The 144,179-nt window shown below is 44.4% G+C and overlaps 1 protein-coding gene across 1 annotated transcript; it reads left to right on the forward strand.

The window, feature by feature from the left end:
* The first annotated feature begins 29,422 nt into the window (after positions 1-29,422).
* LOC147732663 (uncharacterized) lies at positions 29,423-104,889 on the forward strand. Its single transcript, XM_086957169.1, has 11 exons — positions 29,423-29,928; positions 33,138-33,259; positions 43,161-43,197; positions 49,965-50,008; positions 50,165-50,742; positions 64,673-64,778; positions 67,649-67,795; positions 69,410-69,470; positions 72,180-72,346; positions 100,023-100,140; positions 102,576-104,889. Exons 1-10 carry the CDS (start codon positions 29,697-29,699, stop codon positions 100,122-100,124), a joined length of 1,596 nt encoding a protein of 531 aa, XP_086813295.1. The 5' UTR covers positions 29,423-29,696; the 3' UTR covers positions 100,125-100,140; positions 102,576-104,889.
* The last annotated feature ends 39,290 nt before the right edge of the window (positions 104,890-144,179 follow it).

Genomic DNA, 144,179 nt, shown 5'->3' on the forward strand with positions numbered 1-144,179 from the left:
ATCTCCCCCGAGCAAAAGGGGCCCGGAGAAGAAGTGGGCCAACGAGCCCGATAACCTGGAAAGGAAGGCAGTCTGGTCTATATTAGGAGCGTACACACAGCAAACGTTCAAGTCCCTCCCTCCTAAAGTGCCCGAAATGGCCACGTAACGCCCCTCTGGATCTATCACTGTTTTCGTGACCTGGAAGGGGACCCCAGCTCTAACCCATATTAGCGCCCCCCTGGCATACGCGGAGTACGATGTGTAGAAGACCTGCCCCCTCCATCTACGCTGTAGCGCCGCCCCTTCCGCCTTGTTCAGATGAGTTTCCTGCAGCAGCGCCATTTGCACTCCCCTACGCACTAAATAAGCGTGGACTTTGTGGCGCCTGGACATAGTATGAAGCCCCCTCACGTTCCAAGTAACACATTTCAAGTTAGCAACATCAGCCATTGTCCCATATTGTTCTCGCACAGTCTCCCCATCCGGGTCCCCACAAAAAAAGTACATCATTCATCCCAGCACTGATGGCGGCCATTTTCCCCAACCAAAGCCAAACAACCCAAGAACGAACCAAACCCCCACCCACCCTCCCCAGAACAGGACCCAAACAGCACCATCCAGATCCCATCCAAACCTTGCCCTCCAACAACCCAATAACCCCTACTAATCCTGCGGTCGCCACCGTAGGAAGGCCTTAAGGGCCAGGTGCGGGCCGGGCGGAGGCAGTGGGCCCTCGACGCTCAGGCTACCAGGACTAAAACAAGCCCAAAACAGTACCAAAGACCCTCGGGCAAGAACAGGGGCACCCCACCCTCCCCGCCCACGGTGTCAGCATCAATTGACGGCAACCGCCTCCCCCCTGCCGGGCCCCCTCCCAAAATGAGGTAGCTCACCCCGTTACCCCTGTCCATCCAGAAGGTCTTCCACCGACTTCGGTGTGATCACCGGTGTATGGGCGCTATCAGTCACTGAGTCCTCGGAGTCCGATGGTGCCCCCTCGTCACCCGGGTCCGCTTCCTCTTCAATGGCATCGTCCCGTGCGCCAGACAACTCAGATAACACCTCCAGCACTCCGCTCCGCTCCGTCGACGTCTCTGCAGTTGAGGGCCCCCCTGAGCGGCCGCGGCGATTCCTAATCCTCCTGGATCGCCGTCTCTGTTCCGGCTCCTCCGCCTGTTGGGATGAGAAGCCGAAGCCATCTTTCCCTGCTCTGTAAAGCTCGAGCCAGGCACAGACATCTTCCGGGGTGTCGAAGAATTGAGTCTTGTCATCGACAATGATGCGGAGCCTAGCAGGATAGAGTAGCGAGTACTGGATGCCCTCGCTCCTGAGCTCGCGCTTGACCGCCAGGAAGGAGAACCGCCTGCATTGAGTTTCGTAGGTGTAATCCGGGAAGATGTTCACCTGACTGTTCGCCACTTTGAATGGACCATTATGTCTGGCGGCATTGAGGATTAAGTCCCGAAAGTGCAATAACCGCGCCACCACTGGTCTCGGGGCACGTCCCTGCTGCGGTGGCTGCTCCGGGACTCTGTGGGCACGCTCCAAGGTGTAGAAGGAGGATAGCCCCTCCGGGGCCACCCTGGCACGGAGCCAGGCCTCCAAGTATGCCACCATGTCGCCATCCTCGATCTTTTCCGGAAGGCCCACCACACGGATGTTGTTCCTCCTGTTGCGACCTTCCGCATCTTCCGCTCTCTGCTCTAGGGTCGCAATCCGGGATAAGGCATCCTTCATAGTCGCTGCCAAGGTTCGCTGCGCCGGCTCCAAGGTTTTCACCGAGCTCTCCACTTCCTTGACCCGGTCCGAAAGTTTGCCGTGGTCCGCTCTAAGGAGACCAAGGCTCGTCGCCACCTGGGCAATGTCCTGTTGGAGGGCCGATCGCGTGGTCGCTATCGCCTCCAGGACGCGGTCGAACTGCTGTTGCATCGATGCACCACCAGAACTCTTTGGGTCCCCATGTTCCTCTTTGTCCTGGGTCTCCGAGTCTGAGGCGGTTGGGGTAGTCCCCTTGGCTCCTCTAGGTTTCCCCATGTCGCCGGGGGCACTCCGTGATGGTCCAGGAGCAGGCGTCTCCGGGTGCAGATGCCGACCACGACCCTCCCGGTTACTGGACCTCAAGTCGAGTATCGGAGACCTCCTTCTCCAGGGCCTGTGGGAACTTCTCCGCTTCGGCTCGCGCCACCACCACGGCGTCCGAGGGCACCGATAAGGGGGCAGAGACAACCGCCGCCAGGTCGGGCAGGCCCGCACAGCCGCTAAAGTCCCGGGGTGAGGGTCACCAACTCCACCGGACGATTTGTGGCGCCAGAGTGTCGCGCCTCCCATGGAAGTGGACCGGCCAGGAAAATGTTGCTAGGTGCGGTGTCGTGAGTGGGGCCACCGCCTGGTTCACCAGACGTCCGCTCACGGAATCCACTTTAACGTGGGCATCCGCCCAGTCACCCAACCGAGTGCATTCTCGTTGTAGAAAGTCCGATCTGACCGATATCTAGTGCACAAATCAGCAGGGGATGGCAAAGCCGGGGGCGAGACGCTGCTGGCGACGCTCCTCCAGTTCAATGGATCCAGCTAGGGGGACAATGAAGTCCGGGCGCCATGTTGGGTCGCACTCCGCAACTCCGCAAACTTCGGTTTTACGCCGGATCACCACTCATCCGAGCCACATCAAGGGCCCTGGCAGGTCTTCGTCGGTCCGTTCAGCAGAATGCGGGGTCCGGGGTGCCCCGCAGCCTCCGATTTACAGGATAATCACGGGCTCAGTCCCGGAGCCGAGCTCTCAGGCGACCATTGCCATCGGCGCCCAAGCCACGCCCCCTAATTTAGCTCCTGTTCTTGCTAAAAACCTTACAAAAGCAGAATTCATAATTATATCATCGGATTGCAAACATGTTATCAAAGCTTACCTACATGTCCTTACTCCTCGATCACTGAGAAGAGTCTTGAGAATGGTTTTTCTTTCAATTTTCAGTTCAGGGCAGAGACATAGTAGGTGGATAATGTTCTCATCTCCTGTTTTACATAATCTACATAATGTGTCCTCTTCTTACTTTATCCATGGTGGCAGATGGCATCGTCCCAGTAATATACCAAATCATGCTTTTATAAAGATTTGGTTATTTTTCAATGACCATGGTGTTTCTAAGTATGCTTGTACCTTCTTTTTTGAAAACCCACTCATTATTGGCCATGCATATTTTCTTTTTAATAGTATATTTTTATCTCTTACAATCGATAGGTGATTTGTTATGTTATTGATTGCTTTTTTTAATGATTACTGGGTTATAGTAGTTACCCAGATTGGCATCACATCAAATTCTTCAAGCGCTGTATTTAAGTATTTCCAGGCCTGTAATTTTCTGTTTTCATTTATTTCCTGCCATAATTACCGGGACAGCTGATTTTCATTGTTGTTTATTATCCTATTCCATATTTTAATAAATTGACCTCATCTTGCGTACCACTGGTTATTTAGACCAAACTCCAGCCTTATTTGTGCTGGTGATGCCTTATTAGGTAGGTGGAAAAGGGTTCTAAAGGTTTTTGAGACCGCATTATTTATAATCACAGCATCTTTTCCAGTTAGAGCCTCACTACCATAAGTTAGGGTAGGCAGTAGTTTTGCTGATATAAACTTTAAAAAAAGGGTGATAAATTTCCTAGATTAACTAATGATTTCTGTAGGATCCTAAATGCTGTTGCGAGGGCATTTGCTTTCTGTTGAATAGCCAATTTTTGCTGGCGATAGTTTCCATTTTCGTCAAATTGAACTCCCAAGTATCTGTATGACTCTACTTGTTCTAATTGGGTTTTCTCCAGAAACCATTTGGATTTATGTTTTAATCTTGAGTTTTTAGTAATCACCATAACTTTAGTCTTTGTTTTGTTTATCACATCCCATTTTCTTTTGAGTACGAAGATATTAGGCATTGCAACCCCACTTTAGTTTGGCTTAGGAGGATGACATCATCTGCATACAGCAGATTAGATATTTGTTTGTCAGCTAATTCAGGGGGGTGTGCATTTGTTTCATTCAAAGCATTCGCAAGATCAGCTCAAAACAGATTAAATAGTAACGGAGCAAATACGCAGCCTTGCATTAGTCCTGCTGTTGGTAATATTTCCTTTGTTAAATGTCTGGCCATCCCCCATTAGCACTCTAACCCACGTTTCAGTAGACAAAAGTTGAAATAGTTTTAAGAGTTGTACTGGGATAACTTTCTCCTGCAGTTTTCTCATCAGAAGTTGTCTATGCACGCAATCGAAAGCCGATCTAAAATCAACAAAGCACAAATACAAGGGTTGGTTCATTAAAATAGTTTTGTCCTTTAATACCGACAAGGCTAATTTCTTTGTAGTGGTTCCAAGTCCTTTGATAAATCCTGTTTGGCTAGGTGGTAGTATCTCAATATCCAGTGCCCATTCAGAAAGATTTGAAAGTAAAATCCCTGCAAACAACTTGACATCCGTATCTTGAAGAGTTATTAGGCCGTAATTTTCAGGTTGGGCCCGATTTCCTTTTTTATAAATAGGGCATATTAACGACCCTCTCCAGGATTCGAGTATTTTCCCTGTCCGTGCTATTTCTTTAAAGACTACCGTGAGATATTCTTACCATAGGTCTGGTTATTCCTTATAAAGGGCAAACGGAATCCTGTTGGGACCTGGTGCCCCGTCTTTTTGCTAAGTTATCAATTTAGAGATTTTGTTTTATAAATTTAATGGCCAATTTCATGAGTTAGTATATCCATCCTACTTCAATTGTCATTCTGAATAATTATTTTCTGATCAGCATTTAAATGATTCACAGAAAATTAACCCATTCTTTTTCAGTTAGTACAGATGAGACCACTGATTTATTAGGTCTTACTAGACCATTTATCATTTTCCAAAATTCCCTTGAATTTGTTTGGTTGCTAGCATAACAATTCTTTGTCCACAGGTTGTGCTTAGCATGGTTTCTTTCATTTCAAATTAATTTCCTCAAGTTCTGGTTTATGTTTTTTAGAATGATTGGTAATTCCTCATTATATGGAAACCTGCAATCTGTCTCCTTAGATTGATGTGAGTCTTCCTCAGTTTCCTTATTGTGTATGATAGATTGATATATTTTTTCCTTTTCTCTATTTGTATCACTTGTTTTTTCTTAGGTTTAAGTACAGAGTCATAGGATCTGACTAGTTTTCAAATAACGTTTACCCATTGTTCAATTGGGGACTTCAAGCTTTTATCTTCAAAACAATCATTAACCAGTTTGTGTGCCAGTTCATTGGTGTCATCTTTGTTATGTGGCGTCCAGATAAGTCTCTTATAGTTGACAGTTAGGATCTGGCCCTGCATAGTCATATATGTTTGAAGCTTTTTGCTAGACAGATTTGTGGTAAATATTTGCTGGCTATGAACACTATCAGGCACCTTCTTCAGATAGTACAAGGTAATATTGTTAAAGATATTAAGTGATACAATCTTATAGTCAATGCGTGACTTCGAATTATGCAGGTGGTGAGTCTAAAAGGAATCTTCCATTTAATATTTGTAGACCCATTGCTTCAATGTCCTTCACAAAATTAGATCCTACTTTGCTGTGTATGGGCTTTAGTTCTGTTTCAAATGTCTGGTGAGGAATAGCCCATTGATGATCTTGTTACTGTGTAATATCATCTCTGATAAAAGGTACTGACATAATTAAATTAAAATCCCCTGTAAGTATAAAATCTTCAAACGAGTCATCCATTGTTTGTTCTAACAAAAAACTGCTAATACAACATCCATAATTGGAATGCAGTGACCCCACACAACGCTCAAACCATTTCCCCAGTGTCAATACACCTAATGCACTAAAGGTAGTGATGGCCCGTTATAAAAAAATGAGCCCGTACTTCTCAACACCATCTCCAAGGCATCTCGCTGAGAAAGTGGGGAAGCTGCCTATGTTCATTTGTAAATTAAAAAATTAGATCCCATGTAGCACACCCTTTCTCTGGGCTATCACTTTGAAGCAGTCCATGGATTTAGCTCCTTAATGCTTTATCCTAGGCCATTATTCTGAGGCCCAAGAGGTCCGGATGTCAAAGTTCTGAACATGCTCCTTTTGGCCTCTTCCCTGTTATCCCCCTCAACTCACCTGATAGGACATCTGCATTTAAAGGGAGATTTAATTTGACAGGGTGTATGGGGCCCAAGGGGTCTTGTGTTTTTTATTCTATAAAAACAGTTCCCATTCTTTTTGTTAAAAAAACCATCCCTGAAATGTTAATAGGGATCTAGAGGTACCTCTGTGTGAGAGTTAAAGGGCAAGGGTCAAAGTGCTTTATGGGATCACTTGAAGCATCATGATGACAAAGAGTTACTATTTTTGAGAGGTAATGTAAGGATGCTGAATATTGGCAAGTGTCAATTTAATGCTCTTTAAAAAATTTCTGCCCGAGGTATGGTCTGGTTTTCTATTGATAATATGTAATCTTTAAACCCACCTGTTTTATCATATACATTAAATCATTGTGCGGCAGTCTATCTTACACTGTAAATTAATCTCAGCCACTGGCAATCGCTTTGGATGGATTTTTTGTATACTTTAGTGTGTCGGCCTGCTTCCTGTTCAAACTGTGTCACTGGAATCAAGCTATTCCTGGCTGATGACCCCTAACTAGGGCAAAACGTATACTGGGTTGCTTGCATTCTGATTCACTGAGGAATTGGCTTAGCAGTTCGGCTGTGACTGTTCCCATTGGAGCAGAGTCAAGACAGATTTGTACATGGTTGGGTCCAAACTGAGGTGGCATTATATGCAAAATAACAATAGACTGGGATGCGGCCTGAGTAATGCTCTGTTCACACTGTACAGCATTATGTGCTTTTTTTCACATTATGGTCTGAATACACCGATTCAATCACATGATGTGTGTCCTGGCTATTTCTTACTGAAAGTAGGCAATCTTTCATTTAAATTAAGCACTCGTATTGTGTGATTTTTTTATTGTTGTGAGCATTTTACTCTGAATTCAATGTTGTGTTTTACAATCTTACTTTATAAATATTTTATTAACATTGTTGCTCTTGAAGAGCTTTGTATTGTGATTCATATGGTTGGATTGAGTGAGGACCTGTGTTTTTTTGTACATTCTGTCTTGGATGACTTGAGGGTACGTTTCTGCTCCGAAGCATCTGGTTGCTAAAGAAAATCTTACATTGTGGTGTTTGTGGGATACGGTGTTCAGACTCTGATGATTGTTGTACACGATGAGGTAATCTGGCTCTGTTTATGTTTGATGAAAACAACAGGGTTGCAGTTTGTATGAAACTTGGGGGCATATTTACCAGTAAGTGATGGAGTGCAGCGTTAGCCTTCCTGGCTTAACGCCGCACTCCTCCACTTCTAAAACGCAGGGCTGCACCATATTTACAACACTATGCTGCAGCCCTGCACTTCTCCCAGGGCTGGTGCTAAATTTAGCAGCCTAGGGCCAATGCAGACACGCTTGCACAATAGTGTAAAGGTGTTAGACCTGGTATTTCTTGGCGAGTTACCCCTGACTTTTTTGCCTCTACCTCCTCTATTTTTGATGTTGTGATGGATTGCATTTTACTGGTTAGATGCTTTGTCGCTTCGCCACTACTGATAAGTGTCAAAATGCAAATGCTCCCTGTATAAAATGGTATGGTAATTGGTTGTCCAGAATTTATATGTTTGCCTTACTACTAAAGTCCCTAGTAAAGTGCACTATGTGTGTCAGGGCTGGTAATGCAAATGCTACTAGTGGGCCTGAAGCACTAATTGTGCCACCCACATACGTAGCCCTAAAGAGATCACCCAGGCCTGCCACTGCAGTGCCTGCACACAGTTTGCTAACTGCCATGTTGTCCTGATGAGTGCACCCACCTGCCAGGCCGTATCCTTCCCTTTCCATGCACATCAGACACCCCTATAATAGGCCCAAGGTACCCCCCTGGGCAGGGTGCAGTGTCTGTGAAAGGTCGGACATGTACTGAGGTATGTACCATGTAATAATAGTGAAATAATCTCCATTTCATTTTTCACTTTTGAAAGGCCATCCTGCCCATTGGACAGAATTGGGAAGGAGGTGTAATATGTTTCCAGCCTAACTTCCCATAGGCTTAAGACAGAGAGATGAAGTTTAGTGTGCCTGAACTCACAATTTAATAACACATCTTTTTATGAAGGTGGTTTTTGAATTGTGTGTTTAGAAACCAATCTTTTAGAAGTGGCTATTTTTTTGTTCTAACAATTCTGTGTGTGTCTGCCTGGCTGTGGATTGACTGTTTGGATTTGAATGCGATATTCGTAGGGGTGCATTATAGTCCCAAGTAGTCAGCACCCGCATATTTAGAGGATCTACTAATGTAGTATAGGAATGTAACGTTAGGCTAAGAAACAGCATAATGTGTTTATGTTTATTAATCAGAGACTAATGGGGTTTAATCGAGATGCACTGTTGTCTAATGCAGAAATGTAATCCTATGTGAAATGTCGCATTAGCAAGGATATGCCCTAGTGAATTAATATACGCGTTTATAAATGAGTGGATTAACATAGAGTTTTAGTATGAAAATATATTGTTTGCATTGAAAATAGAATATATGCTTTATAGTGATGAAATGTAATGCTTGTTGTATTAGAAATGCATTTAAACATGCAAGAGCCTGGGATATGCTGATGCCTGTAGGGGCCTAATTGTGTTTTCTTAGGTTAGCTTTAGTTGAGAGGGAACGATTTTCTCGCTTCGGGAAAGAAGCTGCCTTCAGAAAAATTTTGAATTGTCACTTCGAATGTTTGCAGAAATGTTCCCATGTATTTCAGTTTGCCGGTGCAAGGCCACAAGGCTCGTTAGGTAGAAGGGACCATTGTTTAGAATTTAGGATAGTAGACGGAGGAAAAGCTGCCAAGGAATTCCGTAGTGCAACATTTAGCGAGAAGGTGCTTGGGACCCAAGGACACACCAACGAACGCTGGATGGAAAGGTGCCATGCTGGAAAACTCCGAAGATCTTCACTTGCCAGAGGGTCGTGTCTGTAGGCGTGTCAACTGTTTTTGGGGTTTTGTATTAGGGACAGCACCCGAGGGTGGAGAGGCAGTCCGGAGCAGAGAGTAGACAGCAGTCTAGGAGTTAGGAAGTGGGCTTGGGAAAGACAAGATGTAGATAGTTGTGAAATTGAGGCAGAGTAGGGTGTACTAAAGAGCATCTTAGAACGAGCTCAGTATTGAAATCACCTATTGGAAGTGAATGTACTTCTTAGGAAGTCTTCACAGATGACACCTTTCTCTTGCCTGGGAGGAATGTTAAGTAGGGATGCCACCTTAGAGTTAGAGTAGGGGCAGATTAATGGAAATTCTTTCCTTTTTGTAAATGCAGTCACAACTCTCTACTTTATCGGTAATGGTGTGTTTAATGCTTCTCGAATTAACCCTGATTTTTATTCTGAGTCGGTTGAGACTCCTGCATAGGATTACCTTTGTATTAGTGCCAGTCTATTTCTTGAATCTATTGTTGGGATGTTTGTATGTTCATCTCTTTTTGGCTTTGTGATAAATCTTTGAAATTTTCAGTGGTAATCAGTGGTCCTTTGAGTTCATTTGGAATTTATTTGGAAGCGGTTTAGAATTACCAATGCCAGATCTTTCTTTATACTTCCAGAACAGGGAAAAAAGGTTCAGTCGACCGGATTTGGGATTCTAGAGATGGGTAAGAAAATATAGATGAAAATCCCAGCTTCGTCATAGGACCTGGGAAATGTCTTGACCCAGGGGAGGAGTAGGTGAGACAGCAACATACTTACCTGTATCTAGAGTGTAGGGGGAAGGAGTAGCCCCTTGGATGTGAAGAGGCTTGGGCTGCTGCCATAAAAGAATGGCTCCGCCTCCTGCTGAGAGATTCAGGAATCAGACCCCCACTATCTAGGGAAGAAGGTGTCACTGGCAGGGAGACACTTAGAACTGGTTTGGACAGGGGTCAGTGCCCCCTGAACAAAAAGACTTGAAAGACATTTAGTGGTATAACTATGAGAGCTGAAACCCCTGAACGTTGGACTGATCAAGACTGAAAAAAATTGTAACTACTTTGTGGTCAAGAGGAACTTGTACCAAGGAAGAACAGCTGAAGAGACTGAAGAGAAGGATTGACCCTTGCTGTGTATTCTGTGGCTGGCCTGCAGTTTGCTGATTTAACTAAGAAGAGGCTAAGGGACTTTGCTGCGTGCTGTGTCCACTGCTTGAAAGGACTTTGCTGTGTGCTGTGTCCTAAAGTACCTTGTCTCCAAGGGCCCAGGAGAGCTGGCTCCCTGTTGTGGAAACTCAGGAACATCAAGGTCTCCAAGTGTGTCTCAGCAACGCTGTGTGCGTGTACTTTCTGCATCTTGAGACCTTCGTAAGTATAGCCCCAGGACTGGGTCGCCCCAAACCCAACCGAGTCTCAGCGACGCATTGTGCATGTGCGCGCCCAGCCTGAGACTGCATGGGGTCCATGGTGCTGGTTGGAAAGTGCCCTGATACTGCAGTGCCCCCGCAGCGTGAATCATCGTCCACGCTGATGTATAGCTGTTTGTGGCCCAAGCCCTCATCATAACAAAGGCTGCGGATCAAGATCGCCGGCGGCGGCTCGAGCCACAAAGTGCTTAATGATTTTTTTGTAATTGCAAACACAATGGTAAAAATCCGTGTCAAATGAACCGGTCCGAGCTTGGCGATCGTATATTTTCAATTCTTTATTTTGCTTTCACAGTAGAAAAAATGATCCAATTCACAATGGATTTTCTTTTTTTCTAGCCAACGCGTTTCGTCTCATCAGCTGCGACTTCTTCAGGGCTCAAACACCTGTCTTTATGGTATGTAGTATGAGCTGGCGAGTTCTTAGTATGCACGAAAACTTGTAAAGGATCTGTCATATCCGATTCCGTGTGTACGATCTTTTTCAGAATGTGACACAGTTCCATGTTATGTTTTATGCACCTGCAATACAACACTCACTATAGATCTAACCTTTAGGCATCCCAAGAGACTTTTTTGACACCGCAGGGTTCGCATCCCCAGGTCGTCTCATGATCCACTTTTATTTTCATTCTCCTCGATTATTTTTTCATTGGGAGCTTTAGCGTTTAATTCATGTAGTACACAGTGATATCTCGTGGATCTTAGTGTTGACTCCAAATGATCAGAGGTTTTGTATTTAATACATTAACAAACCGAGCACTGAGTATGTTTTCTATTTTCACACCACGTGATCGGAACATTGACCAATGATCGTTTTCATGGATAAAATTAAGACGGTTACTATGGAGTGTCTTTGAAAGTTTGGTCTACACTCGAGAAAGCTTTCGACAAGCGAGAACACACCAGGTTAGTTGTGGCTATGGATAACTGGCAGTGAATGGATAGACTGTAGACAAGAGAGTTTTAACACTAGAGTTCTGTTTTTAACGTCTCGTTTACTGTTTTTGCTTTGGATAGCTTTCGACAATGTGGTGAAATGTCATGCAGCAGAATCGGCATGCGAGTGGGCTACACGGCCAACTATTGAATTTACACGGGATGTAAGGTCATGTAAGGTGGCAGGTTAACTTCACGGTATTTTTTATTTGAAGGCGCAATACCCACAGTTCTTAGAACCCAAATTGAACACGTTGGTTTTTAGGTGATAACATAAAGGTTCACAACACTAGGATAAAGTGCAATGAACATTTAGATCGTACAGTGTTTTTGATATTGTTTCACTTTTTCCTTTGTAGTATTATTCCCTGATGAAGGGCAGTTTGTAATGCCCGAAATGCATTGGATCAAAAATAATACCGTATTTGTAAAATGAAATGAATGGATTACAAATGACTAAAAAAAGAAATTGATTTGAGAAAAGTATAAAAGAAAGTTGAAATTATATCATGTGAATAAAACATGGAAAACATATAATTCTAACATGGTGTCAAGAACCCTCATTTCGCACTGAGGGGTGAAAGGTGTACCCACGGGGATGCTTCTAATGTCCCATTAGAAGCACTTTCTTTTCTTCATCAGTACAAGCGTCTCAGGATGTCAGACGCCTCCTGCGGAGCACCTGAATATTAAAAAAAAAATCACAAATTTGGGAAATAACAAAGCGGTGCACTTGCCTCAAACATTTACCGTATACATATGGCTATCCCACATTATTCGTAAAGATGCAGGAAATCTGAGTTGGGTCTTGGCGCCTAGCTGGTTCAATATAGCCATCCTTTTGCCCAGCTCCCACTGCCCTGTGGCTGTCCGATGGGAGACATCTGACCGGATAGAAAAAGAGAAAGGGGTAGAGGTTGAGTTACATTTCAGTTCACCTGCTTTTAGGGCCAGAGATAGAATCTTCTCTTTAAGAGAATAAGTCAAGAAACTAACAAGTATCTTCCTGGGGCGGGCTTTCGCAGGAGATCTTCTATTCGGGTCGTGATGAACCCTTTGAATGTCCACAGACAGATCACAGTCTTCATCCGAAGACTTTAGGATGTAAGTCTTCATAAGGGAAACTACAAAGTTCTTAAGATCGCCTGATTACGTGCATTGAGTATTGCATTATTCTTGCATTACGAACTGCCTGATTATGTGCATTGAGGATTGAATTATTCTCGCATTACAAACTGCCACATTACTTGCATTAAGGAGTGTGCTATACTTGCATTACGAACTGCCTGATTATGTGCATTAAAGAGTGTGTTATACTTGCATTACGAACTGCCTGATTATGTGCATTGAGGATTTAATTATTCTCTGATTACGACCTGCCTTATTACTTGAATTAAGGAGTGCGATATACTTGCATTACGAACTGCCTGATTACGTGCATTGAGGATTGCATTATTCATGCATTATGAACTGCATTGGTCTGACAATACGAACTGCATAGCATTGCAGCAAGACTGCACTTGAACATCATAAACTGCTCATTAATACCGCAAGAACTTAAAAGTGTTTGTTGGCCTTTTAACCAGCAAAGTGAAATATTACAAATACGCATAAGTGGGATTTTTATCGCTTAGTCTTACTGTATTTTTCTTCTTCATAAAGATACCACTATTTTCATAAATCAGTGTGGTGTCCATTTGTGGTGTTATCACTGTGTCACTGGGAGTGTGGTTGCAAATACTTTACACATTGTCTAGAAGATAAGCCTGGCTGCTCGTGCCAAGCTACAGGGGGTTAGCAGGGGTTATCAAAGACGGTGGCCCTCCTCTCTCTGACTAAAAGCAAGTGTCCCTATTTGGACTAAGGTAAGTGCCTCAGCCAACTAGAGACCCCGTGTTCTAACATTGGTGGTCAGCGGTAGGCGATTGAAACGTGTATTTGCAATTCACTCACAGTGATTGTTGTACATAACTGGTTTTAGCGCAGACTACGACGCAACCACTTATCGTGTTTTTGATTTTTGGTTCTAATTTTGAGAGACCTTTAAGCCTCACATCATGTCAGAGGAGTAAAGAAGCCAGTGAAACTACAAAATTGAAATTCGACATTGAGGCATTGCTTACCTACACAGTTGACCAATTGAGGCAATTCTGCAGAGCTTTTGGGTGTCCCATGAAAAGTAACGCCAAGAAGGAGGAGCTGCAAACAATCTTGAGGACCTGTTTGGAAGCCAAAGAGGCTCAGGAGACCGGTGATGCTGAGGTGGATGAGGATGACACAGGGAATGGATTTGGCATACAGGATTTGCCAGTGGGAAGGCCAGCCTTAAGTGCTGGTAGTGACCATTTCGGGCAGAGTTTTTCCACAGAGGAGCTGGAGGAAGACCAAAGGGTCAGAGTGCATGAGTTGGAGGTTTTAAAACTTAAGACTCAAGCAGAGGAGAAAAAGCTGCTCATTGAAAGGGAAAAGGGAGCAGAGGAGAGCAAGAACGCTCTCCTTGGACAAGAAAAATATTCTTCTGGCTCATGAGTTAAGCTTGAGGGAAACGGGACATTAAGGCTAAACAGGTGGAGTCCAGTTTGAATGGTGGCAGCGCACAGCCAGTGCCAGCGGGTAAAGTGTACATTCCCAAAGACTTACTGCAAGATTACCAAAGGGGTGAGGATATGTATGCATGGTTCACAGCATATGAGATCACACTGAGGGTGACTGAGGTGACTGAGAAGCATTGGGGGCAGACCTATGGAAACACTTTGAGGCTTCTGGGAGGGAAGTTTTACCCCCTTTAGAGAGGGCGGGAACCCTGACCTACGCCAACATGAAGGAGGCTTTATGCCTCAGGTATGGGCTCACTCCTTAACAATACAGGCAGAAGGTCAGGAACTTCAAGAAACAGGAATCCAGTACTTGGGCTGAGTGTGTGAATGCGTACATGCACGCACTGGATTGTTGGATGATGGGCAGTAAAGTAAGGTAACTGATTTTAAGGGCTTGCAATTTAATTAGGTGAGAGCACTTGAGTAGTCTGTGTGTTCCGGGGCTGGGCCAGCATCTTTTAGAGAGTAAGCTGACTGATCCTGGTAAGCTTGATGAGGAGGCGGGCTGCTGGACCAGCACCAGGGTCCACAAGGTGATTGGAGGTACCACTACCAAATGTGTACAGGGACCCCCGCAGAAGGTGGGGAGGACAAGGGTAACTACAAGGATTTCTCTAAAGGGCCCCAAAGTAGTTCCCAGGTAAAAGGGTCCCAGTCCCCCAAGGCTAAGAGGCCCTGGCCCCCTAAAGGGAAGCGGGACCACAGAGGTCCTCCTACTTGTTATTTCTGTAAAGAAGCGGGTCACATTGCCCCTAAATGCCCCAAGAAACCACCTGCACCCACTGGTGCTCCAACACCGGGTTTAGTGAGTGTAGCGTTTGGGGAGGAATTGAGTACTTGGAATGGGGAGGAGCAAGCAGTTATGACCCTGGTCTCATTAGGAGATCGAAAGATGGTCCAGGAAGCCTCTCTGCCTGAGAATACTAAGAGGTTCAGGCAGTGGGTGACCCTCGATGGAAGGAGGGTGGAGGCTCTGAGAGATACCAGAGGCAGTTTGACATCTGTCAAGTGTTAGTGGGCATCTGAGAAGCAGGTAATTCCCAATGTACTTCACCTTGTACTTCCAGCAGACAACTCCGTGTGCCTCTGCAAGGTGGCGCTAGTTCCCTTTGAATGGGGGGTCTAAGGTTCCTTGAAGATCATTCTAAGTCCGTTCATGACTCTAGACTGTCTGCTGGGGAGTGACCTGGAGAGTTCCCCCTGAAAGGAGGTGGAGCACCAGGCGCATTTGGAGATGTTGGGTCTGCCTGAGTGGGCTTGTGTGACCACTCAGTCTATGGCTGCCTGTAAAGGGGTTCAAGAGGACCTGGAGCCTGAAACAGTGGCCCAGGTGCCTGCCTTAATGAGAAGAGGCAGGGGGCGCAGGAAAACAGCCCCCACAGTTCCCACAGTCCAGGAGGATTCACCTCTTGAGGAGGATGCCCTGGAGCATACAGGGGAGCAAGTAGCTGAACTGGGAGACATACCTGGGCGGACCGAATGGCAGCAGGAGGGAGGGTCCTCCAGGGAGAAATTCTGTGAGGAGCTGGAAAAGTGCCCTTCTCTTGTAGGTTTGCCGCAACAGGAGGCAAACCAGGCAGCAGGTGATCAGTCCGGGTCACAAGTGATTTACTCGGAGAATGATCTCCTATACAACGAGCCTAAGGTTGCTAAGCCAGGGTCTGCCCATGTGCTGGTGGTACCCCAGCGCTTCAGAGCCTTCCTACTGGGGTTGGCTCATGATGTGCCTTTAGCAGGAGATTTTGGGCAGGACAAGACCTTTGAGGAGTTTGTCACCCACTTCTACTGGCCTAAAATGTGCAAGAGTTCTGATACTCATTGCAGGACTTGTCAGACTTGCCAGGCAAGTGGTAAGAGTGGGAGAAAGGACAAGGCTCCCCTCCAACCTTTCCCTATAGTCAGCACCCCCTTTGAAAGGGATGATATTGAAATAGTCGGGCCTCTGGATCCCAAGATAACTATGAGCAACAGGTTCATCCTGGTCTTGGTGGACCATGCCAACCAGTACACTGAAGCCATCCCTCTCCGGACGGTGACAGCCCTTGTGGTGGACTGAGCACTGATGGGGATTTTCTCCCAGGTGGGGTTCCCCAGAGAGGTGGTGCCCGACCGGGGTACTCATTTCATATCTAGGTATATGAAATCCCTGAGGAAGGAGTGCGGTGTAACCTATAAGTTCACCACGCCTTACCACCACTGGGTAATGGTCTGGTTGAGAGATTTAACCGGACCCTGAAGGGCATGATTATGGGTCTTGAGGAAACCATGCGGTGTAAGTGGGACATCCTCTTACCATTCCTGATGTTTGGTTACAGAGAGGTACCATAGAAGTCCCTAGGGTTCAGCCCCTTTGAGTTCCTGTATGGGCGCCCTGTAAGATTACCCTTGAGTTTGGTGAAGGAGGGCTAGGAGAAGACTCCTAGTAAACACCCCCCCCCCCCCCCCCAGGATATATACATATATAGCTACATGCTGGCCTTCAAGAACCAAACTAGGCGTTTCAGACAACTCGCTCAGGGGAATCTGGAAGCCAGGAAGAAATGAAACGTGGTACGACCAGAATGCCACTCTGGTTGAGTTTCAACCTCGGCAAAAAGTGTAGGTGATGGCACCAATAGAACCCTGCGTGCTCCAGGATAAGTGGACTGGGCCTTATGAGGTGGTGGAGCACAGGATCAAAGTGACCTACCTGGTTGTTTTACAGGCTCCTAGGAACCCTCTGAGGGTCCTCCATGTGAACCGCCTCAAACCCCACTCTGAGAGGTCTGATGTGACCATGCTCTTGGCTACAGATAATGGAGTGAAAGAGGAGAGTGAACCTCTTTCTGACCTCCTGTCAGCCAGAGAAAAGGATGGGTCAGAGGATATGGGTGAACCTCTCACCTCCCCGACCCCAGAACAGCAGAAGGACTGTTGCCAAGTATTGGGTCAGTTCACCTCCCTGTTCTCCCTGACCTCAGGAGTTACCCATTGGTGCGTCCATGATATGGGCATTGGAGACAGCCTGCCTATAAAACAACATTTTTACAGAGTAGCTAATAGGGTCAGGGCCAGCCTCAAGGAAGAGGTTTTCAAGAGGCTGATGCTAAGGGTAATTGAGCCATCCAGCAGCCCCTGGGCTAGCCCAGTGGTCCTTGTGCCAAAAGCTACTGCGCATGGTGCCACCCCCGAACTCTGGTTCCCTGTGGATTACAGTGGGCACAATGCGATCCCCAAGACTGACGCTCACCCCATCCCCAGAGCTGATGAGCTCGTGGATCGGCTGGGAGCTGCCCAGTACTTCAGCACAGTTGAATTGACGTCTGGGTACTGGCAGATTGCCTTGACCGAGGGAGTCAAGGAAAGGTCAGCGTTCTCAACACCAGAGGGGCACTACCAGTTCAGGGTTATGCCCTTTGGATTGAAGAATGCCCCTGCCATCTTCCAGAGACCGGTTAACCAGGTACTGTGTGGGCTGAATGAATTCAGCGCCACGTACCCTACTTTTCAGCTAGAGGGAACAAGTGTGAGACCCGGCATATCTTGGCATGGTTACCCCTGACATTTTTTCCTCTACCTCCTCTATTTTTGATGCTGTGATGGATTGCTTTTTACTGGCTTAGATGCTTTATGCACTTTGCTACTGCTGATCAGTGTCAAAGTGCAAGTGCTCCCTTTATAAAGTGTTATGGTAATTGGTTGTCCCAAGGCCCAAGGTACCCCCCTGGGCAGGGTGCAGTGTCTGTGAAAGGTAGGACATGTACTGAGGTGTGTACCATGTCCTAACAGTGAAATACCCTCCATTTCCGTTTTTCACTGCTGCAAGGCCATCTTGCCCATAGGACAGAATGTGGAAGGCTGTGTAATATGTTTCCAGCCGATCTCCCCATAGGCTTAAGATGGAGAGGTGAGATTTAGTGTGCCTGAACTCACAATTTATTAACACATCTTTTTGGGAAGGTGGTTTTTGAATTGTGTGTTTAGAAACCACGCTTTTAGAAGTGACTGGGTTTTTTGTTCTAACAATTCTGTGTGCCTGGTTGTGGATTGACTGTCTGGATTTTAATGTGATAGGATCTGGGAATTGTCTTGACCCAGGGAAGGAGTAGGTGAGACAGCAACAGGGAGGCCTGCATCTGGAGTGTAAGGGGGAGGAGTAGCGCCATGGATGTGAAGAGAACTGGGCTGCTGCAATAAAAGAATGACTCCACCTCCTGCTGTGTGATTGAGGAACCAGACCCTCACTATCAAAGGAAGAAGGTGTCACTGGCAGGGAGACACCCAGAACTTGTTTGGACAGGGTTCAGTGCCCCCTGAACACAAAGACTTCAAAGACATTTAGGGGTATAACTATGAGAGCTGAAACCCCTGAACATTGGACTGATCAAGACTGAAAAGGATTGAAACTACGTCATGGTCAACAGGAACCTCTGCCAAGGAAGAACAGCTGAAGAGGCTGAAGAGAAGGACTGACCCTTGCTGTGTGTTCTGGGGCTGGCCCGCAGTTTGCTGATTTAAGTAAGGAGAGGCTAAGGGACTTCGCTGTGTGATCTGTCCACCTGCTTGAAAGGACTTTTGCTGTGTGCTGTGTCCCTAAGTAACTTGTCTCCAAGGGCCCAAGGAGAGCTGGCTCCCTGTTGTGGAAATTCAGGAACATCAAAGTTTCCACCTGAGTCTCAGCAACGCTTTGTGCGTGTGCATGTTCATCCTGAGACTGCATGGGGTCCGTGGCACTGGTCGGAAAGTACCCTGTGACTGCAGTGCCACCGCAGCGTGAATCATCGTCCACGCTGCTGTGTAGCTGTTTGTGGCCCGAGCCGCAACGTGCTGAAGTATTTTGTAAAGTGAAAGAAGTCGTGAGGTAATCGTGATCGTTGTTTGAAAGAGGAATCTGCCCAAGATCATCAGCAATGGAGAAGGCAGTGCCGTACCCGGTCCGGCTACAGCGTTGCCTTGCATCGGAGCTGCGTCGTCATCAGGAGCGCCCAGCAGGATGTCCGAACAGCGGGGAGAGAGAGAGAAAGGCAGGGCATCCCCCAGGTAAGGCTTGGACTCAGTTCGGGAGCCGCATGCGTGTGTGGCCTGCGGAGGCGTGCAGGAGGAGTACAGAAGTGCTACCATCTCTCTCCCACTGCATCACGTTAGACGCGCTGAGTCCTCGAGCGGCCCGTGTTGGGATATAAAATTAAATATATTCATGATTGGCCCACTATGTACCATATAACTGCATATGCATATAAATAACTACATAGTATCATGCTATATATGTAAGCTTTACGAAAGATTCATGTAGGCCCATTTAGACCTATTGATATAACTAGGGCCACCTTGTTACGTTTCCCCGTGTTCATGTACTGTTTCCCAGAAGTCACATGGGTTAGCTCTTGGTACGAAACCATGTTGAATTAATGCTTTGTATCACTTGTATTTCGGGAGTCTCCTCTGCGCACCTCCATGGGTCGTGTAGACCGAGGCTCCCCTGACAGGGCTTGTATTTGATTGAATAAACGATTCGACCTTCTCCATTGCCGACTGCCTTATTATTCCCTTATGTTATATATGGGCTATTGGTAAGTATAGCCCGGCCTTGTAAAATTTCGATTCCTTCAGTTGGCAACTCCGCCGGGACTCCGCGATAGGGTCGTCCCCTCCTGTAAACAGGAGCAGAAGGGACAGGGAGGAATTCTGGCTGAGTGGGTGGACAAGCAGTATTTTGATCCGAAACACCCGCTTGTGGTAAGACAATTAGAGATTCTGCCCTCGAGCTCAGTATCCCTCCCAGCTGCTGAAGACCCTACGCCGGAGTCCTACGCGATTAACACGAGAGAAGAACAGGCTGTGTCGGTCTGTTTAGAAATCGGCAGTGGAGAAGTCGGGATCGGCCTGAGTGCACCAGGTGAGTGAGCCTTTTGATTATATTAGGAAACGGACGCTTGGAAAAAGTGTTCGCTTGGTAATAGCAGTCTGCTTTTTGTTGGTGGTCGGGGAAGCCGGTCCACAAGGGAATCAGAGGGGTCTGACGTTGCGGCGCAGGGGCTGCACGGGTAGACACCTCACGGATTTGTTTGGTTAATTTTGGAGATAATACTTGGTGTCTCGTGGAGCACAGAGTGCTCGCTCGGCCAAACTCACTCCAGGGAAGCCCTGGGAGCAACTGGGTAAGCTAGGGTTCGGGAGCTTCGTGCCCCGAAATCCGGCCCAACCAGAATGCGACCAGTGGATAACCAGGGAGTGGGTTTGTGGTTTTCCTACCAAGTGGCCTCAGTTCATTGGTGGTTGAATTTCGGATTGGTCTGGAATTCTATTTGAATTGATTCCCCGAATAAGAGTCGACGGGCTCTGTTTGTTTCAGAAGACATGTCATTTGCATTGAATTTGTATTGAGCTCATTGCTACCTGACGCGCTTTACATCACTTTACATGGTTGGACAATAGGAGGAGTACGACAGAGTGAATGGTGAAGAGGGCGCGCCCGCATGAAAGGATGATTGAAAATTGTAAATAAGAATTGTGATATCATTATTGTCATGCCTTGTTTCAGCAAAATATGTTTCTGGTGCTGCTGTCGGAGAGGTGCCCGGCTGGAAGAAAGACAGCCTGCCCCTCCCGAGGGAAGCCCCAGTTTTGATATGTATGTTAAACATGGTCTTATACCAATTTTGTTTAATATCTTATGGCATGAATACACAAATTATAATACTGATTTGCAATGGCCTCTAACAGGGTCGTTCGATGAGAAAAAGATTAATTACCTCCAAAATAAAATGTTTATGAAGAAAAGCCGCCAGTCGATGTTTGACTCCTTGAACCTATGGTTAAAGGAGGCTAAACGGCGATGGATAAGGGAGGAGAAATTGGGAAAGATTAAATCTGGGCAGACTGTAACACAGAAAGCCGTAGCTTATGATAAAAGAAAGTTGGAGGAAAATATTGCCCAAATGGACAGACAGTTCCGTTTGGAAACTGATAAAAGTTACGTGGCCCAACCCGATACCGGAGATGAGCTGGAGGACTTATTAGAAGCTCGTCCGCCTCCTCCTTATGCTCCGCAGGGTTTATATCCAGCAGTGCCTTTGGCTCGAATAGATCACCCCGGGGCTGCGTTAGTCATTAAGCACCCTACGGGAGCAGTGGCTACGGCCCCGTCTGATGGGTCTGTACGGAGTGCTCTACTTCCCCCTCCCTCACTCCGACCAACTACCTCACCCTTGATTTCGTTACAACCAGACACGGTTGTTTCTTCCCCTTTGCATCCAGTATTTCTCTCTCCCCCGGCTCGAATCGTTATAGATCCTCGAGCTTTGGCTACCTTAGATACCACGCCTAAGCGTTGTGGGTCTGATTTGAGTGAACAACGGAGTTTTACTAGATCCTTGCTAGGTATGGAGGAAAGAAGGACTATAGTAAATCAGGCATCCCAATGGATGTGGAATGCCATTTATATGATGGAGGACATTTGGAGCACCATGAAAGATTTTGAACCCGTTGCTCAGCAACTGGCTTTAGAAAATATGGCGATCCGATTAATTTCGCTATGGAAACAGTGTTTTGAGGAAGGGTTCTCTCCTCAAATACTGAGGGATATAAGAGATTGAGCCCATAAGTTCCAATTACAGTCTGATGAAGTATATCAGAATGTAGCGACTCTCTTACAGTATCGAGAGCGAATGCATCGGAAATGTGCCGATTGGGGAGCCCAGCACCCTATGAGAGAAGTACATCCTCTCTTCTTTCCAGATTTACCTGAATTAAAGGACGCCGGGGGCAATGTTACCAGAGCAAGGGTGGACGCAAGGCTTCAGGAACAATGGGTTTATACCCCTTGGAAACGAAGCGAGGTTCTTACATTAAAAGCCCAGCTCCCTGACCCCCGTAAGAATCCCACAGCTTATTATAAGGAATTGGCCGAGGCTGCCAATTCCGCTATTATGACTATAGTTGACATTGAGTTATTTTTTAGCCTTTTGATTCCGGTTGATATCTGGAGGCAGATACATGATACGGATCATGTTCCCGAGCTAGGGGGAACATGGGATCAACTGAAGACTTGGGATAAGGAACGAAAACCTGGAGAGAAACCCTGAGATGAAATTTTAGCAGTACCAGATAAAATTATTAAATTTATGCAGACCCTCTTCCCTCCTAAGAAAATAGATTGGGATAAATTAACCGCTTGTAAACAGAAGAAAGATGAGAGTGTTTCGGATTTCTTCACCAGGTTTGAGAAAAAAATCATAGATTTTAGTGGGCAGGATCTATCCACAGATGGGGGGATACGACTGTTTGTAAACAGATTTGTGACAAATTTGCTACCAGAGATTATGTCTCGCCTCCAGGCAGCTGAGAGTACGTGGACCACGGCCACCCCGTCCGTGATCCTCAGTATGGCTCAATATTATGAGCATCGAGAAAATGAAAGCAAGGAAAAACTGAAAAGAAGACGAGAGATTTAAAGACCAGAGTTTTGTTGCAGCAAGTTAGTAGAGGACAGAATGCAGGACGAGGTGGGCGTGGTTCCTCCCAAAGGGGTCTAGCTGTTGGCAGAGGAATAGGAGGTCCCCAGAATATCTGTATTAGTCAGTGCTCATATTGTAAACAGGAGGGGCACTGGAGAGCGGACTGTCCTTTGTTGTTGGCAAGAAACGGCCCCAGTAGGGGACAAGGACGGGGCGGGGAAATATGGATCGAAATAGTATGCGAAGAGAGGAGGAGGATTCTCGAAAAAACTATTTTGATAGCCCACAAAACAGGCAGTACTATAACGAGAATTATAGGGAGGACGGATACGATGGGCAAGACTATGCATGAGACAGCCAAAGACAGAGAGGGGGCCACATTACAGTACCAGTTGACCAAGAGGGACCTTATGTACAAGGGGAACTGTTGGGCGCATCTGGAAAATTCCTATTGGATACTGGAGCAATGAATAGTTCAGTTGCTCATGCAATGGTCTCAGGGGCTGCTCTGTCTGGCCAGAATAATGTATCAGTAGGTTTCTCTGGAATACCTGTGGTAAGCCCCGTTTCTAAGCCTTTGCCTTTCACTGTAGGTCCTATTTCTATACAGTCACCCTTTCTGTTGACATCAAGTTGTGGTGAGAATATTTTGGGTTTGGATATCTTAAAGAAATTACATGCTCAAATTTATTGTTCACTGGATGGTGTATATTTGACGATGCAAAAACGTTCTTTGATGGACGTTCAATATTATGCAAAAGGTGAACGTCTTCCCCTGAATTCAATTCCTCAGACACTGTGGGCTACAGGAGACACTGTTGTTGGTCTGTTAAAGATAGCCCCCGTGTCCATTACCCTGAAACCTAATGCGCAGCTGCCTCGCATTCCACAGTATAAAATTTCACCAGAAGGTGAACGGGCTATGTTACACATTATTCGCGACCTTATTCAAAAGGGGGTAGTGGAAGAAACAGCGGCGAATACTTGTAATAGTCCGATTTTACAGATTTTGAAGAAAACCCCAGTTGTTGGTGCCCCAGATTATAAGGACACATATCGTTTTGTGATTGACCTTCGAGAGGTTAATAAAATAGTGGTTCCACAGTATCCAGTGGTACCCGATATAAATGCTATTTTGACTATGATTCCTCCCACAGCTCAGTACTTCTCTGTGATAGATCTGAAGAATGCCTTCTTTAGTATACCGATTCATCCTGATAGCAGGCATATCTTTGAATTCTCATTGGCTGGCCGAAGTTTTAGATTTACACACGCCCCCCAAGGCTATATTGAAAGTCCTAGCATTTATAGCCAAGCCTTAAAAGCAGTTCTTGATGAATTAATTTTGCCAGCCAGGAATACAATTATTCAGTACGTAGATGATATATTGGTGGCCTCTGATACTAAGGAGGGATGCAAAGAGGCTACTGTGAAATTGTTACACCATTTGGCTGAGAAAGGAAATAAAGTGTCCCTTTCTAAATTCCAATATTGTCGACAGGAAGTGGCTACTTAGGCCATTTCCTGTCGAAAGCGGGGAGGTGATTAACTCCTGAACGAATATCTGTTATAACTAACATGTCTGTACCTCGTACTCAACGTGATGTTCGTGCTTTTCTTGGAATAACCTCTTATTGTCGTCAATGGATTCCTAACTATTCACTTCTCTCTAAACCCTTTTTGCATTTGACAACCAAAAATGTGCATGAACCCCTGCCCTGGACGGATGAATGTCAAGAAGTCTTTGAATCTTTAAAGTCTGCTCTTTGTTCTGCACCTGTGTTGGGAACTCCAGATTACCGAAAACCTTTTCCACTTTATGTGCATGAGGTGGACGGTTGTTCATTATCAGTGTTAACACAGACTTTTGGTGGAAAACAGAGACCTTGTGCATTTTTCTCTTCAGTTTTAGACATTGTTGCTCGAGCCCTCCCAAGTTGTCTGAGGGCTACTGCTGCAGTGGCACTGGCCATCCGACAATCAGAGGGGATAGTCCTGAACACTGACCTCACAGTCATGGTACCTCATGCTGTGGATATCCTTTTAAATGGAACTAAGACCCAGCACCTGACAAGTGCCAGATTGACAGGATATGAATTGACATTATTTGCCCCTCACATTACTATTAAAAGATGTACCACTTTGAACCCCGCCACACTATTGCCTTTCCCGGAGAAAGATGAAAGAGTTGATGTCCAGGATTGTGTATTTTGAACGGAAGAAGAAACAAAGGGGCGTGTAGATTTAACTGACACCCCTTTACTTGAACCAGACGGGGAATTGTATGTGGATGGCTCTTGTTTTAAGTTACCAGATGGCACTGCAACAGCTGCATATGCCATTACAACTTTGAAGACAATAGTGGAAACCGCACGGATTTCACACCACTCAGCCCAAGCAGCTGAACTAATAGCTTTGTTAGGAGCCTGTGAATTGAGTGAAGGTCTGAGGGTGAATATTTTTAAAGACAACCAGTACGCCTTCGGCGTTGCCCATAGTTTTGGGAGGCTGTGGAGGGAGAGGGGTTTCTTTACTACACATGGCCAGAAAATTCAACATGGTCCCTTGATAGATCGATTACTATTTGCTTTGACATTACCAAAGAAGTTGGCCATTATTAAATGCAGTGCTCACAAGAAAGTTGTAGATTCTACTGGAAAGGGGAACTCTTTTGCCGATTCAGTAGCAAAGGAAACGGCTCAGGCTAAAGGAAGTCCTATGTTTCCTAGTACATCTGACCGATGGACCACCGAAACATCCCTTTTTGATAATACCATTGAAAGTGTGAAAGAGTTACAGAAGGAAGCGACTATGGAAGAGATGCACAGGTGGGAACAGGAGATTGGGAAACTAGACGAGAATGAATGTTGGATAGACCAATCTGCGAAGCAGCGATGGTTGCTCCCTAATGCATTGGTATATGCAGTGGTCACCATGGCGCATGGCCCGGCTCGCATAAGTGCAAAAGGAATTAGTGCAGTATTAGACCCAGTATGGAATAATCTGAACATCTCCAAAACAGCAGCTCACATTGTTAAATATTGCCCGGTGTGTTTACGGCATAATCCTGGAGGTAGAGAATCTGTTTTGTGTGGCAATTTTGCTCCGCCATCCTTGCCTTTTGAAGTTATACAGATAGATTACAAACAAATGGAACGTGTGAATAATTTGAAGCATGTATTGGTGGTGGTATGTGCTTTTAGTAAATGGGTCGAGGCCTACCCCACTAAAGATGCCACTGCAATTGCCACTGCTAAAGTCCTAATCAAGGAGTATTTCCCTAGATACTGTTTGCCCCGAATTATCTGGTTGGACAACGGGCCCCATTTTAATGCCTTACTTGTACAAAGTGTTTGTGATGGATGAAAAATAAGGCAAAAGTTCCATGCTGCTAGACATCCACAGTCAGCGGGCTCGGTAGAAAAATATAATGTTATCCTGAAGCTCAAAATGGCTAAAATCTGTGCAGACACTAGATTAAAGTGGCCTGATGCCCTCCCATTGGCCTTATTGTCCCTTAGAACGACTCCTCACACTAGAACCGTTCTGTCTCCGTATGAGGTGATATTTGGCCATCCTGCAAATGTGTGGGGGTGGCACGACGGGAGGGAGGCGGGTGGGGCATAGTGGGGCTACGCGAAGTGTGCGGGTGGGCGTAGTTTTTTGCCCACTTCACGTAGCTTCGCGAAGCCCTACTACGCCCACTACGCCCAGGGTTAGTTTGTGGATTGTTACCGTCAGTCATGCATCGGCAGCTCTTGTTCCGTATTTATTCCTGACTCGGCCCCTACCATACACCTCGCGGTTAAGAAATTACATCGATTAGCTAGCGATATTCATGAACAGAACGGCACTTGGTCCCTCAGTGGATGGTTCTGGGGCCTCCTGGCTACTTGGGGCTGGAAGATATTTATGATCCTAGCAGGAGCATTTGGGGTTATTTTCACGTGTTGTTTATGCCTCCAATGCGGCCCAGCATGTTGTACTTTTTGTGAAAATAGGATAACGTCAGCTCTGACCCTTTCCCGGCAGGAAAAGATAGAGAAAGAAATGATTCAGAAGGAGGTAACAGACCTCATGCAGATTGATGAAGGGGTATTTGTGGAGTGAAAAAGTTATATTGGCCATAGTAGGCCAAAAGGGCCGTCTGTTGGGATATAAAATTAAATATATTCATGATTGGCCCACTATGTACCATATAACTCCATATGCATATAAATAACTACATAGTAACATGCTATATATGAAAGCTTTACGTAAGATTCATGTAGGCCCATTTAGACCTATTGATATAACTAGGGCCACCTTGTTTCGTTTCCCCGTGTTCATGTACTGTTTCCCTGAAGTCACATGGGTTAGCTCTTGGTACGAAACCATGTTGAATTACTCAGCCTGCTTCTCTGATCTTTTGTGGGTAGCTCAGGGAAACCCAAGGTCGCACCTGCCCCTCTTGTGTTATGCGTGATGCGTGATGCGTGCATTCTAGCAGAGCCCATTCGTGTACTCCCCGGGCTTTAGATAGACAAGAGGGCACCTCACCGACCTGCCCCCGGAATAGCTCCGGTTTAGCTACTAGTAATTAATGGTGCTTATATGGGTCACTGACAACTTGTCTTTTTCCTTGTAGGGTGTTAACCTGAATGTGTGAAAACGTATATATGCTTTGTATCACTTGTATTTCGGGAGTCTCCTCTGCGCACCTCCATGGGTCGTGTAGACCGAGGCTCCCCTGACAGGGCTGGTATTTGATTGAATAAACGATTCGATCTTCTCCACTGCCGACTGCCTTATTATTCCCTTATTTTACATATGGGCTATTGGTAAGTATAGCCCGGCCTTGTAAAATTTCGATTCCTTCACCCGGACCTGCCCGGCAGGACCGGGGTGCCCCTGGAAGTTCAGGACTGTTGTCTGTGGTTTGGGGCCTAGTGGTGCCCGTGCTAATCGCGTAGATTGACCTGGTATTTTCCTGCATTACGTACTGCCTTATTACTTGCATTAGGGATTGTATTATTCTTGCATTACGAACTGCCTGATTATGTGCATTGAGGATTGAATTATCCTCGCATTATGAACTGCCTTATCACTTGCATTAAGGAGTGCGTTATACTTGCATTACGAACTGCCTGGTTACATGCATTAAGGAGTGCGTTATACTTGCATTGCGACCAGCCTGATTATGTGCATTGAGGATTGAACTATTCTCCGATTATGAGCTGCCTTATTACTTGCATTAAGGAGTGCGTTATACTTGTATTACAAACTGCCTGATTACGTGCATTGAGGATTGCATTATTCTTGCATTAGGAACTGCCTAATTACTTGCATTGAGGATCACATTATTCTTGCATTACAAACTGCATTTATCTGACAATACGAACTGAATTACGAACTGCATAGCATTGAATTAGGACTGCATTTGAACATCGTGAACTGCCCATTAATACCGCAAGATCCTACTAGTGTTTTTTGTTTTAATAATCGGCAAAGTGAAATATTACAAATACGCATATGTTGGATTTTTACCATTTGGTTTTACCGTATTTTTCTTCTTGATAAAAATACTTCTATTTTCATTCATCAGTGTGGTGTCCATTTGTGGTGTTATCACTGTGTCACTGGAAGTGTGGTTGCAAATACTTTTACACATTGCCTTGAAGATAAGCCCAGCTGCTCATGCCATGATACCAGTGGGTGAGCAGGGGTTATCAAAGAGGGTTTCCCTCCTTTCCCTGACTAGAACCAAGTGTCCCTACTTGGACTAAGGTAACAGCCTCAGCTAACTAGAGACCCCCAGTTCTAACAAAGGGTGTCTGCTTTGAGGGGACGATTGTTTATGTGCAGGAAGGTGTTTTGTAACTACTATGTGTGCTTCTCGATGCAGCACACATAAAAATTGTAAAATGTCATTTTGCACATATTCAATCAAAGGTGTTTTGCTCTTTCTGTGTGTGCTGCACACATGAAAAAAGCAAAAACAAGGAGAAAATAAACATTTCTCCTCATTTTTCCAGGTTAAGACCAGGTTTTCACAGGTCTTAATTTTGGCACTGCCTCCTATTTACGCCTCCCTTGTAAATAGGGTGCAGGGTCAAAATCAATGGGTGTTGCGGTGGAACGCCCTCCGCAATACCCATTGGCCTCCCCTTTCACACTAATTGCAGGGTGAAAGGAGGCCTTATTTACAAGGCAGTGTTAGAGGTGCTTTGTAAAAAAAAAAGACGAAGCCCCTACCGCCACTACAATGTCCTGAAAAGTAACATTGTGGTGGCAATAGGGCCATGTAAATTTGCCCCTTAGTGCTGTGTTCGAGAGCAAATCTAGGTTGGTGGGTCTAGTGTATTCTGACAAGTTGATTATGTTTGTTGTTAACCTCATAGGAGCCTCGAACGTTCAGCGCCCAGTGCTGAACGTTCGAAGAACGAATGCTGGCCCGTCGGCCAACGGTCGTGCGCAGCACTGGCAAGGTAGTGCTCGCGACGACCGTTGGCCGACGGCAGCACTTAAGGGGTTAAGATAGACACAATTGATAGGGTTACTGTATGATGTTCGTGATTTGCATCGCTGGGATTTAAACTTTGACCTCATGAGATCCTCACTGATGACCATTTTCATCTTTTTTGTTCCAAATGGAAATATTTCCATACACCAGTACACATTTCCATAACGTGACGCTTTCTTTTGACCTTTCGCTTTTTAAAAGCCTCTTTTCCTTAAAAATTAGCTTTAGGCACTTCATATTTTCTTTCCAGTCCTTGTTTTCCTTCTGATGCCACCTCAAAAAAGATTTTTTTTAAAGAAAGCAGAAAGGCAGGTTTTTAAAATTTTTGTATTCACTTCCTCATTTCCTCTCAACTGTGCAGAGAAGACCATTGCAGGTAAATGTTTCCTGCATGCAGCCTCGCTGTCACCTAAAAGCCTGTCAAATAACTGGTAAGCCTTGTTTTGCCAGGTGGTTCCAAGGAAAAGAAGGCGTGTCTACAAGCTACACGTAACTGTTTATAAAGCCTGCAAGTTCACATACCACTCAGGCAGTTTAACGGTGCAGAGGGAAGCTGAAGCAATAAAACACAGGTGATAAAGATTATACAGCCAGACAGTTCAATTTAGTACATACGGTATCCATGGACACGTCACGGCAACTCCAATAATAAACACTATTAATAACTTCTGGAGACCTGTATCTTTTTTTTTAATATATATATTAGTTGAAACGTTGAAATCAAACCACAGTACAGGCTTGGACACACTGCAAAAGCTTCAACGGTGACCCACTACTGGAAGGGTATATGACTGGCAAAAATGCTACTCAACCGAGGAATATACCGTGATTCCTGGCATCAAGACAGCTCTGGAGGAAGTGACGACTGTAGCGATCATCCTAGAGGACCTGGGTCTCCTCGAGCTGGGGAAGCTGCCAGCCCACAAAGCAGTACCACACGGAGCCCCTCTTCCCCTGCTTCTGGGCAGACAGAAGAGAGCAACATTGGTACGCCAGGGACCACACACTGCAAGAAGAAACCCAAGCACTCAGGTAAGAATGGACAGTTTGCTGTTTGGTTGCACTTTGCAATCCAAATATATAACCTTAATTTAATATTCACTCTGTGTGTGTGTGTGTGTGTGTGTGTGTGCGCGCACGCACGTTTGTCTATCTGTCTGTGTCTGTGTGTGTCTGTGTGAGTGTTTGCTTTGACTGCACATGTAAATAGGAGAGTGAGTGAGTGTGTGGTAGAATTTGTGTGAGGTTGAATTGAGTAAATACGTTCATTAAATCAAAGATTAAGTAAATATGCTCCTGATCATATATTTGCCGGAAAAAAATATGTAAACGTGTCAATGTCATGTGATCTATCTAGTATATCTGTACATGTTATTTTTAATGTAAAAATATTTACCTGTGTGATTTTACGGCGAACTTGGGATGCTGTGCAACTGCACTAGGGAGCAGTGAGTACATTACATCTTCATGTAAAATGGTTGCATACGTATTGCTTTTAGAAGCGGAGACAAGTAGTCTATATGAATACTCCGAACAGAGAACTTTTCGAAGGCCACTGGAAAATGTTTAAGGTTGATCTGGGTTTTAAAGTGCAGAGAAAGAACATTCTAGGTTTCCAGCCTTGAGGAGACTTTAGCAATTGTAAATATTCAGACTTTTTATGCCAAAATGAAAATTGGCGTCTTGAAAATCTGTACTATTATAATAGTTTAGAAAACAATGAAACGAAATATCACATGATCCACATAAGACAGGGAGACTGGACTAAATGTGATCATAATTAGAGTTTCAAAGCATTTCTGTGAACATACATTGTGTAACGCCCATTCTATGAATCTTGAACTTTTATGGTAAATGCTAAACTATTTTGAGAATGTGTTTCTATCCAATTATGCCTCGCATATTTCTGTAGAACAGTGCATTATCACGTACAATTATAACATTTGACTCGGTATGTTGCAAGAAAGCCTGGATTTCTTCGTGAACTATTATTTGAAAAGAATGCCCAAGTGAACAGAGACCTCAATTCACCCATAGATCCCACGCTGTACAGTATTGATAAATGCAGAGAACTAGTGATGGCGTGTGCAAATCAAATGTTACAATGCATTTCAACACGTGGGAACTGGTTGTGGGCGTGGCAGTGGTGTGTTCCTGACACTTTGCTTTTCATTTAAGCCCTCTTATTTTCCCTCCTCTTTTCGACACATCTAGATGCACATTTTCGTTTTAACCAAAGCTTGTATATAAAATTAAAAATATTCCAAACACTTGGAATGTGCAAAGCTGATGTATAAAATAGGAAATTTGCCAAACCATCCAGGTTCATCGGAAGGAGAGGCTAGGGTCCCCCTAACTTGTGTCTCAGTATTCATTGTTCAACATAGGTTTCTCCCTGTGAGTTTTCATGCCCTGTGTCATCTAATTTGCCAAAATACTTATTTTGGTGAATGCTTACTCAAAATGTTCTCACTTCTCTCACTACCCACATATGTAAAGATTTGCTAAGAGGAGTTCTAAAATGGTCGAATAATAATGCGAAGTGCGGTTTGAGGCTCTGTTTAGTCCAAAAATGCAAAACAACTACCGATTTTCTGTGGACTGAAATTCTATTAGCATGAGAAGCATTCAAAGTCACAAGACAGCATCTTCAGGTGGTATTAGTAAACTGTTCACGAGGTGCAATACAAATGATGTGGGTGCACTTAATGCAACTGGCCTTAATAATTTACAGGGGTATTTCTGTGCAACTTGTATTGATATATCTAGCAGATAATGTACTTAAAAAAATGCGTTCAGTCATTGGCATATTAGCTAATATACAAAAGTTCCAGATCATATTGGTCACTGTAGTTTTTCGTGTGTTATTATATTTCCTTTAACCCGACTTCACTGCAGATCTCCACTGTCAGTGCAATTATTCATGTGGTAACGTTTTCTTATGCTTTGCTTCAGTGTAACTCTTGAATTGTACTTCACTCTGGTTGAAACTCATCTGAGAAGTGTAAAGTTTGAAAGCAGATCCTTTTTCACTGTCATCATGCCTCACTACCTCTTTGGTAGATCACTTAGGTGGTTTGAATAAACAGTTTTTGGACAAAGAGAAGTATATTGGTGCTGTGACTAGTAGTATAGCATGAAAAGTCAGCCCAGTCACCTAGTTGTCACCAGCTATTGAACACCAAATTGCATATAGCAGCATCAAATATGGGGCATGCTGAGTGGCAATACAAATTGTGTTGGGCACCAAAAACCTAGGGTCAAATTTATCAAAGAGTTGTGCCGCCTTTGCGCCACGCACAGGGTGCAAGTGACGCAATTCTTAAGATAGATTTATCAAGCCATGCAAGACCACCTTGCGTGGCCCTGAGTGGCTTTATAAGTCTGGAATAACGTAAACACAGTGAAAATTGCTGCATTGCGTGACTCTGCCTCAGGGAGGCGTTTCATGGTTGGAGCGTGGGTGTTCCCACGCATCCATCTATGGATTTTGGCGCATTCTCAGATTTATTATTTTAGGTAGAGCTGGGAATGCATCAAAATGCTACGCTTTCCCTCATAATAAGTAACAATGAGAAATATCTTTATTTCTCTTCGTTTATTCCACTTTCTATGTGTGCTACAGCAAAAATCGAAAGAGAAAAACGCCACCTCAGGGGATTGTTTTTTGTGCTGGAAGGTGTCTCTTCCTGCACAAAAACAATCTTGCTTACAATGAAGACACCCTTGCCCTATGGTCAGGGCCGGACTGGGAACCACAACCGGCCCTGGCAAAGTGCTCGGCCGCCCACCCCCACCTCCTCCCACTTGGGAGAGGGGGGGCGGGCGAGCACTTTGTCGGGCTGGTTTTCGGCCGATTTTGTTACAGGGCCAATTTTGCAGCTATGCTGCAAAAACCGGCCCCCACCCGTGCCGTGCACCGGGGGGGTTGCCCGGTGCCCGCTATGGCCAGTCCGGGCCTGCCTATGGTGCAAGGGTGCCTGCATTGGCGCTAAGCTACCAAAAGTGCACCAGTACTAGGAAAAGACAGGATATATCAATATAATGTTAAATACAGCGCATTCCTGCTCTTTCCCTATCACGCTGCACCGCAAGGTGACTTGCTGCACTTATGATTTTTTTTTAAATATGCCCGCTAATCCCACGCCTTGATTTGCGTTACTTTCTGTGAAGAGACAGTAACTGCAACAAAGGAATCTAAAGATACTAGTTTCACATGTCACTGACTTACTGTTTTCCAGATCCTACCAGTTGCAACAGTCGTTCTCCCAAGAAATATGTTGGCGTGAGAGTGAGAATGCCAGTCAAAGAAATACTCAAGAAAATCCGCATAGGAAATGCACGGGCATCTGGTGATACACAAGTAAGAACTGGATGCACTTGTTGAAATGCTGATACAATTTATTGTGCTTCCCATGTGCTATGCTCTAAGCTAGAAAGGCTCTCCAGGATTTCAATAGTGCTCCTACAGATAACTTTGTATAGACTTGAGTCAGAGGTTCAAGTCACAGGTCCAAAGTAAAAAGAAAACATAATACCAAGGAGAGGGTTGGGATTTTAGTGCGGTCTGTGCCTCAAACACCAACCACAAAAAGACTTTTGTCGCACACTGCCATCGCTTAAGGCTTCCCGCCATTATTGTCAGCTTGGCAAAGCATCATCACATTGCCAGTGCAGCAGACATGGAAGGAGGAAGTCAGTTACCATTGGGAACATAGGCATCCTCTCACGTATAAACTACCTTGGACTTGATGCCACCAGCCACGGTCCGTGCAGGTAAGAGCGGTGGTTTTTCGATGGATGATGATGAGGAAAAAATAAATAAATAATTAATTTTCCCTTGTCATCATACTTCAAAATATCCCCCCACCTGGCCCCTTCGCCCCATGCTCTTACCTGCCTATACTGGCCGCGGCTAGATGGCACGACTGTCTGGAGTCTGTCTAACTAGAGTAACTGAATAATTTTCCATGAGGGCTTAGAAGGGGATTTGAGAGTATACTCTTTTTGGATGCAGATCACTGTGGGAGTAAGAAAATAATTGCCAATGAATGGAAGATCATTCTTAAAGTTAGTGACACATCCTCATCATCATCACTGTTATTATTAGCATACATTTTAATATTGTTAACCTTTGTGTTGCTAATTAATCTTACACAGTGCACATAGAAGGCCAGAACGTTAAGGGGATAGGCAGGAGAGGTGGACAGGTTGAAAAGTAGAAAGAAAGAAAGATAGGACATGGGGGAAAGGTAGCACAAAGAAAACTGTGCAGTTAAAAGGTATTGGGCATGGAAGGCTTGATTCATTGGAGCCCAGGGGAGGCTATAAAACTAATAAAGGTTATGGAAGAGGAACCTATTAAGATTCCCAGAGAAGTCAGGGAGTTCCAGTTCAAGACTGCTGACCCTAAAGAAGGTTGAGTTTGAATGTTGGTGCTTCTAGAATATCCTCGTGACAGATCTCATTTGTCTCTGTTTATATCTGGAAGACTGGATGAATACGATGGTGTGAGCAGACTGGATAAGATCAGAAAGTGCACATGTTGTTCTAACTTATAATGAGAGACAATATAAGTATTTGGATACTGGAATGTTGCGGTTCAGTCACACCTTGGGCGGCCTGCCTGAGAGCATTTCTGTGGTTTGTGTCAGACATACCAAAAAACCAGGACAGCGGAAAACTTTCTAGGAAATTGAGAACCTGAACAGCAGTTGTGGTGGTATGAATGGGTAATTACACTGAGTTTACTGTCAGCTGGATGCCAGCCATGAATTGTTAATCGTTACAGGGGACCAAGGCAGAAACCCAATTATGTTAAAACTGACTACCTTAAATTCTGGCATTCAGGCGATGTATATTTGCAGTTTTTGGTGAGATAATTGTGGTATAATTTACAGATACACAAGTGTAAATTCAATTCTCTTTATTCAATAGAAGTACTGCGACCTCCAACCAGCTCACAGCTCATCTAACTGCCAGCCAGCCAGCCAATTCCAACTCCCTTACTTTCCATATTACATTACAAGAAGTAAACACCCCTACCAGAAACAGTAATTACATTTTTTATGGGAATTCTTACTTTTTCATTTCCCTGTTCAGATTTTTTTCCAGGTTGGCTATGTGCAGGAATATGTTCATGCCCAGGAGTCGTTAACTGCTATTTCTAGTTGACTGATACATGTACCTACGTTTTCAGTGAAGGGGATTTGGCTATGGTGTCATTGCTGTTGACAGATATTGCCATCAAATCACCTAAGTGTCCAACTTACAGGTGAACAGCGTAAAAACTAATATTGGAATCTGAGGTTGAGAAATGGCATGGACCATCACTAAACCTTGGGCAAACATTTCCAATCCCGACATTCATGTCTATTGTCAACCTTGATTTATTGGACTAGGCTGACTTTTTAAACTTCATAAAATAATCTCTCCTTGACACAAGGAATGAATTGAATGCTAGCAAACATTTAGAAATATGAATATATCAGGTGTATCTACATAACTAGAAATATTACATTCTGAATAGCACCATTCACAAAAATACACATGCTCTTGCAAAGATGCAGAGCCTTTTGCTAACAGGCTATTTTTAACAATTTTTATAATCCTTGATCGGGTTTACCAGTGGTAATGGCCAAAGGACAAGCTGTCTCATCATATACACTGCAAACCAAGAAGTTAGAGAACCAGGACAGGACCTCAACACCATAGGGTAAATCCAGCCAGTCACAACACCAAGAAATAACCTGGGAGCATCTAACGACCCATAATAAGAAACTCAAGGTGCCAGCTAACAAGACTAGATGCTAATCCATCAATCGGCACAGTATAGATAATGGCACTGCTACACATTCACTGGAGGTCACAAAAGGACGATCTGAACCTAACCTGCTTCAGGCAAGTGGCAGCTCACAGGTTTAAAGCAGAGGGCCACCAAGTCGCAATCCCCAATGTGTATCCCCTTGCAAAATACTCTCCACCACACATCCACATTCACAAAGTGAGACTGGAAAAGAGAACAAAAACACCCTGAACATCCAAGCCACCCCACAAGCAGGTGTTGAGAGTAGAAGAACTGATCACCACTAGACTTACCAAATAAGGCTGATATATTGGTTAAGAGCGACCTTTATAAAATTCATATGTGATAATAATTACTCTAGCGCTACAAAAATCTGGAATAAAACAAGTAAGAGGTCATAATGACAGCATAACTTGTGGTTACTTTGTTGCTCAATCACGCTGTATGTCTTTTGTGTGATGGCTCAGCTGTTGAAGTCTGACGCCCAACCACAGTCTCTTGACAGAGTTGTGATTATTTTTTCTTCTTTCTTTTTCACGTAGCAGCCAGTGAATCTTTGCGGACAGTAGGCTATTCCGCAATAAGATGGAGCAGTGTACAGGCTGCCCCGCATTCCAGTAAGTAATACCCCGACTTGAATGGTCACACCCACCCATGATTTTCATTTTGCTTTCCTAGACATCCTGACGAACACCCTCCTGTTCTATCCTTTTAGGTCACAGAGATATTTTTAGCTTAGTACTGTGCTATATTTTTATCACCATTTCTAAAGGTCAGAATGGTGATGTTCGACAAATTTTTCCCTCTCTTGCTCTTGGTGCCTCACATGGTATTGAATGGAACTGGGCGCACGTAGGGCCTTATCATGATTTTGGTAGTCCGATGGACCGGTAAACCCACGGCTTGGGTGCGGTTACCATGTCACGAGTGGTCCGACTGCCGCATTACAAGTAGGGTGGTCAAACCGCTTCAAGACTGCTCCTACTGCCAGTAATCCGCAATCCCTGGTGGTGTTGCGGCAGTCTTGAGGCTGCTATAGGCTTGATGGGGCCATGCGGCCCAGCCAAGCATATTATGAGTTTCCTCTCCACCAAGGTTTTTCATGGTGGTGAAAGGCCCTTTGTCGCCTCTGGGCCATGGAGTGCAAGCATTGTGTGCCCCCTGTGTGCATGCAAGCTTAGTTCCTGCATGACATGTGTTTAACAGTCCATGCAGTGCAGGAAATTGCTTTGGCATTGCCATTGTGGCATCTTTTTTTAGGCACCGCTGTGGGAATGCCAAAGGACCACTTGCCAGGGAATTAAAAAGTTGTTATCTGGCGGGTGGTTTATTATGGATTTGGCAGTCCTGGAGTGGGGTGTTGGTGTGGCAGCCCCTCTCCAAGACCGGCAAAGTCCTAATAAGGCCCTTAGTAGTGAACAAAGCTGTTATTGGCACCTCAGCACTACACATAATCCCAGGAGAGCTTAGTCCCAACACATATGGTGTCACAGGGAACTTACTCAAACTCAATAGTTTGTCTTTTTGAACTAGAAGGTGAAGTGTATGCATGGACTCGCTGAATCATGAAGCCATTATATCCAATACAGATTGTAATATCTACTCACCACTAACATGGCAATTCAAAAAATGTAAATGTAAATGTAAATGTACAGGAATTTATATAGCGCAAATCACCACTGGTTTCTAAGCGCTTGCTTAGGGAACCCGTCCTGGTATTCCCCTGTGAGATAACCCCGGCAGGATATCCGCAAGGTGAAAGCCAGGCAACCCGCCGTGAGGGGCTGTTGTGGAGATTAAGCAAGCTATTGCCAAGAGTCACAGAGTGCGAACCCATGAATCGAGTAGGCACCGAAGCGAGAATTGTTGAGTCCATGGACATTTTAGGACTCAAGACCCCGCCGAGCCGGGAATTGAACCCTGGTCCCGGGCTGACCTCTGCTTCCAGGTCTGCCTCCTCTAACCAGTGAGCCACACTTCTCCACAAAATAGTACCAACATTATGGAATAACTGAGACAAAAATCCTCCTTTCTCCCTTTTGCTGTTCTCCTTTTTTCCAATTCATATTGCTGCTTCCAATTACTTGTGGATGGCGCAATGCAGCTCCTGAATTTCTTGTGGACCATTAATATTCTCAGGACCTGTATGTATAATCTTTTACCTCTTATGCACCCATGGATACTTTTCTATCCAATAATCACATGGTTCTTCAAAATGGATGATTTTTCAATTTCTTTAAAGAATATGGATCACTCACTGTGACATCTTCAACTGTATGTACATTATGTTTCCACATGATTTTTCTTTAATGGCATGAGCCTGCCATTTTGCATCCTAACTAAACCTACATATGCTTTCTCGCTGATTATGCAATTATGGAAAATAGTTATTTGCTATGTTCATGAACTTAACTGTATGTTGTGTTATTACACTTGACCTATGAAATTTGAGACCGTACACGAAATGCCATTTGACCAATGCTTTGACAATGAAATTCTACTGCACATGAATTTTGCCCCTTCTGGATTGGGATCTTTGACTTCAATATGCATTTGGTTCTTACTTTTTTCGTTGTCTTCTTATGTTTCTTGCCTTTGACTGATGAAATGACTATCATTGGATTTATCCTCCGTTTTCTTCCCTTTATCTTCTCATTTCTCCTTTTTTAACTTAATGCTATGAATTCAACTCATACTATCAGCCTTGAAAAAGCCCCCGGTCTGCTTGCCGAGAAGGTGCAAAACACGTGCTGGCTGTTTTTCTGCTTTGTCTGAAAAAATTATTCTGGACCATTAGAACAATAATAACAAATAAAATATTATTGATTTGTCTGGACCTATTTATCCATTTTAGAAATAAAACAAACCAAGATGAGTTGGTTATTCAGCTCTGTCCATCATCCAATTCAAGAACCTTGTCTTAATGGTTTAGGGGTTTCCAATTTGGGAATATGGATTCAGTTGAATATCACCCCTCAAAATAGGGCAGCTCATCCACGGGACACTTTACCCCTCCCTACTGCTCAAGAGCATACAATGATGACGTGTCGATCAAGGTCATACTGAGACTGCATTGGAACCTCTGTGCCTTATCTTTTGGAGAAGGCATAGAAGGCTGGTGTGGAAGCACAAGACATGACAGAGCCATGGGGCAGAAGAGTGGTAACAGAGGCATGCCAGGAGTAGGACACAGTGGCAATGAGCAGGTGAGGTTGGAAATAGTGCCATGGTTTAAGTTGTAAAAGGTCATCGTAATGAACTAGCCAAGGAATAGCATGGTTGTGTTTTGCAAGGAAAGGTGACGTGTGTAACAGGCCAAATGATAGAACCTTTCCATGTTTGTCAAATGCATGACCTATATCTAGAAGGCTTTCCAGTGTGTAGGTGGACATCTTAGAGATCGATCCCTCAAATCAACTGTGCCGGATAGACTTGATGCCACATCTTCTTTATACCGTCTTTAGATTATATTTCTAAAAGGTTTTCTTCTACTTTCTGATTCATTTTTAGGTCTTGGCTAGAGAGCACATGCACTGTCTCTTTGAGTCATGTTGTTTACAGTTAGTGGGCTTCCACGTCACTCTCATATCCTTCGTTCTCGGTTGTCATGGCATGCATGGGTCATGCATCTCACTGTGTTTGGCCCTCCCCTAGAGTGCCAACCAAGTACTTGTGTCAATCTACTGCTTCCATTTTCGGAGCTGCTTTTTAAATTGTGTTTAAGCACTCCCATATGAGTGTTTTCGCCCGCTCCTTTCCCTTTCCACCTGCTAATCATGATGCTTCTTCTACCCTCTCACCAATCCCTATTGCTTCCTTTCTGTCTCATCCCTGTGTCCCTATTTTTTCTTTACTTGCCCACCCCTGCCGGCCTATATTTTTTCTCTACTTCCCCAACCCTGCTGGCCTTTAATTGTGTTTAAGCGCTGAATATGTGATTGCTACTTAGGTTCCGTTCCAATTTCTTTTGCTATAACACACAAATGCCACTGACTCAGTATTCCATATTGCTTACCGCAAGCCCCACACCCTCCTTCTCAATCACTGTTGTTGCTTCCCCTTCGCACTTTTGAGATCAGCAAGTGGGAGAAGCTGCAATGTTTTCCAGGCAGAATATTAACTACAGCAAAAACAAACAGGACAGTATATAAAGCCATAATCTGTAAAAATGTTAAAGTGAGGGTGGATTTGAAAACTAGGGCCCATGCACTCTGCGGTGTCTACTTGCAACTTTCAAACATATCGCTGGTGTGGCTAAAAGACAATTAAAATGGAGGTAGCAGCTTAAACAGGCAATTAGAGCCCACGGCACATAGACATGCAAATGAAAGCTGGACCATCTTTCTCAACATTGCAGTCAGAGACTAGTAAAAAATGAAGCTGATATGCAGTAAACCAGATTTTTCAATATTTCATTTGTTCACCTGGAGCAAAACAAATGTTATGCAAAAACAAAACCTTACACACAATTAATATGTTTTATTAACAACATACCTACATGTAAAACACCTGCCAAGTATTTGAAACTGGATAGTTTGTTTTCTGTACTTACAATGGGACAAATGAGTCCTGAGCAGGAAAAGTATTTTTTTCATTCATCTCAATAATGCTCCCACTACCTCATGGCACTACGACTCCTCTGGCTTCATGGCACTGCTTCTCCCATCTCCTCCATGTGCTACTACTCCTCTCCTTCATTGCATCGCACTCCACCCCAGTCCAATCTACCCTTGTCCACCCCACTTCAATCTGCTCCGATCTATTTCAATCTACCCCACTACAGTCTACCCTAATCTACCCAACTCAATCCACCCAATCTACCCAACTCAATCCACAGAATCTACCCCACTCCAGTCTACCCCACTCCAGTCTACCCCAATCTACCCCACTCCAATCTACTCTAATTCACCTCACTTCAATCTGCTACAATCTACCCAACGCCTATCTAACCCCATCTACCCCACTCCATTCTATCCCATTCAATCCACCCAATCTACCCCACTCCCATCTACCATACTCTACCCCAAGTCAATCTACCTCACCCACTCTACCCTACTCCAATCTACCCCATCTATCCCACTTTCAACCTACCCCTGTCTCCCCCACTCCAATATATCCCACTCAAATGTATCCCAACATACTTCATTTCAATCTACCCCACTTAAATCTACCGAACTCCTACCTACCCCACTTAATCCTACTCCAATCTTTCCCACTTCAATCTACCCCACCCAAATCTACCCAACTCCAATATATCCTAATCTACCTCACACCAACTACTACAAATATCCAAACTACCCCATTCCAATGTGTCCCAACCTAGCGTAATCCAATCTGCCCCTGACCAGCCTACCTCAATCCACCTATCTCCAGCCTACCCCACTCCAATCTACCCCACCTTAATCTTCTCAACCCCAGTTTATCCCTACCCAAATTTACCCCAATACAATCGACCCCACTCCAATCCACCCTACTCCAATCCACCCCAGTCCATCCCACTCCAATCTACCCTCTCCAATCTACCCTACTCCTATATATCCCACTCCACTTTATCCCAATCTACCCCACTCCAATCTACCCCGATCGACGTCACTCCGATCTATCCCAATCTACTCCTCTAATGGACTCCACTACAATCTACTCCACACAATAAAACCTAATCTATCACACACAATCTACCCCTCACTATCGACCCCATTCCAATCTACCCCACCCAATCTATCTCACTCCAGTCTACCCTACTCCAATCAACCAAGCACAAGGTTTCCCCACTCCACCGCACTACAACCCATCCTACTCTAATCTAGTCTCTCCCATCTGCTCCACCCAAATCTACCCCATCAAAATTTACCCACACCAATGTACCCCACCACAATCTCTCCCCATTTACCCCTCTCTACCCAACTCAGATCTAATCCTCTGTACCCCACTTCAATCTATTCAATACCAATCTACCCCATTCTAATGTACCCAATCTATCCTACTCCAATCTACCCCATTCTAATCTACTCCAATCTACCAAATTCCATTTTAACAAATCTACCCTACTCCAATGTACCTCAACCTACCTCATTCTAATCTTCCTCACTTATTCACCCCAATCTACCCAATCCCAATCTACCTCACACCACTTTACCCCACCCCAACTACCACAATCCGCCCCAATTTACCCCAATCCATACCATCTCTATCTACCCACCCCAGTCTGCCTCAGCTTTCCCACCTGCATCTACCTTACCCCAATCTGCCGACCTCAATCTACCCTATCCCAATCGTCCTCAACCTACCCCACACCAATTTACCCTATCCCATCTACCCCACCCAATCTTCCCCATCCCACGTGGGTGGGTAGTTGCTGGAGATTAACTACCTGCCCACGTGGGTGTCGGCCCTCACACAGCCTTATGGTTTTTGTAGTCTCTTGGCGCGCTGTACTAAGGAGTAGCAGCGCCACACGGGAGGCCGATTGCAGGAGCCAAAAGATGCTTCAGTTTGAAACTAACTCTGCCGAGCCCACTGGGGTAATAATCAAGGACAATTTTGCAAATGTGTGAACGGCTCACTGGAGGGATTTACAAGAGACTACAAAAACCATAAGGCTGTGAGAGGGCTGACGCCCACGTGGGCGGGTAGTTAATCTCCAGCAGTAGCGTCAGGTGTCACACGCTGCATCCGTACACTGCCTCTGAGGAAATGCTGAAAGGGCATGAAACGCGTCAGGCAGCTTTCATTTGTTTGGCAAAGACTTGCTTCCACTGTACATGCAACTCCTGCAATAAACGAACGGATGATATAATCCTACCTGTGCTGTGGCTCTCTGAAAGTTGGGAAAACTTGTGGATTGAGATATATATATATATATATATATATATATATATATATATATATATATATATATATATATATATATATATATATATATATATATATATATATATAGTTTTTTTAATCAATTGTTCTTGCAGTCATGGATTACGGCCTTAACCCAATTTCTTTACACACACGCACATACACACACACACACACTGCTGTTTTCTTTCAATCAGCTATTTCCCCCGTATTTTGCATATTCTGTTTAGCATACACTGACATTTCACCTAACGACTCCCTTTGGAGCATGGGTCATTTTCATGTATGACTCTGCTATTTTGGAAGTCTATTCAGCTTTAGCATTCAAGATTTGCATGTGCCATCACGTTCTCTTTCTAATGTTTCCAACAAACATACTAGACATTGTACAGAGATTCCAATATTGTATAGTCTTGCTACAGAGCTAATTAATGAGATGCTGGACACCGTTGAATAACTCCACAAAAACGGAGTCAACAGCAAGACAGTATCACATCAAAAGCAAAGCGACTAGACCAACGTTATATAAAGATGTGAGGCAGGCAATCTCAGTTTACACACATGTATATTTAAATTGTTTCCCTGTTCAAATTCTATATTTTTTTTGCAGGACACAGCTCACCAGGGAGAACTAAATGCTGTAACAAGTAGGTGGAAACATTAATAATCCAATTGCTAGCATTTCTAAAAGAAAGATAACCAAAACCAGCCACGGTGTAAATGGTCACATTGAGTTGTATTTGCTTCATGTTGTCTACATGTAAGGTTTTGGACTAAACGTTGAATAATTAGATCACTCAATTTTAGTCACTAGTATTTCTTCTCTCACAACTCTGAAGCAGCAAAAGGATCTTTTTACCCACATTTTCAATTCCTGCTTTCTGGTTTAGCTAATCATGAATTGACATTTGTTCCTTGCAACATCAGTTAAATGACCTATCACTAGTAATACAAGTTAGCCCTACGGAGGGTCGTTGTCTACTTAGTAGTATGTTGAAAAGACTGTAAGAGGAAGGGTGAAGCACTGGCTTCAGAAAACATCCTAACAATTTATTTTAATCATATTGCTATTACCCAAAAAATAAATAGAAATATCCACTGGTTATACCCTGTGGTATTTTTAGATACTGGATGCTGCCTCCTATCCATAGTATTTTACTAAAAACTCCCACTACTAGTAAAATCCGTCAACACAGTATTTAACAACCTTGATGGAGATGGAGAGAGGACACCGATGATGAAGCATTCCACAATATTATGTGGGTGAAGTGTTCTCTTCCAATATCTTGCCATATTTGCAGTCCACTCCGGGTACCTGAAGGTTGAATCTATCAACTAAGGGGGAAATTCACAAGGACTTATCTCCGATTTATCTCCACCTTAATGCATCAAAAGTGGAGATAGATTTAACACCTCATTCACAAGATGGTGCAAACTGCAGACATTGCCAGTATTCCCCTGATAACTGCCCCAAATTGTATCTCCACGGTGTACACTACCAACCAACCCTAATGAAATGCAGAGTAGGCATTCCCGTGCAAAAACACACAAAAAAAACACAACACCACTTTCACAACGAACTGCCAGATCTGCGAAGCACGACAAAAACAAGTGATAAGCCTCAATAGCACCAGGGACTTAACACCTGCCTTTTGCTGGTGCTAAGCAGGACGACTACCCACAGCATGAAAAGGAGCCCAGCCAAGAGCCACACCTGAAGACTCACAGATGCCACTGAAACAATGATCATGCAGCTCCGATACCCATGAGAGCCACAACATACCCCGCCACCACCCCAGCCCACACCCGCCCCCCTCCCCCCGACATACACTTACTGTGCACGACACAAGAGACGCAACATACGCATGATGACGCACATTGCCAAAATAAATACACACGTGTGGCCAGAAGAACGAGAAAAGGTCACACAGCACTGAAGTAACAACCAAAAACTTTATTGAAACACAACACAAAACACCACTGCGGAAGACTCCTGTCGGATCCACCAGGGAACATCTCAACATCACAGCCTGGAAAATAAAGCACAAAATCAGGACGTGGTTCATGCGTACATCAAAGGAGTGAGACACAGAGAAACGGAGAAGGAAAGTAAGCCAGAGAGAGAGAGAGGGAAGGGAGAGAGATTGAGAGAGAGAGAAGGAAAGGAAGGGAGAGAGAGATAGAGAGAGAGAGAAGGGAGAGAGAGTGAGAGAGATAGAGAAGGAAAGGAAAGGAAGGGAGAGAGAGAGAGAGAGAGAGAGGGGGAAGGGAGAGAGAGTGAGAGAGAGAGGGAATGGGAGAGAGATAGAGAGAGAGGGAAGGGAGAGAGTGTGTGAGAGAGAGAAGGAAAGGAAGGGAGAGAGAGAGAGACCCCACCGCCCCTGCGCACACAGGCCACACTGTTCACCTGATGCCACCGGTGTGCCCATCTGTAGGCACACCACATGCCCGTGCAAGCTCTAGGCCCTGGTAGCACCACCATGGCATGGTACACAACATGCGAGCCCGCCCACGGCCCAGCAGGTCTCACACATGACGCTGAGTCCTGAGTCTTCAATGGCTGAGACCACATCAGTGCACACGTCATCATCGCAGGCTGCACACCTGCTCAGCTATTGCGGGTGCCACTAACCCTGTGCAACGCCAGTCAGGGCCACCTTGTGGTAGGCCTGTGATGGCTGCAAGGCCTCGGGTGCCACTAACCCTGTTCAACGCCAGTCAGCGCCATGTGGTGATAGGCCTGTGACGACTGCAAGGCTTTGGGTGCCACTAACCCTGTGCGCAGCAACTCATGGGCTCTTTATGATTGAGCACCGTGTAGCATCTGTCATACAGTCACCACCGGCAGAGGGGAATGTGACGTTGTTGGCCCCTCATATTTGCTGGGTCACATGGCCTGTGACACCTGTGCCGGATGGGTGTGGTTCGTATGCAAACCTGCCCTCAGAGAGTGGCCGTGGCATGCTGACAATTGGACCAGTGACCTGCACACCACCAGCGAGTATGCCTGCAACAGTTAGCTGTGTGGGCCCCCCCTTGGAGCGTAAGCGGAGTGGTCTGGCCTGGTGTACGCCGGACCAGCGCAGGGCTTCCAACAATGACTCTGGGGCCCTGGGCGTGGTTCAGTCCATGTCCGGAAAAGGAAGTGACTAATGCGTGTTACCCTGTTGTGGTGTCCACGGCACCTGGAACACAATAGGCAATGTAGCACACAGTGACTGTCATCCCACTAGTTGAGCATCATTGACGTAAGGGAAAGCACTGTCCCTACATTCATCCACACATTCATACATGAATGATGAAAGACATGACACAGCAGTGCATTACTGGATGTTTAATGCACATCCAGTGGAGTTTTGCAGCTGGAGCGGTGCAGGGCCATGCCAAGCACACCACACAATATGGGCCTGGAGAGGGCAAGCCAGAGTCCTTCTGGGGATGACAGGTACTGCGGAAGAGGAAGGGTACAGTCCTCAGTCTGGTCGCCGTGTCATTAGTCATTAAACAGGATATGGCAGTCCATGTCGTGGTCCAAGGTGAGTGCAGCGGAGTGTATCGGGGATCAGTGGGAGGTCATGAGGCCATGTGCGGCACCAAGCAGAAAGAGGCCAGGTAGCGGAAATGAATGCTAGCGCCTCCTTCTGACAACAATTCCATCCATGTCCTCATCCTCGTATGTGGGCTCCGCCCCACCTGTGGGTGTTGCAGTACCAGCTACGGCACTGTGTGCAACTGACACGTCAGGGGCCGGAGGAGGATTGTCGGCCACACTGTGTGGCAGTGACACATCAGGTGCCGGAGTGGATATGCGTGCCGCACTATGAGGCACTGACACACCAGGGGGCAGAGATGTGGACGGTGTGGGGGCAGCAGCATTCATCAGCGCCACGCCTTGCGGCAGCAATGCCATGATGAGGATCTGTGGGGGATGGTAGATCCCAGCTACATTTCGCTAATGTGCAGCAGTGGCTGCCATCCTTTCCACCTCCATCTGCACCATGTCCTCCATGAGCCTCCACATGTGTGCCAGCTCACGGCTGGAATCACTGGAACCAGTCAGAGCGGACAGGTGTTCTTCTCTCCATGTCATGACTCCAGGCAATGTCAGTCAGGGCTTGTTTGAGACCATGGAGCGAGCCGTGGGTATCCGTTAGGGACTTGAGCTGGTCCCTGATGGACCTAGACACCCATGGATGGCGTCCAGTTTGGTAGCAATGAGGCCAAACCCCACCTGCACCTGCTCAGCCATCTCCCTCTGGCCCTTCAGCACCCAGCGCTGGAAGGCCATGGTTTGTTCCTGGGGGTCTTGGGAGACTGCTGGGGCTGTGGGTGCCTCCTGCTGGGTGGTTTGGTTAGTAGGCGGGGTCACCTCGATGCAGCTGGGCTACCCTGATCCTGGAGGTGAGTTGCGGATGATGTCCATGATGTGTTGGAGGGCTTGGGTGTCGATACTGGTGGTGTCCTCCTTGTCATCAGTGAAGAGTGGTTGGGACTGCTGTGCAGAAGGTGTTGACGGTGCCTCTGCAATGTGAAGGGGAGATGGTGTATTACAATGTGTCCACATGTATGTAGCCGCATGGTACATGTTGACATACAGACAGCATGGCATTGTACATTGTGACAGTGTGTAGATCAGGGCCATGACCCAGAGTCATTGTGGGTGTGCACTGTGCCCTGCTTGATTGTGCATGTGTGCCATTGTGGCCTTCTCCACCGATCCCCCCAGTACCTGGTGGTCACTCACCCTGTTGCGGTTGTGTTGTGTCCTGTCGAGCAGTGTCGGGTCCCCCGACTCTGACCACAGTCTCCACCCTGATGACTGTCGACACCAGCTCCTCTATGTAATCCAGCACGAGCTGTGGGGCTGGGCTTCCACCTCCGTTCTGCATTGCTGCCTTCTGGTTGGCTGCGAGTTTCTCCTTGGTCATTTGCTTGATGTCAATCCATCGCTTCTTGACCTCATCCATTGACCTCTTGTGCTCTCCGACGGTATTCACCTTCTCTACGATGTCCCGCCATATCCCATATTTGGTTTCCAATGTCACGTTGGAGTTGACAAACAGTTGTTGATGGTGTTCCATCACCTCCATGACTAGGATCCTGTTTTCCTGCGGACTGAACTTCGTCTTCCTCTTGTCCTTGGCCTTACCTGTCTCCGAGGTCCCAAGCTCGTCACCCGGGGTGCTTGTGGGGTTGCGCTCGTCCTCTGCACCTGCTCCGGCTGCCTCCATGGTGCTTGGGTGTTGGTCAGTTTGTGTATGGGTGTTTTTTTCTACTTTTATAGTGATTTTTCCCGCCTACCATGTGTGTACTGCAGGCCTGGTGCTGCTTATCGCTGATTTACTCATTGTGCTTTGGCCCATCGCATGTTTTTTCACGTTGAGGTTTGTATTTTTATCTCCGTCAAGGTGGTTGTATCGCAGACATTGGCTGTGGTTTCGGCAGACTATCGTATGCTACCGCCTTGTTGTAAATTTCACATTAACACAGCGTTATTTTCCTGAAATCGGCTATGATGTGTAAAGGTGCATTAGCATTTTTTGTTTGTTGATGTTTAGCACACGTTCTTGTGAATATACCCCTAAGTCCCCTTGGTTTCTCGTGTATTCATTATTTGTAGCTGGTAGGCTGCGCCTAGGTGCAATTTCCTCTCACTTTTCCCTTGGTGTGCAAAAACAGGATTGTTATTTCGTCTTCTTTAGTGAGGAACCATTGTCGAAACTGGGTAATGCATCCAGATGCATGTGGATGTATGGACTTGTGTAAGACCAAGTGGAATCTCTGATGATAACAAAACATTTTACACTATGGGAGGCCGAATTCAAAGTCAAAGTATTTAACCCCACCTTTATTAAATAACTGCCTACTCAAACCCTTCCTTTCACTCTACACATATTAAGTGGTCCTTCCTCTACTGCTCTATGGATGGAATTATAGTAAGTGGCAAATTTAATTTGTTTATGAACTCTAATATAAACATGAAAGACTATTACAGGGAACAAAATATTTTATCCCACCTTCATGACTCGAATCAAAGACAGGACTACTTGGGGAATGTACCATGCAGGGAGTGATAATATCAGAATTTAAGTCCCTCAAACGAGGTGAAAGCCAACTGATATTCCGATTGAATTTTCGCATTTCTCTAGATATTGGAAGTCACTTTTAGGTTACATATTTAAATACATTTTTTAAATCCTGTTTTAGTTGTTTTTTTGTTTAATAGAGGGCTGAAGGTGATCACCTCTGCAGGTGCAAGTTATGATCTAGCCTGGAAAGGTTTCAGCCCATCAGAACTTAGAGTCCTGATTTAAAGTTTGATGTACAGTTACTCCATCACAAAATCAACGGATATCCTGTCTGCTATATTACAAGTTCCATAGCATATAATTCCCTTGAAATTAGACAGCCGGGGTAATCATCAGGTTTGATTCGAACAACCTGTCCAACAAACTGCAAATCAAGCACTAAGTGTGCCTGGTGTCAGACTGAGGGAGAGTTTGCTGTGTCTAAGGGCCACATCGAGGTGACTAAGGAGAATGCTGACTGCTGGTTGTGGTCTCTCTGTGTGTGGGGGGATACTAATGGCCGGCTGAGGTTCTCTGAAGGCCTGCTGGGAAAGTCTGAAGCCAGCCAGCTAGTCTGTGGGGGTTATCTAGTGGTATATAATGGAACACTGAGGTTTCCTGAGAGGTGGGCTGGATTGGCCAGGGAAGCAAATTTCCAGAAACAATGTCTGAATGCTGGTTGAGCCTCATATAATGATATGTTGAGGCTGGGATGACACTATTCAAGAGTGGATTGGGGGGAACAGCGTTTACAATGCAACTTTTACCACACACTACCTTTACCAAGCAACTTTTACAACGCAAGTCGTTACAACGACTTGCGCTGGGGGGCGCTGTAGGATAGGGAATGGTTTAATTTACTATCCAAAACCTTCCCTACTATCTTGGAATAGTAAATTAAACTATTCACTATCCAGCGCCCCCCAACACAAGTCGTTGTAACGACTTGCGTTGTAAAAGTTGCGTGGTAAAGGCATGCGTTGTAAAAGCATGCGTAGTAGCGACATACATCCGTGGATTGGACCAGTGGTGTCTCAATGATGATTTCTATCCACCATCGAAAAATGTTAAAGCAAGAAATTATTTGCTTTTGCAAACGAAACTATTTACTATATATAAATAAATGCAATAGATAAAAACATACATATACATATATTCAAGTTCTTTTCTATTAAGCTAATACTGAATAATTTTGGAGAAAAAATGCAATATTTTATTTTGGCATATGTGCAGACTGGTAAGGTAGTGCTTGCTGTACTCAGTTAATTACATTTATGTAAATACTAACAATTTGTAAATGTTAATTATTGTTACCTAATTTATAAAATATTGTTTCTCTCTCTCAGAAAAGGGAAGAGTGCATCCTTACTCAGCAAAACGCCACAAACATGTAAATATAATCTTTTTTGTTAATGATGATCCAGAAAATAATTGGCCCTCATATTAGATTTGATCTTATTTTAGTTTCACTGTACAAATAACTATGAAAATAAAAGTAAATGTTACCATTTACAGATCAATTTCATGATTGTCTTTTCACTTTCAGAACAAGAGCAGGGAGGATGTCAGAGTAAGAAAGATTGTAGATGAAGAGTTGGATGCGCTGTACGAAATACTGCAGAAGGACTTGAAGCAGAAGCCTCATGGGGCTGCTACACCTGCCCTAAACAGTTGCTGCAAGGAAGAAGGCGTTGGTACATTAAATGATTTGCTGGATGTGGACGAGAACTGTATGGATGAACACAGGTGCTACACCAAACATGGTAGCCCTCCAGATTCACATGCACAACCTCACTGTGAAACACCAGAGTGCTTAAGGGCCCAGGCTCAACAACCAGGGAGCCCAAGCTTCACAAGGATTCAGGAAGCATTTTCCAAATACTATTGTGATGATGCTCGTGTTGATATTCCAGACGTCGACAATCACAGTCCTTCATCTCAATGTTCTGGTGGGCACTATGATCCTGTACAGAATTGCCCTGCATTAGTGACATCTCCAAATCTCTCATCAGAACAAGATCACTGTGCGTTTTCCGTTTTCCAGTTCCAAATTCTGCAAGAAGAGCTTCGGCTGCATACTCTTCCTCTGGAAGTATTATTTGCTTTGGATGAAAATGGCAATGGGTATGGAAATCATTTCATTTTCTTCAATTTATACATTCTAAATATTATTGTGTTTGTGGCATTACGTCATTTGATTTAGTGCGAGCTGATATACACCTCTGTCAGACATAACTTGTTGGCAATACAATGTAAGTGATAAAATGAATAATTTAAACATGATTTTATCTAGGGGTGTGTGAAATTTCGTTTTCTGTAGTTAACCGAAATTCTAACAAAATTTATCGAAATTACACTTAATTATGCAAAATGCAAATCTGTCAATTTGCTATATATTTTAGTGTGAACTGTGTCCTTGCATCTATTGTTTACGTGAAGATACATTCAATCCAAGTCCCACAAACAACAATAATTAACTTTCTGTTGTTTGCATGTGCTCATGGTAAATTTTTGCCATTGAAGTGGGATTTTGTGGTACATTTTATCACGAACAGCTCGTAATTACCCACGTTGGTGTACTTCTGGAAATCCGCATAATAAACGTAATGCAATATTCCTGAAGTTCTGTCAATTATGCCAGCGCAATTTAAATTTCACCCAGACCTAATTTTGTGCACTTGCAACCACTCCAAATGATTACTATTGACAGTAATCTAAAAAAGTGGACCACATTGGATAATGAGATAAACCATGTCAGTCCAGCCTTCCAAACTCAGAGTCATCACCAGGGGCCCCAAGTTCATTAAGCAGATCTCAAATAGTGGTTACAGATTGCACACCAACTTTTTGCAACCTGCCTGGAGTTTTGCGATAGGACCTATGTACTAATAGGTTGATTTGCAAAATCTCCAGTCGCAGAAATTCGCCGAGCAACCAGTGTTGTGAATAATAATTTGGCAGATCACTATATGCGACTCCCTAGGATTGACTACAAACACAGTGATGGTGGCCTGAAAGGAACAGAAGATCACCATCTCTATGCTTGTATTCCCAAACTGGAAACTTTTATTTTTTAAAGAACCCCATGTTCCGTAAATGAGATGGTGATGCTTTAAACAAGGAGAAGCTGTCCTATGGAAAATGGAGGCAGCTTGTGCTTTGCGAATCGGTTACCACCTTTTATGTAGAATCTGCAACATATCAATGGATTGTGGCAGCAACTGCAGCTGCAAATTATTGATATCTCTTATAAGATTAGGTATTGGAAGGGTACACCACCTTTACTCCCATTCCGAACTATGATTCAGAATGATTTAATCAGCTTAATTTGTGCTTCTGAAAGGGCTTTACGAAGCACACAAGGGGTTTTCTTTCTTGAATTGCAAAAGTTCATTATACTGTCACAAACTCTCTGATGCTGAACCACTTTTCTGAATCCGTGAATGTGATTAGTAGATATAAAAATACTTTTAATGGTGACAAACTCTTTGATTTCGAAAATCACAGGGTTTGAAACCATTAAAAAGTTGCGTACATCAGAACCCAGGAATTATTTTTATGTCTCTGTTATTAAGTTACATGAATACCACAAGTGTTGTCCAGTCAATGACAAAATGTTGCCATATATTTTGTTTATTTTTGTGATAAGTATACTTTGAACCAATGCACCATTCCTTTGGTTTTTATGTGAAAGGACACAACAACCAGGTCCACCCCTTGACTTTCGAAGAATTGAGAAGCTGTGTCATAAGTTAAACAATTGGGGTCGGATTCAAAATAAGTGATCAAATCATCAGGCGCTATTTTATGACGTTCAATTGGTGTAGATTTAGACATATTTTGATTTAACAAAGCTTTTAAAGGCAGCATGTTCAAAACCTGCAGCAGGTTTTTAGACATACTCCTGAGAAACCTTTGTGACTATTCAGTTGCAATCACGCAGAAACATTTCCACATGCACATCTTTACTTGATACATCATTGCACTAGGTAAAATGCCACTGCATGTGTGAAACAAAAAATTTTTTTCTCTGTGAACAAAAAAAAAATCTAATACGAATAAGCTATTTATTCCCAATAAATCCCTATATGTGGGTCCCTCTTTTCACTTTGTAATTTATGCCAGTGCAATATTGCATCATGGTGAGTAATACTGCACATGAAGAAGGATTTTTGAGTGCAAGGGAGCTTTTATGAAGGACTGTCAGTCATAAAACGGGACATTTTTGGAAGTAATCATATCAAGCCACCTGAGGGATCATGAAACAAAGGGGCAGATTTATGTTAACTGGCGCATCCCCAGGGATGCGCCAGTTAACATGCGCCACAGTGCGCCACAGCTCCGCCAGCCATGGTGCGCCGCATTTATAATGTGGCGCACCATGGTGCAAAAACGGCACAGATGCGTGACGCATCTGTGCCGGAAATGTGGCGCATTGCTGGAGTTGCGTCGCAAGTGCGACGCAGCTCCAGCAAGGCTCGGGGGTGCCCCATTTTAACAATGCTGCGTCAAGACCTACGCCTGCTTCAAGCAGGCGCAGGATTTTGACGCAGCATTGGCTTAAAAGTGACTGAGTGAAATCTCATAGATTTCACTCAGCCACTTTTGCGAGGCGCACCTGCCCCGGAACGCCCACCCTGCGCCGGAACGCCCACAAGCGGCGCAGGGCTTTACAACGTGACGCATCTGCCTAGATGCGTCACGTTGTGAATCGTTCGTAGGGATGCGCCACGTTTACGCCGCCTTGCGTGACACAACAGCGGCGTAAACGTGGCGCAAGGGCCTCATAAATCTGCCCCAAAGGAAGTAAGGATGTGGCCAAGCAGCAGAAAATGGCAAACACTTACGCTATGAGGTCCTGCCTTACCAATCAAATCGTCAAGCTATCCCTGCCACAGTGGTTAATAACTCCGTGCTGAGAGGCACAGCAAATCATCACAAACCCTGGTCAGAGCCCAGCGGGGATTACTATTATCTCTGGATCCCAATAGGTAGGGAAGGTGACAACTTATCTATTGCCATTGAAGCCTAAGATAGTGTAGTGGATATTGGGAGCTAATGCAGATTCGTCCAACAAGTCACACACTAGGTGTGACTGTAGGGAGGGAGTGTGGTGCCTATGTGCACCCCCTTCAGTTTTTGAAAGCAGTGTCAAATTTTGGGGGGAGGCGAGTCGACAAAGTGCTGGTGCAGGACGGCGCCCACATGGGATGGTCCAGCCTGGAGCACTCAGCCTCAACATAGGTTGTGTGATCAGGGGCGGCTCTAGGCTCATGGTGGCCCTGGGCAGAGAGCGTAGGTAGGGGGCACTTGAAGAGGGGGTCCGGGCAGGGCGGATCCCCCCGGAGCTCAGGAAGGTGTTTGGAAGAGGAACAGAGCCGGAGGCCGCCAAATCCCTGCCAGGGGCCGCCACGCAAATATGTATCCATCCTCAGAGGATTATTATATTAAGGATATATATTGGCGTGGTGCCCCTGGGGTTTGTTGGCCCTGTGCAGGTGCACAGCTTGCACATGCCTAAGGCCGCCCCTGGTGTGATGGAACCAGAGCTAGTGACATCGGAGATCCCCAGGGGTACAATGGATCACAAGGTGCTTGCCCTCGCCCAAGCCTCCATCGGGAATCTCTCTGGGGGTGAGGGCTTCGTGAAGTAGGGATTGTGGAGGGGTCCAGGATGGAAGCCATTGGTGCCGTGAGGGAAAGAAACCTGAATTGTACAATGAAGCACTGCTCTCCACAGGCCTCTTGTTCATAAACGAGTGGTGCGCTGCTGAGGGCCAACATGCCGGTATTGATATCACAGTGAGACATTCCTCCAGTCAGCATATATGAAGGTATTATTTCCGCGCGGCTTGCACTGTTATGTACAGAATAGCTCCGCACCCTTCAAATGGTTCAAAATACAAGTTTTATCACAATATTAGTTTTTATACATCTCATTTTGCCAGGTCCACGTTATAAATGATTCAAAACTGTACAGTTGTTTTCCCAAATGAAGTCGATCAAAAACTCTTGAAGTTTAACATTTATTCTTTATTCAAGTTCTTGTAAATGGAATAGCCAATGCGTTTCGTCTGCTTTCGGACTTCTCTAGGGTTATAAAAATATACAAAACAAAAATACTCTTTACAATGGTGTTGACAAACATTATACATCTTACCCACATATATTCAGCTAGGGAAAACATTCTTACAGTGTAGTTTTATTGGACCATAACATTGACTAATTAACTGAGGCGAGAGGAATTCTGGAAATCTCAGGTTTTTTTGAAATATCTATGTCACCCGATTTTTAATGACAGAAAGCATCAAAGTTTTGTCAACGCCATTGTAAAGAGTAATTTTGTTTTGTTTATTTTTATAGCCCTGAATAAGTCCAATAGCGGACGGAACGCGTTGGCCATTCCATTTACAAGAGCTTGAATAAAGAATGCATTTTAAACTTCAAGCGTTTTTGGTCAACTTCATTTGGGAAAACAACTTTACAGTTTTGAACCATTTATAACGTGGACCTGGCTAAATGAGATGTATAAAAACTAATATTGTTATAAAACTTGTATTTTGAACCATTTGAAGGGTGCAGAGCTATTCTGTGCATATTAATTTTGAGAGACAAGGGGAATTGGCTCCTTTTTCTCTTTTTTGGGACTTTGGGGATTGTGTCTTACGCTACTTGCACCTTCTTTTTGCTGTATATTACTTCCTGGGACGTTAGGACTGGTGCAGGCATTAATGCTTTGATCCCTACCTTTGTTTGGTGTGGCTTGCACTGTTATACCTGATGGATTGTTTAAAGGCCTAGCAGGAATGTTATGAGTGATCTGAATCAACATTTTCTGTTTGAAATGATTGGCTTTGTGAGTCAGCCCTTTAACTGACTTTTGTGTTCCACAGAATCCACATCAGGCATTAGTTGAGAAACCTCTCAGTTACTGACATTTTCACCATGGTAGTTAAAATCATCCAACAGTAAAAATGTTTGCTTTAAGACTATGCGGAAGTAGCAATTCTAACAGTGTTAAACTAGATTGGTTTTTTAGGGTCCCGGATGGCAGTAGATCAAAGACTCTCTCCATTTTATGTAATTGGAAAGTCAGATTGAAACAGTTGTATTTTTACCCAATTAGACAGATGGGACTCCAGAGCAGAAACGTTGAACTTGTTAGAAAAGGCAGTTGCTACCCTCCCTCCAGACCTGTCTACTCTATCCAATTTGACCAATTTATAGTGATCCAAAATAGCAACAGCAATGTAATGTGAGGGAAAACACCCGTGTGTAACCAAGTTGCAGCGAAACAGCATACATACAGGTTGCAAAATGTCAGAAAATCCCAGATATGACACATGTTTAGTGGGAGACCTGATATTGCAGAGTGCTTGCTGAGTAAAGACTCAAACTGCTCTAGACTTCATTGGATGTTCCAAATCCTTAGACCACTGTAGTTATGCGGCAGGGGAGAATGTGTTGAGCACTGTCCTTCCCAATACCTCACTGGAATATGTCCACCTCATCCCGGAATCCTGAGGGGATTTGGGCAGGGGTTCTGGTATCTTGCGACGGTCTGGCATGGATGGATGCCGACAGACCAGCTTTTGGCAGGCAAGCGGCTCCCAAAAGTTTTGCCCATTGTGTGCGTCTGCTGCGTGTCCGCACTGCTGACTTCCTTTTAAGGATTACCCCTGTACTCGATTAGAGCACTATAGAGTCAACCATCCTGAAAATGGTGGCTACAAATGGCAACAAAAGTAAAAATAGCAGGAAGCTGCAAGGCTCTCTCCATCAAAAGGTACAAACCAGGGCAGGCCGGAGAGTAGTCAAGAAGATCAGAAAAAGTCAACTTTATTAAATATGTTCCAATATGTCTTGTTAAAAACCCCTTACAAAATAAAAAATAAAATCCATTTTAATCACACATTTGTCCACCGCTAAAAACGCCAAGCAGTGGAATATTGCCAGCTTTCTACCACTATTCGGGACAGACAATTGTATCATTAAGGTTGAGCTTTCATTTGGTAATTACTTGGGTTCTCAAAAGATGAGGAAACAGTTGGTCTCGCTCTTGAAAAAAAAAATCCTAGTAACTTAGGTCCCCGTCTACAATTGCTAGATATGGGTTCAGCCACGGACATCGATTCTGTAGTAGAAAGGAATTAGGAATCATTGATTAAAGCTCAAGATTAAACGAATCCTAGTAAATGTGCTTATTAGCACTCAGTATAAACAGCAGGAACCCTGGTTTTATAAGCAGCTTAAAATAGAGAAGCACAAAATGGAGAGAGTATGGCACTACTCCAAACAGCTTTTGGAAAAAGAGGCATACAAATTGGCTCTGAACACTTATCTAAAACTGCTAAGGGTAACCCACAGAAACTTTTCAGTTGCTATAATTCGCAACTCAGGAAACTCTGCTAAAGAGATTTTCAATGCAATGAAAGCATTCACCAATCCCAATGTTTGCCGGTCCTCAATTCTGGCTTAATCAGATCTGTGTAGTGCCTTGTCCGCTCACTTCCAGGACAAGATAGGGAAAGTTTCTGAGGAATTTCATCGTTTGCCTGAGTTTTCGTGTATTATGATAGATATGACTATCCATCTACAAATAAACTCAGTCAGTTGGAAAATGTTGAACTTATTGATTCCACTGAAGTACAAGAGTTGTTTCTCAAAGATAAATCAGGGTCACCAGAAGATCCATTTATAGCTCGCATCTTTGCGTCCAGCCGCGGACAGTGCATGTAAGTGTGGGAGGCGGGGCAGGGCAGGGTGGGATGGGGCCGAAGTCGACAGATGATGGAATAGGGAAGATTAAATAAATAATTAAATCTTATTCCGTCGTCTGTCCACTTTCCCCCAGCCCCGCCCATCCCACTATGCTTCCCAACATCGGCCGCGGCTGGACGCAAAGATGCAAGCTATGAATGGCTCTAGAGGTGACCCTGATTTCACTTTGAGAAACAACTCTTGTACTTCCCTGGAGTCAGTAGGTTTGAAATTTTCCAACTGACTATACCACACTTGTGCGGAAAAAGACAGAGCTTGAGAGAGGTCAATTGAACAGTGAAAACTCAGAGTGGTAGCGAAGGGTAAAACTCACTTTTTTATGATCCTGACAATTTGTGGGCTTGGCAGTAAATTGTGCAAATGAGAGAATGTTGCACAAATGAGAAAATGCACAGAGAAATCCAAAAGACCGAGGACTAGACCGCTATGCATGTGAAGCCCTATAAAAACTCCCATTAAAGAACAAGTGTGGCTGCGTGGGCCGCTTTGCAGATGGATTTGCAGGCTTCTAGGAGGCTGCCGATGCAACATGGACTAAGCAACTCAAATATATTTGGTCATTGTGCCTGACTCTCAGAAAGGTCCCACCATCACCCCTATGACAACAGAGGATATCTCTTGACCCCACCATCATATGCAATACTGAACCATGTGGTGAATTCATGATCCCTGTCTGGGGTGTTCTGGGGTAAGATCTGTATGGTTCACTGAGGGTGGTAGTCTACAACCATACACAGCCCTACTAATGCCCACAATGGTGAGGCGGACATTTGGAAGTAAATATTGAGATATTTTCCCTTTGTTTTTCCCTCATAGGCTACTGCATGGTTAAAAAACTGAGAGAGTAGAGTGTGGTTTGTAACATTTCATGATAACTGTTTATGTTGCAGTGGTCAAAGCACGTTCTGCAAAGACTAGGGATGTTAAGACCAGTCCAAATTTAGTTACACGTTGTCAAACATAGCACAATCATATGCCATCACCTCCCTGGGAACAACCTGTGTTGTGGCAATGCTGGTGGACTGACACAGACCATGAGACAATGCTGGGTGTCCACCTGTCCTTTATAAACCTTCCCATTGTTTCTGGAATGTGGCTTGTCCCTTAGGGAAGTCCCCGTTGTATGGAGGCTGATACATTACCATCACGAGCCAGAATGATACTTTCCTATTGTGGACTGTCCGAGGGTTGGGTTCCCCATGAAGCAGTACCATATGCAATTCCTCCTTAGTTCTATATGATTTATGGAGAGCGTTTCATTCAAAGTCTTGGGAATACTTATTCTATTCACCCATGAATGACATGCATACTCTGTTAGTTATGTATAAGGGAACAGGAGATCTAACCCATCAACTTCATATTGCAGATCACCTATGCGCTTCTGACTCGGCCATAACCCATTAACTCTCTAGATGTACCAACATGGAGATTGCAGCCAGATTCACTAATGGACACTCCTCATAGGGTGACAATTGGGGAGGAAGTAGACCTTTATGAAAATGATAATCCTGCCCAGGTTGCTCTGCTTTTTCCCGGCACTCCCACTGGCTATTCATGGCCACGGGTTTAGAGATATTAAATCCATTTTGTTGGTATGATCTCGGCCCAACCGAGAAGGCACATATCAATAGACAAATTGATGTGCCCATTGGATGCAGGAGGGTTCAGGGTGCCCAACCTAGAGGACTACTGCTTAGCTGCCCAGATGGTTTGGGTGGCACGATGGCTGGCGGTGGAAACAGATCCCAGATGCATAGACATGGTGAACATTACTAGCAATGGTGATCTCCTGCAGCTGATGTATAGCAGTGGAAAGTCTGAAGATAATATCCCAGATCTTTGTTTACTGTTAGCGAATGCTGGCACAAATAGACCCTTAAACTGGGATCTACAGCCCCGTATTCCTTGAGCCTGTCACTGAGGAACATACCGGAAGGGGCTGTAGGGGTAAGGCACCCCGTATTCAAGATTGGACACAAAATTATATTAAAGTATAAGGGGACATAAATGGGAACGGTAGACTTACTACGTTTCCGGTGCAGGTGGATTATTATGTCCTCCATGTTGGTCAAGTCCTGACATATAATCCATTGGTCAATGCGATGGATACGGAATGGAATACTGGTGCAGCCGAGCCCCTGAAATCAGAAGCTTTGCCTATACTTATTACGTATGGTGCACTGCACAACGCAGGCACATGCATCCTCAGAGCTTTAAGACATCCTTCTACCCTAGCCCCACCTCACTTAAGTCGACCTGAGAGAATCAGGTATGTGAAGAAATACTGACCACAGAATGGACAAAGATCTTAGAGTACACTAAAATAGTAAACATGAACATGCTTATTAAATATATCCAGCTAAATTACTTACATCAAACTTACCTTTCCCCAGCACGAATACCCAAACATATATACGGTGAATATTGGCATGACTTAAATGCAAAACTGATCATGCAGATTTTCCCCACATGGTGTGGCACTGTCCAGTTATGCAGTCTTATTGGGCGCCGCTGATTGAGGTCACATGGTACATTATGGGCAAGGTACTAGATGTCTCCATAGCAAATTGCCTTTTGGTAGGTGTGGAAGGTCCAAAGAATGCCAAGAATATATCCAGATTAATAGATCTGGCCTTACTCCTTCTAAACGCAGTGCAAAGCTCCTACTGGTCCTATAATGCACAAGTGGCTACAGGATCTACAGAAGGGGATGATACCAGAGATACAGGTACTAACCCTTACGCAAACACAGAGGAGGGGGGATTAACAATTACAGAGTGGGACACTATACTTTGGGCGATACCAGTAATAACAGACGAGACACCCCCTAAATGGATCGAGATGATGCAACTGACTACTTACACATGATCTCCACATAGGGCACACAAGGAGGGGTCACAGGGACATGATAAATGCCAAAACCATATGTTCAGCGGACACGACATGGGCGGATAGAAGTGTAAAATTCTTAGGAAATGACACTGTTTACAAGTGAAGATGATTCAGGTGTGGACATAAAGCACAAGAGGACAGGATTCTTGAAGAGACACGTCAACAGTGATGTAATGGCAACATGGACTAACTATGTATGTTCACCGTTATAGTTATGAGATCTATATACGTGAAAGAGTTACTGATGACTATAACCTAAATCGTAATGTACTACTTAATGTATAACAATACATCCATGTAAGAAAGACATTCTGACAAATGTATTTGTATTGAAACAAATTTAAAATGAGCTTTTGAAAAAAAACAAGGAAGGTTCAATGCGTAGCAAGAGTGCATTGGGCTCTAAAGCAAACAAGAAAATTGGGGTGCACCCGTAATTTCATATTAAAGTAAAAAGAGCCACTGTTCGGGGTGCTTTTGCGCCCTCAGACCCATGGGCTCTGGTACCATTACACCTGCTGCACTATTCATAGCTACGCCTCTGAGAGGTTCAAAGTCTCTGCCCTTCGCCACCACAGTTCCCTGGAAGTAGGTGTGCCTGGCTTTGATGTAATCCGATTTATACAGAATGAAAAACAGCTGTGGATCTGATGTCTTGCCCTGAAAGGCAGACTGGTGAGCAAATATTTAACAAGCCAGTCATGCTCCAGGATTCTAGATAAAAGTACACACCCAAGATAACCCCTGCTCTCCCCCTTTGTAGCTTGGCAGAGCAGTCAGGATTATCCCAGAGGCAATGTGTAAAAGCGTTTGCACAACGCACACACACACACACACACACACACACTAGTGACATGCTAGGCACACCACAAATAGAGAGACTCCACACAAGGGTATATAAAATATCCTTTGTATTACATACGAAAATACATTAGACCATAAATCACTTTGTAGCATGTAAAGCACATTAGACCACATAACATAAATCACTGCGCCACTAGGCGCTTGTCATTAAGATGCACATAAGCCACATAAGACCACAATTACATGGATTACTGTGCCACTAGGCACTGGTCATAAGAATAAATCAATGTCATAGATCATATATTACTCTGCCCTAAGGCATAGTCATAACATCACATGTAGTGCACCATCGCCAGGCTTATAAGTTGCACTTGTCATTAAGAAAATATCATTACTATGTATAAAGTGCCGGTCATTAGGTTAGGCAGGTAGGTACACCTGAATCACCAAACATCACTCATCACTATACAGGTATCATCCCGCCTATATTAAAATATGTTTGCCCACTAGGCAAAGGTCTGAGCACAGAGGGCCATATTATCAAGAACAGCGATAACATTATCGCTGTTTTAGCGGCCGGAAACTGCCGCTAAAATGGCAAAAACGGGCTTGATAATATGCCCTTGTGAATTTCTATAGAAGCCCAGGTTCTGGTGTGAACCTAGGCTTCTATGGGAATTCACAAGAGCATATTATCAAGCCCATTATCGCCGTTTTAGCGGCAGTTTCCTGCCTCTAAAACAGCGATAATGTTATTGCCGCTCTTGATAATATGGCCCATAGAGCCTAAATCATATTTGCCATACAGCAGTTACACCATCACTGGGTACACCATATCATCCAACTATACAGGTAGACAGCGTAGGTCACAGGAGCACCTGCATGCCTACTGGGGATAAGAACTATCTAGACGTTTAAGGTATGGACGTCTTTTAGGGGTTGTCAGAGGTTACAGCTTCGACCCCTGTTAGCCTCCTGTGACCCCCGGCATTGCTTTTGCAACCCCTGGCCTCAGAGGTGGCAAAACCAGTGCTAAGAACACAGAGAAGCTTTGCATTTATTATTTTTCTGCCCTTTTTCATTGTACTTACAGTGAATAATATTCTGTTATTAATGTTAAGAAAAAATGGAAAAGGAACTCTGGTGACGTAAAAATGGTTTCACATGTATGTCGTGTACATGCTTGCGGGTGAGAGTGTGTTTAAGTGAGAAGATAGCATGTATGTGTAAGCAAGTGTATTTAGTATGTGTAAGCATGCGTGATTGAGGAAAAGTGAGTGGGAATCGGTGACAGGTAGTGAGTGTGATTGTGTGAGATTGAGGTCCTGATGTACTATTCTGCACCAAAGTTGCTCCTCTGACTTGCATCAAAGGGAGAGAGAAAAAATGTGGCATATCTACTAAAATGTGGTTTGTTTCTTCTCCCGCGTGCGGGTGTGCTTGTTCCATAGTCAGGCCAAGACTGGCTGTTGCGGGCACGGGGCAATCCCCCGGTGCGCCGCAAGGGTGGGGGCCGGTTTTGGTCCCAGGGGGCCGTTTTTGTTACAGGCAGTTTTTACAGCATAGCTGCAAAAGCGGCCCTGTAACAAAATCGGCCGAAAACCGGCCCGCCAAAGAGCTCGGTCGCACCCCTAGGGGGCCGGCCGAGCACTTTGCCAGGGCCGGTTTTGGTTCTCAGTCCGGCCCTGTCCATAGTGCAAAGGTGTGTGTGTTCTCTGAAGCATAGGTTTTGTATTGGAAGGTGTCCCTTCCAGTACAATAACTGTGCGTTGGGGCTTTTCCCACTTTGTGTGTGCTCTGCAATGCAGCACACATGCAAAGCTGGAAAAACAAGGATAAATTAAAACACTTCTCCTTGTTATGCTTGCTTTGAGGAGGTGTAAGATTTGGGTCTAAATTCCTATCCACCAATCTTGGAAGATAGGGATCTGCGTCCAAACCCATGGGTGGTTACATTGGAACATCTATGCACCACCTTTGGAATGGCTACTTTGCATTGGATACTTTGCGTCGAGTTTGCATCACGAAGTGGCGCACACCCAGTGCAAAATGTTAGTAAGCCTGGACCTGAGTGTCACTAAGTATAAGTGGGTGAGAATGAGTGAGGTTAAGAGTGAATGGAAGCAAGTAAGTGAGAATGAATAAGAATGAGTGTAAGGGGGTGTAAGAGAGTGAGTGAGAATGAATGAGAGTAAGAGTGATAGTGAGTGAGAGAATGAATGCTAGTGAGTAAATATGAGTGTGAGCGAGAGCATGATGTCACGCATGTGAGTTTGTCTTTGACCCCAGCAGGCTGAAGGTAAATATTGTCTCATAATGATACCCAGGACTAAATACTGGAGCTGACATACTTGTAGCGATTATTAGCATTGGAGACACCTGTGACAAAATACTGGCACACTGAGAATATCTTGTGATAAAGGGCTCCAATGGTAAAATACTGGCAATGGCATTCTCTAGGTACTTCATGGCATATAGGGCACCCGTGAAAAAGATACTGGCATGCTTGTGAAAATTCTTAGCATGTAGACACCAGTGGCAGAATGTTAGCATTAGCAAAATGGAGGTCATTCTTGGCATAAAGGTGAGCAACCTGGCTTATGGGATGGGGGCAACCAAGACAAAATGCTAACCCTGACATAGTAAGGTGATTTCTGACATAGGGATCATCTATGCTATATGGATAGCATAAAATCCAAAATGTTGGCACTTTTATGTTTTATGTCATTTTTGATATAAGGTGGCACCAATGGAATGAATGGGCTCCCATGACAAAATGTTGCCCTTTGCACAATGGAGCGGATTTATGACATATGGAGGCACCCATACCACGTTTTGAAAAATGTAAAAATGCGGGTCAGCTCCTGGGGAAAGTCAAGTGTCAACGGCTTGGCACAATATGAAAGGATTTGAATATTTGGGAGTCCTCTCATCGCCTGGCATTTTAGCAAATTCATGTGAAACCTGTGCTTTAAATGCACGACTCAGCCCCATCCTTTTCAGATTTTTCCTAAACGAACCAACCCACTGAAAGAGGCATACTTACTTTACTTGCTAACTACTATTCAGGTCAAGTATTATGCTCAAGAACTTGCAAAGATCAAGTCATCACTTTAACATAGGTGGTATCTAAAATAGACACGTGTCCGTGTTACACAAATCACGCAGTTACTATGGCAATTCAGTGATGTCAGTTGTTGTGATGGTAGAGTCATGTGACATGCCATCCCGGAAAAAAGTAGGGTCCGGGGGTCTTGTGATGTCACTTCCTGCAATGTCATCAATGACAAAGGGTATGTCTGCTACCCCTGGCATTTTGGTGAATCAAAGTCCATGGTTTAAGGCAATCCTAGCAGGGGTTTAACAAAGCTCCTGGAGTGTGGGGGCAAACTTCCACACATAAATGGGGGCTCCTCAGCTTGTCAGCTAGAGGGTATGGGTATTGCAAGGGGCACCCTCACGATTACTTGGAAGGGGCCCCCTTTAGACCTTCCTAGCGTCAAGGAAACCTGGTCTGGACAAGTATGATATTATTTTTAAAACAAATATGAAATAAAGAAATCTTCTTTTTCGACAGGTTGATTCACAATGCGGTGATCAATGGGAGAAGAGCACTGGTCTTTGCACTTGCGCGGCAATTAGCTGCTTTCAACATCATTGACATGAAGGATGCAATGAACAAGGTACATATGGCTTCTATTTATTTATTTGTGATTTTGTATATCGTGAACAAGGCAACTGAGAGTTTTCCGCGAACAGAATGTATTGGAGAAGGAGAACGGTTATATGCGTAAGCAAAAAATTAAAATGTAGGCCTCGGGAAAATATGCATAATTTAATTTGTGGAAATGAGTCATGACATGCTGTACCCCCAAATTACGCAAAATGATATGTTACTATGCAAAATGCCAACTTTGCATAGAGCTCTATATTTTAGAGCAAAATGTATTCTTGTGTCCATTTTTATCAGGAGGATGTGCTTACCGCTAAAAATATGCTCCATGGCGCTTGACACAAACAACAGCTACTCTTGTTTGGTTTGTTCAAGTTCTCCGTGTGCTCCTAAATTTTACCCGAATTAAGGGGCATATTATCAAGAAAGGCGATATAATTAAAATAATGGGCTTGATAATATGCCCTTGTGAATTCCCATAGAAGTCTAGGTTAACACCAGAACCTGGGCTGCTATGGAAATTCACAAGAGCATATTTTCACCCCATTATTGCCATTTATTGCCGTTTTAGCGGCGGTTTCCTGCCGCTAAAGCGGCGATAATTTTAACGTCGTTCTTGATAATATGCCACTAAATCTCAATGACATCATGGCATGATGCCTGAATCTCAGGCCTTTTACACAACAATCGTAACACAAAATTCATGAAGTTACTCAAGATACGCCGGTGTAATTCAAATTACACCCAGGCCTAAAATTGTATATTAGTTATCAATAGTACAGTCAATACAGCAATCACATATGAACCATCTGGCATAAATTACTAAAGACAAAACACTTGGGCAATGAAGTGTGTCATAATTTCGGCCGCTCAAAGCACGCTACGTCCCTTTGTCTGTTTAAAATTGGACTAGAATGCAACTTTCTGGGCACTGCTTATGTTATCAGTATTTATCATGCTGACTTTGCTCCTCTTTCACTAATATCTCCACCTCTTCCTGGACTTTTCTTCTGGAGGCGCTCAGTAGAGACCGACAAGCAAATATTTATTGCTAACAGATCGCCCATAAAGAAATACAGCTGCAATATCACCATAATTCGCTCCAATGGTACAATGCATTAGAATCCACAAAACAAACATAGATCAGACCCCCCAGGATATAGCAGCATGGATAAGCAAATTTAGCGGCACAAAAATGGATATTTAGCGACACAAATATGGAAATTTAGCGGCAATTTTGCAGCATTTTATGTGGCCATTTTTCCTACAACAAACACAGATATCTTAGTTTTTTTAGTTATTTAACAACATGAAGCTATGTATATTTGGTTTCTTTACAAAGTAGACACTTTGTTTCCTCACGAATACGGTCTCCCAGATTGAAAAACTGTGATTACTTGCTGCACATGCAAATTAACAGACCTTGCCAGAAAGGCCCATGCCACATATGACAACTTAAAGAACGGTCTAGGCGTTTTGCTAGCAACAGCATGCTGGGGTTGTAGTTTTTGCTTTTTTGAAAATTTTTTTACTTTAGAGCTGTTAACCTCTTAGCAGCTATGGAACGTCCAGCTCCAGTGCTGAACGTTCCATTGCGCAGGTGAGGTTCGAACGTCCAACGGTCGACGGCAGCACTCCTGAGGTGGTGGTGTCGTCGGCCGTTGGAATAGACGCAACACCTAAGAGATTAAGAAGAGACCTTGAGCACCTAAGGAGGAGGACAAGGGTGCACGCCACTGACGCAGATTGTATTAACCATTTCTAAAATGTTTAGATCAATAGATGCAAAAGCTATTAATTTAAAAACATCAAGTTTCTTTACACAACCAAAGACTATATGCGCACAACCATGCACAAATAATATGACAGGTATTTAGAAACGGTTTGGAAGCTGTTATACATTTTCTAAGTTCGAGACCATTTTTATAAACTAAAACTGAGCCGCTTTTAAAATTGGCAACACAGCAGATTGAAAGACATTTTACCTGGAGGTCCCTCCCACCTGCAGCATTAAAAGGCGAAAGATAGCAGTGGAGCCGATTTACCCAGCACAATGACGACCGGGAAATCGCCCATTTGCTGAGTACCTTATCTCGCTGTGTAAAACGTCGCAGTTTGGACTAAAAGAATCCTGTCGCCTTGACTTGTATTTAGTGCAGAACAGCGGGGGGTGAGGCCCAGCGCAAGAAAGTTGATTCCGGACTGAGGGGTCTGCTGCCCACCTGCTGTGTTTCATGAATGATAGCTATTAGCGGTACACTCAGATACTGTGTTTTTTTTATTTTAAAGCTAGTCGTGGCTGTCCCGACAAATCCAGAGGGGCTGCGAGCAGATGAGGTGACCCCAGCAGTTCTCCCTTCCGTTGTCTTTCTGCAGACTGGCTGACAGAAGCAGGCACAGTATAGGCAGACCCCCCAGTATATAGCGGCTTTTGTAAAAATGCCACGATTTCTACAAAAGTGCTGATTTTGAGGGCACTTTTGTAAAAATCGCGGCATTTTTACAAAAGTGCCGATTTCGCGGCACATCGCGAAATCGTGAAATCGCGAAATCCTGGAGGGTCTGATAGATTATAAGCACATGGCAATACCATTGAAAATATATTATCAAGAAAGACAAGGTACTATATAGAGTTCCCATTGCAAGTTGAAATGATTGAATGTTGACCACCTAACTATGTAATAAAAACCAATTGGTAAAATCCCACTCAATCAAATAAATTCCGTGGTATGAGAAACGACTCACGACCAGAAGGCCAAAGTCCCTTATCTGAGAGTCATACTGAAGGCAAGTCAAGGATGAAAGTGAAACTCAAACTGTGTTCACCGAAAGTAGATGTGCATCTCTTTGACTCTCTCCCTCATTCCTTCTTTTTTGTAGACAGCGCTACATTTGGCTGCGGAACGGAACCAACACTTGATGGTGAGGGACTTGCTTTCCCTGGGAGCCAATGGGAATGAGGCAGACCATTCGGGAAAGACGGCACTCCACATCTGTGCAGAACATGGCTACTGGGGGGTTCTAGAGGTGCGTTAACGCCGTCACCTTGATACCAAACATGCGCTATGTATCTGACTGTAATGCGCGCTGACCATAATTCATGGGAATGGTCAACTTTCATAGATTTGTCTTGCATAGACTTTAAATTGGTCTTCTACAAAATATACAGGCTTCAACTGGCAAGACTGAGCAGGCTGGATTGCTTTACTATGAGGGAGTACCAGCTAACGTCTTTCTCAGTAGTGTAAAGTGCTAAACTCAGTCTTACAAAAAGCAAAACTACAAAAACACCTATGCCCTATATCTCAACTTCCTGCTACTTACCTTGATTCAATGTCCCATCCCCAAAATACTATTTGTCCCTGTGCTAGGACAAAGAATAATGAGCTTTACTCTTCCTTGCTATGCATCAGTACACTCATCCCCTCAAAAGCAGAGTTTAGGCTCGTATGACGGAATCACGCATGCGTTTAGCACCCATGCATTTGTAATGCCGGCATTAGAATGAACGTGTTGTTACGAAACGTTCCTTTTGCACGCAAGTCGTTACAACTTTTTGCCTTCGGGGGTGCTGGACTTTGGATTAGGATTATTTACTATTCCAACTCCATTCTGAACAATGGTAGGGAAGGTGTTGGACTTTAAATCCAACACCTCTCCACCAATGCACCCCCCTAAAACAAGTCAATGTAATGGCTTGCATGATAAACGAATGCTTGCTAACAATGCATTCATTCTTTTGCTGGTGCTGTAAAGGCACAGCATGATTCCGGCGTCGTGCTGAAGGATGTTTCCAGAGTTTAGAGTATAAACACTTTACATCATGGCAGTTATTTAACAACGCAGTTCAAAGACACATAATGCTGAGGATGTCCAGAATGGCAGATAATAATAATGCCAAAGGACAGAGCTAGATATATGTATGTATGTATGTATGTATGTATGTATGTATGTATTTATGTATGTATAGAAATATATATGTATGTATATAGGTATGCATATGGTGCAAACCTAGCCAAAAGACAGCAGAGCACTATACATGGTTGACGGCAAACATAAATCATTGTGTGCCAGGAGAGGATGCTGAGTTGTGAACAGGAGATGCCTGCATGAAACTAACAAGCAGAGATTTAGGATATATGCTTATTTAATATCCATACAACAAGTACCACACCTCGTTTTCACCTTCCACTTGGTCTCACTACACCACTCTCTGGTGCCAAGTTTGAGATCTGAAAATGTTGTTGGGTGGTTACTGATACACTGTTGGCAACTGATTAGCAATGTTGATTCATAATAAGTCTCTCTTGCCCACTTTATTGCAGTTCCAAAAATGCAAAAATGATTTATTTAGTATACACCTGAGAGCTGAGGCCCAGCAATAAAGTGGCTGTGTCCCACTATCAGGCATCCACTTTGTGTTTATTTTCTATTACTATCAAAATGTTTCAAATGTTTTGAGACTAGCTTTGCCATGTTTTATTAATCCTTTGGGCGCGGCTGGAATTCCCCTGTGATGCGGGCAAATTCCTCCGTGTGCGCACACGCCCACTGTGACGTCGGACGGGGGGTTAAGAGAAAGGTTCATGTAAACCTGTAAGCATTTCTGAAACCTTAACTGCTTCTGTTCTGTTTTTTTAGATATTTAGAAAGAGTCAAGATGAAGGACTTAATTTTCAAGTTGATGCCATTGACCATAATGGTAAGTTTAAATATACTGTGGGGCGAATAGGAATGTAATTTATAAAACTTTCAAAATACACTACCACCCTTTAAACAAATGTACAATATTATACGTGACCATAAAGGAGTTTGTAATAAGCATCTAATATTGATAATAATGGATTACAGTCAAGGTCTTAGTTTATGGGTACTGCAAAAAAAAACAGAAATTACCAATATTTAGAAGACCCTCTGTTAGAAATTGGGTTGTAGGTTTACTGGGGTATGTGCCCTAGTCAAGCAGCAACAACAATCCTAGTCAGGGTAAGAAGCAAGCAAACCCTAAATTAACCTGTGCTCGCCCTCTGGTAGCTTGGCACAGAGAAGCCAGGCTTAACTTAGAGCCAATGGGTAAAGTATTTGTGCAACACTTCAAACAGTAAAACAGTTATAACACCACACAAAAAGATTCCACATTAGTTTAGAAAAATAGAGATTGATTTAATAATTAAAGCAAGACCAAAATGAGAAACATCAAATAAGCAGAACTTGAGATATACATTTTCAAAGAATAAACTGTAAAAAAAAAGAGCTTAGAAGCAATAAACGCTTACTTGGGATATCTAGTCATGCTAGATTGCGACAAAGTCAAAGATTCAGGCCAACCGCAGTGAAGTACCTTGATCCTGGTTTCCTCAAAGTCAAGGATGCAGGGGGCAGCCGAGGCGATGAGTCGGTGTCAATCGGTGCTTCGGAGGTTATATGCCGGTCCTGATCCTACAGCAGCTGTGATGCATCGGCTCTGACAGGCGAAGCGTTGGTTCTGGGCCACACAGCGGCGGTGATGCATCAATGCTGAACCATGCAACAGGGGCGATGCAACAGTTTTAGTGCACGCAACAGAGGCAATATGAAGGTTCTGATCCATGCAGCCTAGGCAACGCTTAGGTTCATTAGAAGATACATGTGTTCTGCTGGAGCAAACACCTTAAATCATCTTCTAAGGGTCCAGGACTGGAGTGGCACCACTTGGCAGGGCAGACTCACAGATGGCAGAGTGCAGGAACAGAAGAAGGGTAGTTGGAAGTTTTATATGTTCTAAGACTGCAGATCAGGATGCCAGCCAGCAAGCCTTGGAGTCACTCTGTGTTTGAGTGATCGAGGTCCAGTCCTTCTCACCCAGGCAGGGGACCAGCAAGGAGCAGGGCAGCACGCACAGCAATGCAAGGGTCCAGCAAAGTAGCAGTGCAACGGATTGGCAGTCCTTTAGCAGCAGAACAGTTCTTCCTCCTTGCAGAGTCTTCAAGGTCCAGAAGTGTACTGAAGTGGTGGTGTTAGAGGTCCAGTTCTTATAACAAGCTGTGCCTTTGAATTGGGGGAGACTTAAAAAAAAAGGTGCCTTTAAAGTGCACAGAGAACCTCCCTTTCTGCCCTAGAACGAAACTCACTACAGGGGGTATGCAGCCCTTGTGTGGTGACAGCCTATTCAGTTGTGAGTGAGGCTGGGTCCAGCACTTCCCTCCCATCATATCAGGATGGCCTATTAAATCACACCCAAGGCCCCATTGTGTGTAGCTGTCTAGGGGGAATACATAAAGCTCAGCTGTCATCCGCCCCAGACATGTATCAGAGACGGGCAGCAGGCACCAAATGACTAAAGTAAGAAAATGCCACATTTCTGAGAGTAAATCAATTAACAGAATGTTGAACTATGTCAAACACTCACCATCAGTACATAGATCTGTTTAGCTTTTTTGCTCATACGCCACCCCAGTTTGGACCTAACCATACGCAAATCAACCTTGACCCTACCCCTCATGGGAACTGTCGAACCGGAACTGCCAAGTCAGGTTTTCACTGGAATGGAAAAAAGCATCCTAAGGCTGGTTACAGTGATCACCCATCATCAGCCCCTATAGCTTGAATTCAGTGGCATAGCGAGCACGGACCGACATCCCACTTGAGGTGACTGGAACAAAAAGATTAATTGATGGACGGAATACTGAACAATGTCAAACACTCAAACTTAGAACTTAAGATTGTAAAGTTTTTAAGATGATGTTAAACCCAGCCAGTGAGTACTAAAGATGATGCATAAGTATTGTCTTCCTGAAGGGCCCTCCACAGGGATCAGAGTCTGCTCTACACAACAATATTCTGTGCTTGAGATCACCCTCATGAATGTAGCTGCCATATCAGCAATCATTTGTTGAGGCAGCTTTGGCGCTCAACAGTATTATATCTGTACCTGTAAAAGGGCAATATGTTTGTGCCTGTTGAAGGCCATTACAGTTTACTTAGATCTCTTGTTCCCAGTGTGCATTGGTCATGTCTTAATGCCAACCTGGCTTTGACACATATTTAATGCATTATCCAGACATGCAATGGTATCACATTTCTGTACAAATCGATTGTGCATTGTCAATGCTGATTGGATGTAACTCTGCCACACACGTTTGCGAATCTGCCACTATAACCAGGAATGTTGGTACAACACTACTTCTGCTAAATTTACAATGGAATCTTAAAAGAATGGACAGTAGAGCAAGGGAAGTCTCCACTGATAGAACTAGCATTGTCCTAGCTCAAAATCAGTAAATTTCTTTAAAGCATGCAAAGGTAAATTGAATGATTTTAGTTGTTTTACCCGTCCCACCCTTCGCTAAAATAAGTGTTTATTTCCAGTATACAAATACATTTCTCCACCAACAAAGCAAAATTATGAGCTTCCTGCCTTATTCTTCCACAGGTTTAACCCCATTGCAGTATGCTGTCCGTGGGCAATATGAAGCGGTGAAAGAGCTTCAGAGAAATGATTTGACCATCGACACTCAAAAACTTCTTCTTCTCAAGAAAGATCGATTGTCTGAAGTAGTAAACTGCTTACTAAGCATGGGAGCAGATCCTCTTACAGAGGTAAGTGTAACTTTTACACACTCAAAATTCACGATTAGATATAATGCATTCTTCAGAAGCATGTCCTTCCAGTTCAAATTAATTTCATGTGTAATATAATTATATAATTGGGACTTTGAGGAAATTCAGGATTCAGCTTATACATGGGTGTATGTCTCTTGACTACACAGTGGCGGCTGGTGACATTTGAAAGTGGTGTGGCTTAAAATTTGTGACGTAGTGCACCGTGGCGAGCGAGCGAAGCAAGCCAATCCGAACAACCTTTGGAGGGTTTTGGGAGTGGGGGAAGGGGGGAGGGGGTGAGGGCGGGGTGGTGTCCCCGAGAAAACGTTGAAAAAAGTTGGACAGTTGGTGCATTTTCTAGCAATTTTGAGAAAGCAAGGTTAATAAAGCAATTGTGAAAGTGCAGTTATTACATTAATAAAGAGATTTCATATAATAACTTAGGTAGCTGCTTATTCCGTATAACCACAGAGCTTCATGACCGACTTCAAAATAACAATGCTGAGTACCTCACCTTTTATTTAACAAACAACTAAACAGGTCACAAGCTAGCAGCATTCTGGGCCCAAGACAATGGTAATGCACAGAGGGTTAACATGCCTGCTGCATAGAATGTGTACCATGCAGATCACAAAAGTGCATATAATGTAGATAGTTCAATGGGTCAGTTACTGCTTTTGTCAGAGTGATTCTTTTGTTACTTGCAGTTTAAAAGATACAAGACTAAAATATCTACCACGATATCTTCAGATACCACTATATTAATCCTGAGCTGTTGTTCTTTATGTGTGTTACTTCTTCATTTTCTACAAAGTGATGTCATCCCTGAGTTGTGATATTTTTTCACACAGCACACATGTTGAAACGTCAGTGATGCTGCTGTTGGGACTATACTGCATTAACGTGCCCCCAATACTAGATGCTTCACTGATCCGCAAACATGGTCAAACATTTCTTTACTCCAAGAAAACCCCACACATTTTTACCTCTAACTGAATTCAGGGACTCAGAGTCTGGTGAAAAAGCAGTGATTAATGATTAGTAGATGACACTTTAGTGCATACCCCAGTGAACTCGAGCTGATATATATTTAATATTTCAGGTATGGTCCATGCAGCCTATTTGGCTGAGGAACATTTTTGCACAAGAGAGAAGGGCTCTCCTGAGGGGCACTGTTGGACTGTGGTACTAGGGGAATCTGTGGGGAAGGGTTTTTAAGGCAGGAGGGAAGAGCACCAACAAACAATGCCGCCCGCACGCCATTAGCGCTAAAGCTGGCACTTTGTCCATGACCTATCACCTTTACTTTCTTTTCTGTATCTAGCGAAGACATTTGGTAGCATATACCTGCCTGCATGAGACAGGATCTTAAGTCCAGGATCCTATCTCGTGCAGGCAAGTATATGCTACCAATGTCCGCACTGAATACAGATAAGTAAGTAAAGGTGACAGGTCGTGAAACTCAAAGGCACCTTCAAGTCTGATCAACAGCCTGTCCAGACGAAAGTGCCTCTGTTTTTTTTTTAATTTATTTTTTTAATCTATTTTAAAAGTTTTATATAGCGCTGGCTAGACCCAGAGGTATCAGAGCGCTTTACATGAAAAGATAATATAAAGCAAACATGGCATACAAGTAGATAAAAAGATAATGAAGCAACATGTGAAATATACAAATCAAAATAGATATACAGGTGCAAGAGCTATTCACTTCAAGTAATTAGGAAGATGATGTTCGGGGAATGGACAAATATTACTGGACAAATATAACATGGTGATTGGAGATCAGGTGCAAGTTACAGGTTAGGAACCCCAATAATAATTGGGCCAAACATGGCATACAAGTAGATAAAAGATAATGAAAACAACATGCAAAATTTACAAATCAAATACGTAAACAAGGGTACGAGCTATACAAATCAAGTAATTAGGTAGATGATGTTTAGGAAATTGGCAAATATTACTGGACTAATATAACATGGTGAATTGGAGATCAAGTGCAGGTCACAGGTTAGGATCCCCAATAATAATTGAGGAGGTGGATTTTGAGGTCTATTTTGAAGCTGAAATAGGAGGGGTTACAGAGCAGGTTTATTGGGAGGGCATTCTAGATGATGGGGGCATTACCAGAGAAGGAGCGTGATTGTGTGGATTTCCTTTTATGCAGTGGTAGGATTAGGAGGAGGGTGTTGGTGCTTTTCAGAGGTTGTGTAGTGCCCGCAATGAGGAGTTTCTTTGAGAGGTACTGCCAAGTGTTTTGGTGGAGGACTTTATGAGTAATGCAGGCAGTTTTGTAGGAAGGTCTACCTCCAATAGGGAGCCATGTAAGAGATTTGAGAGCTGGGGATATATGAACGAAGCGTTTGCAGTCTGTGATGAGCCTGGCTGCAAGGTTGAGCATAGCTTTGATTGGAGTAAGGTGGACCTTGGGGATTCCATTGAGGATGGCGTTACCATAATCAATACGTGAAAGAACAAGTGACTGAACTACAAGTATAAAGTCATCAGTAGGTATAAAGGGTTTGAATTTCTTGAGGTGGCTGAGAGTGAAGAGGGTTCCTTTAGCAGAGTTTTTGATGTGGACGTTAAGGGTTAGGGCCTTGTCGATAGAAATATCAAGAGATTTGATGGAGTTGGACTGGGTGAGTAAGCAGTTGAGTGTGTTAAGGTCAGAGATCCAGGATTGAACGGGGAGAGGATGATTGGAATGGAACCAGGTTTGGATCTTGGTGAGGGTGTTGTTTAGGTGTAAGATGTCAGCATGAGTTTTAATCTTGTAATAGATTCGGGTGTCATCGGCGTAGAAGTGGTAGTTGATGCCTGCTTGTTTAAGAATGAGGGTGGGGGGTTCCATAAAGAGGTTAAAGAGGGAGGAAGAGAGAATAGATCCTTGGGGGACTACAAGGGAGACAGGAGTGGGGTTAGAAAGATAGTTTTGAATTTTAATTTGCTGAATTCGGTGTTGTAGGTCGGAGATAAACCATGTGTGGGCAGTACCATTAAGGCCAAAACGGGCCACTGATTACTTAACTTGGTGAGATCTCATCTCCCACCAGGGAGCAGAACTTGAGGGCAGCAGCATTTAAAGCGGTCGTGGACGAGAGATATGTTGATGCGTGTAGTGTAGTTCCCGCTTTGGCACAGAGTCATGCTCTGCAGACACTATGGTTGTAAAAACATAATGTGAGACTAATACAGTTTTTAATCTCCATGCGTCACACTCCTATGGTGGAATCATCACCTAGAGGCGATTAGATTCTAAGTGTGCATTTCCTAATAGAATAGGCTTTTTCAACGTTTGTTATTTATCAAAATAAAATACAACTTTTTACAGACAATACTAGTAACAATAAAGCCTTTCTTTGAATACAAGGCACGATTTCACAGTAATGGGTGGGATATGTGAAATATTGTTAATATATCCTGTAGAACTGCTAGACGTAAGGGTACCATACAGGGTTTACTGTGGTGTTTGTGGGTGGTGTGTATGTGTAGTGAGCTTGTTCTAGTGAGCTATTGCATGTGTGTGCTCGCACCGCACAAAGAGCAATGTGATTTGGGGGAAGGTGCTCATGTGCTTAGATAAGTGCCTTTTGGTGTCTTTGTTTGGATGAATGTACTTTGTAAAACACTTTGGGCTCTGTGATACTTCTTTCAATGAAAGTGTGCTCGGTGAACTAATAGCCGCCCTGCTTTCTGGTTGGATGTCAGGTCTCTTTTACGCTAAACTTTTAAATCCATTCATGCAACAATGGACGCATATGAGGCTTCCTATCCGGCTCACGTCTGAGGGCTCCTTGTCTCGTGCTCTGAGGGCGCCGCATCTATCATACTCACAAGTCATGTCCCGAGCTACACCCTAATGTGTGCTTTGATTGGCCACCTTTTGATTTGCCCTACACTTCCTTCACTTGTCTCGATTATTCCCCTGCAGCCAGAAGAACATCCCCCATCCGTGATTATACTGCCACTTTCTACGCAGCTGTGTAATTCTGAGCGCCCCATGCAATTACAGTACCCGTCATCAGAGCGCACTTCCCTCCACCTGATTACAGCGAAGACTCGTGTCTAAGCGTGTAATAAGTATTGTCGGAGTTTGGTGGATTAAACAAAGACCGCAGCTTTGAAAGTTATTTACAGGAGACCTGATATCCCAGTGTTACTATCCTCAGTTCATAACCACATCTGTACACCGCCCTAAAAGTATCTATACATAGGAAACTTGTGGGTTACTGACATCGGCAGCTGGTGGCATCAGCGAGGGTCCGCATCACAATCCTTTTAAACATTGCCAAATCCATGGAGGTTCCTGTGATCCTCCGTTTTAACATAAGTTGACTCGTAAGGGCCCTAAGCAGTCCCGGCCGGCAAGAAGGGCAGGTGGGGGGAGGTCACATGGGGGGGGGGAAGCGGGATGGTATTAAAATAAAAAACATAGCTTCCTCCGGATCACGCACTGCCAGCCCAGCTCCTGGCTGCGTTTTACCTAGGCAGCCTCCCTTCCCTCCCTTAAGCCAATCACAATGCTGCAATGGCAGCATTGTGATTGACCGTGCAGCGGACAGCACCTAAGCCGAGCACCTGCAGGGAGGCCATTTTCTCTATGCAGTCTGCATGCACCCTACATAGAGAAAATGTAGAGTGTGCATGACTTGTTTAGTTGTCCCCAGGGGCCGACCAAACAGTCAGGGCCACAACAGTGGGCAAGCCACTCCCCTCCTGCCCTTGGGCAGGACCGTCCACCCTCCCGCCCCAACCATGCACTTCTGCTTTCTCGCAGTAGTGGGGCAACTCCCCCACGCCCCAATGGTGGAGCTGTCACTGTGACTACATCACATATAAGTCATTACATTCCTTCCAGAACATCAGAACTAATATTACTATTACATTGCCACTTTGCAGGCAAGTTGATATGCTTCTTTAACCACATTGATGCTAGTGTTATTTTCCTCCTGTGCTGAGCTTTTGGTTTCCCCATTGTTCATGACGAATTCAGCTCATCATGAGTGTATGGAGGTGTACACCATGACGAGCTGAGCTCGTCATGAGCGTCCAAGGAGTTAAAGAACATATATATATATTTCGCAGGACCGCCACAATAACTGGCCAGGCAAGTGGCCGCTGTCCAGTAGGGCCCGTGACTTCACAGGGAAGCTGGATCATTGAATCCCAGTTTCATAGCCCGGTCCAACTGTGGTGTTGGGGCTGGAACGTTGGGGACCCAAGGTAATGCTGGACTGTCACTCTTGGGGTTCTCTTCACATCATGTATACACCCACCCCCTGTTAGGTATTTTCAGCTTCCATTAACAAAATAACACTGTGGCTCCACTGACAGAACTTACCAAAACAGTGCTTCATGGGAGCTGTAGTTCTCGACCACCAAAATGTAGGTGTGAACAATCAGAAGGAGTCAGCTGACCTCCATACATTGGGAGGACCTTAGTATTTTAGGGGCATGAGGAGGAGTCTTCACATCAAGCTAGCGGCATCCGAATATGGCAAAACACCGAAATGCATCATGCCAAACATAGCTGTCAATAAAGGTGTTCCTGAAAGCTGCCAGTTTTGTCCTCTGGCTTCTTTCTCGGAGGTCTTCATTGGAATGTTTACGTGCCTGCAAGCATGCAAGGAAAGAGGAACCGTTCTTCAAAGAGTCCTGCGAGTTGTTGGCACCGTGGCTTTGTCGCATTTTGTTCACTGAGGGATCGGATTTCGCAGGACCGCCACAATACCTGGCCAGGCAAGTGGCCGCTGTCCGGTACAGCCCGTGACTTCACAGGGAAGCTGGATCTTTGAATCTCAGTTTCACGGCCCGGCCCAACTGTGGTGGTGGGGCTGGAACGTTGGGGACCCGAGGAATGCTGGACTGTGACTCACGGGGTTCTCTTCACATAATGTACACCCCCACCCCCTGTTAGGTATTTTCAGCTTCCATTAAGGAAATAACACTGTGACTCCGCTGACAGTACTTACCAAAACAGTGCTTCATGGGAACTGTAGTTCTCTACCTCCGAACTGCAGTTGTGAAGAATCAGGAGGAGTCAGATGACCTCCATACATTGGGAGGACCTGAGTATTTCAAGGGTATGAGGAGAATTCTTCCGGTCTAGCTAGCGGCATCCGAAGAAGGCAAAACGCCGAAATGCATCATGCCAAACATAGCTGTCAATAACGGTGTTCCCGGTAGCTCCCCGTTGTGTCCTCTGTCTTCTTTCTGGGAGGTCTTCATTGGATATATATGGCGACAGCAATAAAGTAATATCTCATCCAAAAAACTTTGGTCCGTGCCTGGTTCCTGTTCATGGCTGAATGTGAGACGGCAACGCGAGGGCAACTGAGGTTTTTGCGTATATTTATATATATATATATATATATATATATATATATATATATATATATATATATATATATATATATATATATATATATACACACACACACACACATATTTATATATAGATAATACTATACATATATATTTATTTATTTATTTATATATATATATATATATATGTATATATATATATATATATATATATATATATATATATATATATATATATGTATATATATATATATATATATATATATATATATATATATATATATATATATATATATATATATATATATTCACAGAAAAAACCATAGGTTATAGTGGATATATAGTTAGGAATTTGCATTTACAAAACCTTGAAAATTCAATGAAAAAACCATAGGTTATAGGCCATATATAGTTAGGAATTAGCATTTACAAAACCTTATTTTACTCGCATAAAACCATTGAAATTCCATATATAGTTAGCTAACTATAAGCGCTAACTATATATCGCGCACCCGCAATCCACTGCTGATGATGTCACATATTACATCATTCATGACATGGTCAGTGACATCACTGATGACATCACTGATGACATCTCAAATGACATCACTGATGACATCACTGATGACAACATCCAGTGACTGTATGTTTCTGTAAAGTTAAAATATGTCTTACATATTGAAGAATGAGTGGATGTATAAATGTCTGGATGAAGAATTTAGTAGGTGCATGACTGACTGTATGAAACAGTGATTAAATGTGTCTCACTGAGTGCATGGGTTAGTGACTAAACTGTCTTAATTTGTGCATCAGTATGTTTGTTGTTGTGTAAGCTGCTGCATGTGTTGATCAGTAGCTATAAGAGTGGCCATATGGGTTATTGATTGGTTGCCCAAGTATTTGAATGGGAGGCTGAGTGTGTGTGTGGGTGGCTGGGAGGTGCGTGACTCTGTGCATAGATGTGTAAGCAGTTGATTCACTAGGAGTATGAGTTCAAGAGTGCATGTGGAAACAGCTATATGGGCGGTTGACTGTGCATGGGTGTGTTGGTGAGTGAATGGATTTCTCATTGCTACATGTGCAAGTAAGTACGTATGTAAAACACAATACATGTGAGAGTTGAGATATATAAATAACTGAACATAAGAGCCAGTGAATGTGTGAGTGGCTGTATCGATCACTGTGAGCTTGTATCAGGGATTATATAAGAGAGTAAATATGTGTTATTATATGTTTGAATAAGTAAGATGTGTATAACTGTATAGTTGAGGAAATGGAGGTGTGATTGATTCTTTGCATGACTGACTAGGTGTGTGAGTAACTCCATGGATGAGTGACAGTCTGTGAGTGTCTGTTTATACTGAGTGTATGTAAGGTTATATTAGAGTCTGAAGAGGTTCATTGTATTATCACATGAGTGATGTGATCAGTGATGACAAATGAGATGTCATCAGTGATGTCATTTGAGTTGTCATCAGTGATGTCATCAGTGATGTCATTTGAGATGTCATCATTGATATCATTTGAGTTGTCATCAGTGATGTCATTTGAGATGTCATCAGTGATGTCATCAGTGATGTCACTGACCATGTCATGAATGATGTAATATGTGACATCATCAGCAGTGGATTGCGGGTGCGCGATATATAGTTAGCGCTTATAGTTAGCTAACTATATATGGAATTTCAATGGTTTTATGCGAGTAAAATAAGGTTTTGTAAATGCTAATTCCTAACTATATATGGCCTATAACCTATGGTTTTTTCATTGAATTTTCAAGGTTTTGTAAATGCAAATTCCTAACTATATATCCACTATAACCTATGGTTTTTTCTGTGAATTTCATTGGTTTTTTAATAGCAAATATGAAAAGCTTTAAAATGTCAAGTACGTGATAGATAAAAACATTTTCGTATTTATGCACGCTGATGTGCTTTGAACGCTGCCCCCCCCCCCTCCCCTCTTTTGCCTTAGTAGTACTCTCTCTTTGCAGATACAGAAGGGTAGTTAACGCAGGCCTTTACCCCCGTTGTAATCCGTCGTACCTCCTTGTCTCTCCATTTGATTGATTGTTGTCCAAGCATTTACGGTTTTAGAATTGGTTCTCTTTGGATCATTCTCTATTTACAAACAAGCACAAAGTCGCAATACTCTGTTTAGTCTTTGCAGATAGTGAAAAATCGTGTAAAAAAATAAAAGTAATCGAGCAAAATCAGTAGGCCACTAATTGGATCTCTTTTTGACCTCGCTAAAATAGAAATATTAGGAACAACCCTTCTTGAGAAATACGAAAATAGTGAGATGAACTGAGCTCCACACCATGAGGGCTGCAAGACAGCTCGGCTCCATCACCCATCCCGCACAAAATAATGACAAACCCTATGCAAATATTAAAAATATAGACAACACACCAGCAAAGAAACAGGGTAAAACATTTTATTAAAAAACTATTTACATAACGTTGGTTTATAAGATGATGTCAGTAGTGGACCGATGTGTGAATAGATCGAAAACAGCACAAGGCTCCAAGATCCGGATAGCAAGCTCCTGGATGTTGGGTGCCATAGTTTAGAGTTCTAAATTTCAGCCTTTTTCAATGCCTGTGCTTTGTTGAATCAAAATGGCGGCTTGACACAAAGCTGACTCAAGCGTTGTTACTGATGCAATGCAGACCAAAACTGGTTTTCAGTTTGTACATTTTTCTAGATTTTTCAATCCAAGTTTGGTTGACTTTGTAGAACGATGGCTTCAGATTTTCAACATACGGTGTGGTGGCGCTGACTGGGAGGGGGCGCTTCGCTCCTGCCCCCTCCCCAAGTAAGATTTTCATACGTGAAAGTACGTTAATGGTTTTGGTCCCTGAGATGCTTCGATGTCACTACCATTCTCAAATAGCATAAGTTCTGGATGTTGGGTGCCATAGTTAAGAGTTCTGAGCAGCGCTTGTAACACTGTCTGAAGCTTATTTCCACCTACTGCAGCTTCACTATTCTCAAAGTAAGTGAGTGTCGTTTGTGGACCTGACTGCATTAGAAAACAATGTCATATGTTACCTTCCTAAACAGCTTGACGGAGGCCCCTGAGGGGCGCTGTGATGGCCATGGACTCGGAGAAGACGCTTGGCTCCGACACCCTCCCCAAGTCTTATAGCACTGGTGTAGCCTGAGATCGCCCCCGACATAGGCGGCCGGCTCCCGGGGTCCGGCGGTACTTTTTGCCTTTTGATGACTCTTCAATTCTGGACCTTGTCCCACAATCCGTTTGACCTGAAGACAAGCTGTAGTGAGGCGCCCCTTTATCGTTTTAGTTGCCATTCCGCCCGCTTTTGCTACACTGTGCCTCTTCCGCCATTCAGCTGTTTTCCGCCCGCTCTTGCGACTACAGCGTCTCGCTCACCATGTAGTTGAGATGCGCCCGCTCTTGCGGTGCAGCGATAGGCGGCTGCCACAGGACTCTCAAAATGGCGGCCGGCTCTTCGGTTTTGGGCCTGGTCCACTAAAATGGCCCTGGGACACCTTGGAACTCGGACGCTTGTCTGCTAGGGCTTGGGTCCCATTCTCGAAAAGCGTCCCTTCAGCCGTGAAGATTCTACAAAAGTCATGGGGGCCTCCGACTCCCGCAGGCTTCTGGTGGGGAGCGGCTGCCATGATTGCTCGTGGAATGGCCACGACGGAGCTACGAGATGGTAGTGGTCTCATGCTGACGCCAGCTTTAGTCTGAAACATCCAGAAACACTGTAGACTACCAATTCGATCAGTTCCGGTAGCGCCCCAACATGACCCGGAAGAGAAGAACTTGCCCTCCCCTCTTTGACTGATGGTTCTTGTTGCCTGTCCCCTCTGTTGTCATTTAACAGAACTTTTTGGACTGCTGAAAGGGGTTGTGTTCTGAACGCTGGTTGGTGGAGACATTTAGACTATATTCTTGACCTACGTTGTCGCGTAATGCGTTTTATGACACGCTGCGTTAGCGCACCCGGAAGTGATCCGAGGCGCGGCGCGCAGCGCGTAACGTAAGCATAACAGGTCATGTGACTTGTTAATAAAACTTTTCATTGGTTCATTTTACTTTTGTTAATTTAATGATGAAAAGCTTGGTCATATGACCTAAAAATTACGCTTTTTATTTTTTTCGAACAATATTTTTTTTTCAAACATATGTTATAATATTCCAGGCTAATGTACTTTCCCGGAAAATTTACAACTGTCTTGCAAGTAAAATATATTCCTTTTTCGAGAAAAAGGGCGTTTCTTCCTTCCATGACGGAGCCGTTGAGTAAAAGAGATTCGGCCTGCTGTCTTAGTCGCCGATACGCCTGATTATCAGATTCTTATCGATCACTTTATGTTGCAGACATGAAAAACACAACTGCCCTTGACCATTTATCTTTACTGCGTTCCTACATATTATACCTTTTATCCGTCATGTAATTGGACTGCTTTATTTCACTTGCCTTTTACTGATTCGAAAACAGTCACTAAAAGTAAAAACTTTACAAATGAAAATACTACTACCGTGTTTTGTTTTAAAAACCTTTATTGTGAAAATGTCAGTATACAAATACGGGCCTATAACCACGTGGGCCGGCCACGGAGCAAACTCAAATCGTATATGATGAGGAGACATTTACACTGTAGAAGAACGTAACGAGCGGGCCATTAGGTGACAAGAACAAAGGTGTCTAACAGTTGCGGAATCGGTGGACGTACATTTTGTAATTAAAATACGACAGGGCCACTTACAATAACATTTTCTAGATATACATTTGCGGGCAAAGAGTTACGAGTCCCATTTATACCGGCGCCATTTTGGGCGAGGCCGGGCAGGTCCAAGATATAGTCAAAATGTCTCCACCAACCATCGGCCAGACCAGAACCCCTTTCGGCCCTTTATGTTACAAGATGGTGTCTTCCATTCAGAAAATATTGGTGGCAGCATTTTGAAAGGAAACAGAAACAGCCGTTCTCCTAGTGAGTTTCACATTGTTACATTTAGGAAGAATGTTGAAGAGTAGTATGTGGAAAATCTGAAGCCATTTTTCTACAAACTCTCAATCAGACTTGGATGGAAAAAAAAACCTGAAGAATGTACAAACTGAAAACCAATTTTTGTCTGTATAGCACCAACAGTAACGCTTGAGTCAGCTTTGTGTCAAGCCGCCATTTTCATTCAATCAATAGCGTCCCCCTGCACACATTCAGGGACCTGGTCGTGTCTTCAGATGAAACGCATTGTAGGAAAAGAAGCAGAAAGGAAAAGGAAAAAAGTTCCGCCGGACCTAGTGAAGCTGCAGCAGGTGCAAATAAGCTTCAGACAGTCTTACAAGCACTGCTCAGAACTCTCAACTGAGGCACTCAACATCCAGGACTTGCCATTCGGATCTTGGCGCCTTGTATTTTTGTTTTGTTTTTGATGGAGGGGAAAGAACAAAAAACAGACATTGAAAAAGGCTCAACAGTGCAGGGCGCCTTGTGCTGGTTCCGACCTATTCACACATCGGTCCGCTACTGACATCACCTCTTAAACCAACGGGGCACCCCACGCCGACTTTCGGCGCAGCATTGTAGGATGGCCACACCAGTGCGGCAATTTGCTGGACACCACCTCGGTGCCATCCAGATCTCGGCGCGTTCATTCATTCAATAGCGTCCCCCTGCACACATTCAGGGACCTGGTCGTGTCTTCAGAAGAAACGCATTGTAGGAAAAGAAGCAGAAAGGAAAAGGCAACAAGTTCCGCCGGACCTAGTGAAGCTGCAGCAGGTGCAAATAAGCTTCAGACAGTTCTACAAGCACTGCTCAGAAATCTCAACTGAGGCACTCAACATCCAGGACTTGCCATTCGGATCTTGGCGCCTTGTGCTGGTTCCGACCTATTCACACATCAGTCCACTACTGACATCACCTCATAAGCCAACGGGGCACCCCACGCCGACTTCCGGCGCAGCATTGTAGGATGGCCACACCAGTGCAGCCACTTGCTGGACACCACCTCGGTGCCATCCGGATCTCAGCGCGTTCGAGTCACTGTGCCGGAAGAGTGACCGGAACTCAGCTGAACACGCCGTCTTTCGGCGCAGCATTGTAGGATGGCCACACCAGTACGGCAATTTGCTGGACACCACCTCGGCGCCATCCGGATCTCGGCGCGTTCGAGTCACTGTACCGCAACAGTGACCGCAATTCAGCTGGACACGCCGTCTTTCGGCGCAGCATTGTAGGATGGCCACACCAGTGCGGCAATTTGCTGGACACCACCTCGGTGCCATCCGGATCTCGGCGCGTTGTGCTGCCTTCGGCCTATTCGCACATCGGTCCGCTACTGACGCCGCCTCACGTGCCAACGGATTTTCTACGCTTTTTGTAGCCCTATGTCGCATAACAGGTCATGTGACTTGTTTATAAAACTTTTCATTGGTTCATTTTACTTTTGGTTTCCTAAAGATGGAAGGCTTGGTCATATGACCTAAAAATAACACTTTTCATTGGTTTAGAACATTTTTTTTTCCCAAACGATGAAAGCCCCACCTTGTTTCTGGATCATTCAGACTGAAGCTGGCGTCAGCATGAGAGCACCACCATCTCGTGGCTCCGTCGTGGTCATTCCGCGAGCAATCATGGCAGCCGCTCCCCACCGGAAGCCTGCGGGAGTCGGGGGCCCCCAAGACTTTTATACAATCTTCACGGCTGAGGGGACGCTTTTCGAGAATGGAGCCCAAGCCCTAGCAGGCAAGCGTCCGACTTCCAAGGTGTCCCAGGGCCATTTCAGTGGACCAGGCCCAAAACCGAAGAGCCGTCCGCCATTTTGACAGCCATGTGGCAGCCGCCTATCGCTGCACTGCAAGAGTGGGAGCAACTCCACAACATGGTGAGCGAGACGCTGTGGCCGCAAGAGCGAGCGCAAATCAGCTAGATGGCCGCCACCTGGGGAGGCCCGTTCACGCCGCCTCCCCCCCCCCCCCCCCCCCCCCCGGGCCGCCGCACGCCAATTTTCGGAGCAGCATTGTAGGATACCAAAACCAGTGCGGCAGTTTACTGGACATCACCTGGGTGCCTGTCGTACATGTTGTGTCAGCCATGTGACACTGGACACAGACCGCTACTGACGAGGCCTCCCCCCGCACCACCCGGGACGCCCCACGCTGTTTTTCTGTGCTGCATTGTAGGATCCCTAAACCAGTGCGGCACCCAGGCGACATCACCTGGGTGCCGTCCAGAACTCTGCACGTTGTGCTGCCTTGGGACTATTCGCACAACAGACCGCTACTGACGAGGCCTCCCCCCGCCCCACCCGGGACGCCCCACGCCAATTTTCGGAGCAGCATTGTAGGATCCCTAAACCAGTGCGGCACCCAGGCGACATCACCTGGGTGCCGTCCAGAACTCTGCACGTTGTGCTGCCTTGGGACTATTCGCACAAAAGACAGCTTCTAACCATTGTTGCTTTTTGTGTTAATAAATGTTTAAATGTTTTTAGTTTTTGTTCTGTTCATTATCGTTAAAAGTTAATAAAGTTTTATAACCTTACTTTGTTGGAGTGTTATCTATTTTTTTAAAAACGGGTGAATGGGGCTTTGAATCGGGTTATTGTCATGTGTGGGCTTTGGAAGTGTGCTGCTGCAGGATCGGACATTTCAAACTCAAATGCACGTTCTTTTTCTTACCTTTCCGAAGCATGGAGCGCAATAGCAGACAGAGAAAGGGTGATGCACGTGTTGAACACTACCTGACCTGGCAAGTTGCTGGCAGTGCCCCCCCGCCCGCTCCTGAAAGAGGGCACACACACACCGCCGCCCCGAGTACTTCACAAATCTTTAAAAGACCATGCGCTTGTTCATGAGGCTTAAATGGTTTATCACCTCTTCTAGAACCCCTGCATCGACCCTCTGACGTTTCCTGGAAAAATTACCATGTAACACAATACCAAGCCCTGTCAGCTGAAACCCCCAAGGAATCGTGGGGCATATTATCAAGGGGGTTTATCTCCGCTTTTTTGGCTTTAAAAGCCATGAAAGCGGAGATAAAATTATTTCCCTATTATCAAGCTGTCGCTAACACCAGTTAGTGACAGCTAAAAGGAGATAGCGACCATCTTGGGCCCCGCTTTGCATGTCAGTGATACTTATCACTAATGACATGCAAAGTGGCGTGCCAAGATGTTAGCGACTAGAAACAGTCCCTAACATCGCTACCTTCTATTACCAACTTTTGGAGATATTCGCGCTAAGCGCGAATATCTCCAAAATCTAACACCTGCCCTGAGCAGTTCTTAGCCATGTTATCCAATGGGAGGTGGATAACATGGCTAAGAGCATTAGGTCGATAATACATGAATATCGCTGACTTTTCTGCGATAATAGCAAGGTTTATCTGCGATAAAAATCGCCGATGTGCGGCGATAATTTTTGTCTCTAAACAAGTTAGAGACAAAAATTATCGCTAGTTGTTCGTAATATGCCCCCGGGTTTTTGCTTGCAGAAATCGGGAGGCGGGAGACTAGCACTGAAATCAGTACTCACACGCCTGAATCAGGAGGATTGGCATGTCTGAATTCTCTACAGCTGGGGCCATAAACTACATCCGCAGGGGTAGGTGATAGCCTGGGACCAGCCTGGCATTTAAAATGGCTGCCGTGCACGACAAAATTGTGGCATTCGAAAAAAGGCAAGATGGCGCAGCCGCTGGAAGAGATATATCAACATATATCAGCCTCCTCAGCCACCCTCAGGAAACATAGGGGATTAGGATATGTCTCCCGCACCCCCTTATACCTACTACTTTAATTAACGAAGCACAAAATGGCGAATTCCCGTTTCACTACCAGTTTGCGGCCCAGTTCGCGGCCCGTGAAGCGCTTCTACCGTGAAAAATCTTTTTTTTTTATTTTCCCCATGGGACCCTTTAATAACCCCAACAACATTCCTAGGGGGTCAAGAGGGGGATACCTTGCCCCCTTTCATTAAATTCCCCCTTCGTTTTCCACCTCTTCTTCTCTCTCGATCCTACCGAGAGACAAGATGGCGTCCGCTCCGGACTGTTTAGAATGTTGACAGACACCGGAGAGCCAATCAGCTTTCTGCGCGCAAAGTTCCGATAAGCGAAAAGTAAGCGGACCGGATCGCTGCCCAGAGCGCTGTTACAGATATATATCTTGGTTTGAACGTTAATTTCTCAAAAACTACTGGAGCACATATATTGAGACCTAGCAAAGGCACATCGGGCTAACAGTCCCTACAATTTTGCCAAGTTTCGTGCAAATCCATTCAGCCGTTCGAGCTAAAAGTGAGTCCAACCGCCCTATGGAAAACTCAATGTAAAAAACGCGTTTTGGGACCCCCCTTTTTTCTCAGCCCCCCCTTGACGAAACCCCACCAAATTTTCAGGAGCTGCTCAGAAACAAAATGTGCCATTTTCCTGAAAATTTCAGCCGATTCCGTCCACAAACGCCAAAGTTATTAGACATAGAATTTTCAGAAATCCCATAGGGAATTAATCCTAACTATATATACCTACTGGCGATAGCCAGTAGGTAATATATATATATATATATATATATATATATATATATATAAAACAAAAGCAATTTTTCATCACAAACCACCGGCAAGGCAGCTGAGCAGAAAAACCACGCGAGTCCCAATCTTCATTTGGCAATATTTAATGGAAAGGCAAGTTCATCAAATCTGACGCGTTTCGGGCGTCCGCCCTTGGTCACAGATCGTCAGGCAAGTAAAAGAACATCCCTTTTAAAGGGTCCATTGCACAAATTACAATTACCATTTTTTTTCTTTTTGCAACACCATGTGATTAGAAGCATTAAAACTGAGAACATACTACATATATTAGACATAGCTAGTCTGTTTTCCAAACCATCATTTGATATATGTATATATACAGGTGAATAAAAGGAGGTATTGATGCATTATTTACATTTTGTTGCCAAAGTTTACACTGACATTAACATTTTTATAAAATTGTAAAATTTGTCGTTATTTTTAGAATTCAATATCAAACAAATATTGATAATGCCCATTTGTGGTGGCGCATGATACCCGCATAAATGCGCTTGTATATACGATTGCAAAAAGACAATATAGTGTAACCACTGTCCATATGTCACTGAAAAGTGCAATGCGCGTAGAAAAAGTGCAAATGCATATGTGCAATTAACGCCACCTAATCTGTGCAAATATAGCATATAAATAAATATAAATACTTATAAATGCTTTAAAATCATCTAGGTTTTCTAATTCATAAAACCTGATGTTTCGACATATGAACACAATGATGTTGTTTATGTTGTGGTCTATTACAATAGTTCAATTGGCTGCATGAATGCACCAAAATTGTGCTCAAAGCAATGGAGCAAAGTTGTTTGAATATCTTCATTTGTGTAAACTTAAATAAGGCAACAAGTTGCAACCACCCTTGTATAAATCACTGTTCATACAAAAACCAAGGAAACAGAATAAAGCATTGGTCTTAATGTCTATGTTCCAAAATTCCAATAGGAAAATAATGTGAATTCAGTACCCAACTAAGAAAAAATCATTGTGCTTGTGGTAATAAAGAAAAGGGATAAACTACAATATGTGTAATAAAATTCATACTGAAATTTTGAGAAGGATAAGGCAGATAAAGCAAACAAAATTGGCCCATAAATGGAATGTTAAACAAAGACTGGTTATAAGAAAACATATAAATCTTCCGTTGTGTTCAATCCATTGGGAAATTTGATGTCTAACTCGATGATAAATTGTGACTCCGGTCTTCTAAGCATTTTTTCCCTATCGCCACCCCGTCTAGGTTTGGGGACAGAAGCAATAACATAATACTCCAAGCACTGCAAGTCGTTGTTATGTATCGCTTTAAAATGTCTGGCAATGGGATATGTGCCATCGTTATTCACGATGGCACGCAAATGCTGGAGTATTCTGGCATGCACCTGTAGCTTGGTGCTGCCCACATATCTGAGGCCACAGGTGCATGTCAGAATGTAGACAGCAAAATCCGTTTTACAATTGAAAATGCCTTTGATGTTTTTGGCAATAGGACTGAACGGTGTCAAATACTGAGAAGTATTTTTACCAAATTTACATGCTCTGCAAGTTGAGCAACGTTTAAATCCCGGCCGGGATTTCAACCAGTCATCTTGTTTGGCTAACTCAGGGAATTCGTGAGTGATTTGAGTTTTAAAGGAGGGTCCCCTCCGATAAGTCACCACAGGGTTGTCTGGAAGCCTGGGGGCCAGAACCAAATCTGTTTTTAAGACAGGCCAGCGTTGTTTCATGATGGACTTAATTTGTCTGGCCTGTTTACTGTACCCGGTAATGAGTCTGGGAGTTGGATCCTCCCTTGAATCAGTTGGTACGTTTGATTCGTTGTTAATAAACAAAGATTCTCTGGATCTAGCATTGGTTTTCTGGATGGCAGTTTTTAAGACTGCCTCTTTATATCCCCTGCATCTAAATCTATCTAATGCTTCATTTGTACAGACAAGTAGATCAGACTCACTGCTACAAATTTGTTTTATCCTGAGTAGCTCCCCAAATGGAATATTATCAATGGTGTGCTTTGGATGTGAACTGCTGGCATGTAGAATGTTGTTGCCAGCAGTTTTCTTTCTATGTACTTTGGTGACAAGACGGCCATCTTTAATATACAGTTTAACATCTAAGAATTCAGCTTCATGGGAACTGACATTTGAAGTGAATCTCAGATTCTCTTGGTTGTTATTAATCCAGTCAAGGAAATGATTGACACTTTCCAAATTCCCCCTCCAGAGAATAAAGACATCATCTATAAATCTTATCCACTGTATGACATGTTTGTGATACATGGTGCCATGGGTGCGCAGGAGGACCTGTTCCTCCCACCAGCCCACGTGCAAGCACGCGTAGCTGGGGGAGAAACAGGCCCCCATCGCAACACCTTGCTTTTGTATGTAGATGTTGCTACCAAATAAAAAGAAATTGTTGTTTAAACACCAACCAGTGAGTTCCAGAATCATTTTGTTGTGCATGTAACATTCAACAGGTCGCTTCCCAAGGAAATGTTCTAATGCGGTCAGGCCTGTTGTGTGCACAATACTAGTGTAGAGCGACTCAATGTCGAGTGTGACCAACAGAAGATCGTCGCTCCACGGAATGTCCCTGACTTTGGCAATGAAGTCACCCGTGTCTCTTACATAGGTTGGTAATCCTTTTACTAAGTCCTGTAGGAAATAGTCAATGTACTCGGTAACATGCTCTACCATTCCACCAATGGCCGAAATAATCGGTCGACCAGGTACCGGTGTTACTTGCTTGTGCACCTTTGGAAGGAGATAAAGTCTTGGTATTATAGGAAACTCCACATGAAGGAAGTCAAATTCTTGTTTGGAAATCATATTTTCCCTCTTCCATTTGTGGAGTAATTTCAAAAGTGATTCTTTGGCCAGATTGTAATCCTTGCCTGTAGATTTGATATAGCATGAGGCATCATTTAGTTGTTTCATGGCCTCCTCAATATAGGCATCCTGAGGCCAAATAACCACATTACCTCCCTTGTCAGCAGTGGTTACGATGTTTTTGTAGTCTTTATTCAATTTTGAGACCAAAGACAGATATTGTTCCTCTTGTTGGCTTTTGTAACGCTTCTTGTGTTTGATCTTATGATGTAGTCGTTTAAGATCTTCCACAACCACGTCATGGAAGACATCTATCGAGTCTCTTGGCATTACAGGCATGAACTTTGATTTCGGTTTAAATGGACTGCTGTTTGCGCTCATCTGAGCCACAGAGGCCATTCTTAGTTCTTCCTGAGTAGAAATTGAAACAGGGTTCGGTGTGTCATTGTTGGCCAATTGATGTAAGGTTAAGAATGCTTTGGCATCACGGGCAGGCACATTTAAATTTGTGGTGATTGCACTGGTTTGGCTTTTTGCATTGTTTCCTGTTATATATATATCTAGATTTATAGATATTTTTTAAATATAAAAGTTCCATCTAAAAAAAAAAAGATACATATATACTATCCACAAGAAGTCTGACGGTGAAAGGACGCCCATCCTAGTGGGTCAGGCTTGGTCGGCGCCGTCACCGCCAAAATATTCCAAATTCAAAAATCATGCACACTCATCAGAGTGAAAGACCAAGCCCTACAGTTGAGAGCAGGTAAAATAGCATTTTATTCGTGACAGGCACACCCAACAGCAAAACATTACGCGTTTCGACCCTAGCTGGGTCCTATTTATTTGCAGGGAATGAGGGTCAGCTGCTCTTTGGATTTAAATACTGCAAAGTTAAATACAAAAGAAGGACTTAAAGTGCAAACGTTATTATAGGCAAAATGTTAATCACTCATAGCTTTCATCGTTTCTCCGTTGTTGGGGATCAGGGAGCACTTCCCAGAACAAGTACTCTGATAATAATCTAATGCACTTCCTGCAGCTATATTTGAGTTTTCTTTGCCTGATCCCAGTATCCCTATATTTGTAAAACATCAGTATCCATAATGCCTTGCAAATTTCATAAAAAGAAATCATTGTGCAAAGCAGATCATAAAAAGAAGCAAATAAACACATAAATAGATAAAACACACATATAAGATTAAAAGACATTCTGAAGCAATAAAAAACATTATTAAAAATGAGTATCCAGAATCTAAATGTCAGATTTTAAACAAGCATTTGCAATGCAATCGGTCTTGCCTTTGGGACATTATATGTATTTAGCTATTCAGCACATTAGCCTGGGTGCTGAAACATCTACATTTTTTTTTAACAAGGAGGGGAAGTAAGCACCAAACTGTGTGACACACCAGGTATGGGAAAACATTGGGAGAAATATTGCTTTTCAGCGGGAAATGGTATAGACCAAAGCTCTGTTTTTAATATAAAATCTGGGCCTTCGGTGGTCATACCACCGAAAATACAAGATTTGAAAAAAATATTATTGTCTACGGGTGCACACTTTTTCTTCCAGTTATAGATATGTGCAACCATAGGGAAAGAGTGATCGGGGGTCTCACGTGCATCAGACGACTTTCCTCTTGAGGAATATTTTACTCGATTACACACCTTAGACAATACACTTTGCTTTATATTTTAACTTGAGGAACATAAGGCCTACACGTTAACAAGCAGGGGACTCGGAAGGAAGGGGAGAAAAGAAGGCCAAATCTGGAAAAGCAGCGTTCCGGTGTGACGTGCAGTCATCTGATAACCCTGCCGTAAAGCACATGTCAAAAAAGGGTAGAGGTTACGCACTCCGCTGTTGACAGTGTGAATTAGTTTGTGGTGTGCACCAGAGATATCACTCCCCGACGAAGGTGTGGTAATCAAGAACAGTTTGCGACACTTGAGGTAAGTGCCGTCTCCCTGAGCACAACCAGTCGGAACGTGAAAACGTTCTAAAGAATTCTAGATAAATCAAGTTCAACAAATAATGATTTCCATCATCGTTTAGATTTATTCCATGTTATCTCCACAGGAAATTATTCAAATCATTTGATGGATTGCTAGTTTAGTATCTTTTAACATTCCCAAAGAATATCATTGTGGATTCACCCAATGCATATCGGACTGGTGAAGTCCTTCATCAGGGGTAGTCTGAAAATAATGTAAACAAAAAAATATATGTAGGATCTTTCAAAGTGTCATAATGCACAAAAACATTGGTAGTCATATAAATTCTGAGTGATAACCAACATGTAGCACAGTGATAAAAAAAATTAAGTGGTGCAGCAACTATAACGTGTCAGGTTGGATAAAAAAAGCCATTGAAAGGAGAATACCAAACGGGTAACAGTGAGATCGTGAAACGAACTGAGTGATGCGACGTGACCAAACGCTGTGCAGAAGATAGAAAGAAACAGTTTGACGTAAATCGCGAGCGGGATATGCTGTGCGTCCAAGTGCAAATTACCAAATCAAAGTGCTTGCCCAAAATATGTTAAGTGAGTGTTAACGAATTAAATGGATTAAATAGTGCAGCAACTATAACGTATCAGGATGGGTGTAAAAGCCATTAGAAGGCGAATACCAAACGGATAACTGAAATCGTAAAGCGAACTAAGTGATGCGCCTTAATCAAACGCTGTGCGGGAGATGGAAAGAAACAGTTTAACGTGAATCACGAGCGGGATATGCCGTGTGTCCAAGTGCAAATTACCTAATTAAAGTGCTTGCCCAAGATGTATTAAATAAGTGTTAACGAATGACGAACAACTGAACTGAACTTACTACTAGACAGAAGTACACAGCATATCAATGCCGGGCGGCCATCATTGCGCCGATGCGTGTGCTAGTATCAGAAGATAACGGAAGTTAAATACTAGGTTAGCGGTGTCTACATAGAAAGAGGACAATGTTTGTGGGGGCCATCTTGTAGCGGTGTATAAGAGAACAATGAAAAGATTAAATGGATGAAAAGAGATGAATAGGTGTTCATTAGTGCAAAGATGCAAAGATGATAAAAAATAGAGTGAATGAGGCATGCACAAAAATATAAACCATGAATTAAAATGAACAGCAGATGAAAAAGATGCAGGTTAATCACAGTATCATAAATAGCACAAAAATTCCATCCGATCATTTAGACCCAATGGTCTGGAAGATTGCAGAAATGTTATCCAATGATTTTCTCTTTGCAAAACAAAGTTGTTATTGTCTCTGTCATCGCGCTTAGACACCACTTCAACAGCAGCAAATCGTAATTGACTGACATTGTGTCTGAATTCTTTGTAGTGAGCTGCTACAGTTGATTTCGAATTCTGAGTCCTGATGTTACTTTTGTGCTCGTTAATTCGTGTTTTCAGTTTACGTGAATTTTTCCCCGTGTAAGTCAATCCACAGGGGCATTTGATTATGTACACCACGTTTTCAGTGTCACATGTGGCATTGAATTTGAGGTTGATGTTGGTACCTTTCATAGGATGTTTCATGACTGACCCTCTGATAAGATTGTTGCAGTTTTTGCAGTTTAAGCATGGTTGGTTTCCCTTGAAGGTGGTAGAGGTTTCTTGTATAGGTTTAGTGCTAATTTCCTTTCAATTGTGACCTCTTTTGTAGGCGAATAATGGTGGGCCTTGAAAAATCTGTTTGAAATCAGGTTCAGTATCTATGATTGACCAATGTTTAAGTATAGATGCCTTGTATGCTTTCGAGGTAACTGAGTATTTGGAGACGACCACAGGTCTTTTGGTGATATCCTTTTGTTTGAATACCAATGTTTCTTGACGACTCAGTTTGTCGCAACGTTCTTTCACATTCCTGAGAATGGTCTGCGGATAACCTCTTAGTTCGAAACGTCTGATCATGGTGGTGGCCTGTTTTTCGAACTTGGTGTCAGATTCAATCCGTTTCACCCGGAGAAGTTGGGAGAACTGTAAGTGATTTTTCAGGGCTGTTTGGTGAAAAGATCTGTAGTGCAGGGTGTTGTTCTTATCAGTGGATTTCCTGTACAGATCATTTTCTAGATGATCTTTAACACGGGTAATCTTTACATCCAGGAAAATGATGGATTCTTGATTAAACTCATGAGTGAATTGGATGCGATCATTAATGCTATTCAGTTGTAGGAATGCATTACTCAAAGATTCATGATCTCCCTGCCACAAGACAAAGATGTCGTCAATGTACCTTAGGAAAATCCTGGCATGTGTCATCCAAGTATTGAGGTTCAAGATGTTGTTTTCCTTAAAATACATCATAAATGCGTTTGCGTAGATCGGCGCGGCACAGTTGCCCATAGAAGTACCGGACAACTGTACGTAGTGCTGGCCCTCCCATTGGAAGTAACTCTGATATAGCGTAAAATGCATTAGTTGCATTATGAAGATTTGAAAATCAGTGTCCAAGTCAGAATGCAATAAAATGTTCTCGATTGCCTCCATGCCCAGGTCATGTGGTATGCTGGTGTAAAGTGATTTCACATCAATGGAGCATAGCCAGATAGGATCATTCTCTTCAAAAAGTATGTTATTGATGTGATGCAAAAATTCTGTTGTGTCTTTGACATAGGTACGTGACCGTTGAACAACAGGTTGTAAATATTTGTCTATTAGCTTTCCTGTGGGTTCGTGAATGCTTCCGTGAGTTGAAACAATAGGCCTAAATGGAGGTTGTGTCAAACTCTTATGAATCTTAGGCAGCATGTACATGCTGGGTGTTCTAGGATTTCTTGGAGTCAAAAACTTGACAGTCTTTTGGTTGATGATGCCATTATCTTGTGCTGTCGATAGAATATTGAGTAAGAATTTAGTGAACTGTTTGGTGGGGTTGTACTCAATGGCCTGATATGTGTTGCCATCAGAGAGATGTTGATTCACTTGTCTGCGATGAAAGTCTGTTTGTCATGTTAGTATGTCTTGAATTGCGTTTATAATTGAAACCTGAAATGTCATTTCTCACAAGTTTTTCAAAAATATCAAATGACTTGTGGCTGATGGGTGCAATGAAAGTACTCTTGTTGCGCAGGCCTTTAAATTGATCAACTTGATCGCTGTCTGTATCTGGGACGATGATTTCAAAATAGTGCCTGAGACATAGGTTGCGCATGAATTTGAATAGGCTTATTTCTAATTCAAGCTCGTTGGTATGGCTGGTAGGGACAAACAAAGTGCCTTTTTGTAGAACCGATTTCTCTTGTTCTGTGAGTACATGTGACGAAATGTTGACTACTAGATTCATTTCTTCTTCAACTCCTTCGCTTTCTTGTTGGCTGTGGTGCTCCTGGTATCTCGTTCCGTTTACTTTTCCTTTTCCTTATCTTTTCCTTTAGCTCCTTCGGGGTCGTCTCTTTCTCCTGAACCTTCTTCTAAAAAAGGAACCGCAGTGGAAGTGGATGTGCTGAGTATAGAATCTCTGCTCGTGGAAGGTTGTTGAGAACCAGTTTTACTAATGTTGGTGCGTGTATCTTCCTCAGAAGAAGATGTCTCAGTTTCTGTGTTGGTCTTGTATGGTTTATTCTGACGACGTTTGGCATAGACCTCAGCCCAGGAGTATATCTCCCCTAATTTGCAGTCTATAGTGTCCCTTCTATATTTGCGTATCTTACGCTTATTGATTTCACATGTGTGTTTGTCCAGTTGTACAGTGATGTCCTCTAGGATCTTGGACCATTCATCCTTGGTTAACATGTCAGATAAATCCTTTTTGCATTGTTCTATATCCTTGTTCAAATCCTCTAGAGCTCTGGACAGCTAATTTTCAATTAAAAGTATTAAATCCAGCGAACATTTATTTAAGATGGCGTACCATCTATCCACGAAATTGGAGCTGTTCTTGCAAAGTAGCGGCTTCAGCGTTATTCGGAGACCCCTGGGAAAACTTCACGTAAACTGAAAACACGAATTAACGAGCACAAAAGTAACACCAGGACTCAGAATTTGAAATCAACTGTAGCAGCTCACTTCAAAGAATTCAGACACAATGTCATTCAATTACGATTTGCTGCTGTTGAAGTGGTGTCTAAGCGCGATGACAGAGACAATAACAATTTTCTTTTGCAAAGAGAAAATCATTGGATAAAATTTCTGCAATCTTCCAGACCATTGGGTCTAAATGATCGGATGGAATTTTTGTGCTATTTATGATACTGTGATTAACCTGCATCTTTTTCATCTGCTGTTCGTTTTAATTCATGATTTATATTTTTGTGAATGCCTCATTCACTCTATTTTTTATCATCTTTGCACTAATGATCACCTATTCATCTCTATTCATCCATTTTTCCTTTTCATTGTTCTCTTATACACCGCTACAAGATGGTCGCCACAAATATTGCCCTCTTTCTATGTAGATACCGCTAACCTTGCATTTAACTTCCGTTATCTTCTGACACTAACACACGCATCGGCGCAATGATAGCCGCCCGGCATTGATATGCTGTTTACTTCTGTCTAGTAGTAAGTTCAGTTCAGAGGTCGTCATTCGTTAACACTTATTTAATACTACTTGGGCAAGCACTTTAATTAGGTAATTTGCACTTGGACGCACGGCATATCCCGCTCGTGATTCACGTTAAACTGTTTCTTTCTATCTCCCGCACAGCGTTTGATTAAGGCGCATCACTTAGTTTGCTTTACGATTTTACTGTTATCCGTTTGGTATTCTCCTTCTAATGGCTTTTACACCCATCCTGATACGTTATAGTTGCTGCACTATTTATTCCATTTAATTTGTAAACACTCACTTAACATATTTTGGGCAAGCACTTTGATTTGGTAATTTGCACTTGGACGCACAGCATATCCCGCTCGCGATTTACGTCAAACTGTTTCTTTCTATCTTCTGCACAGCATTTGGTCACGTTGCATCACTCAGTTTGTTTCACGATCTCACTGTTACCCGTTTGGTATTCTCCTTTCAATGGCTTTTTTTATCCAACCTGACACGTTATAGTTGCTGCACCACTTAATTTTTTTTATCACTGTGCTACATGTTGGTTATCACTCAGAATTTATATGACTACCAATGTTTTTGTGCGTTATGACACTTTGAAAGATCCTACATATATTTTTTTGTTTACATTATTTTCAGACCACCCCTGATGAAGGACATCACCAGTCCGAAATGCATTGGGTGAATCCACAATGATTCTTGTGCATATTCATTGGGAATGTTAAAAGATACTAAACTAGCATTCCATCAAATGATTTGAATAATTTCCGGTGGAGATAACATGGAATAAATCTAAACGATGATGGAAATCATTATTTGTTGAACTTGATCTATCTAGAATTCTTCAGAACGTTTTCACGTTCCAACTGATTGTGCTCAGGGAGACGGCACTTACCTCAAGTGTCGCAGACTGTTCTTAAAGCACATGTCCTCATCCATCCGCAGGTCAATCTGGTCTCCTGGTCTGTGCCTGGTTGCATCGGTTGTCCGTGTTTTACTGACAGTTGTACCGATGTTTACTACCCTCAAACTGTGCCAGGAGCGCCCGGCCAGTTTCCCTGTCCCAGCACAGGCTACACATACCTTCCCTCATCCCCCGGGTTTGCAGACTCAGGCTCCCACCTGACCTCCAACGCAGGACGCGCATTAGCATTACAGCTTCCATGCTGCTGCTGCTGACATTGACCCTTCTGACAGCCACGCCTCCGGGTAACAGAGCTGTGTGAGTCACAACACAAATGAGGGACTGCTGTGCAGGACAGGAGATACAGAAAATAAGTGCTGCCCTGAGGGCGCCGCACACAGCAAAAAAGCAAAAAAGCATTTGCAATGCAATATGAGATTTATTGTATTTTGAATGGGAGTGAGGGGGTCAAGACGGCACAAACGTGAGTTGGGGGGCCTGAGAAGTCACGGGCTGTGGGAGGGGTCGGGGAAAAGGCACGGAGGAAAATAGTGTTAGGAGTAAAGGGGCCAATAGCCGTGGAAGGATACTAATGACCAAAACACATATTTACAAAAGAGGGTCCAGGGGAGGAAATTTTTATCAACAAGGTAATCTCCAATCCCCAATAACTAATCATACAACAAAAAGGAGAGAATACCGGTCAAATCGTATAGAGACAGAGAACCTAGAGAAAATATCAGTGTGAAGTCTAAGAGCAATACAGATTCAGCCTCACCATACTGAGATGAATCCCACCAGCCCACCACACTGGAGGAGCATCGTCATCACTTTAGCAGCAGTTTTCTGTCGCTAATTTGGCCATATTTTAACGCCTTGCTTGATAATATGCCCCTAAGTGATCCTGTAGAGATGATGCTCCTTGGAGCTTGGGGCTCGCCTAGCTGATGGTTGCTCTCTGCGTGTGCCATTTTGTCTTTCAGAAGGGAGCGGTTTGTTGTATGAATTTACCAAAATTGGTCATGTCCTTCACTGAGTTCAAGATGTAAAGTTGGTGGATGGCTTCCTTTGCTGTGCGAGTGCCCCGGGGGAGGAAAATAGCTCTGGGGTGTATTCGGCCCGCTTGTCGCAGTACCTGGCAGCATGATAGTATGCTAGGGATTCCATTTTGTATTTACATAGCCTGCACTCTGTAATACCTGTGAATGATTTCTAAAGTGACTAAAATAAGTTGTTAAACACAATGCGTATGACACAAAACTTTACACTAAGAGAATCACTCGTGTACAACCTTTCGTACAATATGTTGTGCAAATCTCTTATACAAAGTATAGTAAACGTGAGCCTGTTTTACTTCATCTATTGTGAAGCTGAATCAAGTAAATACATTTCACAGTGCCCAAAATAGCATTTAATGTTTCCTGCACAATGATATGTCTGGGTGATGTGAAATTAAAGTATGTATTGTATTATTGTTTCATGTGTTACCTTTAGCAATGTGAATATTGGATGCTTCCAAACACTAGCCTCACTCTATGTTTATGTTTGTTTTGTTTTTGGTAGTATTTTGCCTTCTGCTCTTTACTTCATCCAATGGATGACATAAACACCCAGGTGTTACTTGAAGATTCAACAGATTTACCATTGTGGTTTCCAAGTGTGTAGGTTTACTTCATCTAAGGTATGTAAACTCAGTGCAACACTACCATGAATACATGATAAATGCCTTTTTGATTTCCTAAAGATGTTTAGTTTCTAATCCATCCTTTGCTCTTAAATTCATTTACACTCCCCTCCTTTGAGCATCTTGTTTAATACCTTTTCCATGGCATTTATTTATTATGTGGGCCACGTGAGCATGCAGGAGACAGTAAGCTACCTGAGCCTCTGCTACCATTCTGTGCTCTTTCAGCTCTAGGAAGGGTTCAACATAATACCTAATGGACAAGGCATGGTTCCTTGTTATGGCTTCATTCCAAGTGCCCTAGTATGTGATCTGCAGATGGGCAATATTTCATCGGGAGACATCAACTTCTGAGAGCAGCAAATATCTTTAGGTGAAATACCAAGAAAAAACATGCATAAACAGAAAAAAAACAACATTCTATATGTAGGACATTCAATAATCTGAAGTATTACCAGTTCACTTACCCCCAGAATGTTCAATACCCTAGTAACATTAACTACTAAGCAGTGTGGTCAGGTGAATGCCAGGTGGAAAACTGCACAGCGTATAATTGTTCCTGAAGACTTCACACCCACTGAAAATGATCATGGGCCACATTTATCAAAATGTATAGCAGCACAGCAAGTCACCTTGCCGCGCTGAGCTGCATGACTATGAAAGTGCAGTAGTCCACCGTGTTTATCCCAAAATGGCACATTCCTGCCTTTTCCCAGCACTGGCGAACAAATGTGTTCCCTAGGGCCAACGCTGTCCCTCTTGCACCATGGTGCAAGCGTGCCTGCATTGTAAGCAGGATTCTTTTTGTGCAGGAAGGGGTACTTTCCTGCCAAAAAAACAATCCCCTGAGGCATTTTCCTCTTTCTATGTGTGCTGCAGAATGCAGCACACATAGAAAGAACATAGAAAAAAGAAGGAGAAGAAAACATATTTCTCTTTCATACGTCTCACATGGGAAGGTGTAGCATTTTGGTGCATTCCCATTACTACTAGTGATGGTGAATCTGGGAATGTGGCAAAATCCATAGGTGTTGCATTGGAACACCCATGCTCCACCCATGGAATACCTCATGCAGCGATTATTGCTGAATTGCATTACTCTGTATTTATCAAGCCACTTAGGCCCACGCAAGGGGGCCATTGCATGGCTTGATAAATTGCATCTTAGGGGTAGTGTCGCTTTTGCACCATAATACGTGGTGCAAAAGCAACACCACCCATTAAGAAATATGCCCCCCAGTACATAGGTGAAGGTAACGTCATAGGAGGTCAATCACAGGTTCTCAATAGATGACAATGAATAAGCCATGGCTAACCATGTTTCCCTCATTCCACTGTCATCTTTAACAACTTTACTACTGAATATAGACCCTCAGAATATAAAGATAATAAAATATTGAGGGACCAAATATCAAAAGGTAAGTCCATACAGGGAAGTATTCATTTAGGGTCTGATTATGTCTGCCCGACACCATCTCGATCCTGGGGCCAACCGACTTCCGGTCGGCGGTCCCGACCGGCTAATTACAATGCAACCGAACACTGTTCGGTCGCACACCCCCATTTCTCAACGGAAGCTCATGTTACGGCCGTAAACCGGCCATATTACAAGCTCCCATTGAGAAATGGGAGGTGTTGGTCATCCCTGCACCCCGCGGGAGGCACCTTAAGGTGCCTGCCAAAAGGTGCAGGGATCAACAGGAGGCTGCACAGAAAAGGGGGCTTTCCGACATGATTTCCATGTCAGACAGGCCGGCATTGATACGATATCAGAAACCATGCATCGTAATCACAAGGGCAGAAAGGCCTGCCCTTTGGAATTCCGAGCCTGCTCTGACAGGCCGACGGAACCCGTCGTAAGCCAGCCAGAATGGCCAGCCTGTTTACATTCCGACCGCCAGCCTTGTAATGCAGCGGTCGGAAAGTAAACTTAGCGGTGGATTACAATGTGACCAGGAAGACTTCGACCACAGATCGGAGCCTTTACGGGCCGCATTGTAATCCGCCCCTTATTATTCCTAACTGAATATCTATGTATATTGAAGACATATGTACCACATAGGTGGAGTTAGGTATATAAAAGCTAGACTTGCATACTTGTTGATATTTGTTTCTTCAATATTTTTTCTCAAATTGTGTCTCCTCAATATTTTGCTGTCTAACTTCAGCGTGCACACCATCTTTGACTATTACACAATTATACACATTATATAAGCAATGAAGCAGACATATTGTCAGTGAGATGCCACAAAATATCAAAGTGCAATTAAACGATAATCTATCCTGTATTTCTTTCCATTTTCATGAAAACTGTTTAGTCTAGTAATCCTCCTGGAGTACGCAGAAAACAAGCATATACCTAATGTTTTTTTTTCTACCTATACTATTTATATGTCAAAATCCTATAACATATATGTCTTATTTTATTCTAGGAAGAAGCTCATGGTGCTGGTCGATGTTTGTTATTGCTGTGAAACTATTGGAGATTCCATACAATAACAGATAATTGCTTGGATACATAGTCTTCAAATATGCATAAAGTGATGTCAGAAGATATGCTCAATGTGTTCATTTAAATGCCCTGGTGCAACTTTTGCTGCCAGAGTGTAGCATCTGTTTGGGAACGTCGCTATCAGAACATTTGGATGAACTGTACTTTTGTGACGTGAAGAAACATTTTGGAGCTGACAGTGAGATTTGTATGCAGGACTTGTTCAAGCCAAATTTAGCTATCTGTTGAACACAAACAGTTCACTTCCCCTCTGTTCACTGTCTGCACTACGGCGTTGGAAATCTATGCTTTGTAGCCACATGGAAAATTCCAAAGGCAGTCCATGGGCAAACAAATTGGTGAACCAAAGGAGTAGCTTTGAAAGCTTTTTTGGTCTAAGAACTATTGAGTTACTTTGAGGCATTTTAGTGCATATAGAATAGTTTACTGCCTCAAAAATTAGCCCTTGCATTCAGCATTGGAAAACATGTTATATTATGAAATTTTTTATATTATGTAACCAGAGTTTGCAATACAGCTAAACATATTTGGAAGATCTGTGACTTTGTGAGTTACAATTTTTGTTGGTACCTCAAAAATGTGTTTGAACTAAACATCTTTAAGAAGAAACAACTAAACTAAACTTCAGAAATTGCATGAAGCTGTTGAAGCTCCCCTGAGAAAAAGGAAAATTATGCAGAATTTCTCTTTACTAAAATTTGAATATGCAAAATTTGCATTTTAAAAATATCATTTGAATCTGCTGTCTATTCTTGAGATCCTTTCATGTACTAGTGTGCCCTGTCGAATTCAATGAACCAGACAGTAAGTATTTTGCCATATTAAACGCCAGGGATACTGTGAGTATTGTAAAAAACAGTGTAGTTGGAAATATAAGCATTTCAAATGTCATTGATTTCCATGTTAAGACATCCTAATCCAGCTGCATTGTTTATGAAGTGGGGGTTGTAGATGCTTGCAAGCATGTACAAACGTTTGCAATCAAAAATGATTTTACCCAACCATTTAACAGCCTGAGCAGATAATTTCTGCATTTATTTCTCAAAAGATTTAGGGGTTTACATGATGTCTGGTTGCTGAAACACGGCCAACTGACCTCTGGTCAGTGGTCCCGAACGCCTTATTACGATGCGACTGCACCATACTCAGATTTCCCTATGTGAGCATGTGTTACAGCTGTAAACCGACCATAGCACAAGCTCCCATAGGAAAATGGGAGGCTGTGTTCCGGCTGTGGGAGGCTGCACTGCATGGCAGGCACCTCAGCAAGGCCCCATCCGGATGCCATAAACAGAAAGGGGCCCTGCTAGGGCCCTCCACACATGCTTTCCGATAGGCTTTCCATATCAGAAATGCCAGCATGGAAAGCCTGCCGGAAATAGTGAATCGTAATCCAGACAGCATAAAATGCCATCCATATGGATTACGGGCCAGCCTCCTAGTGGCCCATGGGCTCCATGAGCTCGTCGGAAGCCAGCAGTCATGACTGGCCGGTTTCACTTCCGACCGCCTATATTGTAATTAGGCAGTCTGATGTGAAACCGGCTCTTAAAGCCTCTGACCTAAGATCTGAGGCTTTCCGACTGCGATCGTAATTGGCCCCTAGATCCTAACAAGTGAAAAGTCACGAGATGGAGCTATTCATACAACCATTACAAACCCATTTCTCTTTAAAAAAAGTTGGCATCAAAACAAATTGAAAACTCTGGTAATAAATTAGTTGGTTTCTGTGAAACTTCCTCTGTTTGCTTTAATAATTCAGCAAATTGTACAAAATCATTGTACCAAATAACCATAGAAGTTACTTCCACTTGTTAATCACATTAATCATCTTTTGAATATGATACATTTTTGGCTGTTACACTGAATGTGCTGTTGAACAAATTGAGCTTATGTATCCTTTTCGCTGAGAGCCTAAATAATGATTTGTAAAAAATATTTTTGTAAATAAAATGAAGGATATGCTTTTAATAGTTCTAGTAGGATTCCAGACCTTGTTTTTGTTGTATCCCCTAATGTGAAAATCAAGTTGTTGTATCTGAGCCATACTTCACTAACAATCAATCTAGAGTAAAGGGTTAACATTTTGAGAACTATTCAGCAACTCATTTCCTCTTTGGTGATCATCATGGTGGTTGAGTTACCAAATAGGCTACATTCTTGTCTATGTTTTCCACAAAGTACTTTGTGCATTTTTTTATCTTTACAATAAAGGTTTTTTAAGGATTCTAAAAGTGGGGAAACTAATTTGGCACCACAATTTGCTCTTAAATTAAATAGGAACTTATTGTCAAGTGGGAAATAGGCCGGTTTCAAAGAGAACAGGCAAGTACTGAGAAGAGAAATAAATCCATCTTCTAAAATATGTTATGATGAGCAAAACAAGGTAAATTAATCATGCATCTATCTGTGTGACCCAATAACCACATAGGGCAGTATACGTTCTTTGTATTTCATCATCTGTTTCAATTAAAAAGATAACATAGTTTCTCTGCTTATTAAAGATGCATAGCGAAATAGTGCAAGTCAGTTTAAAAGCATTTGTGATTGTTGCAAAATGTATATAATAGTTGCTAATATTTGAAATTATTGGTTCCCTTGATCAGGCAGAAATCTCTGTAAGCAAATTTCCCAATTTTCAAAAGTGGAGAGTCAGAAGAAATTCACTGTCACACAATCATCATGTAAATGTTCTGTAACCAGTATACAATTGATAAATATAAAACATTCAGTTAGTCAGTGATATTGACCACATTGTGCTTATATTCTGTGGGAGATTTTGTTTTGTTCAGCGGCAGGCCGTGTAGGTAAGTGTGGTGAGCGGTGGGGCAGGGATGGGGCAGGGCAGGGATGGGGTGAAAGTGAGAAATGATGGGATAGGGACTATAAAATAAATAAATAAACCCTCTTATCATGCGGCAAGAGAGGGTAAGTGGTTTATTTATTTATTTATTTTACATTCCATATCGTTTGTCACTTTCACCCCATCCTCTCCCCGAACTTCGCCCCGCAGCGCTTACCTGCATGGACCACTACTGTTGTTTTGTACTGTAAAAAACCAACGGGATGAATTGATTGTGCAAAACATTACCTGCTCCTGGATATGATGATCGGACAAAATACAATTCAAGGTTGATAACACATTCACTAAAAACACTTGAACGTATCTTTTATGATTTGAGATCTGATCATAAGAACAAATGATTATGTTATCAGAAGGCATTTGTGGGCATATGCATCAAAATTCGGTATTCCTAGTCCTTATTAGCGAAAAATAATGAATCGCTAATAAGGACATGCAAACCGCGATGCATCAAGAGAATCGGTAATAATTACTGAATCGCTAAAAATTGTTTTTCAACAGCGAAACTATGATTGCGAGACAACAAATTAAAGATTAGCAAATACCGAATTAGCAAATACTGAATCGGTAATTGCGATTTCGGTATTTGCGAACTCGCAAAAAGACGCGACGCATCGGCAGCAGGCTGATGACATCACAACCAGGCAGTTGGACAGCCAATGCTCCATTCAGTGCCCTGAGGAGCTCAGAGGAGGCGGCAGAGCACAGGAGCTGAGGAGCTACACAGAACCAACAGCAATCAGGACCTGCCAAGCATTTCATCATGGAGAAGGAAGCACCTCAGCAGGGAATGGACACACCCAAGAAGAGAAAGCGCAAGTTCTCTGATAAGGTACTTGAAATACTCATTGAGGGTGTCAGCAGCAAACATGAGAGGCTGTTTGGGAAGCTGTCCTTGAAGGTGCCTGAGGCAGAAAAAAAAAAGATGTGGCTGCGCATCAAGGACAGGGTCAATGCTGTAGGAGTCACCTACCGCAGCATTGAAGATTTAAAGAAACAGTGGTATGACCTCCAAAAAAGGGCAAAGGAGAAGATTGCTGAAAGGGTCAAGGATGCAGCAGGCACAGGTGGGGGGTCATCCAATGTGATACCAAACACAGCCCTGGAGGACCTTGTGGAGTCAACCATTGAACCCGAAGCTGTTGTGGGGGTCACCCAACTGGACACCTCTGGTGCTGCGGAAGGAGGACAAGGTAAGATGTATGCCAGCGTAGATATGCAGCATGTTGTCAATACCTGCCCACTCCCCCATGCCAGACACAGTGCACTTATAGCCGTGCCTAAAGCACATACCCTCACCAGAGTGTTGTATCATGGGAGTTGAAGTCATAACATGATTGATTGCATGTCTGAACCCAGAGGTGAATGATATGAAAACAGTAGCAAAGGGCCAAATGTCAGTCCGAATATGTACTTTATATAGACAAAATATTGCAATACCCACATATAATGACAAATTAATAACACTGCACTGTTTTACACACAGATGCATCCCCCATGGAATCTGATGACTGCGGCCGCCTTGTCATCTCTGAGACTCCAGTGGTGACCGATGCCGAGTACCCACAGGGACATGAAGCCATGTCCTCCCCTTCACCACCACCGCGAACAACACCTCCACCACCGCCATCAGTGCGGACAAGAACACCACCTCCACCACCGCCATCAGTGCGGACAAGAACACCACCTCAACCACCGCCATCAGTGTGGACAAGAACACCACCTCCACCACCACCAGTGCGGACAACTCCTCCGAGCCGCAGGGCAGATGTCCCATCCCTGCACGAGATGGAGACGGAGCAGAGTCCAGCAGACCCAAATGTCCCACGGCAGGCTGTCGTCACTCCAACCACCCGAACAGCAGCACGTCAGCGTGTCAGACAGAGGGCCAGGCCCCTGGGTAGGGCTGCAGTGAGACCAGTGGATCAGGCAGATGTGTACGGAGTCGTTGAGACCTGGATGCTGCTTGTCCAGCGCCTGCAGGGGAGACACATGGGTGCAATTACCATGACAAAACTGTCCAACAGATTTGTCACCATGACTGACGCTGTGCTTGACCTCAACACAGCTGTAGCTGAGGGCAACAATGACATTAAGCTATGCCTACAGGAACTGACACGTGCTGTTGTTGAAGGCCAAAAAAGTGAGCGCCGGAGGCACAGGCAGAACATGCTCCATACAAATTCCAATATTAGGGTCATCACTAAGCTGTGCAACAGCACTGCTGTGCTCTCCCGCAGGTCCGTGTCCCGCAGGTTGACTTAGGGCATTATTGTGGGGATGTGGCAAGGGCCCTCGAGAGAGTGACCACTGCAGTGGAGCATCTGCAGTCTGGAACTGTCAGTGTCAGCAGTGTGGGAGTGAATGAGGGAAGTGAGGCTGCCTCAAGTGTCAGCAGCATCTCCTTGCCAGAGACCAGCGGGAGGAGGTGCAGTGGGCGCAGCGCAACAGCCACAGAGACTCATTGTGGAGATGTGGAGGAGTCACGGGACAGGAGACTGGGGGTACGTGGCAAACGCAAGTAGCCACGTGGCAATGGCTCCCTATCCATAGTGACGTAATAATGGGCCAACTATAGTGCCACATGCAGCACCCGTGTTGACAATGGACAATTTAAGTTTTGCATGTATTTCAGCTGCATCATGTTTGTGTTACATTTCTCTGCACCAGTCAGGTGTTCATGTCCATTAAACCCTTGCAAACCAGATCATGTTGTCAAGGCTCTTTCTTACCTGTCTCAGAAATGATGCAGTGTGATATATGTCCGCCTCCGTTGCCCTTCTGCTGTGTTGGGCACATGTGCCTGTTGCTGTTGGGGGGGTTGCTGTACACGTAGTTCATCCTCTCTGTCCACCTCTATGGGTATCCCCCTACGGGTGGCGATGTTGTGCAGGATGGCACAGACAGCTATGATCTGGCAGCAGGTCACTGGGTCGTACTGCAAGGCACCTCCTGTCTTGTGCAGTATTCGGAAGCAACTCTTTAGGATGCCGAGTGTACGCTCCCCCACATTCCTTGTGCTGATGTGTGCTCTGTTGTAGCGCTGCTCTTGAGGTGTTTCTGGGTTGAGGTAGGGAGTGAGTAGATACTCACGCAAGGCGTAAGCGCTGTCACCTGCAGGATGGGGAGAGAATGGTCAGCAGCATGAATGCAATGATACATTGGGGATGGAGTAAACAATGATGCATCAATAGGTACCTAGTAGGTGTCCCTCTCCAAAATCACCGTTGATCAGGCGCCTGTGGATGCCACTGTGACGGAAGATGTATGTGTTGTGTGTGCTCCTTGGGAATTGGGCTACGAGGTCCGTTATGATGTGCTTTGCATTGCACACAACCTGCACATTGATGGAATGTGCTGACTTCCGGTTGCGGAAGATGTATTCGGTGGCTGAGGGAGGACAGATGGGGACATGCGTGCAGTCAACACACCCTATCACAGGGGGAAATTGTGCCACCTGGTAGAACTCCCGTTTGGTGCGGGGCAGCTGCTGGGGGTTTGTGGGGAAGGTGATGTGGCAATGTATGAATGTCAGCATGGCCTCTAGGAACCGGTGGAAGAAGCGTGATATTGCGCTTTGCGACACGCCTCCGGCCTCTGATATTGCCCCCTGGAAGCTTCCAGACGCCAGCAGATGCAGGCTGCATAGGACCTGGACATGGGCTGGTATGGCCTTGGTCCTACAGGTCTGGTGCTGCAGTATTGGTTCCAGATCTGCTATTAGGCGCATGATCATGGCACGGTTGAGTCTGTACTTATCGTACACCTGTTCCTCTGTCTGCCTCAGCAATGTGATGCGCACCCTGAAGACCCAGTCCTGGACCATCCTCCTGCGCTGAGCCTGGGCGTTGATCCTCCTCCCCCTAGCAAGAACGTAGGGGGCAGCCATTTTTGTAGGCTTACAGGGTTTCCAGGGGCATTTTGTAAGGGTTACTGATTGTCAGCACCTGGAAAAGAGTTTTTTTTTCTTCATTCCTTCAAATAACTTTACCTCCAGTTTGAGATTCCCCTTATTTAGCTCATGCTAAATTGCGATTTTGGGCATTTTCGGTATTTGCATTTTTTCATGCATTCTATTGCGTTTCTTTTTTAGCGATTCGGAATTTCCGAGGTCAGCTTTGGTGTTCGTTATTTCCGATTGTCTGAATTGCGATTCGGTAATTTACCGAGGGGATTCTTTAGCGATTCTTTACTTTTTACCGATTTGGGGTTGATGCATTGCATTTTCTGGTTTTGCGTTCGGTATCGGCCTGTTTTACCTATTCGCTATTTTACCGGGAGGTATTTTGCTTGATGCATCTGCCAGTTGGTCCTGTGAATATATATTGCAATAAACAGATGTATCTGCTCTGGTATGTAGAACCTTATCTCAACCAATTAAATTCATAGGTCCAGAATTAGATTTCTGAGACAAGCAAGGGAGCTTTCAGTGTGAGCTAAGGTAAGGAGATAGGGTGATTTGGCCGAATAAAGATGATAGAAGGAAAAGTCCTAAAAAACTGGTAATGAGACCAAGAAAAGGATAAATTATTAGGACAATACAGATTTGAGCGCAAAAAACAAAGTTGATGGGCTTCAGAAGAATTAACAGGCAGAAGGTGGATGCTGACCTAGTTAAAATATTATGAGTCAGTCAAAGGTTAAATTGAATGACTGCCAGAGGTCTGGTAGTGATACTATTACACTGCTAGCAATGCATCTTGAACATTCACAGAATATCTATAGAGTAGTGGAGGAATAAAGATGAAGTCCCACTTTATTAGTGTGGTGGCAATTGAGAACCGTTGATTGGTTAGTAATAATGGGCAAGATGTGTCATAAGCACTGTCAAATTGCAGTATTTGCACATCATCTAAAATGTGACCTGGCCAGTCTTTTACACTGCATCAAATGTATCACTGTGGCACAGAGCAAAGAGGCTGGTCACAAGGATTTGTAACAATTATTTTTATTTTTTCATTAATTTATGAAGGTTTTTTACCACAGGTGACATGATCGAATTTTGTCTTCCTGCATACAAGGCGGGCAGTGCCGGTGAGGACATCTTTGATTGTAATAGACTGGTCAGAAGAGCACTGCCTTAACTAGATATGTGTGTCGTCCCATGCTGGTGTACTCCAAAATTATTCAGTTTAGCCCTTAGAGGTTTAAAGTAGGGTTTGAAAAATATGGGTAATAGCTTAGAGCCCTAAGGGATTCCACATTCCCTGAGGGCTCTGTTTGATATCTTATCTTAACTAATTTGTAAACACGAAGGAGAATTATCTAAATAACTGCTTTCAGCTATGCTTGCAGAGATGGTGCCCTTCAAATGTCAGTGAACCTACATTTATGAATTTACATTTGCAAAGTTAAAATCTAGCAACTGCTGTCCCTATGGCCAGTGATTAATATGATAAAAAGTTATGCTTTCTCAAATTAAAATGCGGAGGGGGGATACCACACACCACTTGCTATCTCTGAAGGTGGAAGTGAAAGCTAATCTTCATGGCCAGCTCCCTTGACAGATATTTAAAGACTGATAAGGTGGAAGACCTGTCATTCTTGGTGGTGTTCTTCTCTCAAACATTTTGCCTTCATCCCTCCTGCTATCTGGATTTTGTTTTTGTTGGCATTAGGACTCTGTGCATTTTAGCACTGCTAACCAATGCTAAAGTGCTTGTGCACTCCCCCTAAAACATGGTATAATTGACTTACCCCCGAATGGCATATTAATTTTACTAATAAGTCCCTAGTGTATGGTACTACATGTACCTAGGGCCTGTAAATTAAATGCTACTAGTGGGCCTGAAGCACTCATTGTGCCACCTGCTCAAGTAGCCCTTTAAACCTGCTTCAGGCCTGCTATTGCAGCCTGTGTGTGCAGCTTAAACTGCCATTTTGACATAGCAAAATAAACCTTTTGCCTGGCCAAAACCTTATTTTTTAATGTATAAAAGTTACCCCAAATCAAGGCCATAAACAGCCCATAGGGCAGGGCACATTGTATTTAAAACGTAGGAAATGTATTTTCACGTTTAACATGTCATGGTAGTTTAAATCTCTTAAATTGTGTCTCACTCCTGTAAGGCCTACCTCTCCCACATGATAACATTGGTTATCTTATTGATTTTAATAAATGCTAACTTTTGATTGGGAATAGGTTGAAATGTCATGTTTGGACTCAAATGAATTCTAATTCAAAATCCTGTTTGATTGTAGATTCATATTCCAAGTCACAAGTCTGTAAAAATTCCACTTTAAGAAAGTTTACATTTTCCTGCCCTAAACATATGGTGCCTGATGCCAGGGTTCTGTGTCATGAGACTGTGAATAACTTAACAATCGGCCTTTGTGTATTCCTCTCAGACAGTGAAACAAAGCTGGACTAGTTGTTGTCAGGATGAGCCATTCTGCTAGGATGGTTGGGGTGGAGCTGCTTCCATTTCAAAAGGTTGCCTCTAGCACCCACACAAAGGAACTTGATACTAGTTGTTTGACATCCCAGACTTCTTGGAGGCTTGGCAAGGGAAGAATGTTCCATAACGAGATATGGGGGTAGCCAGAATGTCCCCCGACTCCAAAGGCTGGCACACGGTATAAATATTAGACCTTCAGAACTACTCCTCAGTACACTCCTGGACCTGTTTAGGATTTCAGAAGGACTGCCTTGGACCCCCAGAGAGCTGGCCTGGTGTGTATGGCCTGCCTTGTAACTCAGATGACTGCCCTGATGCTTGAGGCTTGCCTTGTGCCTGAGAGGATATTTCAGGCACAATTTTTCACTTAAAGTTTGAAAATTCATAGCTCCGGACCTACTGATTGGATTTTATTTTTTTTGCAGTCATCATAGTTAATGTATTTTTCTCTATTCCTCTAAACTGCTGTGGAATTTGTTTTATGTTTTTACTACACTACTGTAAAGTTGGTGAAGAGAAGAGTGGCGGTAGGAACCACCCAATGAGGAGCTGCGTTGATAGCATCCTAGTCCCTTCAAATTCAGACTCAATGCTGGAATGGTGCCAGGGCAGCATGCGCCTTGCCTGAAAGACTAAAGACTAGGGCCGGGCCCCCTGCACTGCAAGCCTTTTCTCTTCTCTTTTTTCCCATTCTTACTTATTCCTCCCAACGTAAAAATCACTGTCCTAGTAACCCTGTTATAAAATGTGCACTTTGCAGCCTAGAACTTTGTCCAGCAGAACTGACCAGAAGGTACTCAGTAAAAGTACAATCTAATCTCATAACTGCTTAGTACTGCTGAGAATGTCCTGAAAACCCCCCTTGCCACTACCAATAATGCTTTTTTTACATATATATTTTGAAGCATTATCACCAAGACCTCCCTAGACTGGGAAGTGTTAAGCACAGAAGGGTTTTTATGTTTATCTCACAATCACATCATCTGATGATGCGAAGCTAGAATCTATCATGGTTATTGAAAAAGATCACTCCCCAAAAACCACTGATACACTGACCCTCTTCTAACCATACAACGTTCTTCCACACCTGAACTGTTTGACTCAATTATGACTAACTCCTCAGATTCTCATCCAGTATATCCTCAAAGAGCTTGAAAGATATTTCCCACAGAATACATCCAGCTCAAAAAATGTACCATCTTGTCCAATATATATGAAAAGTTGCAGCTTATCACTAATTGACCCGAAATCTGTTTACACAGTTTGGAATGAACAAAGCAAAACCAAAGGGGATGTGTTCAACAATGCAAGTTCTCACCCCCAGTCAACTGATCTGGGTTTAATCCATCATCATCCTTTAGCTCACTCCGCCACACCAGTTCATACATGGTCATATTCAAATCAGTCTGACCCTGTGCCTCATGGGAACAGTCCAGCCTGAACTGCCAAAGCCATGTCTTCCCTGGACCGGAAACACGCATCCTGGGACTGGTTTCTGGCTAATCAGCCATCATCAGCTAGGCTAGCTTGAATCCAGTGGCAAAGTGAGCAAGGGACCCACGTCTGGGCACACTCTGCCAACTTAGAGCGAACAAAGCAAAACCAAAGGGCGTGATGGACAGAGCGTTGAAAAATGCAAGCACTCACCTCCAGTCAACTGATCTGGGTTTACTCCATCATCATTCTTTATCTCACTCCACAACCCCAGTTCACACATGGCCATATGCAAATAAGTCTTACCCTGTGCCTCAAGGGAACAGTCGAGCCCGAACTGCCAAGTCATGTCTTCCCTAGACCGGAAACAAGCATCCTGGGAACGGTTTCTGGCTAATCAGCCGTCATCAGCCAGGCTAGCTTGAATCCAGTGGCAAAGTGAGCAAGGGACCCACGTCTGGGCATACTCTGCCAACTTAGGGCGAACAAAGCAAAACCAAAGGGGATGATGGACGGAGTGGTGAACAATGCAAGCACTCACCCCCAGTCAACTGATCTGGGTTTAATCCTTCATCATTCTTTAGCTCACTCTGCCACCCCAGTTCAGACATGGCCATATGCAAATCAGTCTGATCCTGTGCCTCATGGGAACAGTCCAGCCCGAACTGCCAAGCCATGTCTGCCCTGGACAGGAAACATGCATCCTGGGACCATTTTCTAGCTATGGTGAGCAAAGAAACGATGGATTTAAGCCCAGATCTCTGTACTGGGGTGAATGTATGGCTTTGTTCTGCATTCTGTCCATCAACTGTTGTTTTTGCATTTATCACCCCTAGTGGGACGGGTATGCTCAGACGTGAGTCCCGTGCTCTCCATGCCACTGGAATCAAGCTATCCTGGCTGATGAGGGCTGAAAGCCCGAAACCAGTCCTAGGATGCTTGTTTCCAGTCCAGGGAGGACTTGGCTTGGCAGTTCGGGCTGGACTGTTCCCATGGGGCACATGGTAAGACTGATTTGCATATGGCTGGGTTTAAACTGGAATGGCATGGTGGGCAAAATAATGATGGATTTAGGCCCAGATCTCTGTACTGGGGTGAATGTATGACATTGTTCTGCATTCTGTCCATCAACTGTTGTTTTTGCATTTGTTACCCTGAGTGGGAGGGTTTGCTCAGACATGAGTCCCGTGCTCTCCATGCCACTGGAATCAAGGTATCCTGGCTGATGAGGGCTGAAAGCCCGAAACCGGTCCTAGGATGCTTGTTTCCAGTCCAGGGAAGACCTGACTTGGCAGTTTGGGCTGGCCTGTTCCCATGGTGTACAGGGTCAAGACTGATTTGCATATGGCTGGGTTCAAATTGGAATGGCATGGTGAGCAAAATAACGATGGATTTTTGCCAAGATCTCTGTACGGGATGAATGTATGTCATTGTTCTGCACTCTGTTCATCAACTGTTGTGTTTACACATTTTGGGAGGCAGGCTGCACATAGCACATTGCAGAACCTATTTGCAGGCCCAATCTCTTCTTTCATTGCCTTGGAGAATCATTTTGGCTGCAGAGTGTTGTGATGTATGCCTCATGCAGGTTCTTCCATGAAACAACCTGGAGGAAAGATTCACCGTAGCACATTTCTAGAGACATTGTATAAAAGTGAAAAAGAGATGCATTCTTTGATGTGTGAAGCAGTCCTAGAATTATACAACAGCACCACCATCAATTACACAAAATCGTCATCTAAACAAAGAAAACTAGTAAAGTCCTGGCCGAGCCAGTAGCTCTGACATGTGTATTTGTGAAGCGCAAGTTCACCTGTAGGAATCTTGGCGTTCAATAACAGATGTTTGTTGTTACCCTACTCAATAGTACTCACTTTATTGACCTCGGTTGGATGAAAGACTGAGGGGACCTGCTGGGATTTGAACCTGTGACCTTGAGGTCAAACACAGAAGCCTATAGTAGATGCATTAGTCCACTGAGCCACCAGACCCAAACAAACTATCACGCAAGGTTCACATGGGGAGATAATAAAAACATTGGAAAGCTTGGATATTAAGCATGTATTATTTAGTTCCTGTTCAAAATTTACAACCACAAGGTGCAGTATTAATATTCTCTTCACTCAGGTCTAGGCTGTCTGGAAATGCTCTGAAGGAACCTGAGGGTTCTTGACAGGGATAAGCAAGCTCAGGATCGGCGGGGGGGAAATTTCCATTAGCTGGTATACTCTTGCGTAATTTTGTGAATTTCATCGTAAGCTTGTTATGCAAGATTCTTGAAATAGGACCATTACGTCACTTTCATTGGAAAGTGTTATTATAAGAGCACCAGAACGGCACAACACTAGTGGCTTTTTTTCCAGGCACTTGTGTTATTTGCACTTTTGTTTAGCGTGAAAAGCAAAAGCACCCCTACTTAGGACCTACAAGCCTTTTCACTTTCCGAAGAGCATCCATGGTGATCTCAGCTCAACTTCAGTAGCTGTGGGAATGGTGAAGTGAGGCACAGGGTGGGTAGCAACGAGAATGGAGAGGGAAAAAGGAAAGGTGCTCTACCACACAGAAGACAAGGGGCCTCATTTGTGAGGCCTTGCGTCAGTTTTGCGCTGCGGATGCGTCACTTTTTGTGACGCATCGGCAGCGTAAAACATGCGCCTTGTTGCGCCATATTTAAAAAGTGACGCATGTAGGTAGATGCGTCACTTTTTAAACCCCTGCGCCACATTATACCTGCGTCAGGTTTAATGTATGCAGAGGGGGCGTTCCCCCGCAAAAAGCATTGTAATAGTGACGCAGTGAAATCTATGAGATTTCACTGCGTCACTTTTAGGAAGCTGTTGCGTCAAAATCTTGCGCCTGCCTCACAGCAGGCGTAAGACTGACGCAAGCCCTTTCACATGGGGCTTTCCCCATGTGAAAGGACGCATTGCTGGAGTTGTGTCAATTTTGTGACACACTCCAGCAATGCGTCACTTTTGCGCTTACAGATGCGTCAGAAATACTGACGTATCTGTAAGTCCTTGCGACATGATACGTCATACATTAAATATGACGGGGGGCGTGGCTTGGGCGCCGATGGCGATGGTCGCCTGAGAGCTCGGCTCCGGGACTGAGCCCGTGATTATCCTGTAAATCGGAGGCTGCGGGGCACCCCAGCCCCCGCATTCTGCTGAACGACCCGACGGAGTCCTGCCAGGGCCCTTGGCGCGGCCTGAACGAGTGATGATCCGGCGTAAAACCGAAGTTTGCGGAGTTGTGGAATGCGACCCAACATGGCGCCCGGACTTCATTGTCCCTCTGGCCGGATCCATTGAACTGGAGGAGCATCACCGGCTGCGGCGCGCCCCCGGCTTTGCCATCTCCCAGTGATCTGTGTTCTGGATATCGGTCAGATCGGACTTTTTCAACGAGGATTGCACTCGGATGGGTGACTGGGCGGATGCCCACGCTATGGTGGATCCCGCATGCGGACGTCTGGTGTTCCCGGCGGTGGCCCCACTCACGACACCGCACCTAGCTATCTTTTCCTGGCCAACCCACTTCCATGGGAGGCGCAACCCTCTGGCGCCACAAATCGTCCGGGGGAGTTGGTGACCCTCACCCCGGGACTTTATCGGCTGTGCGGGCCTGCCCGACCTGGCGGCGGTTGTCTCCGCCTCCTCCTCGGTGCCCTCGGACGACGTGGTGGTGGCGCGAGCCGAGGCGAAGAAGGTCCAACAGGCCCTGGAGAAGGAGATCTCCGGTACTCGACTTGCAGTCCAGCAACCGGGAGAGTCGTAGCCGGAGCCTGCACTCGGAGACGCCTGCTCCTGGACCAGCACGGAGTGCTCCCGGCGACATGGGGAAACCTAGAGGAGCCAAGGGGACTACCCCTGCCGCCTCAGACTTGGAGACCCAGGACAAAGAGGAACGTGGGGACCCAGAGAGTTCTGGTGGTGCATCAATGCAACAGCAATTCGACCGCGTCTTAGAGGCGATAGCGCCCACGCGATCGGCCCTCCAGCAGGACATTGCCCAGGTAGCGACGAGCCTAGGTCTCCTTAGAGCGGACCACGGCAAACTTTCGGACCGGGTCAAGGAAGTGGAGAGCTCGGTGAAAACCTTGGAGCCGGCGCAGCGGACCTTGGCTACGACTATGAAGGATGCCTTATCCCGGATTGCGACCCTGGAGCAGAGAGTGGAGGATGCGGAAGGCCGTAACAGGAGGAACAACATCCGTGTGGTGGGCCTGCCGGAAAAGATCGAGGATGGCGACATGGTGGCATACTTGGAGGCCTGGCTCCGTGACACGGTGGCCCCGGAGGGGCTATCCTCCTTCTACACCCTGGAGCGTGCCCACAGAGCCCCGGCGAGGCCACCGCAGCAGGGACGTGCCCCGAGACCAGTGGTGGCGCGGTTATTGCACTTTAGGGACAGAGACCTGATCCTCAATGCCGCCAGACATACTGGTCCATTCAAAGTGGCGAACAGTCAGGTGAACATCTTCCCGGATTACACCTACGAAACTCAACGCAGGCGGTTTTCTTTCCTGGCGGTCAAGCGCGAGCTCAGGAGCGAGGGCATCCAGTACTCGCTCCTCTATCCTGCAAGGCTCCGCATAATTGTCGATGACAAAACTCAATTATTTGACACCCCGGAGGATGTCTGTGCCTGGCTCGAGCTTTATAGAGCAGGGAAAGATGGCTTCGGCTCCTCATCCCAGCAGGCGGCGGAGCCGGAGCAGAGACGGCGATCCAGGAGGATTTGGAGTCGCCGTGGCCGCTCGGGGGGGCCCTCAACTGCAGAGACGTCGACGGAGCGGAGGGGAGTGCTGGAGGTGTTATCTGCGCTATCTGGCTCACGGGACGATGCCATTGAGGAGGAAGCAGACCCGGGTGACGAGGGGGCACCAACGGACTCTGAGGAATCGGTGACTGATAGCGTCCATACACCGGTGATCACACCGAAATCGGTGGAAGACCTTCTGGATGGACAGGGGTAACGGGGTGAGCTACTTCATTTTGGGAGGGGGCCCGGCAGGGGGGTGGCGGATGCCGTCAATTGATGCTGACTGCCGGGGCAGGGAGAGTGGGGTGCCCTGTTTTTGCCCCGAGGGTTTTCGGTACTGTTTTGGGCTTGCTTTAGTCCTGGTAGCCTGAGCGTCGAGGGCCCACAGCCTCCGCCCGGCCCGCACCTGGCCCTTAAGGCCTTCCTACGGTGGCGACCGCAGGATTAGTAGGGGTTAGTGGGTTGTTGGAGGGTATGGTTTGGATGGGAACTAGATGGTGCTATTTGGGTCCTGTTCTGGGGAGGGTGGATGGGGGTTTGGTTCATTCTTGGGTTGTTCGGTTTCGGTTGGGGAAAATGGCCGCCATCAGTGCTGGGATGATTGATGTCCTTTCTTTGTTGTGACCCAGATGGGGAGACTTTGCAAGAATGATATGGGACAATGGCTGATGTTGCTAACTTGAAATGTGTTACTTGGAACGTGCGGGGGCTTCATACTATGTCTAGGCGCCACAAAGTCCACGCTTATTTAGTGCGTAGGGGAGTGCAAATGGCGCTGCTGCAGGAGACTCATCTGAACAAGGCGGAAGGGGCGGCGCTACAGCGTAGATGGAGGGGGCAGGTCTTTTGCACATCGTACTCCGCGTATGCCAGAGGGGCGCTGATATGGGTTAGAGCTGGGGTCCCCTTCCAGGTCACGAAAACAGTGATAGATCCAGAGGGGCGTTACGTGGCTATCTCGGGCACTTTGGGAGGGAGGGACTTGAACGTTTGCTGTGTGTACGCTCCTAATATAGACCAGACTGCCTTCCTTTCCAGGTTATCGGGCTCGTTGGCCCACTTCTTCTCCGGGCCCCTTCTGCTCGGGGGAGATTTCAACTCAGTAGTGGACGTGGACACTGACCGCTCGCATCCACCCCTTCCCGATTCTCCGGTTCGTCGCATGGCTAAGGGTCGTAAGGACTGGCAGACCCACTGGGGTCTAACGGATATCTGGAGGGCGCACCACCCCACATCTAGGGACTATTCCTACTTCTCGAGCCTCCATGAGTTGCATGTTAGATTGGACGGATTTCTTGACTCGCCCGAACTGGTTTCGGCAGCGGTCCGGTCTGAATATTTGTCCAGAACCATTTCAGACCATAACCCCCTCCTGCTGGACCTTCGTTGGTTCCCCGGGGTGCCTGCGGTACCCACCTGGAAATTACGGCCCGAGATCCTTGAGGACAGTGTTTTCAGGGCGGACCTAGGTGATAAGGTCTCAGAGTACTTTGCGTCCAACGGCGGCACCGCGAGCACGAGAGCGTTAGAGTGGGACGCTTTTAAGGTAGTGGTGAGGGGTTACTGTATTTCTAAAAAGGTAGGCATGAGGCGAGTTATCCTCGCCGACCTAGATGCAGCGGACCGGAAACTCCGCGAGCTGGAAATTCGCCGCCCCGGGCGCCCTGAATTACAGGTACGCACGGCGGAGGCGAGGGAGACGGTGGCGGCGGAGGTCGAACGGCTTCGCTGTTTTGACTACAAGGCCTATACGGTCCGGTCCATCGCAGAGGGGGATAGATCGAGCGCGTTGCTGGCATGGTTGGCCAACCCTACGCGTCAGTCCTCATTGACGACATCTATGCGCAAGGCGGACGGAACCGAGGTGTACACTCAGCCGGAGATTCTGAGCTGCTACCGACAATATTACGAGTGTTTGTACCGCAGTCGCTCAGCCCGAGACCCTGACCTGCTCGATAATTATTTACGGCCACTGGAGCTCCGAACAGTAGAGCAAGAGGTGGCGAAAGCCCTGGGGTCCGCCATAGAATTGGGAGAGATCCGCAGTGCCATTAAAAGGATGGCGAGGAATAAGACCCCGGGCCTGGACGGCCTTCCTGTGGAGTTTTATGCAGCTTATGCTGACCTCCTAGCCCCTAGGTTATTGGTAGTCTACAGAGAGGCGAAGAGGCTCGGGCGACTCCCGAGCTCGATTTGTGAGGCGTTGGTGGATCCTCTCCTCAAGCCAGGAAGGGACTCGTCTGACCCGGGGTCTTACCGTCCCTTATCGATGCTGACGGTTGACTATAAAATACTGAGCAGTATCTTGGCCTCGAGGCTGCTGGGACACATGAGCTCCCTGGTGCATGAGGACCAAGCTGGTTTTATCCCTAGGCGTAACACGACTATGAACATTCGCAGGTTGTTCCGCTTGCTGGGGGAGCCGTTTGTGGATGCCCCGTGCCCGGTTGTCTTATCGGTGGACCTAGAGAAGGCTTTTGATAGCCTGGAATGGGACTACCTTTGCACTGTGCTACGGAGATTCGGCCTCGGTGAGGGTTTCGTCAGATGGACCACGGTTCTCTATGCCTCTGCATCGGCCAGGGTTCGGGCGGGACCACTGATTTCCTCACAATATCCGGTGGAACGAGGCACGAGGCAGGGGTGTTCGTTGTCCCCACTTCTCTTTGCGCTGGCGGTGGAGCCACTCGCGCTGCATCTCCGGTCGGGAGCCCATTATACGGGCCTATGGACTCCTTCGGGCCCGCACTACATTTCGCTGTATGCGGACGACCTGTTGCTCTTCCTAGAGGACCCGCTCGCCGCCCTACATGGAGCTGCGACAGCGCTCACAGAGTTTGGGGAGGTCTCGGGCCTCCGAGTGAATTGGTCTAAGACCTGTCTTTTCCCGGTTCGCAAGGGCGCCCCCGCCCCTACTCTACGTAGGGAGATTAGATGGGAACCCAACTGCTTTAAGTACCTGGGGGTATACGTCTATCACGACCCATCCGACCTCCTAGATGGGAACATTGCCCGCAGCACTCGAGCACTTCGAGGCTGTATGGACTTCTGGGCCACGCTGCCGCTCTCGGTGGCAGGGCGGATCGCTTTGCTCAAAATGGTGGCGCTTCCCCGGCTGTTATATTACTTCCGGACACTGCCGATCTGGATCCCTCCGGCCACGTTTCGACTACTAAGATCAATGATAGTCGGATTCCTCTGGGGCTCGGGCCGCCGACGGGTGGCCCTCAAGACCCTGATGAGGCCGAAGGATGAGGGTGGGCTTGCGGTGCCGGACTTTGAAAAGTATTATTTGGCGGCGCAGCTCCAGACCTTCACCCAGGAGATCGCCCGGGAATTCCGGGGCCCGGAAGACAGAAGGGGGACGGGGATGGCCAGGCATGTTCTCTCCTTCATAGCGCTGCGACAACGTTTGTCCCTACGGGACTTGTCGCTGGAGGAGCGGACCGTTCGCCTGTGTTGGAACCGAGCTCACGCCCGAGGCCATCTGAGAACACCGTATGCGCCCGAAATACCTTTGGGGATGCTGACGGCCCTTCCCCATGGCGGCGATTGGTCACGATTGGCGGCCTGGGAGGACGCCGGCTTACAGCTAGTAGGGGATCTGTATGAGGACGGGGCGCTCTTGCCTTTTCAGGAGCTTATTGATCGCTTCGAGATCCCCCGCGGCGACTTTCTGCTGCACTCGGCCCTTGTCCGAGCGATCCAGGCGCACTGGAAAAGCGGGCAGGAGGAACCCACTTTGTCTCCGGTGTGCCAATACGTGATGATGTCTGCGGGCACGGTGAAGGCGGTCACTTGCCTTTACGGCAGGCTGATCAACGAGGGATTGGCTCCCCTCACTACTTTGAGAAACCGCTGGGAGGAGGACATTGGCAGGGAGATCCCGGAGACGGCCTGGTCCCAGCTGATGCGGCGAGCCTGGAAGGGCACACGCCACGCCCGCTTTCAGCTGGTCCACTATTACGTGCTCCATAGAGCATATCTGACCCCGGTGAAAATCAGGCGATATTTTGCTACGAATTCGGCGGACTGCCCCAGGTGCCCAGCCCGGGAGGCGGACCTTCTCCACATGCTATGGGCCTGCCCGGGATTGTCATCCTACTGGGTAGAAGTGGGGAAGACCCTGGAGGAGGTGACGGGGAGGTCCTTATCGTTTGACGCGGCGGTGGGACTCCTACACTGGTTCCCTCATACCCCCAAGAACAAAATTTCCAGCAAATTCATCGACTTAGGGCTCCTCCTTGCTAAACGAGAGGTGACCAGGAACTGGAAGGCACGAGTTGGTCCGACAGGAGGCCGATGGCACAGCGAGCTCTTGAAGTGGGCGGCGGGGGAGAGCACGCTAAGATACCAGCTAGCTTGGAGGCAGCGTAATGAGAAGGCGCAGGAGGCAGCGCTGGAGTGGGAAACGTTAGTGCAGGCCCTTAGGGATTATTGCGCCCCCAGCGACTCTGAAGGTGAAGAAGCGGCTCGCCCCATGTCCCGATAAACGATTGCACTTTCAGACCTGTTGCTTTCCCCATGGGTCCCTTAGCAGATCCTGTTGCGGTTGTTACCGGGCGCTGATGGCGGAGTTGGGTGGGGTTTTCTTTGGTTAGTAGTGTTTTGAGGGTGGGGTTTTCCTTTTTGGGTTTATAGGCTTGTTTGGAAAAGCAGATGACGGACAGTGGATCATCCGGACCAGCTCCGACATCCTTCTGAGCCCCCATTGACTTTCGCCGCCCGACCCCAGGGTTGTGGGTCAGATGGCTGTGTAAGAAACTTACAGCGCGGGGACGGGGGGTTGTATCTCACTGATTTTGCTTGTGATATAATGCTGGTCGATTATGTAACGATTTACTGATTCCTGCAATAAAAATATATTTAAAAAAAAAAAAATACATTAAATATGACGCATCATTGGTGTCGCAAGGAGTGCGCACTGAAAAGTGACGCATCGCTGTTTTAACGCAGCGATGCGTCACTTTTCATAAATGAGGCCCAAGGTGAATAGAGAGAAAGAGAATGATAAGTGAACAGAGAAGGTGAAAAGGGGAAGGGTGATAATAGAGTTGTGAGGAGAATGGCAGGTAAGTAGAGAAGGGCAGAAGGAAGAGAAGTAAAAAAAAAGGCAGTAAAACTGATGAAGTAGAATGGTGGAAGGGTTGGATGACAAGACACACAAGAATCAACACAGGACAAATGAAGACATAAAAGGTGTAAAACGTGGTGGGAGGGGTGAGAGGAAGAGATAAGAAAAGGTGCAAAATGAATGAAGGGATAAGGGATTAAAAATAGAGGGGGAAGGGGGAAGGTGATACATGAAGGAAAACAATTGGGCTATACCCTGCTTTGAGTTATTCTGTGTCAAAGGGGCATTCCCATGCAACCACCCGAGGGTCTTCGCACAAATCTCTATCCACGAACATTGGTAGACAGGTTTTTGCAACAAAATCGCATGCCTCTTCAAAGCAGGCTACCGAGGAGAAATGTTTTAATTTCTCTTTCTTTCTCCAGATTTTCATGTGTGCTGAACTGTGCAGCACACGCAACGAGGGAAAAGTTGTAAAGCATAATTTTTTTACTGGAAGAGACCACTTCCAGTATAAAAGCTATGCTACAGAGGGTGCACAAGCCCTTGCATTATGGCACAATGTTGCAGTTTCCTCGATTGCTTGGATGCAAGGCAGAGCAGCACATTTGGAGCAGGGTTGACTTGTGTCAAATAAAAGTAAATCTGGGCCTCAGTCTCACTTAACCTAACTCACTACCTGTCACTGACTCTCACTCACTTTCACACACACACTCACACACATGGTTACACATACACACTTAAACATACGTTCACCTACAAGCATGCACACAACATACATTTATAACCACATTTACTTACCACACCTGCCACCAAAGGTACCATTCCACCTAGGTCTGCTCCATTTATTATTGTTCTAATAGTGAATAATAAATTAATATTCACTGTTAGTATAATGGAAAACTAAACGTGAAGCCACCCCTATGTCTCTGCATTGATCTTGTCATGTCTAAGGTCATGGGTTGCAAAGGCAGTGCCAGGGGTTGGAATGTTCAAGCCATGGGAAGTAGCTGCGTTCCCTGGTGACCTCTAAATGACAATCATGGCCTCTTTGTATGTGAAGAGCAGCTGAAATACACTGTGGATGTTGATTCAGAGCATGTTTAATTAAAACACATGCACATAGTCCACAAGCAAAATGCAGTCACTCACAATGAAGGGAACTAGTGGCTAAAATGGGCTGACTTCTTGCCCCATTCTGTATGCTATGGTGGGCAGTATGGCAAAATGTGATTAAGGGTGGAACAGACACATGGATGAAGAAGGCTGACTGAAAGCCTCTCTAAGTATATATGTTTATGTTGTTTAAGATTTAAAAAAGTTAAAAAAAGTTATTACCTAAAGTCACACCTAAAATCTCATAAACACAGCACTACCATCAAGCAGGGAAGTGTTTGCTCTGAAAACAACAAGCAAGACGACTTGCTCACCCCGAATTGATGGCAAAAGTCTGGCTCTGTTAGGAAATTGCAACACGTCATCGAAATTCACCATAACAGCAGACTGCTGCTTCTCTCATCCTTGGAGATAAGATATTAGCTGAGTCCCGGGACAGACCTGCACTCGATTGAACAGGACTCCAGTGAGCCACCTAGAGTAAATGAAAAAAAGCAAACCTTACCGACTTGACCGGCTTGGTCAGCCACCAGATGACATGGTCTGATGTCAAATGATGACCATGTATATATACATATCAGATGTAGCAGCACAATTGAAGGATCCTATGTAAAATGACAAGGAAATCCGAGCTCAAATGTTTTCGCTGGCAGCCTACAATGATTTTACAAGTGCTTATTTGAGCCGGTGGTTGCCAGTAGGGACTTATTTTTACGGCTTCAGATATTTCCTGAGACCAAGATAGGAACAACCACACAAAGACAAAGGAAGACAAAGATGGGAAAACCTTCAGATAGGGGAAAAACAGGAAGCCGGACCAGTGAGATAAAGGCACAGGGAGCGGTTGGTAGCGGATTAAGAATAGTGAAATGGAATTAAGACTAAGCAGCCTTGGCATGCAGAGATTTGGGCAACAGCACTCATACTTTTACAAATAAAGAGATGGAGTTTCCTGCTTCTAAAGTGCTGCCAATTTGTCCAACAGGCACTTATAAACAAGTAAAACCAACATCTGCGCTGAACCTTGCTACAAAAAAGGTATTACACAGCAGTTCTTTCAAAGAACGAAAAATTGCTCTCCCTATTGCATAAAAAACAGAAATTAATCTCAACACAAAACCTGATGAACAAACAACAGCTACAGTTTAATATTCAAACTATATCTCTGTGAAATTGTTAGAGCTTCAACAGGGAACACAATGCTAAACTCTCTCACATAAATTCAACACACACATTCTCCCAGCTCATTCAAACCACATGATAAAAGACATTTTTGAATAGCTGAAGCTTCGGCCCCTCGCCCCTCATCTTGTTGCACCATAATTACAACCCCGGTTGATAGTGAGTCGGGGTTGCTCTGCATTTGCTTATTGCTTTCTAATGCAGCTGCTGCCATATCCTGGGTAATCTGCAGAACTTAGGGTAGGACTCTAAAATATGAATGCAGTGATGGTGTAATATCACCTGGGGCTTTCGAGCTCTTATTCTTGATTTTATTCTTAGTTCTTTGTTGCTTTTTAATGTCTAGAACTGATTCAGATTTTTTTTTTAAGTCCTGTGCTTTCTTGTGCACCTCCCCCCAAGCGCACACTGGGCCCTGTAGTTCTTTTCCTGAAGTTTTGGCCTTGCTCCTTGTTACTCTCACATAAGATTCCTTAGTCTGATCCTCACTATAGCCTCTTATACATTCACTATTTGTGACCCCCCTTGCACTAGTTGACCCCACCTTACTTGGGCAAGTGTTGGTATCACCTTGATCCTCCAGTTCGGCCGGTTCTCTTTGAACTTCTCCCGTTTTTCCGGCTATCTCAGGATCTGCTGCATCTGTTGCCTTGCGGTGCCTTTCCTTGCTCCCTTGACCGTTCTCTGCCACTGTGTGGAGTCTCCGTGCAGCAGCCACCCGGCCGCGCCTTATCTCCGCTGCCGCCCTCCACCAACACAATCGAGGAGCGGAGATCGGCAAAGATAACACTGCCGGTGGGCACATCCAAAATTCAAAGTGCCAAAAGAGTAAACTAAGAAAAGGACCGGATCAGCGTCCACTGGCTGACACAGCAACCGAGAGTCAAGAATCGAAAGTCTGCACGGAAATCTGCAGACCGCGCTCTGATCCTGAGCCCGTACTCGCTTGAGGGGGGGAGAAAAACCGCCGTGAATTACCAAGGAAAGACCGGTCACTGCGGCGGCGGGGGAGTCGATAGCCTAGAGACCCGGAGGGGTCTGCCCCTTCACGCTTCGATCTTGAGCCCGTGCTCGCTTGGAGGAGAGAGAAACCGCCGTAAAAGCACAAACAAAACTCCGGTCAGCCCGCAATTTTCAAAAGGGTACGGATTCTTCTCCCGCTTTCATTCGCATTACAGCATCCTGATGCTAGCGGTAGCAGTGTAGGTGGATCGGCTGCTCCCAGGAGCGTGCGCGCCGCTTTAGCCTGCGGCCGCCATGTTTCCTCACTATCAACCGGGGGTGTAATTATGGTGTAATTATGGTGCAACAAGATGAGGGGCGAGGGGCCGAAGCTTCAGCTATTCCACCCACACCTTTGGCTCCAAAATCACCTACAGAGAAGGGAGCTCATAGCATAATATCAAAAGAGGGGCTGTCCCTGGATGCATCAGTTGGAAGTGAGGTTGAACAAAACACAGTTCTAGATCTTGGTAAATCGCCCGAGGTTATAGTCTCCTCCATCGCAACAATGAGAGAAGAGATTAAACAGGAATTTGTAGTCTCCAAAATTAATCAAAATGAAATAAGAGCAACCTGTGAGGAGTTAGGTCATAAGGTTGATGGCCTTTATGAGAGGACCGAGACTCTAGAAAATTCTGTGGGTCTACTAACAAACAATCTGGAGTGTGCCAGGTCAAAAATATACAATCTTCAAAAAGAGGGAGAAAGCATGAAAGAGCGAATAGAAGTGTTGGAAAACTTTTCCAGATGCAACAATATCCGACTATTGAAGATCTCGGAAGGGAAGGAAAGTGGAGATCTCAAGGGATACATAACAAAACTAATAAAAGAGGCACTCAACTTGGAGGAAACGGTTGAAGAACTTGGTAAAGATATCCAACGGATACATAGAGATCCTTTTCGTTTGAATCCAGCAAGGACCAAACCTAGGAAAGTGTTAGTTAACTTCCTGACGTATACTCTTAAGGAGAAAATACTAAACCTTGCTTTGAAAGCTGGCACAATAAAAGGTCCTGATTTTTCTTTTGAAATTCACTCTGATCTTTCAAAAACTACACTGGACAGACAGTGGGAATTGGGGCAGCGCATGGATAAATTTAGATCCTATGGGGCTACGGTGCAGATGAGATTCCCTGCATTTCTGCGCATCATGTATAATAATAAAATGCATAATGTTCGCACTACTCATGACGCAGATGAGCTGTTAGAGTCCATCCGAGATCATGCCCAAGCCCAAGCCCAAGCCCACGACCAGGCTCACTCTCATAAGGCTTAGAAAGAGACTTATACACAGATAAATGAAAAAAAAGAAGACTTCAAACAGGGAAACAGTAGAAAAGAGAAAAAAAAGAAGGAAAAAGAGGGGGAAAAAAGGAAAAAAAAAAGAAGGGAAGAAAAAAAAAAAAAAAGAAGGGGAAGGAAAGAGAAAAGGGATAAAAAGGGAAAGAAAAAGGAAAAGAAAAGGGGGGAAAGAGAAGGAAAAAAAATATATATATACACGCACAATAAATGTAGATAATCACGGGAGTTTATGCACAGGGATAGGTAGGAATGAATGAACAATTAAATAAATAAATCTCCAAAGAGGAAAGGGAAAAAGGGAGAGAAGAGAGTAGGAAAAAAGGGAGGAAAAAGTTAAAAATAAAAAGCGAATTAAAAGGAAAAGAGGAAGGAAAGGAAAAAAAAAGCATGTATATATAGATATAAATATATAAATATATATATGTATATATATGTATATAGGTGTACACGTATATATATATATATATATATGAAAATAGCACGTAAAACTCCCACTTAATTCCCGCCTACGATCACTTTAAAGAGGTAGAAAAAAAAGAGGAAAATATTTTTTTTTTCTTCATTTCGCTGTTTTTTTTTTGGGGAAGGCTTTCTTTTTTTTCCCTACTTGCTCACAGACTAACATACTCCTGTAATAATAGGTAGCAGTAGTAGTCCATGGATGGGCTGTAGACAGGCGTTAACCTGGCTAAAGACCAAGCCAGAGTAAACATGGGGGGGTTTCCCGGGGTAAGGGTAGGGTCGGGGGGTGGTAGAAGTGAAAAAAAAATCCTCATTTGTGCTCCTTAACTGTTGGCTTAAATATCCTAAGCTATTTTCATGCCAGGTCTAAGAAAATTCCATATAAATACAAAAAAACGAAGGGTGTCAGGGGTGGATGCAAACTATGACATGCACTAAATTTTTGTCCTGGAACGTAAATGGTCTGCGCGTGAGAGGAAGATGTGAGCGAATACTACAATATCTGAGAGACTCACCGGCGCAGGTCATAGTGTTGCAGGAAACACACCTTCTCAAAACAGAAGCAAATATTATATTAAGAAAACATAGATGGATCGATACATTTTGTTCCACAGACCACAACGCTAACGTAAGAGGGGTAGTGTTCATCTTTAAAAAATCTGCAAAGGCAGAAATATTAGAGAGCAGGGAAGACCAAACAGGGAGATGGCTAATGATAAGAGTTTCGCTTGATGGTCATACTAGAATTTTGGTGGGTTACTATGGTCCAAATTCGGACGACCCATCACATCTAGATGCAATAAGGACTCAATTACTAACTGTGCAAGAGCCAATAATCTGGATGGGTGATTTTAATATTGTGCTCGATCCCAAACTAGATAAATCAATAAGATCGAAGAACATTGGCTCGATTAAATCTAGGGAAACACTAAAAGCAATTATGGCACATATGGGTCTGGCTGATCTTTGGAGAGAAAAAGTGGGTAAAAAGATTGGGGTGTCCTATAGGAACAGTAGGTTTAAACATAAATCCAGAATAGACTATGCCTTTTTCAGTTACTGTCTAAAAAATACTCTAGAATCAATAGAATATCTTCCATCATATTGTCAGATCACTCGGCGTTAGAGTTTACTCTTAAGGCTGAAACCTCTATCAAACACCCTTCATGGTCCTTTGATAGGACACTCCTGCTTGAAGAAGAGGAAATCAACTTCCCAATAAAGGAATCCATAACCTTCTTCGATTTAAATAGAAACTCAGCCACCCCAACAATCATCTGGGAGACATTTAAAGCATTTATAAGAGGACAAATTACCAACAGAGCCTCCCATAGACGGAAGTTATACTTTGACAAGATAAATAGAATAGAAAAAGACATGAAAACTTTAGAGTCAAAAACGGCCTCGCCATCAAGAACAGTTGAAGAACAAGAACAAATGGCTGAGTTGAAAGCGGAGTTAGAACATACACTGCAGGAGAGAATGAATAGAAGGTGGGAAGCGAGTAAATCTTCTCAATTTGAATTTGGAGAAAGTGCAGGAAAAATTCTGGCTTGGAAAATCAAATCTGATAAAGCCCTAAACTACATCAGGGAAATTAAGATAGAAGGTGAGCCTGAGACAAGAACTACCAGTCCTGAGATAGGGAGAGCATTTCTTGAATTTTTTCAGGATATCTACAAAGAGGATCTCCCCAACGATTCAAACGCAAGAGATAGCTGGTTGGAAGCCATTACATTACCAAATTTCTCAACAACCCAGAGTAAATCATTAGAATCAGTCATCACACAAGAGGAGGTGGAAAAAGCTATCAGTCAAATCAAGAAAGGCAAAGCGGCAGGCCCGGATGGGTTGCCGGGAGAGATCTACAAAACACTTGAGAACGCCATTATACCAGTACTAATTTAACTTTTTAATGGCATTCTATTGGAAGAACAGCCTATGCCTAAATCTTGGGGTGAGGCCACAATTGTTCTCATCCCCAAACCAGGGAAATCCCCATTAGAGCGTGGGTCATACAGACCAATATCGTTACTTAATAACGATTATAAAATCTTTACAAATATAATTGCCACAAGACTGGCTAGCGTTATTGGTACTGTAATCCATCAAGATCAGAAAGGATTTATTAAGGGGCGACAATTAGCTGAGCTAACGCGTGAGCTAATAGGGGCTATAGATATTGCCACTGCTTTCTCTCTCCCTTTGGCCACCCTGACTCTAGACGCAACCAAGGCGTTTGACAGAGTTAACTGGCTCTATCTAAATGATGTCCTAAAAAAATTCAACTGTGGTGAAGTGTTCTGCAGAATGATTAAACAGCTATACAACTCACCGTCAGCTAGGTTGCTGGTTAATGGGTCCTTGACTGAAGCATTTAATATCACAAGAGGTACAAGGCAGCTCTGCCCGCTTTCCCCTCTCCTATTTGATTTATACATCGAGCCTTTTGCCCAGGTGCTAAGGGAAGAGGCGGATATTTCACCCTTCTGTTTCGGAGAGTGGGAAAGACGGGTAGCACTATATGCAGACGACATATTAGTGTTTACAGCTGATCCAGTCAAGGCATACCCAGTGGTTATACAACGCGCTGTAGAATTTGGCCATGTCTCAGGTTACGACATAAATTCGAGTAAGAGTGAGATCATGGCATGGAATCTACCCAATTTAGATCTCGGGATTAACATCTCATCCTCAATGCGGTATCTGGGAATCAAAATAACTCAAGATGTTGGCACCCTTGCACAAACTAATTTGGAAAAAATACACAGTGAAAGCAAAAGACTTATGAAATCTTGGACACATTTGCCCCTCTCTATAACAGGAAGGGTAAACTTAGTCAAAATGTGTATTCTCCCAAAATTCACCTTTGTTTTTAACACTATCCCAATAACTATGAACACAAAAATGATGGAAAAATGTCAAAGAGAAATCAATTCATTTATATGGAATTACAAGACCACAAGAATATCATGGAAGAAGCTCAGAAAAAGAAGAGAAAAAGGGGGCCTTGCACTACCGGACCTAATGTTCTATTCATGGGCCTTTCAGATGTCCTATTCTAGAATGTTCCTCAAAATGCCCTCTAATCTACCTAATACATCCATGTATGGAGCCATGCTAAAGGAGACAAATCTTGCAGCAGACGGCTTTATGTTTAAGTTTGGAAGTCAGACATTTTTCAAAAATATAAAATTGAAAATACTACACTCATGGGCCAAAAATTGGTTTAACATCAGGAAAAAACTGGGACTATCTTACTATTCAAACTATGCCCCAATATGGGACTCTCCTGGGTTACCCCTATGCCTGAAAGATAACCTGTCCACTATAATTGAACAAGCAGGCATCTGTAAATGGGGCCACCTATTTAAAGATAAAAAACTCATAACTTGGGACGAGCTACATGAGCAAGTAGGCCCAGGGCTTTCCAGATTTAAATATATTCAATTGGATAGTTGGGCAAGATCTGAAATCCGTATAGACAGTAACATTGGAAAAATAAGCGAAACGGAACAACAATTGGTAGAACGTCCAACTGGAGGAAAAGAAGTAGCTAGATGGTACTGGCTTCTGTTGGAGGAAAGCGAAGGGGAGTTTAAACTCCCGGATGAGTTATGGGGGACAGAAATTGGGACTCCATGCGAGGAGAGGTGGATAAACTCTTTTGAGATATTACGCAATATCGTAAAGCCTTCTTGGCTTGTACGAAATCACATTTTCTCTCTACATAGGGCATACTTAACACCACGGAAACTCTCTAAATATCAAACAGACAAAAATGTAATAAATGCAACTTAGCAGACGCATGTGATATACATATGTTCCTAGAATGCCCTAATATAACAAAATTCTGGGAAGACGTGAAAAACACTTTAAACTCCATACTAAACACTTCCTTGTCAATAACTCTCCCACTTGTCATCTTCGGGACAGAAGACAATATCACAGGCAAGGAAAAGTCATTTCTTTTGTATGCAATTTTGATGGCGAGAAGACAGATTTGCATACAATGGGTAGAGACACCTCCTCTACACTGTTCATGGCTTACATCATTATACGAAATATCCAAGAGAGACCTAATGAGATCTGTAAATAAGAGAAAGTTAGCATTTTGGGATCTCCTGACCAACTGGAGATAACCGGGGTTTTTTTTTTCCCCGGGTCCGATGATTATGCCATCTTTACTCTTTTGGACCAAGGGCTAGGACAGTTTCGAACAAGATCCGGCAGGTTGAAATAAACCTAGATGGAGTCAAAAGAACGATCCCCTAACTGGTTTTTTCTTTCTCGACATATATCTCCCACCAATAATACATATCACGCCAGCAATGTCGTGCAAGGTGGTTGGTATCTTCCGCCAGAGGGGAAGGCAGATGAGGACAAAAAAAAAAGACATTTTTGAGAGCTGAGAAAAAATGCCTCCCAAAACAATATCCATCATTATTACTAAGAAGTAATTATTCACCATTGGCAATATGTTTTAATACTTCTGGCTAAACAGGGGCCTACAATTTAAGATGCCACTGGTGCAGACAAGAATTTCCTTTTGGGTGAAAAATCCACCATAGCAGCAATGCGAGATCCAGGTCGGGGCAGATGCTATAAAATCTAACTAAAACCATAACAAGGCACACAGAAGATTAGGATTAGTTGGCAACAGCTTTGGCTGTAAAAGGCAATAATTAATCATATGTCTATGTTAGTAAAGATCCCAGTTGGAATGGAAAAGGCCATTTCAGGGTGACAGACATGCAACCTTGTTGAGTGCTTTGGATCTCTGGTAATGATTTTTAGTGATGGTCAAACAAGGACCATGCTTGTGTGTAATGTCCTAGGCCTGTCTAATGGCAATGAAGCCTAGTTCACCAGATGGGGCACCTTGTGAAGGTAAAGTGCTACTGGTGATAAAAGCACAATTGTGGCAATATACCTGTTTTGTGGTCAGCAGACCCAGTAGTTTGAACAGGCCTTTTTATCTGTGTCAGTGGAGTGGGTCTACTGGCCAACTCATGTAAGTTTCCGTGACTGTGTATTTAAATGAATCATAAACGAGAAGAGTGTGGGAAGTACCCACTCAAAATGTATGTCAACACCAACTCTTCCATGCCCATTCTTCACATTACAAATAAACAAAATGCTTACACATTTTTGGGCATTTATTATTTCAATATCACATTATAAATCCATTAACTGATCGCCACATGGCCAATTCAAGAGTCAAAAAACAAATCTATAGTATATAAAACAGAACATTTCTCAGAAAAAACAAATGATTTACATACCAAAACCAAAGACAGTATAGCTACATCAACTTAATCAAAACATTGTGAAAGCCTCTTGGTTAGAAACAAGGCCCCTGCTGAATACCCACAATTCAAGTGGCAAGGAGGAAATTATTGGCCTTTACTCATTGTATGGCCAAGAACAGAAGACAGTTAAAAGCTAGGACATACATTTAAGTGGATAATGTCAATGTTTCTTCCACTGTCATCAGGACCAAACATTCAACAGACATTTAGGAAATGAATCCTTCAATCTCTGAACATGTTCAAAGGGGGGTCTTTGACTCATCTAGCAAACAGTGAAAGATGGTTCCATTTTCGAACCTCACACAAAGGTAGATTCCAAATCAACACAGTCGAAGCAAAATACCCTGCATCGGGCATGAGGTTGGAGAAGGAAGTAAAGGTTCACTTTAAAAAGGAACTCATGGTAATATTCCTCAATTAAATCAAAAGAAGCCTGGGACACCAAACTGGCACAATTGAGCCACTCACAGGAATGCCAATTCTTCGAAAGCGTCAATTACCTGAAGTCAAAAGAAAACAAAAAGTGGTTGCTGTGGTCTAGTCAAGTGCACTTAACTCACCCATGGCCAGAACAGATTCTATTTAGCGTCATACAGCATGTGCTGTGATGCACGGGTATGCCTGTGATTAGGACATACAACAGAGGCTTATGGGTTCCATTTTGGAAGCACAGTGCCTGGAAGGCTGGAGAAGTGGGGACTGCAACCCCCAAACAGGTGTCTATTGCTAACATTCCTGAGGGCTGGGGTTGGACACACTCTTAAGAAAGTGGAGCAGGGCATCCTCTTGGCACATCAAAAGACGTATTTTGATTCAAGGAAGAGTTACTGGTCAGTAGGGTCTTGGCTCCTTGTCAGGGAAATGGAGAACCTTATAAGGCTGGCACCGTGGACAAGGAAATCTTGATGAAGAGGAAGACTTGGGCCTTTAAACTTTTAAAATATATATTTTGGTGGAGGCTGCAGCCAGGTGTGATACCTAGTTACTCCCTTGAGCTATGTGGTGGGTTGATCAGAAGTGAAGCCATTCCTCCTGTGGCAGAATGTCACTTTGGCAAAGGGCAGTGCAAACAAGAGAGACATTCAGTGTAGCTAACACCACCAACACAAATTTCATAGGCCAGACACTAAATCCCATATGTGTCTGGATTTGGAAAATAAAGGTGGGGCATGACTCTCATGCTTAGTTGCAGTGGCGATCAGCATGGCTTGCGCGGGGTGGGGCAGGAGCAGGTGCGGGGATGGGGGCCACGGGTGGTGGGGTGGCACGGGAAGGTTGGGCAAACTAAAAAAAATCTACAAAATAAACTTACCTTGCAGCGGGGTCTCGCGTCTTTGTTCCTGCTCTCCTTGTCGAACTCAAGGACCAGGAACCACATCCAGGCCACACTGACCATTCACAACACTGCATTGCAGCATTGTGATTGGTAAGCACCCAGGCTCCCATGACCAATCACAATGCTGCAATGCAGCATTGTGATTGGTCTAAGCGTCCTGGTTCGACACTCAGTCAGGAAATAGGGGCCTGAGTATTGTTTCCACGCTGGCTGTAATGCAGCCTGCATAGAGAACAGTAAAAGTACGCATGGCTATTTTGGGTGGCCCGAGAGGGCCGTCCAAACAGTTGTTTGCACTTAGGAGTAGGCAAACCACTCCTCCCTTGCCCTTTACCAGGAGAAAAGCAGCAACCGCATAAAACGACAATAACTCAAAGTTATTATCATTTATGTTTCTACTTTGCACTGCTTAAAAGCCGTGGGGCGAAGCTCCTCCACCATAGCAGAGGAGCCACCACTGCTTAGTTGAACAACACTGTTGCATCAGGAGAGGGTAAATTGCCAAGATGTCTGAATACAGAGCTGCAGACCAAAGTCTGGTAGTCTCCCTGCATTATCAGTGGCCATCACTTTAGAAGGTAAGATCACTTGCCTTTTGCTTGGAGCACCTGCCTCAGCTTGCCAGCAAGACTAGAGTACCTTGTGAGGAGGGGAGCGCCTACATGCAGGCTAAAGTTAGTGACCATGTTTGTCCGGAAGAGAGCATCTGTTGAGCCTGGGCCATTGCCCTAGCTCGTTCTGTCTAGCGAACTTCTGAAAACACCTACCAATTGCTAGTAGTGCAGAGCAGGAACGTCAAACATCAATATGGGTGTCTGGAGGAGGCTGATGCAACATTTTGGGAATACTGTGAGAGGCGCAAGCCCTTGGTGTGGAGAATGGAGCCTGCGAAGGAGTTGCCAGCTGCACTGGGTTTGGATATGAGGGTTGTGGCCATCAGGTCTGCAGGAGACTTGCACAAACTTAGCAAATGAGCATTGCTCACTTAACTCCTAAAGCCAAACATAGTAGTTGTTAGTATGAGGTTAGCATGGGCTGCATCTGTAAGTCACCTCCAGCACTGAATTGAGAAAAACAAACCACACTAGACTTAATAGAAGGACCTGGGGATTCTGCCCTGGAATATACGAGCGCGCCAAACTTAAGAGGCTGTGAGGCTATTTTACTGTACCAATGCTATGCTTTGTGTGTTACATTAAAATATTCAGTATTCCTAGATGCAACTATTTGAATGGGCAATCTGCATATTGCTATTACAGTTTGTACTTTGAGTTGTGAGCCTCTGCATGAGTTACACCAATCTTCCCCTGAAGAACTATGGACTGCTCCACTCTGGCTTCTACTCAGAGACAAGCGCTGGACAGGGTAATACTTGGCTCAATTACTGAGGGCCCAGTAACTCCTCTTTGCCCCGTAGCCTTTAAAAGTGGTTCTGGCACTCCCATAATAAACTCTTTAATCAAATTCTTAGAGTATGTTCATTGAATGTTAGGGCGTCTGTAAACATTTCACAGGACTTCAAGGTAGTACATGTTTGGAATCAGAGTTAATTTTCTTTACAAGAAACATGGGATGAGACTGAATACCCTCTAGCAGACTCTAGAGAATAGAATGCCCCTCCATTAAGGTCTTCAAACAAAGGATAAGGCAGGGGGCCTTACATTTAAGATTTTCCAAAGTTTTGATCGTAAATTTAAAGCGCAAGCATATGGGAGCACAAGTAGCAATAATGTAGAACAATTGATTATTCAGTGTGCATGCCACACAGAATTAGGTTGTTGGTGGTATGTTTGATAAGTCTTGATTTCAATCAATCAGAATATATATATATATATATATATATATATATATATATATATATATATATATATATATATATATATATATATATATATATATATATATATATATATATATATATATATATATATATATATATATATATATGTCCAAACAAACGATCTTGAACCTCCAGCATGTGGCGAACAACGACCAGCGAATCCCAAAGTAAGGCAAGATGACTTTATTGCACCAGGTTCAAAAAGCACGCAGTGGACTGACGCGTTTCGGGCGGATGCCCTTGATCGCTAGGGGTCGCGTAACTAGTTAGCATGGAGGAGTCTCGTTCGTTAGCGGAATTAACCAGACAAATCGCTCCTCCAACTAAGAACGGCCATGCACCACCACCCACAGAATCGAGAAAGAGCTATCAATCTGTCAATCCTTTCCGTGTCCGGGCCGGGTGAGGTTTATGTGTGTGTGTGTGTGTGTGTGTGTATATATATATATATATATACAGTGACATGCTGTTTTATGGGAAATAAATGAATGCTGCACAAAGTTGGTCCATGCCTCGTGTTTCTGCCTGTGGGGCAGAGTGGTGTCACCGCTGCGAGGTATTGCAGATATTTGTGTAATTTGATGGGCCAGGATGACATTGTTATGACTGTAGGATGTGAATTTGCTTGCTGTAAGTATTATACATGTTAGTGTTTCATGTAATGTTTTTCAATATAATGGTCCAAGTTAACTATACAATAAAGAAAGTACTTATGAGTATGCTGAACTATTTCTGGTAAGAGACCCCTCCCAGAAGCTGAAGAGGCCATCAACGATTGTCTCAAAAAGGCCATGAATGAATGCCCCTGGGAGCTACATAACTCTAATTGTAAATAACCATAGCTAGGAATGTTAATTAACTGTACTTCAACAATTGCATTTATACCATTGCGTGTTCTTTGCTCCTTAGCTTCCTCCTGAGTCCTAAATAAACACAGCATTAAGATGTACAATGAATAAATAGAAAGCACTGGATTGAATCTTCATCTCCTTGGGATGCTCAAAGAATGTTCTTGTCTAGCTATTTAATTCGCTTCCTTTACCTTCAATCTATTAGTGTTTAGAACAATACCATTTTTATTCCAGCCTTTCCTCTGCGAGAATTAAATGTTTTGCTTTAAGCTCTTTTTGTCCCACCTTTTTTTGTTTCACTACATTAGGCAATCAGCCTAAGAAAGGTGTTTTTCTCCCAATTTTCCAATTCAGCCCGCAAATTTTGTTTCTATTCTATGTTGCTCATTATTCTGTTTCTCATTTTAATCCTCAAAGAAACAAAAACTTAATAGGCAAGTAAATTATTGGAATTTGAATTAGAAAATGTAAATAATTTCAAAATCTGTTATGTTATGTTAGGCTATGTTATGTTATGTGTATTTGTAAAGCTACTATCAACCTCAAGAGTATCCTGTCGCTGAGCAAGTGTGTGCTTAGCCCTGTCTATGATTGATTTGTTAATTGAAAAGCCAGGGCTTCAACTTTTTGTAGAATTCAAAAAGAGAAGAGGAAGCTCTGATGTGGAGTGAGAGGTCAATCAACGCTTTAGGAGTGATGTAAGTGAATGATCGTCCTCCTGATCTGGTTCTGTGTGTGCGTGGGATGTGTGCGAGTAGAAGTCTTATAGAGTGGATGTGTCTGGATGCTTGGTGAAAGGAGATGGGACTGTTCTGGTAGGTAGGACCTGAGTTGTGTAGTGCTTTGAATTTGTGTGTAAGGAGTTTCAATTGACTGAATTTGTGTATCGTGAGCCAGTTTAGTTTCCTCAGGTGTGGTGTGATGTGAATTCAATGTAGGATAAGTCTGGCTGCAAAGTTCTGGATGGTTTGTAGTCTTCTGGTGAGTTTCTTGGTGGTCCCGGCATAGAGGGTGTTCCTATAGTCCAACTTACTGGTGGCTGAGGCATGAGTGACAGTTTTTCTAATGGTGTTTGGGAGCCATTTGAGGATTTTTGGTCATGCAGGCAGTGAACTTGTTTCTTATGTCGGGGATCTTGTCCGAGAGGGAGAGTATGAGTTGCCTGTCATCTATGTAGGAGAGGCTGTTGAAGTTTTGTGTGCAGGTGGTGTGGGGCAAAGGGACCATGTATGCACTGACGAGGATGGTACCTTACAGTGGTTAACAACCACATAGATAATGAGTGAACTGGAAGCAAGATCATAGTGATGGCAACGTCTCTTCAAGTGGCAGTTCCCCGTCCTCCCGTCCAAAAGAACCACTTGTGAACCACCATAGAAATAAACAAAAGGCATATGACCTATCAATGTTACACAGCTTGTGTCACACATACTTTTGTTTTAGGTCTACCAAGTTACATTACCACAATATACAGATTTAGGATTTACTGCAGAATCACTTTAGTAATCAAAAACAAGCAGACTAGGAGGCAGAGGTTTGCCTCGTTTAATAAGGCTGCTGCTCAGTGAAGCTCCTCTGATCAACCATCTCATGCAAAGGTGACAGACATGTTGAGGGCTAGGGGTGGCCACCTCCTATGGGGGAACAGGCTTTATGCACACTATAGTAATTTTTACGTCAGCAGACATAAAGGGGACAGTGTGGTGACCATGGAAGGAAGCACCCCCTCACAATTGCCTCATCTCATACGCACAGAAGTGTGTTCAGAGAGGAGTGGAGATAAAAACATCCGAATATAGTCAAGAATCTGAAAGAATAAAGGCTTGTTGCTGTAGGATAATGCGGGATCCACAATCAACGTGACAGCCCACAGAGAGACTAGCTTGATGTGAGGAAAATTTGAAACATCCCCATATCAACTTTACACTATCGGCGAGCATACCAGACCAAGATAAAATCAAGTTTAGGATGGTGCTCCCCTGGAGCTGAGGAAATGAAGAGCAAGTGCCACAGACAACAGGTTGAGAGACAGTGGACACTTTGCAGATCGTAAACACTGAAAACGTCACTTGGAAACATGGCTAGGCCAAAGATGGACAGATGCAGGCTGGTGTGATAATATAAGAATCAAAATAATGCTGGATAACATTGAAAGTACCAACATGATGCACATCCTGAGGCCTTTCCTGACCAACCTCTTACACACTGCCTTCACACCCTTACTGGAATTTCAAACAGGCCATAGAGTGAGATCAAAACATGAGAGAGAGATAGGCATTCCAAGAGAGACACTGACATGTCTCCTGAAACAAAGAAAGCTGGTGGAAAATGTAGCATAATTTTACTACAAAGTAGGTGGAGGTAAAGGAAATTGAAGGATGAATTTAAGGATGGATATACTATTACAATTAAGGCTCCCCGTTTTCCATTTAAATGCACTTTTACATATAAATACAGACGGAAACATATTTTTCTTCCATCTGTATTTATAAATAGAAGCAGAATAATAGAACTAAATCGGATTCTTTGATTCTGAAAATTGTTTGGCAATCCGTGCTCCAGTCCAGGGTTGGCTACCATGCCCCTCTTCCTGATTGCGCTGTATGCCCGCCCACATCAACAGCTGCTGGACCATTAATCTATGGTAGGCGCCTAGTTAACACGTAAATGGTCTTTTAAAGACCTGTGAAGTTCTCGGGTGCGGCTGATAAGCTCATGTGTGTGTGTGTGAGCGGGAAGCTGTCTCAGCCCGGGCGCATGATGGGGGAGGGGCTGAAGCCTTTTGAGCCCAATGGGCATTGCGCTCCTGTCTCTTTCAGCACTTCACCCAAAAGAGCGGCAGCCAGGTGTGTGCACACTGCAAGAACTAGTGTTGCACACCTGACCTTGCACACACACTCAGTGAATTGCTGCCGTATATTTTATTAAGAGTACACACATGTACTCCCATGGGCAGGTGCCCGTCTTGCAGTACCTCACTCAAAAATGAGGTGCTGAGGTCTGTACCCGGCAGCCTTGAGGAGGAACGCCTATTTCACCAGGACATTCATTTGCGCACCTTGAGGCTAAGCCTGTGCCCTATGATTGTGGCTGGTGGCTTCAAGGGCAATCTGCTGCTACCCACCTAGTAACACCCTGGGCAGCTTCCTCGTAGCGCCTTACAGCAGCTCTGTCTCTGAAAGCACAGTGGTGACAGGCACCCGTGTATGCTGCCAGCATTGCACACTTTAACTGATGCCAGTAGTGAGCAGTGGTGCACACAATTAAATTTTCTCTTCTAATTCAGGGTTTAAATGACATTAATGTTACGTAAATGTGCCCTCTTGGGTTCATGGGTGCAGAGGTCGAAGCTGCTGATATGAGGGGGCCCCCTCCGCTTGGCTCAAGGGGCCCTTGCACTAGTGACAGGCCCCTCGCCTTGTGACTGTTCAGCCTTTGTTTTCTGAATGCAGAGACATTCGACGATGTCGAACGTAAAGGCGATGAATTGAAAGCACCTTTCAGCACATCTAATCCGGGCCAAAGTGGAAACACATGTTGTGTGAGTGCTCTGTGCCTAGAGGGCAGGTGCTTTCCATGCTCATGTGCCAGTAACAAAGGAATGCGGAGGGAAAACTGCAGTCAAGTTGTGTCCTCTGCAGGCCAGTGTAGTTGGCAGAGGCTCTACTAGAGCCAAATTTCGGAGGGGGGTGGGGGTAGGGGGTGCTGATACAAATTTCTGGTGTGTGGTAAATTAATTCAATATTACCTCATTTCAGAATTTCTATACTTAATCATCATAATTTCAGTCAAAGCAAGGAGAGGAGTCTGTGGTGCTCGAGTAAAAAAAAAGGGTCCAGTAACTCGAGTTAAGGGGAGAGCTCCAGCACCAAGCGGGTACAGGAGTGGTCTGCAGCTTTATTCACACATCAGAATATTTATACAGTTTTCAGTCAATAGGCAAAAGAAGAAAAGAGAAGTGACAAGAAAAAGGGAAGTGACAAGCAGTAATTTCCAACAGATGTGTCAAGGTAGGGGTGTGTCTTGTGTCTCGTGAGAGGGCATGTGATGTGTGGAAATGTGTTCTCTTTCAGTTGATGGCCCTTACTCATTCGGGGGTTTATCTCTGGCTTAGAGTCAAGAACAGGAACCATCTTGTGTAAAACAGGAACTATCTTGTTGGTTCTGGGAATTGGCTGAACCACAAGAGTCAAAAAGATGAACTATCTTGTGTAAAACAGAAACCATCTGCTCTCTGGCTTGCAGTCAAGGACAGGAACTATTTCTTAAGACAGGAACTGTCTGCTGGTTCTGGGAATTGGCTGAAGCACAGGAAGGGGTGGTCAATGAACTAAGATGCCAGGTGCAGGGTGTCTTACAGTTAAGAAAACAGGAACTATCTGCTGCTGGTTCCCAGAATTGGCAGAACCACAGAAATGTGTGGTCAATGAACGGGGGTGCCAGAGGCAGGGTGTCTTGCTTGTGGGTCTGAAGACAAAATGGATGTCACACAAAATGGGTGCTTGTCTGAATAAAAAATGGCTGTCAGGCAGAAACAGGGAAATGATGGGGCACAATTGTCAATTTTATTTCCACATTCCCTCCTTGCCCCAGATTGTACCTACGTTATATCTCAATTTGCATGAGATCATCTATACATTCTTGTACCATAATTCTTTCCCTTTCTCTCTTCTGGATAAGTGGTTTAGGATTGCAGTTTGCAGCGCATAGACCGCACAGGGCAGGACCACATTGGATGCAAAGGCAGCATCCAGGTATTATCAGGAATATTATACCTGCTGCTGACAGCAGTTGCCATCCCCAGGATGATATTATCTTCCAGAACCAATCAGACCACGTCCAAGTGCCAGGTTCTTGATGTAAACTTACGGCTATTTTGTGTAATTTTGTTATGGCCGTGTATACAGATGGGGAATTATCAGGAATAAATATAAAGCAGCTAGAGCCTATAATTTTACAGGGTCCGCCTCTGTCAGCCACAATGATGTCAAGGACAAGGCGATTTTGGAGAGTAAACAATCGTATGGCGGACTGCTCCTGGGTTAAGCTCCCCAGGGCAGACGCCGTATGGTTTACAACAGCCTCTAAGGTCCTTGTCAACCTGCGTATAAGCTTGCTGTTCTGTACAGGGCCAACAAAGAAGAAGAACCCTTTGTTAAAATCTGTATACTGTTCCCATGAGGTTTCTGTTTGGTCAACCAAGGAGGTATTGATCGTTCTTTTATTCTGACATGGGGCACCAGGAGGTCTCAGTGGTAAGTGGATGGGGCCATAAAGACAGGGGGTAACAGGAATGCTATATAGCAAGTTCCCCCCAGTTCAAGGGCAGCTGCACATAGGTCATTTGGCCCCAGACGAAATAAGTATGGCGAGATGCTAGAAATGAGGACTTTCCTCTGTCTTCAAAACTTATAGTGGTATGACAGTCACTGTGCCCTAATGGAACAGATCCATTTTTCTGGATGCACAGGTGTCCTTTTACTGGTGAGACCAGATGGAAGGGGGAACAGCATTCTTTTTAGGTTTGGTATTTAACATCTTGTAGGACATGGTCATGTTCCCTTGCTTGTATTCTTCACTTTCTCGGACTGTAACTGTCGCCAGAGGATTTCCATCCTTATTTTGGTAACAGGCAGCATTAAGTACCTTGTTTAAGTCCCCCCAAGGCCACCCATTCTTGCATGAATTATTTCCGTCAGGGCAGGAGGTGGGGGTAGTATCGTCAGCTGTTATTAGGGCGAACCAGGCTTCACAAGTCCCATTATAGGAAAATGGAAAGGCGGAAAGAGGCATCCCTCCCTTTTTCTGATGAGGTGGGAGGCGGCCACATATCCAGCAATTTGTGCTATTGCTGGCCTGATGAGTGTAGTGTAACATCTGTATAAAGGTATTGTTTTGCAAGGCTAGTCTATGGGCTTGTTCATGAGGGGGTAGGTCATGATATGTGTGTTCCTGAGTTCTGTTGGGTGTATGAGAGGTGTGTGGTGTTGGGGGAAAAACAGTGTGGAGGATCCAACCAAGACACGTCATAATGGTTATGAAGAAAAACAATATCATTAAAGATATGATAGAACCACTACGCAAGTTCTTAAAGTTCTTGTTTCTGCGTTTCATTCTATCTTTTTCCCACATAGTCAAGGTGTTTAAATCCATCCCCATGCTCCAACCGCTTCACCACTTGACCTGCGCCCAGTGGACTTAATTAGCCAGAGTCCGGATGGCAGACCTCAACTTTGATTTATATTCTTGTTGTGGGGTCAGTTCCAAGGGCATAAAAGATTGTTCTGTTACAATGTCACTAGGGTTGGCAGCGTCGCCGGCAACAGTGTCTCTTTGTCCAAAATATTTCCGGCAGTGGCTCGCATGTAGCCAGCCCTTCCTGCCTTCGACCTTCACCGCCGTCCGCGTGGTTAGGAGCATGAACTTCGGAGTCTTCCACCTGGGCTGAAGAGGACTGGTCCTGTCGAAGTTTCTTATCATCACCCAGTCGCCGGGTCGGATGGTGTGTTCTCCAGGGGCGGTTTTGTCAGGGAAGGCTGCAGCGACCGAAAAAATAACTGGAAGGCCTCTTGAAGATCTTGAAAT

The sequence above is a fragment of the Lissotriton vulgaris genome, chromosome 2_1 (genome assembly GCF_964263255.1).
Source record: "Lissotriton vulgaris chromosome 2_1, aLisVul1.2, whole genome shotgun sequence".
NCBI lineage: Eukaryota > Metazoa > Chordata > Amphibia > Caudata > Salamandridae > Lissotriton > Lissotriton vulgaris.

What these genes read in the sequence shown, in the direction of transcription:
- LOC147732663 (XM_086957169.1), top strand. Translation starts at nt 29,697, where the DNA reads ATGCTACTCAACCGAGGAATATACCGTGATTCCTGGCATCAAGACAGC. An exon ending in TTGGATGAAAATGGCAATGG is followed by an intron (nt 50,743 to 64,672) that starts GTATGGAAATCA and finishes CTTTTTCGACAG; the next exon opens with GTTGATTCACAATGCGGTGA. An exon ending in TGAAGGATGCAATGAACAAG is followed by an intron (nt 64,779 to 67,648) that starts GTACATATGGCT and finishes TCTTTTTTGTAG; the next exon opens with ACAGCGCTACATTTGGCTGC.